Source organism: Pygocentrus nattereri, chromosome 4 (assembly GCF_015220715.1).
Source record: "Pygocentrus nattereri isolate fPygNat1 chromosome 4, fPygNat1.pri, whole genome shotgun sequence".
NCBI classification, from domain to species: Eukaryota; Metazoa; Chordata; class Actinopteri; order Characiformes; family Serrasalmidae; genus Pygocentrus; species Pygocentrus nattereri.
Window position 1 is genome coordinate 42507419 of NC_051214.1, and position 144179 is coordinate 42651597.

The 144179-nt window shown below is 38.0% G+C and overlaps 6 protein-coding genes and 1 long non-coding RNA gene across 10 annotated transcripts in view; 5 read left to right on the plus strand and 2 right to left on the minus strand.

The window, feature by feature from the left end:
* Positions 1 to 36912: 36912 nt before the first annotated feature.
* Positions 36913 to 114098, minus strand: tbc1d32 (TBC1 domain family, member 32). 3 transcript variants are annotated; one of them, XM_017692514.2, is made up of 34 exons: positions 113948 to 114098; positions 113117 to 113315; positions 112198 to 112359; positions 111741 to 111918; positions 110470 to 110541; positions 109985 to 110110; positions 107108 to 107186; positions 106921 to 107024; positions 106758 to 106819; positions 106513 to 106663; positions 105284 to 105343; positions 104868 to 104970; positions 101553 to 101690; positions 101296 to 101385; positions 99659 to 99801; positions 99141 to 99268; positions 98142 to 98343; positions 95138 to 95217; positions 94278 to 94416; positions 92445 to 92532; positions 91407 to 91525; positions 90235 to 90354; positions 88694 to 88782; positions 78159 to 78281; positions 77762 to 77870; positions 76412 to 76505; positions 75449 to 75574; positions 70535 to 70618; positions 68663 to 68732; positions 66602 to 66717; positions 64286 to 64440; positions 59952 to 60092; positions 48657 to 48845; positions 36913 to 37779 (listed from the first exon to the last, which is right to left on the minus strand). In XM_017692514.2, the coding sequence occupies exons 2-34, from the start codon at positions 113269 to 113271 to the stop codon at positions 37660 to 37662; spliced, it is 3915 nt and encodes a 1304-aa protein (XP_017548003.1). In that variant the 5' UTR covers positions 113272 to 113315; positions 113948 to 114098; the 3' UTR covers positions 36913 to 37659. The 3 variants fall into 3 exon arrangements, with proteins under 3 accessions (XP_017548003.1, XP_037394090.1, XP_037394091.1); XM_037538193.1 differs by having other exon boundaries at positions 110470 to 110544; XM_037538194.1 differs by lacking the exon at positions 113948 to 114098 and adding an exon at positions 113437 to 113687 and having other exon boundaries at positions 110470 to 110544.
* A 2932-nt stretch (positions 114099 to 117030) lies between these two features.
* hsdl1 (hydroxysteroid dehydrogenase like 1) lies at positions 117031 to 119655 on the plus strand. The gene is made up of 4 exons (XM_017692465.2): positions 117031 to 117469; positions 117739 to 118184; positions 118550 to 118768; positions 118866 to 119655. Exons 1-4 carry the CDS (start codon positions 117250 to 117252, stop codon positions 118935 to 118937), a joined length of 957 nt encoding a protein of 318 aa, XP_017547954.1. The 5' UTR covers positions 117031 to 117249; the 3' UTR covers positions 118938 to 119655.
* A 4654-nt stretch (positions 119656 to 124309) lies between these two features.
* On the plus strand, positions 124310 to 125206 carry gja11 (gap junction protein, alpha 11). The gene has a single exon (XM_017692464.1). It carries the CDS (start codon positions 124310 to 124312, stop codon positions 125204 to 125206), a length of 897 nt encoding a protein of 298 aa, XP_017547953.1.
* A 1495-nt stretch (positions 125207 to 126701) lies between these two features.
* gja13.2 (gap junction protein alpha 13.2) lies at positions 126702 to 129844 on the plus strand. Of its 2 annotated transcripts, none has more exons than XM_017692512.2 (2): positions 126702 to 126842; positions 127585 to 129844. In XM_017692512.2, exon 2 carries the CDS (start codon positions 127608 to 127610, stop codon positions 128475 to 128477), a length of 870 nt encoding a protein of 289 aa, XP_017548001.1. In that variant the 5' UTR covers positions 126702 to 126842; positions 127585 to 127607; the 3' UTR covers positions 128478 to 129844. The 2 variants fall into 2 exon arrangements, with proteins under 2 accessions (XP_017548001.1, XP_017548002.1); XM_017692513.2 differs by lacking the exon at positions 126702 to 126842 and adding an exon at positions 126854 to 126887.
* Positions 129845 to 131629: 1785 nt separating this feature from the next.
* gja12.1 (gap junction protein, alpha 12.1) lies at positions 131630 to 134738 on the plus strand. The gene is given in 4 exon segments (XM_017692510.2): positions 131630 to 131766; positions 132406 to 132483; positions 133840 to 134504; positions 134507 to 134738. Coding segments are annotated over 2 exon segments (717 nt in total). The 5' UTR covers positions 131630 to 131766; positions 132406 to 132483; positions 133840 to 133861; the 3' UTR covers positions 134581 to 134738.
* Positions 134739 to 137136: 2398 nt separating this feature from the next.
* Positions 137137 to 139836, minus strand: LOC108424466 (gap junction Cx32.2 protein-like). The gene is made up of 2 exons (XM_017692509.2): positions 139641 to 139836; positions 137137 to 139036 (listed from the first exon to the last, which is right to left on the minus strand). The coding sequence occupies exon 2, from the start codon at positions 139021 to 139023 to the stop codon at positions 138283 to 138285; it is 741 nt and encodes a 246-aa protein (XP_017547998.1). The 5' UTR covers positions 139024 to 139036; positions 139641 to 139836; the 3' UTR covers positions 137137 to 138282.
* Positions 139837 to 143492: 3656 nt separating this feature from the next.
* The window catches only part of LOC119263220, a 2658-nt gene continuing 1971 nt past the window's right edge, over positions 143493 to 144179 (plus strand). Inside the window, exon 1 of the long non-coding RNA XR_005130202.1 lies at positions 143493 to 144000. This is a non-coding gene — a long non-coding RNA (uncharacterized LOC119263220). The remainder of the gene's footprint in view (positions 144001 to 144179) is intronic.

Consider the following 144179-nt stretch of genomic DNA (forward strand, 5'->3'; position numbering starts at 1 on the left):
AAAAACACCATGCAGTTTTTCTAGAGATGGATCACTCAGTGTCGGGGCCTTTCAGCGCAATCGGCCAATGGCAGATACCAATCGAGGGTGGGGCTGGATGCCATATTAAAAGATGCAATAAGCAAGTCTGGAGAACAATTGTTGAGAGTTGAACTAAACAGCAAAACTAACACACCACTCCCATCAGTGACCACCAAATTCATGGATGCACGTTGCCAAGGTGAACACTTTTTTAGATCTTCATGGCCATAAAACCCTTCACAAACATTGTACAGACACAAAAAACCCCAGCAAACTATCACTATAATTGCTTCTGTGAAGCTAACCAGGATTAGTTGTCATAAACATTAGACAAAACACCTCTGACTAAGGTGCTGTTATACAGCAAAGATAAGTTAATGCTTGCCACCTGTCATGCAGAAGCAGAGCAAATTCCTCACTGCTTACCATGCCTTTCAACACTCGATTAAGTTGAAGTCAGCTTCCTTTTCGCCAGCTTCTTGTACAACTTTTCCCATTCCACCTTAAATGGTGTAGCAGTTACATTCTGGTGCCTCAGGCTAGTGTAGCCACTGGAATAGAAAAGTGTCACAGCTAACAGGCCAAAATAGTCCTCCTGCTTCACAAATGGATTTCTAAACATGCAATGAAAATGACTGACATATGATCACTTTTGTAGTTCTGTGTCTTAATTTTATTTTCATCCCCTGCCAATTAAAGCTGTGGGCCATGAAGCTACTGCAGTGTAAGATAAGCTAAGACTACAGGCTAACAGAAATGAATGCTCAAAGCTTTGTCAACAAACCGTGTTCTTTACAGTTCTACACTTTCACTTAGCAAAATATATATTGTAAAATATATATGCTGAGGCTGAAGCTGGCTTCCTATTCACCAGCTTCTTGTTCAACCACTCCACCATAAATGACACAGGAGTTCTGGCAGCTAGGGTGAAATATGACTCTTATTTTTTATGTCACTGAATGAAGTTAGAGAAATATCAACCAATTGCTGATTGCATATTTGGCCAGAAAATACTGATATATAGCTATTTGATCCTTTATTCACTAATTGTTCCCAAAGAGGGAAACTACCCATAGCTTATAGTCCCTAATACTAGGCAGAGGTCTATGGTTGTATGTTGCTAAGTGCAAAAAGTGTAGAACATTTCACATTTCTATATCTATATCATCTGGGCATTAACAGTTCACTTGTTGCATTTCAGTGTGAACAAACTATTTATTCTAAAAGTGAATAGTGCACTTGATTAGTAATTCTGTGCATGTGTCCTACCGCTCTTGGGATGCTGTGAAAATAAAAACAACATGCAATGCAAATCATTTAAACCCTATATTTCATTGAAAATACATTTAAAGACAATATATCAAATGCTGAAAGTGAGAAATTGTATTGTATTTTGAAAAATGAATGCCCATTTTAAATCTGATGCCAGCAACATGGTTAAAATTAGTTGTGACATGGGCAACAAAAGGCTGGTAAAGTTGGCAACAGGTGAGCAACATGACTGCGTATTAAAAGAGCATCTCATCTGCATGATCAAATAGTGCAACAACTCAAAAATAACATTTCTCAACATAAAATAGCAAAGAACTTTTGCTTTTCATCATCTACAGAACATAATATCATTAAAAGATTCAGACAATCGTTCAGAATTCTTTGAGGAAATCATGAACATTGTGTCCCCTGTGCTAAAGACCACTCAGCTGGTTATCAGTGCACAATTCAAATGCCAATATGATATAGGGTTGCATTACTGCGCATGGCATGGGTGATGTGCACATCTGTGAAGGCACTATTGATGCTGAATGATATATACGTGTCTTGGCAATATGCATTGCCATTCAGAGGATGTCTTTGTCAGGGAAGGCATTGATTATTTCAGCAAGATAATGTCAAATTACATTCTGCATGTATTACAACAGCATTGCTTCATATTAAATGAGTCTGGGTGCTAAATAGGCCTGCCAGCAGTCCAGACCTGTCATCACTGAAAACATGTGGCACATTATAAAATGAAAAATATGACAAAATGTTGAGCAGCTGAAATTCTATGTTAAGCAACAATAGGACAACATTTCACTTTCTAAACTACAGCAGTCTGTCTCCTCAGTTCCCAAGTGCTTAGAGTGTTAAAAGAAGAGGTGATGGAACACAGTGGTGCACATGCCCCCGTCCCAACATGTTGTTGCCATCAAATTTAAAATGGGCATTTATTTAAAAAAAAAAAAAAATCTAAGTTTCAACAATTTATTTGTTGTCTTTGCACAGCATTCCAAGTTTTTTGGAAATAGGGTTGTATAACTCATCACCTCAGAGTTGGTGGAAATTCTATCTCAACAGACGGCAAATCTCCAGTTCAAAATGCATGAAACTTGCCCATTATTGATCTCTGCGTGTAAGAGTTTGGTATTTTTGGCCTTCCTAAAAAGCTTTTTGCCCTGAGGCCTGCTTCAGATAAGTTCAGGTACCCATAGCCACAAATCTTGAATGTGGATGTCTCCACATGGCGCCATAAAAGTTCTGCTTGATGTTTATGTTAAGTAAAGCGTCTTGAAGGTTTATTTCAACAGAAATTGAACTAATTTTGCTTTTGATACGTTCTACATTTTATTTATTTCTGAACTTCCATTTCATGTTCAGATTTTGGTGTGACTGGGTCTAAAGCTGTCCTGAATTAATATTTCATTTCAGAGCATATGCTTCAAAGATGGAAAACAGGTTTGACTGTTCTTCAGAGAGGGTTATCAAAGCTAGCGGCTCGCACTCAGCGTGTCCGGGGGGACATGCTACAGTTCTACTGAGCCAGTACTAAAAGCTCTGAGTCTAAACTTTCAATCAATACAGCATCTGTGTTTTTGAGTATAAGAGGAAATGTTTTATTATTTTTTGCACTTGTGCAGTGCTCGCTGTCTTGTTTTGTGGAAAGAAAATATTTCCTTTAGACTTTTTCTTGTTTTTGTCCTTTTTTTCACTTTGAAACAAATGGAAAATGTGCAGACTTGAACTTAACAATAAATAATGTAAATCAAATGTAACTCATTATGTAACTACTATAAATAAACAATAAGACTTTGTAATAATGTGACTGCATTTAAATAGGATATGAATTTTATTCATGCACATGTTGCACTGCTTATTTTTATTGGCATTTTTAACTCATAGAGGCTAAAGAATTAAGAATTTCTGCTTTTCATGGTGTTATGCAGTGGCAAAGTGAGAGTACAGTTAAAGCTAGGCCCTCAGTTTGGGCCATAAATGTCAAAACACCTGTACAATATTGGTAATGTCTACTTATAGGTAAGGCTTAATTTCTAATAGTATGGTAGCTGGGCTAATGCTAGTGCACATGAACATTATTCAGCCTATTCTACATTAAACTCGGATATTTTAAGCTAATAAAAACATTCTATATCTTTTCTTTAAAGCTTCTAACAGATATTAGCATATTTCACTTGCATGTTGTAAAGAATAAAGAATTCTGGATCTGCCACTACTGTCTTCTATTTCTAACACCTGACCGAAACCTAGTTAGGCTGCAGCTCCTGCTCACAATCAATGATATATCTAGGAGTTCTAGAAGATCTCAAGTGATGCTTTTTCTCACAAAATTGATCCCACCCATTAAAAATGTAAAATGAATTGGTCAATTTTGCCATTGCTTCCTAATCTTGTTGCACTAACATGCAGGGTCTTTGGTCCAGCTCCTGGACTGAAGTAATAAAGTATCTTGACTTGACTTCTCATGTTCTCAGTTCAGGCACTCCTTCAGCTTGAGCCAGGATCACTGGGCTCAAAGTATGGACCCATCAAACTCGGGTCAGTTGCACAAGTGAAGTAAATGTCTGGAACCGAGCCTTTTATCAGCCACAGTGAGGCTGAATATGAGTGATCTGGATGGATTATACACAGTGAAGTGGATGAAGCTCCTCGGTGGTACAGGCTTTGCGTTAATCCAGCCTCTCTCCAGTCTAAGTCCTCCCTAGAGCAAGAGTTCAGTAATCAGACACATGATAGCAGCTGAGAGTGAAGTTCAGAGCACTTAATGGCAGAATGCAGCCAGCCTTGGAGCGAATAGGAATTTACAGCAGGGTGCTTAGTGTAAGTACTTTTATAATGAATAACAGGAGCATTGAGACAAATCCAGTCTTTGGTTTTAGTTATAGGGTATTTTAGTTAACACAGTAGCATAATATAGTAATTGCAAGGCAGAGCTGTACACTGTTATGCCTTTCAAGTTTATTGAATAGGTCATACCAAATGCTTAGTGAAAAAAATTGTGGGTGGAAGACAGAGGATGCCTTCCCTTAAGTCATTTTGTATATTTGATTTCCTAATTAAAACCATGTTTATTAATAGAGTTGCTGACATTGCATTTTGTCTTTTCAAAAACAAGTCTGACCTTTAATATCATATTGTGATGCTGAAAAACATGTATATACATTTGTTACAAAAACCTTGACTATTGTCATTCAACTCCCCAAGAAAGCAATGCGTCTTCTATCTATTTCCAGTTAACTTTATGTTTAAACGATGACCTAACAGATAAGTGTACCCGATACTATTAAACCCTACTTGTCTGATGGTAGACCTGCTTCTTTTACTGTGTGATAGAGAGCGTCATAGCTGAATTCCCTCAGTATAACAGTCAGACCATGAATCTCAAAAAATCCCTGAATTTCTCTTGTAGATGTGGATCTCGAGTACGCAAACTTTGTTTCACATCATAAAACCATCTCTGCAGGGTCCTGAATATTCATGCTGTCCTGGGAGAGAGAAATTTAAAATGGTGAGGAACCTGAACACATCGGCAGTAAGGCTGAGACACAAGACAGAACTATAAGTGATTAAGGATTGCTTCTGCTGTCAGAAAAATGCACAGCAGGGTGAGGTCATGCACAATCTGAATACATATTACGTTTCCTAGTGCATTACTGAACACCTGCCTGTTTGTCAACTGCGTGAAAAAACTGGAAGAATTCCAAATGAAATAGAAACCAGCAGTGCCAGATAGATTAGGGGTTGTGGGGTATTCTAAGGGTCATGACAGGTAAGATTGGATTTAGAAGTTTAGGCCCATCAAACTTTTATTAGTTGCATTTTTTATCAACCACAGTGGGTTGATCTCTGGTTGGATTACATATATGGATTAACATAAAAAAAGAATGAAGCCCTATTGGAGCTGGATTAGTTTTACTAGAGGAGGTCCGGTAATGCAATTTGCATGTGAAATGACTGGCTAGTTTGTACAGGATAAAGGATCTGTATAATTTCTCCAAATTACCCCAAATAGCCTGGATTGAAACAGAACAGATGTTTACATCAGCATTATGTGACAGGCACACCACCTCTGAACAATGACACATCGTTTAGCTAAATAGCATAGAAACATGTAGTGGATTCTTTCAACTTACCAAATGCTACCCAAGAAGAGAGAAAATGCATTGTCTTGTGAGAAGTACATTTAAGATATTTATTTTCCCTATAACTAAAAAAATATTTCTGAAGGAGCTCTGAGTTTAGCAAATTATAGAAGGTAATGAGCCCCCAAATAAGGATTTAGTAGACTTGAAAAAATTTGGACAATACAGATTAGTCCTTGGTTAAAATCATGGATCTTGTCAATACTGATTCAAGTTATAGCACCTCCACAGGTAAAACCAATACAGCTTGAATAAGATTTAAAAATGTTTTAAATATATTTAAAAATGTCTTGGTGGTTTCATATGAATAAAATTCCACAACAGGTTCATTTGTTTAGGCAATAAAGTGAGAAATCTAGTTGTCATGATTGGCCCCCTCAGTCCTGTCCACGTGTTCCTGTTGTGTTTTGGTTTAGCCCACGTGTTCTTTGTTTTGGTTTTGTAGTCCAGCCCCCTTGTTTAGTGACTGCGCCCTTGATTGTTTCCACCTGTGTCTTGTCATGCCTTGTTGGCCCTGTTGTATTTAAGCCCTGTGTTGCCCTTTGTCTTGACTGGTCTATGTCTGAACTGTCTGAATTGTTGGATGTATTGTATTCTTGTGGTGTTTGATTCATTGATTCAGTGTTCATTTTGTCATGTCTGTCCCTCCCTCCCTCGCACTATGACCCTGGATTTGCCCTTAATAAACGCTGCTTATCTCAGCACATGCGTCCACCTCCTCGCTCCCAACCGTTACACTAGTATTTTGAAGTTTAATATTTCAGTCAGTTTGCATTCTACATTTACTCACACAGTTTGCAAGATTTTTTACATTAAAAATGATCCAAACAGAAATCTACCAAGAAATAATGAGTGACCTGTTGAAATCATGCAATGCTTTGAAGTGTACGTCATTAAAAATGTCACATTTTTAGACCATTTCTAAACTGAACATGATATCTGAAACTTGGGAAAGACATCCCACATTTACTTTAAAGGTCGAAACTGATTTTAAAATGTATTTTACCTTGGCGCAGTGCAGTAAAGAGCCCTGGCACAGAACTGATGCTGTTGTGCATTTCTAATAACTGTGATGAAACATATTGGTCAAGCTACTACTCATATTTTACACTTCCAGAGTGACTTTTTTTTCTCATAAAATTGGTTCCATGAATAGTAAATCAAAACATGACTGGTTTATTCCAGTGTCAGTTTCTAATTATATTACAGGATAATCTGACAGGTTGGTCCAGGGGTCATTAACTGGCAGAACATATTCTGTACAGGGCCCAGCACAGTATTGAGTGGTTCAGAGTGGTCTGAACCAACCATTTGAAAAAATATATCTGTAGCGAAGTTGATTTACATATGCAAAAAAATTAGTCATATTTCAGCAACATGCATGAACCAGCACAGCTGCTGTAGCAGCCCTGCATTGAGATTCATCCAATCACATGCATTTATGTAAATAATTTAATTGAAGGCATCTCATCAGAACACAGACAACAGAGCTAGATATCAGGTCTCCATTATTTCAAATTAGCTCAGCCACAAAATTCAGTTCTAAGGACAAATAAACCTAAAGTTCAATGTAAAAGGTCCACCAAAGTGTACATCCATTCCCTGACAACTCAAGAGTAGGAAATGCTGATTAATAAAAGCTTTTATCAATTTTAAATTGTTTGAATTCTTTCATGTGCCTAAAAAATCAGTTAATCAAGATATATTTGATGGATCTTATTTAATCTGGTTAATAGCCTGGTCCATTCATCAACAGTAAAGGATTGAAAGATAATTGTTGTTGCTTTGTTGCTTTGTTTATCTGAATCTTTTTGAGCAAGAGATTTGATGTCAAAGGACCATTGCAAATTTTAGTTATATACTCTTAGGTTAGGCCAGGGGTTGGCAACCCAAATGTTAAGAAGAGCCATTTTGTCCTTTCAGCCGAAATCAAACTACAATCGGTACTACAATATTTTATGTCTATTTTATCATCTTGGCTGTAAATATGTTGGAATGTGTTTCAGTTTGTTAGTATTGGCAAAAAATATAAACAAAAACTCAGACTTACTTACTAGCTCAGCTACAGCTGTTTTTCTTGCATCTCTGGCAGGAAACTTTTCCAAAAGTGGAATAGTTTACTGTTCTACCTTAAATGGTGTAGCAGGCACCATTTAAGGTGGAATAGGAAAATTTGAAAAAGACGCTTCCGAATGAGAAGCTGACTACAGCTTCATGACTTTTTAAGTGTTTGACAGTTTCTCAGTGCAGATTAAACATATCAGGAAACCAGCTTAAGTGCTTTTAAACGCAAAGTCCTTTCATCTCCAAATTATCTACGTTTGTATTAAAGCTTTTTCTTTGCCTTTTCGTTAGCTACTAGCTAGGCAAGATGTCTGCGTTGCTATGGTGACCAGCAATCTGCGCAACAACCTTCAGGATTAAAAGGTAAATTAGCAGTTATACATTCCAAACTCCACAGCTCATTTATTATTAAAACTTTGTTTGAACGATCAGCAGAGCTTTATTTTACTGCAAAGGAGGATTTTTTATTTTCGCCAACACTAAATCTGCTGTGGAGCCGCAACAGAGCAGTAAATTGGAGCTGCATGTTGTCGACCGCCACGTTAGGCCTTCAGACTAGCTCCCGATGTTCTAACCAATGGGAGAGCTCACTGTATTTCACTGTATCTACCAAGATACCACAGAAAAAAAAACCTAGCAGCCAGTTTTTGGTTGGGTGTTTCAAGAACTTAACCCTTTAGGTTCCAACCTAAATGGTGCAATAAGAGTGTTACTACAATGTTTGCAAAATTTAAATGTAACAAACATGATGATTCTATTAGATGATAGTCATCTAGATATAAAGTTATAGGCAATTTTTTCATAGAATTTATTAGGTCTTCTCTGAAGTCCCTGAAGGGTACTCACTGATGCTTTTCCATGTCTTGTTTTTAGGAGATCTACTATACACAGAATCTCTGGCAAAACACCCAAAAAACTTCGTGCCTTACTGGCCGTTATGAAATGCATAAGAGTTGAGCCAAAGTTCAAAACCATATTAGAAAATAGCACTCACAGATGATAAGCACCATTCTGGATCATTTCAAGGACGATTATAGATAAGTGAGATTGGGTTTAAAAGCTTAATGGTAGGAATTTATTAAGTGACGTTAATCAGACATTTCCACACACTTCAGTTCCATCATGCTAATAAGGAATTCTGGGGCTTCTTCCTCTCGCTTGATCATCTGTGTTCTATTATGCACAGTGAGAAAGAGAGGCGGGAAATTTCATCAACATGGTTACGAGTGGTGAATCCAGAGCAGATCTGCATGGTGTGGACTGGATGGAGGTTTCAGATTTTTGCGTCAGAGCCAAGTCATTCTTCGCTCTTGCTCTCAGGGGGGCTCTCTCAGTCTCAGAGTGCTGCATAACATGTTCAAGCTCAACAACTGTTCTTCTGAAGTCTTACGTGTGGCTTCACTCCATTTAGATCTCTTCCTGACTTTTATTCTTATTTTAATACTCTGGTGAATATCACACAGGAGTAGTGAGTTTATCGTTGTGGCAGGGTGTCACAGTTCCTCCCATTTGACTGAGGGGCCTCAGGATCCTCTGACAGCTCAGATGACATCTGTCTGTCTGAGAGAAACCAGCAGAGTTGAAGTTGCCTCACCCAGCCACAGCCATAGAGGAAGAGTTGAATGATCGATCACACACACACACACACACACACACACACACACACACACACACACACACACACACACACACAAGATTTATTGGCATGGCCGTATTCATTTACAGTATTGCCAAAGCATCACCATCAATTTAGAACATTACAGAGTATAAGAAATCAATTTCATTTGATATAAAAAAATGTATTATTATTATCGACAAGAATCACACAAGATAACAGCAAAAATAGTGCTTTGGAATTGAGTTGTAAAGAAAATTAAGAGGAAAAATAATAAATAATATAAATTTAAATAGATTAATAGTTGTTTACATACAGGGCAGTTTTTGATACCTTTCGTTTGTGTGTGTATCTGTGTGTTTGTGTGTGTGTGTCATCACTCACTGTCCCTTATATCGTGGCAGGCAGATGGCTATTGCGCTGCTAAGGCGCTGCTCTCTCTCCTCTCTCCTAGCAGGATGGGCAGCTTCTCATTATTACTGAGGCAGTTAAATTGGGGGTAAATCTTTTCAAATTTATTAAAGTTAATTCTGTGTTTTCCTCTGGGTGATGTAGTTTTGTTTTTGGAGAGTTATAATTTGGTCTGGTCTGGTTGTGTGTATTACAGGCTGGTCCTGACGGGTAACAGTGTTAGTGTGTGTTAGTGTGTGAGGGAACCCTTCTCTTTGCTCAGCTCTTGGCACTGCAGGGCCTTGTAGTGGTAGGATTGAGGGTCACGGTGTTATACATGTAGCCAATATTTAATGGTTCTTCTTTGGATTTTGAGCAGCAGAAGAAATGGGCCTAATTCAGCTCTGCAGGTGTTGTTTGTTGTTCTCCTGTGAACTTGCAGGATATTTTTACCAAATTCTGTGTGCATGATTTCTTCTGGGTGTTTGTCCCAGGAGTCAAAATTTAGATTTAAGAGTGGCCCCCAGACCTCACTGCTATACAGGAGAATCGATTGGAATTGTTTGAGCTAGATTTGATTTGGTATTTGAAAGTGAATTTGTCGTCTTATTGCATAAAATGCCCTGTGTGCTTTCTCTCTCAGCTCATTGACTGCAGGATTGAAGTTTCCACTTGAACTGATCTTCAATCCTAAATAACTGAACTTTTTACAGGTGTCTAATCAGTGTGTCCCTAAAATGAAGCAGGGTGTGTTTCCCTGAGATCTGGATCTTTTTTGGAAACTGATTGTTTTGGTCTTTTTCAGGTTTTCAGTGTGTCTTTTGGCAGGTTGCTGCCAGGGGCCAGGTTCTGCTCTGTGGGGGACAGCAGAACCAGGTCATCTGCATAGAGCAGGAACTTGATTTCTGAGTCATGCAGAGTGAGACCGGGTGCTGCAGAGTGCTCTAAAGCTGTGGCCAGTTCATTAATGTAAATGAGAGAAGCCCTCTCACGAGAGAAGAAAGCCGTCCTTTTGGTGCCAATCTTTATACCGCATTTGTTATTTGTGTACATGGATTTAATGATGTCACATGTTTTCCCCCCTACACCACTTTTGAGAACCTTATAAAATAGTCAGTTGAGCCAAATAGCATCAAAAGCCTTTTGAAATCAATAAAACATTTTTATTGAAATCAATTTCAAGTTTTTATTTTGATTTACATGTAGAGCAATTAGGGTGTGTAGGGTGTGAATACGATCAGATGTGCGGTGATTTGGTATGAATCCAATCTGACTTTTACTCAAGACACTGTGCTTCATAAGGAAGTTTATAAGTCTGGAATTGATAATGCTGCAGAGCCCCTTCCCCAGATGACTGCTCACACAGATGCCTCGGTAGTTATTAGGGTCGAATTTATCTCCACTTTTGTAGATGGGTGTTATAAGACCTTGACTCCAGATGCCAGGGAAATAACCTACACTTTCATTCAGTATGCCGTCAGGCCCGCTGGATTTTTTAGGTTTTAGTTTTGATATTTTATCTCTCAGTTCCTGCTCAGTAATGGGCAAGTCCAGTGGATTCTGGAACTCGTTTATCACCAATTCTAATGTATTTAGTTTTTCAGTTGTTATTTTGTTCAAGTCTGATGTTGCTGGATACTTTATTATATAGAGATTTTAAATGTGTGATCCATATGTCTCCATTTTGGATGACTAAGTCCTCTGGTTTTGGTTTGTTTAGGGTGTTCCAGTGTTCCCAAAAACTATTCGTATTTATGGACTCCTCTATTAGTGTCAGTTGTGCTTGTATGTGTTTTTAATTCTGAGTGTACGTTTGTAATGTCTCAAATCTGCATTATTTGGGTCTCTGTGTTTTTGATTTAATAATTTCCTTTACATTCAATGTCAAACCACTTATCATCACTTGGTTTTCTGGGTTTGTTTCTTGATTGTTTCAGTTTACTTGTTTGAGCAGTTGTAGTAAAAATGTGATTGATAATTCTGACTGCAAGATCGATGCCTTCATTACTGTTAGTGTATGTGGTGTCCAGGAAGCTGTCTAAAAGTGTATGAATTTTGGGGTCTCTGGTTGCTTTCTGGAACTCCTCTGTGCTGTTTTTGGCCCATCTCTGTGGTTTCCTGATGCACAAACACACACACACACACACACACACACACACACACACACACACACACACACACACACACACAGACACACACACACACACACACACACACACACACACACACACACACACACACACACACACATCATCTAAACATCTTATCCTTCTGGGTCATGGGGGGTGCTGGAGCTTATCCCAGCTGTCTTTGGGCGGCAGCAGGGTACACCCTAGACAGTTCGCCTGTCCATTGCAGGGCAGACAGACATACATCTACACACACACATTCACACCTAGGGGCAATTTAGTGTGTCCCATTAGCCTGACTGCATGTCTTTGGAGTGTGGGAGGAAAGTGGAGTACCTGGAGGACACCCACGCACACACAGGGAGAACATGCAAACTCCCACACACTCACAGCATGGAAGAATAATATAGCAGAACTCAAATGAGGTGGGATTTCCTTTGCCATCATTCCAGCCATGTTGACATCCACCAAGCTTTCTGATGCAGTTCGCATACTTATTAACACCTAGGGGCGATTTGGCATCCACCATTCACCTGACTGCATGTCTTTGGATTGCAAAAGGAAGCTAGAGCACTCAAGCAGACAGGAAAACATGTAAACTCCCACAGAAAGAACCCTGGGTGCCTGGCCGGGGAGTCAAACACAAACAGCTGTTCACAAAAATACTACAGTTAGCAGGGAAAGGATTTCTAGGTACATACAAAGTGCACCACCCTTTTGTTTACTTCATTACCAGTCAAAACATCCGTTCATACTCCTAACATCCAATACTAAGTATAATATCAAATCTATCAGTATCACAGAGTTCTCATTTTCAGAGCTCTCTATTGTTCACCAGCTTTCACACAAACAACTACAGCTTAGCTGCCTTACAAATTTCTGTCTCCCCCCTCTCTCTGTCAGTCTTCCCTCAAACTACCACCATGTTGCAGGCATGGTCTGAACTCATTTAAGCCAAGAACCATTTTAGAACCTGTATTTTTCAGAGTGAATTTCCCTTAGCTTTACTCGTGGCTCTGGCTATGTACTCAGACTGAATGCCAAAGCATCCACTGGATGATTTATGGTTAAAATGATAAAATGAAAAAGTTACTAGAGATTTGAATCTACAATATCACCAGCAGTGGAGGAGCAGAACCCATCAGGCAGCCTGGGTGACAGCACTGTTGGAGAGTGTAGAGTTTCAGATGGCCAACAGAGGTGCAGCTTAGGTGCATTCTGGGGCTCTTTTAATTCTGCATTAGTGTCAGTAAGATAAATGGCAGTCATGGAGAACGCCTTCCTCCCTGCACCAATAAGCATCAAACAAAGGGCCTTTTATCCCAATGATGGACAGACACAATGCACTGCATTTAAGAAATTGATTTATAATAGTTTGTGTTTGTTTTTTTTGTTTGTTTGTTTTTTTTTTTGGGCACACATCATTGAAAATTTAACCTTCATTATTATTATTATTTTTTTTTTTTTTGGAAAAAACATTGTTAAAGTTAAAGCTAAAAAAGAAGTTTACACACAAAAAAACCTGATTTATTCAGTTCATATCGAAACTAAACCTTTCAGGGTGTTGAAAGAGCCAGAACATAATATATAAAGCCTCTAGATTGGATCACCGCTTTCAAAGTAAGTTTTTTAAAGTTCATTTTATTCTAACTTCATTTTCAAAATACACTGAAACACACTGGACACATCTAACATGTCATTAGTTTGACAGCTTAATAGAATTTTCCTGTGAAATCTATGACGTAGTAAAGTAGATGCATCTTAATATAATATTTTTTTTTTCAATCAATTTATTTATTTTTTTAATCAATTTATTTAAATCACACTGTAGTGTGTTAGCAGTGATTAGTGATATAATTCTCTGCAGTTCTGTGATATTAACCTGCAGCACTGTGTAATGATCTAATCCCAGTGTGAACCCAGGCTTTACTGGGCTTTACACTTTTCACTGTAATGCTTTTAATCTCACCTCCAGCAAGACTGAGAGGTCAATCAGACTAGCAAGGACATCCATCAACATCCACGCACACACACACATGGCAAAGTAGATAGTCTTAAAGACCCTATGCAGTTTTCTAACTTGTGATTGAGTGATCATTTAACACCTATAGACCGTGCCAAGCATATAATAGTAAACTACTCTTCTATTTCATAACTAAATAAATTATAATAAATTATATAATTCACAAAGTGTGTGACGAGTCTTACCCAGATTAAAAAATAGTAACACAGAGCGACTTCACAACAACGTAATCAAACACACTTAAAAAGATGGTCCTTCAAGAGTTCTTTTGAAAAGAAAATGGTTCTATATAGCACCAAAAAGGATCTTCTATGGTTGCAAGTTAACATTGTGACAATAGCAGAACTTTTTTTGGTGCTACATAGAACCCTTTTTAAAAAGGTTGTATACAGAACCATCTACAGGACATTCTTCATCAAAGCGAAGAACTATTCTTTTAATGCAAATCAAGCAAAGGGTTCTTTGAGTGTACATTGTTCTATATAGAACCATTTTCTTTACTAAGGTCCCTCAAAAGAACCATCTGTATTCGTGTAGTGTAGTATAATGCATTTATAAAGCAGTCTTTTTATGCAAGATGGCAAAAGATGTTTTATGACATTGTATTGACATAAGGGCCCTTAAACTATGGCGATGGACGTTTGTTCCATTTATAATACTGCTATTAAACATTATTCTGAAATAATAAGACGTAAGGCAGAAAAGGACAGTGTACCGTATCATTTCTATGAAAGAATTTGACACTTTCTGACTTAAAGTAAAAATTTTCTTTGCAATATTCAAAAAGATATGCAATGATGTATAATTTCCAATTAAATATATACGTTATACATCTTTTAACCCATGCCTCTCCCCCATTTTCATTCTTTTTTTATTCTATTTTCCAAAAAAAAAAATTAAATAAATAAATACATAAAACAATGTCCTTATAGACTTCATATAGTTGACCAATTTTAATCATAATTATACAAATTTTGCTGTCTTCAGTCTAATAGAGATTTTTCCATTACATATATTTAATTGACCAGGTTTATCCAGTCATCCACTGTGAGACAGTCAGGGGACAGCCATTTCCAATGTGGCCAGAAGTTTGCGGACACCTAGACAACCTTGCTGGACATCCCGTTCCACAACCATAAGCATGAACTCCTGATTAATGCACGTGGTTTTGAAACGGGAATATCAACAAGCTTATATAAGTCTGATGGTCAGGTGTCCACATACATTTGGTCATTTTGTGTACATTTTGATGAGTTTACAAAACATGCAGTCATCAGGTTGCTGAGGTATTATAGTTAAATTTACAGGTTTGGATGTGTTCAGGTTCAGCAGGAGTGTCCGGTCTTATCCACAAAGGACTGATGTGGCTGCAGGTTTTCACTCAAAACAAGCTGAAGCTCACCTGATTCCACTCGTTTAGTCAGTTGGTTCAGGTGATCTCCTGCTGCTTTTTTGGAATGAAAATCCTTTGTGGATAAGACTGGACACCTCTGAAGTACAGCCAAGACCAAATTAACAATATGGTAACAAACCTGTTGTGAAATCTGCGTACACTTGAATCATTCTGAATAAGGGCCATTGTACCTAATTAGACTCAAAAGTAATCTCACTGCAAATCCATAGACAGTGCAGGCATTCCATCCAACTGTAATTAGGACTTTCATCTGCAGTACGTTCTTGAAATAATTAATGACCATTGAATACCCACCCTAATCCATTGTGACTGATGGCCTTTTACTGGATGATCTCAAAGCAAACTGATTTACTGCACAATTTAAACAACTTGACACTTCCCTCTCGTCCAATCACTCCAGGAAAATTACACATCTGCTATGGAAAGGGTGACCACGTCTGTAGGCTCAGGTCTGCATGCGAGCATGCCCTGCTGTAATTATTGACCTAACTGAATAGAGAAATGCTCGGCATTAAAAAACGTATACATGAGACCAGCGTGGAACCAAGAGCTTCACAGGGAGAGAATGTCATTCAGCAGGAAAGCCTGAAATTATAATCTGCTTGCTTGGTTTCCTCTGTAATTACTTATATTGTGCGCATGCAAATTTGTGCCTTGAATGTGTTATTTAAATCAGCCAGATTGCAATGCTCTTCTCTGTCCTGTGTGCGCAGCTAGACATTCACTCTTTTTAAGACACTTTTTAGAAATTAAAAGAGTGCGGTTACAGCAATCAATACTTGGTTGGGGAGAAAATTGCTTTTCAGTGCAGCACTTGATTGCGATTATCGCCTTCAAGGATCAGTGATATATGATACGATGGCTGTGGTGGATTCTGAGAATGCACTGGTATTCAAGTACTAGATCAAGTCGTTCATTACCTAGACAAAATTAATTTTATGTGGTTATTAATGCTTACAGAATCTTTTTCAAACCAGCAGTTGAACCATTCAGAAACAGCAGCTACCCTTTACACTGAGACTGTGTGGTCAGAGGAAAAGTCTGAGTATATTATTCCACACTTAACCTAACCCTCACCCTGGCCCTAATTCTAGCCCTAACCTTAACCTCAACCCAAAACCAAATTGTAAATCTCATATGTTTTTGGCATTTTACTGATAGTCTCTTGTTTTGTTTGTTTCATCTAAAAGGACCACTCAAAATAAAGTGTCACCAAATTCTGATATTTGATAGCTTGATTTTTTTTTTTTATCCAGATCAAATATGTATTTGTTTAGGCTAGCATATGCATTTTCTCCACACTTTGAGATGCACTGAATTGAAAAAAAAAAGTCATGAAACAAATAAATAAAAACCATAAAATGAAACAAAAATCATAGCCTTCTGCTTTCCTTTTTACTGTGTTATTAATGTTATTATTATATTATATTAGTACATATACCAATGACACACTTTGACACTTTGAGAGATTTAGAGAGTTTTTCTTTAGTATATAGCGCTCCCGTTTCAGAGATGCGTGGTTGTTAAGACTGTGTTGATGTGCTACTCCACATGAATGCTGAAGTGTTGTCTTATTGCTGTCAGATGGAGTTGCAGTGAATTGTTCTACAAATGCTGAAGTTTCTTGTCACGACACGTTTCTCAACCGTAAACCCTACCAGAATTTTAATCCTCTCAGAATTCAGCTCTTGTCTTTCCAGCCCAAAGAGTCTGCAGAGAGCTGTAAGTCTCTAAGTTACTGCCTGCGTAAATTCTGCTTTGTGAATTTATCAAAGAGTTCAATAACAAAGTGAGCTAAAAACTGGGTCTCTAACTGAGGGCTACTCACTCCTTATCCCTTATCTCTGACACCTTATCAGCTGGTAAAAATGAAGTGTGACCCAGAGGCTCTGCTTTATGTGTGTGTGTGTGTGAGATCTGGTAGTAGACTGATATGAGAGCTCGTTGAAGCTCTGATCACTCGGCCTCTGGGGGCACATCAGTAATGAACAATGGAATAATCAGTGTCCAGTGTCGACATTTGGAGACCCTCAATGGTTTGTGCATTAGCCATGAAATTAATGTCAATTCCCTCAAAATGGGTTTTTTCTACTTTAATACAGATTTAACACGATCTGGAAGGATTGTCTCTGATGCAGATTTGATCTCAGCAGATGGGCTGTAGGTGCCCTCCATTTCTTAAAAAAAAGCAGAATTTGATATTTTCAGGTCCTCCAGTTCCTCTAAGACAGACTGTTTGTATATGCTGCACTCAAAACCAAACATTTCTGAGAGCAAAAAGAAAAATGTCAGTACTGCTGAATCAACACCTGCATTTCTATTGTGATCCCTGCTCTATCCTAATGTTTTACATGATATGACAAATGGACAAGGCTGGACAAGATTAGAAATGAGCAGATCAGAGGGACAGTGAAGGTGGAGCAGTTTGGAGATAAAGCCAGAGAGGCCAGGTTGAGATAGTTTGGACATGTGTTGAGGAGGAATAGTGGATATATTGGGCAAAGAATGTTGGAGATGGAGCTGCCGGGTAGAAGGAGAAGAGGTAGACCTCAGAGAAGGTTTATGGATGTAGTGAAGGTGGACATGGAGATGGTTGGTGTAAAAGTAGAGGAGGCAGTGAATAGGGCAAGATGGAGGCAGATGATCCACTGTGGCGACCCCTAAAGGGAGCAGCCGAAAGAAGAAGAAGAAGATGTGCAGCCCTTTAGAACAGTCACCTAGAAACTGCCAAATGAACACATGAGTGAGGAAGCCGGGAGTTTGTGGAAGAGTAACTGCATCATTGACAGAGTTACAGCAAAGCTGTACAAAAACACTTTGAGCCAGACTGAAATACTTTTATTTTATTTATTTATTTATTGTTATAATCCTAATTTGTCAGTTTCACTGTGAAAAAAACAAAGCTGTTTCCAAAGAATTCTGTCCTCCTAGCATGTGCGATGACATTGTACAACACTGGCTTGCGATTCTTTGGCAAAAAAACTTGATTTACATATTTTTTCCAATTTTTCTTTTTACATTTTCCCCCATACACCAAATCTCAATGCGAAAACAGACTGCAGTGTCAGAAATAAGTAAGCAGCGTTGATGGCAGCAAAACAGTTTTGGACAGATGCTGAAACTACATGTTTGACAAAATGAAACATTAAATATTCTTTATCTTCTAGTTGATGTATGTTCATATCACAAAAAATACAGCATGAAGGTTTTATTGAGTGCATGTAAACACACTCAGTGACAGATGGACTATAAGCTTCCACCACTTGTCAGCTACATTAGCCTTGTAGCTCCTGTGCAAAACTAAATATGGTACCTTGTCTTGTTCAGTTGTATTTGAGGTGAGAAAAAAATTACGTGAATGTCATTTGTTACCAAACTACTAGTTGAGATAAAAGACCAGAAAAAGCATCTCTTTTTGGTCTAGTGCCAGCACTACACTGCTCCATGGAATCACCTGATGGCTGACAGCTGCATCTTGGCCTTAATGCAACTCATGTTTAATGCATGGGAGTCTGCTCGCAATATAAGACGTCTCTGAACACATGCAGGCTTCTCTTAGGTAGGACAAAATGGAGTTTAGTGCCACTATTCGAACTCCAGCACACCCACTGCACAAGCATTTATTTACCTGCAGCTCTTTTCTTCAAAGAAATACTATCAACATAAATACATCATGCTATATCCATTATATTGATTATGAACGGCGACAGAAAGTAATAGATGTAGAAGTGCTAGAGCCTGAGAATATATTTATGGAACAGATTGGAAGCTGTCAATGGTAATAAAAGTGCTACATTTAAATGGAAAAGTCGATGAAAGTTGGTGCAGAGCTAGCTTGACATTTTGTATTATAGTCAGAGTTATGCTTAATACAGACATTGAGATTGACACAAATGCAACATTTTCTGCAGAATTTGGCTTTACAGAAAATTACCCATCATTGCACCATCTCGTCAGCAACCGGTTCCTTAAACACTTTATCACGCAAGAATCTGGCTTTCTGAGATACTGCAACAGCGAGCATATTATGATCTCAGTAAGAGCCCAGTCAAAACAGTGTTCCCAGCTTTGACCTTCAGTGCTCTAATATTGATGTTGATGAGCTAGAACACTGTAAAACTACAGGCTTCATTTTCATCAATGTATCTGTCCATACACTCATGCTTTCCTTGCTTTTTTCATCACTCTGTCCCCATAGACTTCCATGCAAGTACCTCCACTTATGCTGCTCAGACTACACTCAAGCTAGCAAAACTAACGTCGATGAAGGCGCTAGCTTCAGGCTGTTCTGAGGTAGCACGTACCTTTTGTTCTTATACTCAACTCCCCCTTTTATTTTTTCATCTCCTATCATCTTTGTAGTCTCTCAGAAAGGCCGTGCACAGGTTTTTCTGGAGAGTGTACATTCACAATGCAAAAAGGGCACGAATAAGAGAGTGCCGGGGCAGGAACACGCATAAAGTGTGGACAGGCATAATGTTTTCTAAGCTGCTTCATTTACTTTGTTGTGGTTTGTTTTCCTTTTTTTTGTCATCTGAGTTCAGTGAAAAGTAACAAGATGCATTTACTTTTTAAAAGTACTCACAGCACTATGCAAAAGTCACAGTCCATCAGTTGAAAATGGGCAAGTTATTCAAGTCCAAGTGATTCATACACATATTGTAGCATTCACTGCTAAGATAAGATAAAATAGACTTTTATTATCCCACTGGGGGAAATTTACATTGTTACAGCAGAATACACAGTAAGCAGATAAAGAGCAGTAAGTAGACAAAGATGTGCATCATACAAAATACAAAATATAAGATATACTATAGAAATAAATAAATTAACAAGGCATCTGTTGGCAGAAAAAATATAAAAAATAACAATAGAATTAAGAAACTATACAAATTTACAGTTTACACATGCAGTTGCATGGATATTGCACATTTCTGAGCAGATAATGACTGGATATCGCACAGAATTGCATATTGCATAGTAATAATTACAGATATTGCACAGAACGTATGTATTGCATTTGTACCATTCTGTCAGCAGCAGATATTGCACATTAATTATAGGTAGGATACGATATAGGATATACGATATACTATGTGGTGTGTTCGTGATAGAGTGCACTATCATAGAGTGAGGTGTGAATCCATAGTGTGTTTATGACAGAGAGAGTCTCTGCTTGGGGAGGTTCTGATTGTAGAGCCAAAGAATGAAAGAAGACCTAATTTACGCCACAAAATACAAGTCACTGTGTTTTATTAAATGCTGTAGTCGGCCACAGCCAAGCAGTACAACAAGCAATGCTTTTGGCCAACTCTATGTTGAGCTCTTGTCTGCACTCTCTCTGCACCTGGCTCTAACTGACCACAGTTCTTTCTGTTGTAACAGATAGATTTCCTCAAAGAAGGCTAGCCCTGCCTTCTAAATAAGAGTCCCAGTCAGAGTAAACCTAAAGAAAAACTGCTGTAGAACAAATAAGCAATAATAAACATTTTACATTTCTTGACCACGCTACAATATATTCAACAGAAAATTACACAGAAGCTTCAACAACAAAAAATAATTTCATATTTTCCAGTAATTAGTGTATTCACCTTTAGGCTTCTTTCATTACAGTGTCCACTCTTTTCATGAGGCTTTCTTTCAGATTTTCAAAAAAATCTGCAGGAATATCCAAAGTTCAGTTTTGGAAGCTGGTGGCACTTATCGCTTCTCACCATTCAAGTAATCCCAAACAGATTCAGTGATTCAGGTCTGAAGAGAAAACCTGTGGATTGTTCAGATCTGAGTAAAGAGTGGAGCTTGATTTTCTCCTCTTGCTCAAAGATGAAAGCTTTAAGTGCTGTTTATCTGAATGGGACAACGTTGGTGGTCAACTAGGTTTTGCTCAGTTGTTAGGAGTCTCATTTTCTCTGTAGCTTTTAATTACTTTGTGATCTCCAGTTTTTAAAACTTGTTTTGACTTTCTTTTTCCTTATGGAAGTGGATTATTTAATATCTGATCTCCTCAGAAATATATCCTGAAAAGTGAATAAGCCCTATCAATGGTCATGGTCTCTGGAAATTAAATGAATAAAGAGTGTTCTCGGAGTTCTGCATAATACTATGAGTAAATATTAGATGGATTTGCACTTTGTGTATACATGGAGAAGTAATCTACTTTTTACTCAATTTGTTCTCTTATGCCTGTGACATGATCTGACTGCTGACTGCTTGTGATTGGTTATGCATCTGCCTAGAAACTTTATCATTTTATTTTAGTTGTCAAAATTGGCCCCTCCCAGTCATCCATGTGCCTTTGTTTTGGTTTTGGTCTGGTCCATGTTCTTTTGTTTTTGTTTTGGTCTGATCCATTTGCTTTTGTTTTAATCCCATCCCGGTCCTGCCCCCTTGTTTCCAGACCCTGCCCTTGATTGTTTTCACCTGTTAGGCTCTTGTTAACCACCTGTGCCTCATTACCTGTCCTTGTATTTAAACCTGTGTTTTCCCTAGTCTCTTGCTGGTCTTTGTCTGTATTGTTTGAAGTGTATTGTTTGAATTGTTTGTTCCTATAGTGTATGTACTGTTTGGTCTATGTTTGATATTTGTTTCTTCCGGCCTCCGTTGTTTGTTTATCCTGTGTTTCTTTTGTCATGTCTGTTCCCCATTCAATCCGTGTTGGCTCTCTGACCATGGACTGTCTTGACCCTGAAAGTGGATTTGCCCCAATAGATCTCGCTTCTCTATGCATATATGTCCAACTCCTCATCACTCCCCAACGTTACATTAGTCTAACAGTGCATGAGAAAAGAACCTTCCCATTTTCAGTTTTTATGCTGAATGCTGGACAGGCTGAGGTCTATCACAGTTAAGCTATTCAGTTTTTGAACTTTTTTACCTAATACATAGTTTTTTTTAAAAGATAGCATTATTTCTATTTGAGTCATAATTTCACAAAATAATGGATTTGGGCTACTTTGGACACATTTCTGGTCCTGTTTTATTTAAACCACCCTTCTTTACTGTCCATTGTCATTTTACAATGCCTGGTTCTCAGTATAAGTACATAGAATGTTTTACTTATTCTCTAATTCAGTGTGTAAATTCAGGCCAACTAAAACTATGTATGTGCACTTACTCCAAGTTTATACTCCTATTAAATATACAGTATTTCACCCTAAAACTCACTAACCCAAACTCTAACTATGCTTGCTCAAAGCAGAGCAAACAAGCATCCATCCTCAGCCTGAAACAATAATCCAGCTGCCCCAGGACCTGTTATAGATTTGCTAACAGAAAGTGTGGTATACATACACATTGTATTTCAGCTTGTGGTTTGCAGTCTTGTACTGTAGACATGCTGTCTGGAAGCCTCTATTGCAGTGATTCCTCAATGTCAGCCTTAAACAGCAAAACAAACCAAAACATTGCATTTATGGATGAGAAACCTGTGCTTTGGGAACAGACCAAAGGTTTATACAAGCCTGTGATTTACCACTAGATGCAGCGGAATGGAATCCAAAGTTGTATGGATGTGGCTAATTAGCATACAGTCAATTCTTTTGAATTAAATCTTGTTTTGAGATGGATTACATGATTATTGTATGTATCATGTTACATCAACCCCGCTATTGTCTTTGAACAGATGATCAAAGTGTTGTAAATTTTAGATTCTTTTAAATGAAACATTTAAATGCAGAAAAAGACCATTCATCCAGTGAAATAACAGCAATGAAATGTAGCTGACAAAAACTACTACAATAACTGATAAATAAAGAATTAGTATTTTTATAAAATTCATATGTTCAGAAGAGGACAGCTGCTGTGTTAATGCTGTTGCTAAATGTGCTGCTGGATTCCCTGCGTTTACCTTGGATAAATGATATAGCAAAACAGACACAGACTACAGCTGATATATTCATATGGCTCTTTACAAATATTGTCGTGTGCTTATATACAGTCATTAACAATAACTGTACCCAGGTATTCCATTATTAAACAGATAATGAGTGATACGTTTAAGTATTAATGGCTTATTTAAAAGTTTACAGAACTATCTGGTAAAATCATTTCACTGAAATATCAACTTCCAGTAATGCCATTCATGTTACCAAGTGGCTTTGATTAACTGGTTAAGTTCACTCCATCACTGTGAGTTTAAATCCCCAAGACAGCATCTGTGGTAAGGAGACCACTAGAGCATGTGTTAGCAGCATTATGGGGGTCCGTATTAGCTGACAGGAATTGGCCATGACTAAAGTGGGCACTAATGGATAAAAATTAAAACTGTGATTTGACTGTAATTATACGGCAACTTTTCTGCCAGACTTTGTACAGTGTATCACAGTGGAGACTTTAGTTCTGGCGTATTGGCTTTGATATTCAGATGCTCATAAAGGCCCTTTATTAACAGGGTTAAGTGTGACAGATTGGGGCAGAGCTAAATTCTCCAGAGCAGTAGACCACCAGGACCACCAGGGCACCTCTATTTTATTGTAAGCTGATTCTTGTTATTAATAGTAGTATCTGAATTCTAAACTATGATCACATTTGCCAGGTTCAATTAAAATGAGCTCTGGTGTGATTGCTCTGTTTAGTGAGGGTCGCTATAGCAAGTCCCCTTGGAATTTTAAGATTCTATCTGGCATTTCTTGCCAAAATTGAGTCACATATTCATATCCTGTGACAACTTCTTAAATTTATGTGTTTTGGACCCTTTGTCTAGAAAACAAAAAAGGTTCTTAAAGGTAATTAAGAAGTACACCTCTGAATTGATTGGGTTTTAATAACAACGTAAACTGATTCATCTTTTATTTTTCTTCTTTCTCCCAATAGAAGTAATTCTGGTGCATAAGACATTTCTGATCTAAAGCACGTAGCACTACCTTTAGACTGCCCTGCTCCACTTGCTGGAAAGTTTATTACAGTAGCTGGTTGCTGTCTAACCTAAAGGAAACTTCTAATTAATGGTTCCTATCTAATATTGACCTCTGCACTGGACAAAATATTTAGCACTGACCTTTATAATTAAACAGCAATACTATTTTGAATAAGAAAAAGATTATTTGCCCTCAAACAAGAAATACGTCATAAAACATTTTTTAATTCATAAGTCATAGAAATATTAAATTTAACTTTCTGATAATGTAGACACTCTGTTGTAAGACTAATTTTATGTTTTAATTCAAATTACGAGTAAACTGCCCTTTTTATGTATGACACAGATTTTTATGTATGACACAGTTTCACATATCAGTTAGCTATTTATATTTAAAATGCAAATTTTTTTTTTCTCAATTTTTCTCCCTAATGTAGTCGTTTCCACCCGTTAGTGAGGACTCCCCCAATCACACGATACTATCAACATTAGGGTGAAGGCTAACCCAGGCTTCCTCTGAAACCTGTGAAACCAGCCACCACATCTTTTTGAACTACCACTCACGCAACGTCATTGGACAGCCAAACGTGCTCAGAGGAAAGCGCAAACTGGCAGATCTGTTACGTCAGCTAACAGACGCCTGTGCTGACTAGCATCACACTTAGGGATTGGGGGGGGGGGGAGCTGAATCACCAAACAAGCAAACCCTCAAATGAGGTCTGTTTCAGCTGCTTCCAAATGAACTGGTGCGCTTTGTTTAAAATATGAATGCAAAATTGATAAAGACGTCCAACTGAACCAAACACAGAAAGCACTGTCATCTCCTGACTGCAGACCTTCTTAGGTACATGCAACAGATTCCTGACACTTCATGAGTTCTGAGTAGGTGGGCCCAGTATAGAGGTCTTCATGTCCCACTGAACCCAATATTTTGTAAATGCTTCTTGTACATGCAGCAAAAACATGATGAAAACTAATTTTGTGTGTATTGTGGCAGTATTTGCCATATGTGCCCATGCAACTTTGTTTATTCTTTCCTGAATGTGTGGCTATTTTGGCAGATCTGCTAAATGTCTTTTTTCCCTGCCACATTGATTTAGTCACATTGAAGGGCTTTCAAGCAGAAACTCTCTGTTAAAAGTCTTGCCACAGCATGTCAAGTCAGCAATCTTTTGAGCTATTCACAGGTGGACTCACTCTTGTGCTTGGGATATTGTTTTGCTGCATAGCTTAATTGCCCTTGAGCTTCAGATCACAAACTGGTGAGACCAAGGCTACCAAGGTCATGTTTTAAAGCTGGTATCTTTTTATTGTGGATGGCTGTGTTAGCATCACAGCAGATGTAACAGAACCTCTGTTTTCAAAAATGGTCCACTGTAAGTCCACAGAACATTATTCCAAAATACATGGGGGTTATCAAGATGTTTTTGGCAAAAAAAAAGTGTTTTGAGATGAGCCATTATGGTCCTCTTGGTTTTCTCTTGGCAACTTTTAAATAAGTAGCATTCTTTTCTCAGTCTCTTATTGGTGGACTTATGAATGCTGACCTTATCTGAGGCAAGCAAGGCCTGCAATTTCTCAAATGGTTTTGTTTGTAACTTTCTAGACGGGTGTTTGCTGTGCTTTTGGAGGAATTTTGGGAGGTTAAGCACTTCTTGGAAGATTCACGAGTGTGCCAGGTTTTCTGGTGTAATTTCACTTGTTCTGTCATAGTGATTGAATCTCTAAAAATGACTTGTATGTTTACCTTTTCTTGTGCTCACACTGTACCTGTACCACACAGTAAGCTCAAATATTACAGCAGGGCTGCTGGGAGACTGTGGGTGATTCCTGAAGGGGAGACATTGATGAATGGATAGCATCAAGTTAGAATTTGCTTGATGCGCTCAGTGGAGGATGCCATAGAGACTGCTGGCACACTAGTTTAAACATGCCATTCATCTCTGGCTGGGCAGCTTCCAGACAAACAAGGTCAATGTTTATTTTTATGTAATCTAGTTGTGGAAGAAAAATGGCATTCTGTAGAAAAGACAGGGGGGTCTTTCTAACTGGATGTTTTCTTACTTTTCTGGATTTGTTCACAAACCACAAAATAATCTGATGACTGCAAAAATTAGATTTTGGCCAAAATGACTCCAATTGGATTTAAAGGGGGAAATCCTTTTTAAAATTTCACATGGTTCAGTCAATGAGATGTAACTCTTTCAGAGTAGTTTGTCTGGTAAAAGTGTACAGAGTCTTGGGTATGTGCATTGTAGATGAACTTACCGACTTGGATTTCTTTACAGTGGTGATGATAGGAACCACGTCTACAACACAAATATATCAAATTTTATTTACTTATTATTTACTACCCAAAACAAGCAGTGAACTTTCATGTCTTCAGTGAATTTACACATGAACATACATGTTTCATATCTTGTTCTTGATGGTAAAATTAGTGGTAAATCCCAAAAGTATTTTTGCCTTACAATACCTTGCATGTGCTTTTCCACCAAGAATGGCTTTAAAATACTTTTGAAACCTTTTCAAAACTTTTTAGTATCAGACAGTGTACTTATAAAAATGTCATATAATATAATATTATCTATATAATATATATAATATAATCTGTGGGGGAGCTTTCAGAGTCTGGTTCCTATCACCACCAATGTGAACTATTCTTAGCTGGTAAGTATCTCTAAAATGAAATATTTCACACCAAACCTCTCTAAATCACTTTGTTCACATCTTAACTATTTAATGCAGAAATTCTAAATGAAAATCCTTTCTAATTTTAAACATATGACATATGCACCTTTACAGCTGCAAGTGCATTCACTAAAGATGATCCATCCATCCATCCATCCATTTTCTAAGCCACTTCTCCGTCAGGGTTGCGGGGGGGAGCTGGAGCCTATCCCAGCAGTCATCGGGCGGAAGGCAGGATACACCCTGGACAGGTCGCCAGTCCATCGCAGGGCAGACAGACAGACACAGTCACTCACTCACACACTCAATTTAGCATGGACTCGACTAATTGGCAAATATTTATTTACAATTTCTTTTCCAAATTTCTCATTGCCGATCCCACTTGCAAGCTGAGTATCTGTGCCACATGGTGCAACTAAGCTGGGAGTGTGAGAGCTGGCATATGCCTCCTCCAAGACCACCATATCTTTTCAAACTGCTTTGTATTGAAAAATAAACCATTTTAAAACTTTTGGAGGACACTGCTAACTGCTAATTCTGTTATGTGACTGTTTACATGACAACTTGAATAATCTGATAACAGACAATGATCTTATCAGAATGCGTGTAAACTGTAATGTTTGAGGTGGCGAGGCTGAAAGCAAGACCATGACAAAGCAAAACAGATAGTAAGCAACAAAACTAAACAAAGAAAGACAAACTAAATGACTCAAAACCTGAGACAACACTGAAAGAAACTAGAAACAGGGGGCAGCAAACTAAGGGGCCACACTGATAATGCAAGACAAAGGGACTGAGCAAACACAGGGGTATAAATACACTGAGGGGAAAGAAGAAACACCTTGGACTTAAGAGAGGGGTGGGTTACGTACTACATACAGGTGGGACAGGCGATCAGGGGCAGGACCAGGGAGGAGACACAGACCAAAACAACAACAAAAGCACATGGCGTACATAAACAAAAGCACTTGGAACAAGACAGACAAGGGAAGATAAACGAAGGCAAGCAGACAGAAACAAGACAAAGCAGGACACGACAGGATGTTGCATAAACACATTTATTATTTATTTATATCCTATATTTGTCTTGTATTTATTTTTTCTTGAGGTTCATTTATAACACTTGTATGGTTTTATGTACCAAAAATGTATTTATTCATGACCATTTTCCAACCTCTCTTTGTCTTTTAGAATTAGACAGGCTGCTTTTGTTACTCTGCCTAAGTCCGATATATATGTAAATGATCTCTGCTCTGATTGGCTGCCCTGTATTGTGCCTTATTTTTAAAGCAATCCAGGCTGAAACACTCCTTATAACGTCTGTGTGAATGGGTGGAGCTAATCTGCTGTAAGCTGAAGAGGCGTATAACATTTTGTTCTTTGTGACATTACACCAGCAATGAATTCAAAAAAGGACTTTTTTCAGCGTAGTCTCCATGTATGGACTGTAAGGGAGTGAACGGCACCTTTTAGACTATTTTATGGTGTCTGAACTGCGCATTTTGATTAATTCTTTTGATAGTTCTGCAGTCAAAACAAAGCAGACGGCAGACAGAGGACCAGTTACGCATAATCATGCACACCAACACCTGGGCTTTTAGAGTTTTAATTTGAACCACTACTGAGTCAAATAAGCACTAAACAGAAATGAAGCTAATTCGGTTCATCAATTAGAGCCAAATCTAGATTTAGTATATGGGTGCCAGAGTGTTTTGAACAATCATAAAACTCAGGGATGGGACACTGCTGAGAGAATTAAAATGGGCAAATAAAACTTTCAGCTGCTCTGACAGTCAGGCTTCCAGGCTTGATCTGCATCAACTCATCTGATGTTATTTGATTCAGTGATTAGAATGAGGCATCTGCTGTTGTTTGAGGATGAGAATGTCCAATTTGGAACTGCAAAGATCTGGCTGTAGGTACTCATTTGTTTATATTCATCTTGGTGGTGTATTTTGCAAGTTTGTTTGTTTTTGAGAAAATTGTGAATATGTAGATTAAATGAGAACAGAAGAACAGAGGTTTGGTTTCCTGACTTCTCATTATTCTCCAGCTTTCGTAAATACCTGATCAAAATAGAGTCAGCAGAATCCATGTGTTTAGCAGAACAGCCCACAGAAAATGAATAAAAATGATTTATTCATTGTTGAAGGCTTGATTTTAACGTCTGCAGTGGACTGGTGACCTGTCTAGGGTCCTGCCTTTCATCCCATGACTACTAGGACAGGCTCCAGTACCCTCTGCGACTCTGAAGGATAAGTGACGTAGATAATGTGTGTGCCAGTTAGCAGGCTAATCCGTTAGCACCACAGTCTGTGACATATCTAGAACTCCCAGAAGACCAATAGTGATGTTTTTTCTAGTCTTTAAAAATTCAGAACGTGATTGATTCCACTGTTATTTCTGAATCATGTTCAAATCTAACACTTCAGGACTTCAGTTCAGTTCTTGAAGTCCTAACCAATAGCAGAGCTGGCTTGACTGTATCTACCTAGATCCCACAGAGAAAAAAAAAACCAGATTGCATAATTTTCTCTTGGCTGTTTTAATCCTTCTGTTTCCAACTAAAACAACAATAAAAGTACTATAATATTTGCTTTATCTTTTATTATAATAGGCCCTGACAGGTCCCCACTGATATGCATACGTGTCCACACACTACACTGGATGCAAACAAGTGTAAAAAGGGTTCTAATAAGCTCATTCTGTGCAATATCACAGGTTTCAAGTCATTAATAGGACACTAGGAAACTAAATAAAAATTAAGACGTGTTAGATGTCCTAGATGACTCTAAAATGACTGTGAAAGCTGTATAACCTTGATTAAGGTTATAAATAAGTTGTGTATGTGTATGCATTATGCAGTGTATAGTTCAACATTAGAGTTGTATTTCATTGCTTTCACCATCATACAGTCAGTGGCAGTGAGCCATTGGTTAAATGGGTGAAATAACATAATGGCCTATATGGCAGAGGGAGTTGTAAGAGCACAGCTGACAGAGAGATTAATGCATTATTGATCTGCTCACCTCTCTGAAACGTGCTGCGAGCGTTTGGGTCAGCCACAGGTCCGCTTACAGCTGTGTTCCAGAAGGCTTCTGCAGGAGTCAGTGAGCAGCGGTCAGTACAGCATGCAGCACTGGGCAAGGAAGGAATCCGCTCCACTTTCACTGCTCTGGCTGTGGCCTTGATTTACACTTCTCCCAGGATTGCTTCACTTTAACACTGACCTCAGGCTTGCAGGTCAAACAGGACTGGGCCTTAAGGGGAATTGGCTGTGTGTGTAGGCCAGTGGTCTGCACAGTATTTTTTAAAGCTGACGCAACCTCCTTGTGCAGGGGCAAATAGACTTTTATCTTTATTGATATTAGGGGTGCGGGAAAAAAAACGATTCTTAGGGCCATCGCGATGCGAACGTGAACGATTCTGAATCGATTCGCAAATGTCAAAGATTTTCTAAACACTTAATTTATAACGTAATGCTGAAGGAACGCAAAAGGCGGAGCCTGGAAGTGCAGCAGTGCAGCGCCAAACACTCTGTGAGGTGCACATACCAACAACACAACTGGATGAGCGAGAAATCCGACCGGCTCTGCACCGAAAGCCAGGTTAGGTCAGGAGTCGCAACCCAAATGTTAAGAAGAGCCAATTTGTCCTTTCAACAAAAACAAACCAATTTGGCAGCCACAACATTTATGTCCAGTATGAGCTGATGTCCTAGCTTAAGTTAGGTTAAAAATATAAACGAAAAACACGGAAATACATTACTCTGCTTCAAGCTTTAGCACAGGTAGGCCTGTTATCAGCCACCTCAATATAAAACATCAGGAATCTAAGCTAACTGTAAATAAATGAAAGCACTTTACTCACCCAAATCAGTGTTTTTTGGGAGATATACATGTGTAGATTAATGTCCAAGAGTCATTTGACATGATGAGAAAGTTTTTTTTAATAATAACGTTTTTTACTTTGATACTAGTATCACTAGAATAATAGGGGTCCCCCATTATCAGCCACCTCACTTCCGGTTTTCCGTAAATCTTTCAGCCTAAAATTCAACGTATAAAATTGTAAACAAACCCAATATATATATATATATATATATATATATATATATATATATATATATATATATATATATATATATTTATTGATTTGCTTGTTTAACTAATGGTAGTGTTATGTATATGGTATAAGGGTGCCCATAGAGGACAAACCTCATTTTAAACCACTGAATCTGGTAGCAAACGCGATTTCTCATTTGACTGGCACAGTCAGGCATGCAGCAAAGAGCTGTGCTCCGTAATTAGTTAATTATATCTTTATATGATATTATTACATTATCATTAACAATATACTACTACTACTACTACTACTACTACTACTACTAATTTATTTATTGATTGATTGGTTTTTATCTGATCAAAGAAACAAATGAAAGAAACAAACAAAGCTTTTCAATTGTGGCAGGTCAACTGACACTTTGTTATTATTTATCACTATCAGCTGTTTTTTAAAGGTTCCATATGATGAACTTGATGAATTTGATGTTTGATGTCGTGTGTAAACATTGTTAAAGCTTCAAAACACAATGTCCTATTCATTGAGTCCATATAGGGAAATAAAGCTGTGAAAGCCCTGTTTTGAGTTGTTTTTGTGTGGCGTTACAAAAACAAGTGCATTTGTACATCTGAGTTTTCAGTCTACAGCAGTTATAGGACGTTTTTGAAGGCTGTACATTAAAAGCCAATTAGAACAGAGATCATTTAAATAAAGTGCGAGAAACGTTTTCAGACACTTTGGTTTTGGTTATTAAATATAGTTCCAAAGAATGTATCCTTTTCAAATTTACACACGTCTTTGGATTTTCTGCAAAAAGCTTGTACTCATAAGCATAAACAAAGATCAGTTTGAAACAAAACTGATAGAGGAAAAAGTCTTCAGGCACCATGAATTATAATAACATTAGTACTTCATTGCAAAGCTATTGTTGGCAACGTTGAGACGTCTACATACATTTTTAATGGGATTCAAGCGAGGAGAGCGACAAGGTCATGCAAGCAACCTCTTTTTTTAGAGCCAGACAAATTATTTTAGCTGTATGTTTGGAGTTGCTGTCTTGTTGAAACATCGATCTTCTCCCCAGATTCAGTTTATTTGCCCATGGGATTACATTCTCTAAAATGTCCCAGAACATCTCTCCATTCATGTTTCCTTTAATGATGTTTAATACCGCAGTACTGTTTGCAGGGAAGCAGGCCCATATTGTGATGCTCCCACCTTCATACTTCACTGTGGGTGTTCTTGTTATCAGATACGCAACTTTTCTTTCTCCAAACATGACAAGATAAATTACTGCCACAGAGGTCTGTAGTTGCTTTGTCTGACCAGAGTTCATTGTTCCATAGCAGTTCTGATTGATCGAAATGTTTGTGCAACTTTTTCCTTTTTTAGTTTTTTTTTGTTTATATTCATAAGTACACTGTCAAAGGACATAATGGCCTTTATTAAAGCTGCATAAAAAGAGCATAGACTTGACCACCTTTAATGAGGTATGAACTACTTCACATATGGTTCAAGAAACTTTAGTACACCATGCAAACAAGTGGAGATTTGAGCGCAAATGATTAATCAGCATAGCTGCAAAATCAAACACCAGCACAGCAGCCCCTCATTTACAAATGATTTACATGAAACGCACCCAATAAAATAACTGATGCTTGTCCATGAAAATGAACCATATACAACTTAAAAACTCAATTTTTACCAAAATTCATGATGAAATTTTAGATAAACATCACTGGTCAGAAAACAAATACGCCATGCACTTCATCAGGCTTAACAGTAATACAAGACAACACTAGCTTATTTACTCACGCCACTGATGTGTTGTTAAGTCAAGCCTAGTGGCGAGCATGCACACATCCCCCGGCAATGCACGTGTCAGAAACTACTTCATGGTATCAGCCATAGATAGCGCCAATACCAATACTGCATTTAAGTGCCAGAGGTATCACTGCAACCCTACTTGTGACTGACCCTGCAGTGTAAGCTTTATTGGTTTATCATCATGATCCTCTAATAACATCCTGACTGGTCTCCTCATAAGCTCGGGTAAATGTTTTTCTCTTTAACCGACTCTGCTGCTTGGATGCTGACACTAATGAGGATTAGAAGATTATCCTGATGGTTTCATCAGGTGAGTCTGAGAGGAGACTGAGGGGAGACAGACTGCTGCTTCAATTAAAGGCACAACAATAGAGGCAATAGTGCCTTAACACGTTGAGGAGAGTCAGATGGCTTTGTACTGTCAATGGATGCAATTTAGGGATTCAGCAAACAAGGCAGCATTGTGCTGGATAAGATACAGCCAGGAAAATCATTCTTTTCACAAAAGAACGGCCATATTTAGGCCACGAAGCTGTGTGACAGTCTTTGAAGCAACAGCCAGTGCAGCGTATAGACAGTGTGGCAGTGAGCTTAATGGGGGGAAAAAAATGTTTAATGTATGAAGACCATCATCAGAAATATCATGGATAATCAGTCAATCTCTGCGGTGAAGACACTTTTTACTGCTGGCTCTCTGCGCTAAACCCCCTGTTGCACGTTCCTTTTTTCCACCTCATGTTTCGACACTGGCTTGGGGGAAAAAGTAAAGCACTGCTTTTATGATCAAAGCCTTCGTTCTCTAATGTTCTTTAGTCTCTCACTGCCCACTCTCAGCCTCCTCTATTCCAGGAGGAGCTGGAATCCCTCCTTTCAGCCTGCGGACCATCAGGCTGTTGTCGATGTGAAGTGGGCTTTCAGATGGAACACAGTGAAGGCTAATAGCCCTGCATTCTAATCAAGCACTAATCAGTTCAGTGTAAGAAAGACAGAGGCAAAGAATGCAAGTTGAACCTACTAGAACTGCAAAGTTCGATCACACGAATGGGGCTGTTGATATCGACTTCAAAGAGGAACGGATCACACGTCTATCAGTCTCCAGTGATTGGAGCCTGAAGATCAATTTGCAGGGCAGCCGCATGAAGGACCTTTAATATATTCAGCAGGCAGTTGCTAAAGGCAGGGACCGATATACTGTAGCAGTTTGTGGCAGTAATATAGCACTTTCACAAGAGAGAACAAGGCTAATGTTGTTCCCAGAGTCAGATACAGGAACAGAGAGCTCTTAATTAGCATGTAATCAGCTTAATTACCACTAATTAGCCATCTCAAATTACCTTCTGCTATTAAGGTCTATTAGTCGGGCAATCAAATGAGACATTATATCAAAAAAAAAAAAAAAAAAGGTTGCAGTTGTCATTTTCTGAGCCAAAGCAAACAAAATTGCAAACAGTATGTTGTTGGACTGTAATCACATCTAAGCATAATTGATGTAAATGCCATTAGCAGGAACAACTGATGGGGTTAACTGGTTTGTTACCGCAGAAAGACTGTTCTTGAAAGCGCAGGGTTAAAGCAGGTCGCATGAATGGTGTTTTCATCACACATATTTTTACTTTAAAAATTCTAAATTAAGAGGTTGTTAAAGAGAAAGAATACTTAGTATAGGCAAGCCAACACTGCTGTGCACTGAAGTCAGTCTTACCAAAATACCCCACACAAACCAGTAAGAAAAAGGTTTCATTAGCTACGGATAGCAACTTGATAGATAGAGCTTGTATGGCTTGTGTTATCATCGCATTCTGGATGTTAAAAATAGCACAAACTAAAAGAATTTCTGCCATAATCCAGCACCAAAAGTCCCCAGACGTGTATTCTCGCTACGAGATCATGTCTGGCCCTGCAACACTCCACTTAATGACACCAGTCACATTTAGATGTGAACAGCACAAATGGTTTAGGCCTATTGGGAAACGCTGTGGTCTTTAGTGTATAATGTTAATGTTTAGCGTAATGTATAATGTTTTTCTCATAGATGTCTCTAAAATCATGCTTGCTATAGGAGCCCCCTTGGTATGTGTGAGACCTACACCACTGCTGTAGTCTAAGCATAGCAAAAACCACCACTGTTTCACAAAACCCAGGACAGGAATCTGAATTCAAGGTCTGGCTTTTGTTCTCCGACCAATGGCAATTCATTTTTCATTCTTTCAGTACCTCAATGACTGAACTTACTGTTTTTGATAACTTTTATTTTTTTTTGTTAGTTTTAGTTTGTAATTCTTATTATCGATTTTAAAGTTCCCTTAAGATCATTTCTTTGTATGGTGCTATATACTATTCATACATATTTCAGTAGTAGTTTTTTTTTGCCTTTACGTAAATCAGAAGTTAAATAAGGCCATTTAAACTTGCATCTAAAAAGGGAAAACTAAGAATATTCAGAAAACGTTCCACCCCATCAAAGTAAAACGGGTCCTTCCTCCTACTGAGTAAACAGTATGTTATATTTAGTGGCTGTGTTGAAGGAGAAAGACACCTCTTTAACGATCCCATTCATTATTCACTGTGGGAGTTACAGATGGTACGTGTGAAGGAGACTGTTTCTGTACACTAATGACGACTTGTCAGTGTGATATGCCCTATACTGTTGCCTGTAAGACTGCAGATGTTCGTACAAAACAAGGCTCAGTCATCAAAACGAGTCAGAGCTGGTGCTAAATGACATGTTTTGAAGCACATTCGATCATATATTACAAGAATAGTGGGGAAAAAAATCATAAGGAACTCTCAGGTTGTGTACTGAAGTAGTGTAAAGTTCAGCAATAGTGAAAAACAACCATTAAACTTGTAAGTAACTGCTACAGTGCTGATCTATTACTGAAGTACCTCTAAAAATATTGGTAATACTTTACTGTAGGGCAGTGTTCTTAAGGCCACATGACACCTACTTAAGCCCTTCATGACAGTGGACACTGACCAACATAATGTCTAACCAATTATTTCAATAGGTGTAATTTGTCATAAAGGTTGTCAGCTTTGATATGGCCAAAAGTATGTGGACACCCGTCCATCAAACCTATATAAATCATGAGCAGTAATATGGAGCTGGCTCCCCTTTGGGACTACTTGCCTCCACTTATTTGGGAAGGCTTTCCATAAGATTTTGTACTGTGTGGGAATTTGTGCTTATTCTGTTAAAATAGCATTTGTGATGTCAGGCACTGATGTTGAATGAGAATGCATGGCTAACAACATTCTAAAATGTTTTTGTAGGCTATAGTACTAATATTACTCCTCACTGGAACTAAGGGGCCCAAACCCTGAAAAAACAGCCCCAGACCATTATCCCTCCTCCACCAAACTTTACTGTTGGACGCATTCCAGTAGACAGCATTCACCTGGCATCTTCCAAACCCAAATTTATCCACGAGACTCTTATATAGTGTGACATCACTCTAGAGAACATTTCCTCTGCTTGCACCACTAGATATTGGCATTGCACATATTGCTTGTGTGCAGGCTTATGTGCAGCTGCTCAGTCATGGAAACCCATTTCATGAAGCTCCAAAAGACAGTGCTGATTTTGCTTCCAGAGACAGTTTAGAATTCTGTAATGAATGAAGCAACATAAGATTTTCATCTGTTATGCACTTCAGGACTCGGTCCTGCTGTCTACCATTTTCTTGGCTGATCAAAGGCAGCATCCAGTGACAGTGCCACATTTAATGTCACTGAACTCTTCAGTAAGACCCATTCTACTTCCAGTGTTTGTCTATGGAGATTGTGTGTGTGCTTGATTAAAACACCTGCTAAAAATGGATGCAGCTGAAACACTTGAATTAAATAATATTGACCAAATAATGTAGCCTGCCAAATCTGTGACACAGATAAACTAAGTTTAATTTTAATATTCAACTTTGTGTTTAAACTATGCCGTTCTGACAGATGACAGTCAACGCAATAAGCTTTTAGAAATGTTAATACAGTTTTAAGCCAATTATCATGGCGAGTGTATTTAGGTGCCATATAATCTGATGAATACTGCCATACAGTAATTTCTTTTTTGCAGTGTTTTGCCCCACAGAGATCTTTAACTACCATACTGGAGTGAGTGCTCCATGTGGATTATTGTTCATTGTTCCCTGTTCTCTTATTTGTTCTTATGTGTTGAGCCCACTAAGGCAACTTCTACCCAACCGTGTTGGTGTGGCTATAAATATTAAATCTTACAGTCCTCTGCAGTTGTAAACCCTGTGGAAGCTGCTATGTTGTAAATACCTGATCGAAAAATACATCAAAAGTATGGAGATGAAGAATCACTGAAGCTTCACCTCAATTTTCAGGCGACTGTATCGCCTGGAGAGAGAGCAACGCTGCAGTGGAATACAAAGAAGGGTGAGAACGCTTTAAAAACAAGTCACTGTTTACTAACTTCACAACTGTGTTCACTGAGCATAACAGAAAAAAATATTTACATGATATTTAAAACAAGACAGGCCTCAGTAAATATACAGGGCATGTTACAAAACAGCATTTACTTTTCCACCCAAATAGCACACACGTAAATATAAATCCTGTGTCATACTGCACGCAGCATGTCTTGCTGCTTGCGTTCCATTTCCGTACAGAAGGCAAGATGTTCCTTTTCTTTCTTTCAAGGAGGGAAAAAAAGATCCACAGACACTGCAGCTGAACAAATCAAGCTGGCACTCAGGATAAAGGAGACTGAACTGTACAAATTAAAGATTGCAGTAAAACAAGACTTAAAACTCTAAAGGGCCAGTTTACTGCACATGGCCCAAGCCTGCTCATTGACTTAATTGCAGTGAAGATGGTGAATCACCATTGGAAATTACTTTTAGACTAGTCCTGAGGCCTTTCGAGTGAACATGACTTGTTTAGGATTTATGTGAACATCAATAAGTTAATTAAAACACATATATAACTAAGGATGTCTTGCAAACACCATTTTTCGGATGGCAAAAATGCAGTAAGAGTTTATCTGTCATTTGTTTGATTAGTACCACCTTTTATAGGTAATACAAACTCATTCGAACTAACTGTTGTCTCTGCTGCAACTAAAACTTATTCAAAAAAAGTCAGTCCACCTTCTGCATAGTCCACCGACTTCCCATATGAACGACATGAAACACTAGGTGCTCTTCAGTAAGATGCTCCTCATGTCGGTGAGCACCATACCTCTATAACTCCGCTCCAGGCCTTCCATATACTCCAGATAATCACTGACCCTGAAGCCGTGGATGGGATCCTCCTGCAGGGGGAAGAAGCAAAAAGTCATGGCCAGTACATGTGGATCAGAGCAGCCTCTAACTTTATGTAAATGCAAAAAAAGAAATCTTAGACCATTTGTGAAAAATGATATGTAAAGCCATTTATCTGGGCCGTAAGCACTTATTTGTTACGAAAACAATAAATAATACAAGTAAACAAATAATCAATCTATTAATGTTTTAGCTTAACAATTTCCAAAGCTCTCCTCAAGGAAGTACAGTACAGATACAAATCAGCCTGTTTTCTATTATAATAATAACATTTACATTTACATTTATGGCATTTGGCCGACGCTCTTATCCAGAGCGACTTACAATTTGATCATTTTACACAGGTAGGCCAAGGTAGCGTTAGGAGTCTTGCCCAAGGACTCTTATTGGTATAGTGTAGGGTGCTTGCCCTGGTGGGGGACTGAACCTCGGTCTACAGCGTAGAAGGCAGAGGTGTTACCCACTACACTAACCAACCAACCTTAATAAATAACAGCAATAACATATAGTAGACTAAGCAATTTTACTCAGAAGAAAAAAGTAGCACATGTAAAAAAAAAAAATGTAAAAAAAAAAATCTGAAAGTTATAATATGGACAAGAAAACTGTTTAATCATTATTTAGTCAAAATCTGCTTAACCAAGGAAGACACTTTGATTAACACGATGCTTAGACTGCTGATGCTACATCTTCCCAAAGTGTTTTCAAATAGTATTTGTTGTTTAAATGTTTATTTGAAGACAAAAAAACCTTAACTAAAAAGCATTAATGAGAAAATTCTCATTTTAATAACCAAGATGGGCAGTGTAAGTCAAGGTGGCTTGTGGTATAATCTTGCAGCTGTTTCAGGACTCATCTGCATGGCTTAGTTACTGATGAAGGTACTTGAATGAGTGGCATATTGTGTTGCTTTACTACTATGACTTTTCCCTGTAGTAAATCAAAAAAAGAAGCTGCTGGTGTTCTCAGAACAATGGAATGACCACCCCAGAGTCCAGATCTCAACATCATTAAATGTTTAAAATGACTTGAATTGTGAGAAGCAGAAAATACAACAAACATCTATGACTAAAATTTGGAAATGTGGAAAAATATCCCAGTAGATTACTTTTAAGGAATGAAAGCGAGTCTCCTGAAAAGAATGGAAGCTGTATTTAAGCTAAATACTGAAACAAACTGACATTTAGATGTTGGGGCTTCTATGTTACTTTCTGTTCAGTGTGCGTTTTTCTTAAATCTGAAAAATGAATCACTTGTACTCAACGGCTGGTTTGAACCTAAACTAAATCTGTGGTGGGTGGATCTCTTGACTTTTGCACAGTACTGTATAATTCCAAGTAAAACACGGAAATTACACAGAAAGTCAAATGATGCTTGGAAAGGGTAAAAATGTTACTACATCAGAAAAGCTCTTTCCTCCAACCCCAGCGATTCCGATCTCTGCTTTTATCCCTACATATATTCTCTGAAAGCATAAATCCAGTTCAAACACAGATGAAATAGGCAAGCTTCCATTAATCCTGAAAAGATTATGTTTGGAAATGTAACTTGTTCCAGAGATGCCTCCGTTACAAATGCTGTAAAAGGCCAGGCGGCCGCAGCGCTTCACGCACCTTCTCAACAGGGCACTGCCTACAAACACAGTGACATTTCACTGTGTACAAGCAAGTTGGTTGAGACAGAGCAACATTAATCTAATTTTATTTTCTTTGAGTCAGCACATGAGTGTAATGCCCTAAAATTACCTCTCAAATATGAAAGGACATTATGGAATATGGAAATGAGAGAAAGGACAAATAAATCTTTGCAGTTTGATATATTAAATAAAATATGACGGCAGAGTAAGCAAATTATGGTCACAACTGCAGAACACAGTACCTACAAGCAATTAGTCTATTTGGCAATGACATGCAAAATCATCCCTCTAATTAGGCCATATGAGTCAGCAAAATCCAAGTGAGTAATTGGTTTCAACTAGTACAAAGCCGGTGATAAAGTACTGATGATGATTAAAATATAATAAACCATTACAACCTTTTCCAAAAACTTCTAGCAATTAATTATTTAACAGACCAATACAAAATCAAATACATTCAAATTCTACATATTAGATTCATACATGTTTTGAAGTATTGAGCATTGGATTGCATTCAGCTAAAAGACTATTAATAATCCCAGCCCAAAAGCATTGAATGGAGTTCAATCACTCCAGAGAATGCAGTCCCGTTGCTACACAGCCCAATGCTGGGGCTTCATACTCCTCTACCTGATACTTGGCATTGTGACCTCATATGCAGCTGCTCCACAGTGTATCGTTCTCTTGGTCAGTGCTTTTCTAAGGAGATTACACAAGCTGTATGTGAGTCAGCAATGGGTGCACTGTACAGCAGCTGAATATCCCATTCTATCAAAACATGAGACTGTTTCGGAGATCTGAATTGCAAGACCTTGCAGCACCATAAGTCAACCACTGACTATTACTGGTGAAAAATGGATTTTGCAGGGATTTACAGTCCATGTCTGGAAGTGTAACAACAGGCCAGGGTGGCTTTATAACTCCCATCACAAATATAAAATTGTTAACATGTGTAGCACTGGGCCCACACCTGTGCTGTCCAAAGGCCTACAGCAGGGCTGATGTTATTGCTGGATAATGACTGCAAAACCTGTTTGCATGTGGTCACTTTTGTACTAGCCAGTGACAGTCATGCCTGTATCCAACCATTAAAAATCCCAGGCTTATTACATAGGAAGGCTTAGTATTCAGTAACTACAGAAACAGGCAGAGTTATTCTAAGGTTACAAAAATGTGTAATTAAACTTTGGACCTGCCTGTGGGCCCTGACCATTTAAGTGGTTAAACAATAACAATGATCAAAGTAAGCCCGGCCATGACTAGTCAACACAACACAATTACAACAGACCTGCCATAAAGGAATACTCATCTGACAGCATTGTTTATAACGAGATGTGACTCACTAAGATGCAGCACAGACACTGTTAAAGAGAATGTACTAATTAACTACAGAAGCTGTAATTGTAGTTTTGAAATATGAAATGTTTGTATGTGTGAAATATGTATGTATGTAAATATTTACAGAGATGTTCTCTTTCTCAGAAACTCTCTGTTCTACAAGCACTTTCATTCACAATAGCCTTTCTATAGCCTCACTTCTGATGTATTTGTATGACGTAATAAAAGCACTATGAACAGGTTAATTGGAAACAGGTGAGTGTCATGACTGGGTATAAAGGGAGCATGGTTATAAAGGACGGGGCGAGGTTCACCACTTTGTGAACAACTGCGTGAGCAAATAGTCCAACAGTTTAAGAACAATGTTTCTCAATGTGCAATTGCAAGGAATTTAGGGATTTCATCATCTACAGTCCATAATATCATCAAAAGATTCAGAGAATCTGGAGAAATCTCTGCAAGTAAGCGGCAAGGCAGAAAACCAACACTGAATGCCTGTGACCTTCGATCCCTCAGGCGGTACTGCATTAAAAACCGACATTATTCTGTAACGGATATTACCACATGTACAAATTCTGCAAAGCAAAAGCCATATATCAAAAACACCCAGAAACGCCGCTGGCTTCTCTGGGCTTTAGCTTATCTGAGATGGACTGACGCAAAGTGGAAAAGTGTCCTGTGGTCTGACGAGTCCACATTTCAAATTGTTTTTGGAAATCATGGACGTCGTTTCCTCCGGGCCAAAGAGGAAACGGACTGTCTGGATTTTTATCAGTGCAAAGTTCAAAAGCCAGCATCTCTGATGGTGTGGGGGTGTGTTAGTGACCATGGCATGGGTAACTTGCACATCTGTGAAGGCCCCATTAATGCTGAAAGGTACAGACAGGTTTTGGAGCAACATATGCTGTCAACGTCTTTTTCAGGGACATCCCTGCTTATTTCAGCAAGACAATGCCAAGCCACATTCTGCACGTGTTACAACAGCATGGCTTCGTAGTAAAAGAGTGCGGGTACTAGACTGGCCTGCCTGCAGTCCAGACCTGTCTCCCATTGAAAATGTGTGGCGCATTATGAAGCGCAAAATACGACAACGGAGACCCCGGACTGTTGAGCAACTGAAGTTGTACATCAAGCAAGAATGGAAAAGAATTCCACCTACAAAGCTTCAACAATCAGTGTCCTCAGTTCCCAAACGCTTATTGAGTGTTGTTAAAAGGAAAGGTGATGTAACACAGTGGTAAACACGCCCCTGTCCCAACTTCTTTGGAACGTGTTGCAGGCATCAAATTCAAAATGAGTGAATATTTGCAAAAAACAAAGTTTATCCGTTTGAACATTAAATATGTTGTCTTTGTAGTGTTTTCAATTGAATATAGGTTGAAAAGGATTTGCAAATCATCATATTCTGTTTTTATTTATGTTTTACACAGTGTCCCAACTTCATTGGCATTGGGGTTGTAATTATAATTATGCTTATTCTAACTGTCTACTTATCTGTCTAGATATTAGTACTGCCACTGTCTAGATATTATAGCCAACAGTCAACATCACTACATAAAATCAAACTTTTCTCCTGTCATTTTTCCTGTTTTAATGTTTGGAGTTTCGCTTGAGGCAAGACAACATATATCAGCTTGAATTGTGCCTCAGAGAATACAAGTAAAAATGCTTCTTCAATTCCCTCCATACTTAAGAAAATACATGAAATCTTTTTTCCACGGGATATGATGAAATATTTATTGGTCTGGCAATTCACATAGGATTTATAAAACCTGTGGTTATTTCTATGGATGGATGTAAGCCATTGTAAACTGTACAGATGCACAAGCACACAATTTATGAAACTGACATGGTGAAATTGGATCAGACTAAAATCACTGAGAAACATTGGTAATAATCACCTCACTTTCCTATGTAAAACTAATGCTCTCTAAAAAGTACTTACAGTGCCTATAAGAAATATTCATGTTTTATTATAGAACATTGAATCAGAGTGGATTTTTTTTTTAACACTGAGATCTGGGGCCGTGTTACAGAAACGGCCTATCTAGTTAAGATCTGACAGCATCTTAAGTTAGGAAATCTTAACTTACTCGACTGAACTTGACAATCAACTGTCATGTATGTTACTGACAGCCAGACAGCTACTGTTACTGACATAAAAAACGTCAACCAAAACTAAATCATTATAAACTTGAAGTTATATACTAGTACATATATTATGATAGTACCTTGTGCTGTTTAGAGTGTCGCAACTCTCCAGTTTCAGTTTTCCAAATGCTTTAGCCGTCTGCACTAATGTTATTCCACAGAACTTGTAGAGAGGAGAAGAACCACTCTGTAGTGTCTTCTAGATTTCTTAAATGCTAGAGGTCACTCCTGGGTGAGCCCTTATTTAAAGGTTTAGATGGAGCATTTCAGCAAAATCATATTGTTTGTAAGTGCTAAAAGATTTTAAATATGAAAGAAAACCTAAATTTCCTCAACACAGAACAGCATAAAACATCTTAACACCACTTTAATATTTTTCAGCTTTTGAACTTTTTAAGTTTAAAACGCTGTTTCATGTATATTTATGATTTGGCCAATGAACTGCTTCGCTCACCAGCCAATCACCACTCTGGATAGGAAAAGTAAACATATTCAAGTGATTAGAAACTACTTTTTTGTTTTTAGCCGTTGAGCTCCATTTACCCCTATTCATTAAAGGACTCGCTCACAGGTGTTCTTTGGTGTTTTGCAGGCTTGTTTTTGATATAACAGTAGAAATAGGAAGAGGCCAGGCTCTTGTTATTCCCCCTAATTGGTACACAGTCTGCTCTGTCTCCTCATTAGGATATTTTAGAATGCTGTTATTAAAAAAAAAAAAAAAAAATCATAAGTCAAGGCACCGCTTTCATTGTAGATAAACGTAACATCTTTATGCCTTTATGGTAGTTATACTGAACTATGATGCTGGTCACTGCATAAAACAACAGAAGCTGACAGTTAAAACATGAGTTAAGATACCTTTGGGGTTGTCTTAAAGTTAGGACAGTATTTAGGAAAAGTTGTCTAGATATGATGCATCTGCAATACTGTTTTTAATTTGGAGTTAATGGATAAAAGTAAGATCTTATGAAATGTTGTTCTGTAATAGTTTCTGTCCTAAAATCAGTGGGTTTCTTTCTGCCATTCTCCCATAAAGCTGAGACTGGTGAAGCACTCTGGCAGGTATTGTTGTAGGCACAGTATCTCCAATCTCAGCCACTAACACTTGTGACTCTTTCAGGGTGGTCACAAGTCTCTTGGTGGCCTCCTTCACCCAGGTGCTTATTTAGTCTGTTATTTCAAGGTTTGACTACTGCAATTCTTTACTCTCTGGTCTTTCTACATGAGCCATTAGATCTGATCTGGAATGCAGCAGCACAGCTTGTGTTCAGTCTTCTTAAATTCGCTAATGTCATTCCATGTCTTCACTGACTTCCTGACTGCATGAGGTTTAAAACACTGATGCTTACCTAAAAAAAAGAAAAAAGAAAAAAAAAAGCCAAAAATGGATTAGCCCAGTGGTCAAAACTCAGTTTGTACATTGAACCCTTCGAGTTTCAAGTACAGCTCAGCTTCACCCTCCTGCCTTTAAGACGCAAGAAATAGAAGCATCAAGACTCTTCTTAGTCTTGGCACCCAGGTGGTGGAACGAACTTTCACTGGCTGTCTGAACAGCTTTCCAAGTCAATGTCTTCAATGTTTAAAATCCAGACTGAAGACCCATCTCTTTGTGAAGCATTTACATGAACATAATGTGGCACTTACGGAATGAATTGTATTACACTTACACATTTTGTGTGTCTTTATCTCTAGGTATTAGTAATAATTCTTGTTTCTGGCAGTGTCTTTGCTCAAGGCCACATTTAACCTATTTGTACTAGCAAGGATACATTCCCCGAGTGGATAACAAAGCACTCTTCTAAGTCACTCTGGATAAGAGTGTCTGCTAAATGCCATAACTGTAAGACCGTGCTAGTTCTTGCTCAGGTTTTGTGGATAGTATGTTTGTGGCAGATTTAAAGCTTTGTGACACTTTCCATTTCTTAACAATTGGTTTATCTCCAATGGATATTCAGTGATTTGGACATGTTCTTGTTTCCATCTCCTGAATTGTATTTTTCAAATCACCTCACTCTCAGGAACAAAGGTATGAAACTAGGAGCAGTACCCCTTCTGTCACTGGGTTGGTACCCTCAAGGTCTCAGTACTCAGTCAGGGAACACAACTGTACCATAATCTACTGAAATTATATTTTCTAAGTTGTACTGAGTCCACACAGCCCACCTCATCTCCAGGCATTTTATTTTATTGTTCTGTTTTAAATGATGATCATGAAAACTTGAAAAACTTTTAATTGTACACAACTAGACCATAAAACCACTGCTGTACTTTTGAGAGTACATTTACATTGTACCTTGATGAACAAAAATGACTTGTACAGTACATTTATTTATAATTGTGTATCATTAATTGCCTAGAGTGTTCCTTGCCCTTCATGGTGTAGGTTTTCCCATGATACTGACTGACTGACCAGAAGTTGCACTTTCTGTATACAATGTATTTATACTATGACTAATTGGAACCCCTTGACTGCACACAGGCCAACCCACTGAACTAATTATGTGACTTTTAACACGAATTGGCTGAATCAGCAATGATTTAGGAGTCATGTTAAAGTCATCATCTTCATCGTCGTTAACTGCTTAATCCAGAAAGGGTCACGGTAGCAGTTGGGAGAGCAGAGAATCCCAGATGACCCTATCCCCCGGATCTTCCTCCAGCTCATTCCCGGGGACCCCAAGCCACTCCCAGGCCAACTTGGAGATGTAATCCCTCCAGACCCTCATCTATGGTCATGAGCTGTGGGTAATGACTGAAAGAATGAGGTCGCGAATACAAGCGGCGGAAATGAGCTTTCTTCTCTGGGTGGCGACAGTGAGGAGTGAGGAGCTCGGCCATCCGGGCCATCCTTATGGCTCAGCTCCCTCTTTAGCACTACAGTCTAGTACAGTGACCGCATTACTGTTGCCGCCTGTCCCAGCCTGCAGCCGATCTCATGATCCCTCTTCTCACTCGTGAACAAGACCCCGAGATACTTAAACTCCTCCACCTGGGGCAAGTCCTTTCCCCTTACCTGGAGTGGGCATGCCTCTTTTCCAGGCTACGACCATGGACTCAGATTTGGAGGTGCTGATCCGCATACCAACCGCTTCACACTCCAGTGAGCGCTGGAGGCATCCATGTGATTCAGCCAAAAGAACAACATCGTCTGTAAATAGCAGATTCACTTGGGCCTACCGGGTCTGACCATCAGTTTTCCTTGCCATCTGATCCAACTCACGACCAGATGGTGATCAGTTGACAGCTCAGCACCTCTCTTTACCCGAGTGTCCAGAACATATGGTCCCAAGTCAGATGAAACGACAACAAAGTCGATCACTGACCTCTGACCCAAGGAGCTCTGGTACCATGTACACTTATGAACATTCGTTGTGTTCGAACTTGGTGTTTGTTATAACAACAATAGTCCAATAACAATTCACCATTCGGGTTTAGACCGGACAGGCCGTTCTTCCGAATCACGCCTCTCCAGGTCTCCCAGTCACTGCCAACATGAGCAGTGAAGTCCCCCAGTAAGACTATGAAGTCTGTAGGTGGGACCCTTTCCAGAACCCCACCCACTCGCACCAAGAAGGCAGAATACTTTGACCTGTTGTTTGGTGCATACGCACAGACAACAGTCAAAGTTTTCCTCTCTGCGATTTTAATTCGCATTGAGGCGACCCTCTCGTCCACCGGGACAAACTCCAACTGCACGGCTGCCAGCCGGGGACTCGTGAGTATCCCCACTCCCGCCCGGCGCCTCTCACCCTGTGCAACCCCTGAGTAGGAGAGGGACCAACCCCTATCAAGAGTTTGGTTCTAGAGCCGACACTGGATGGAGGTGATCCCAACTATATGTAGTTAGTACCTCTCAACCTCCTGCACAAACTCTGGCTCCTTCCCCCCAGTGAGGTTACATTCCACGTACCAAAAGCCAGTTTCTGCCGCAAGGGCCTAGGCCTCCAAGGGCCCCCCTGCAATCTCCCACTTCCTGTGCAGCACTGCACCATTCCCCCATGCTGGACCTTGTGGATGGTGGGCCCACATGGGACCCTATCCCGGGCAGGGTACACGTTATTTTGTGTCCGTTTTTCATGGTGGGTTTTTTTTTTGGGATCATGTTAGTCTGGGTCTTCACTCCAGACCTGTTTGCCCTGAGAGACCCTACCAGGAGCATACTGCTCTCGATGACTTAGCTCTGAAGATCCCTAGACACAAGCCCTTCCGCCACGACAAGGCCCTGATCCAGGAAGGGTAAAGGGTTTCAATACTTGTGTAATCAGGTTCTTAGTGTTTTGTATTTGTAATTAATTTCACTTTGCAGAGATGTTTTCACTTCGACATGAAAGAGCCTGCTTCAAACTTAATCCACTAGATTTAATGTTCTGTTATATAAAAACCAAACAAAGGGGGTAAAACAGTTTTATAGGCACTGTAACCCAGGTTAACCTTTCTTAAATGCTTCCTTACACCAATGTACAGAGCATTAACTACTTTAAAACATTATCTAATTTAAAGCTATTATTTAACGCTAACTCACAATAATATTGACAATTATTACACATTTGAACATTGACTGCAATTCTATCCAAGACCTTCTTTGAGATTTCCTCCTAAAAAGAGACTATTTGAATTCTGTCGCTTATTACTTGAAAATATCAAAGCAATTATCACAACAAACATGGAATCCATAAAGAGGACTGGTTATTACTACAGAAAACTAAATGTACAGATGTTTTCTCTTTAGATAAATAATCTTCTGTGACTCCAGAGAAAATAGTGTGGACATCTAATACAAAGAGTCCTCACTGCACTTAAATTTAATATTTCAGCCTAGTCAGGAGAGAAACATTAAACATTAAATGACATTAAAGACACTGTTAATGATAAAAGAAAAAGAAGTCTTAAAATAGTTCTGTGGGATGCTTTGAACTCCCCGCGTAAACTGCACTGTGGTTTTAAGAGCACTGAAAGTATTGTACTCTGACAGGAATTTTTTTTTCAATTTGTAGAACAAAGGATGGCTTTATTTTAGTTTGATTCGTGTTTCATCTGAGTCATCCTGAATGGATTTGCTTTGAGTCTTCCATTGCATTCAACTTCTGAGTGACAGCAAAAGCAATTTTCGAGAAGTAATTTCCATTTCAGTCTTTAACTTCGATTAAAGATGTAGATAGATTTGGTCTGAATTCTTGGATATGCACAAAATCCTGCAATGCTTCCAGGCACTTTTCAGGCAGTGGAGAGAAAGCTTCTCCCTGTTGTTCTTGGTTTGTCACCTTGAACAATATTAGCTGTTGTGTTCACACTATAGCACAAGTGGAAAACCACATAGCATTGATAGCATCGGGCAGATTGCGTTGAAGTGATAAATCACTCAAAAATGTGCAGCTTTCCCCTTTCACAACATGTAGTCAATCAGCCAAGAAATGTTTGACATACAAATAATTAACAGAAATACGCTGCACAGCTAAAGCAGCAGTGATAATTTTGTCATTAAGTGTTTGACATCACATTAGTAAGTCTATCTGAGGTTAGTTAACACAATTTAGGACAAATGCGTGATGATTTAGGCATGTTTGCACAATGCTAGTTGGTGTACATAAGATCCCATTACTTTATCATTTAGTGCCCGTGCAAAACTATAAAAGCAACAGCTTTGGTTGAAGAGTTGAAAACTGTAAATTTGATCATAGGCCAAAGTATTACTTTTAGCCTGCAATCTATATGGCACATCATACACAGTATGTGGCACGTCACCTTGAGGAAGACCTGCAGGTCCTGGGTCTGTGTATACTGGAGGATGTCTTGCTGCAGGTGCTTCAGCACGGCAATGCACATGTACACCTGGTAGTCTGGTCCCATGATGATGCACGTGGACACATAGTGACAGATCTCAGGCCAGTCCAAGTAGTTCCAGAAACACTGGCCCAGCCACTGTATACACATCTGTGGAGACAAGAGAGGGATACTGATGTCATGTGATATATGTGATAATGTTTTATGGTGTACATACATACAGTCCTTTGCAGAAGTCAGACTGCTAAAGAGAAACCAGTTGAACATTTCATTTTCAGCAGTACTAGCCATTTAATCCATTCCTCTTTATGGTTTCCAAGTTTGTTGGGATAACTGCTTTTGATATTTCATTTTTAGTAAAAACAGCAAGTTATTCATTTTCCAGTATCAGGAAAAAAGCAGAAAATATTAAACAGAAAATTACACAGTAGCCTCAACAACTAACAGATTTTTTAGTATTTATTGTGTCTACCCTTTGCCTTTTTTACAGCTTTTTTTCAAGTTTAGTCTAAGAAATGGGTTGCACTTTCTGCTTCTCACAGTCCAAGTACTCCCAAACATGTTCACTGTTGTTGAGGTCTGGACTCTAGGGTGGTCAGTTCATGGTTCTGAGAACACCTGCAGCTTTGTTTGTTCTGCAAATTTTCTTATTTTTTTGTTGGTCTCATTTTCTCATTAAGGTCTTTACAGCTACACATCCTTTCAGACTCAATGTGTTGAGTTGTCTTCTCACAGTGGAAGGATGGAAAAAAACACCTGGTTTTTTTTTTTCAGATCTGAAGGAGTTTGATTTTCTCCTCTCTCTCAAAGATGAAAGCTTTAAGTGCCATTTGACTGATGGGGACAGTTTTGGTGTCTACCAGGTCTTGCATGGTTGTAAGGAGCCCCATTTTCTCTTTGCCTTTCTTTATGAAAGGGGATTCTCTAATATCTAATCCCATCAGAAATTTAAATAAATAAAAGAGTGTTCTCATTTTTGCACAATACTGTACTTAATATGACATATCTTCTTCTTTCGGCTGCTCCCTTTAGGGGTCGCCACAGCAGATCATCTGCCTCCATCTTGCCCTATCCACTGCCTCCTCTACTTTTACACCAACCATCTCCATGTCCACCTTCACTACATCCATAAACCTTCTCTGAGGTCTACCTCTTCCCCTTCTACCCGGCAGCTCCATCTCCAAAATTCTTTAACCAAAATATCCACTATTCCTCCTCAACACATGTCCAAACCATCTCAACCTGGCCTCTCTGGCTTTATCTCCAAACTGCTCCACCTTCACTGTCCCTCTGATCTGCTCATTTCTAATCTTGTCCAGCCTTGTCACTCCCAACGAAAATCTCAGCATCTTCATCTCCGCCACCTCCAGCTCAGCCGTCTGTCTTTTAGACAGAGCCACAGTCTCCAAACCATACATCATAGCAGGACGCACTACTGTCTTGTAAACCTTCCCTTTCACTCTTGCTGCTATCCTTCTGTCACACATCAGCCCTGACATCTGTCTCCACCCACTCCATCCTGCCCGCACCCTCTTCTTCACCTCTTTTCTACACTGTCCATTGCTCTGGATGGTTGACCCAAGATATTTGAAGTCATCCACCTTTACGACCTCTACTCCTTGCATCTTCACCTTTCCACCTGCCTCCCTCTCATAGTAAAAGTAATACTATGTGTAGTAGGACTGAATGTGTGCAATTCCCTGTGTCTGTGTGTGTGTGTGTGGGTGTGTGTGAGTGAGTGAAAATTATATATAAAACAACCAAAAATGTTTATGATTCTAAAAACTAGGTTTCATGCATACATACATGACCACTGCACCTCTAAACGTTTAGAGTACCAATCTCTTGCAGATGTTCTGAATGCGTGTGGTCAGTGTATTTCTGGTATTTCAAACACTTGAAATGTGTATACGTGTTCAACAAATTGGTAGGTTTGGAAGAAAAACAGCCAAATAAATACCAAAACAGTGCTCAATTTCAGTTGTTTTAAACAGCCTGAATATCTGAAGAAGTCACAGTTAGCTGTGCTTCACTGTAGGACTAGGACTCCATAATAACCAAGTCAAAATTTTGCTATGACTATTTCATCTTAAACATTAATAACAATTTACTAATAAAATTTGTAGAATAACAAAAACAGAGGTATGTCTTTTTTATAAAGGTTGCTCAAAATGATGAATAATTTTTAATATTAGAGTATGCTTTTTGCATATAAAAGATAAATGCAACTACTTTTACATGCATACCAATGATTCAATATTTGTTTAAGACGGTTAATCTAAACTATGATCAGGTTACATGATTGCCACATTCTGATTAAGGTTGAAATAAGATTAAAACATGCGGTCCAGGCAAAAACAGGAGGAAGAGACTTCCTTCATGTGAAAAAAAGTCTCAGAAATAGACAAGAGATATTTAAATAAAAGGAGGAGAAGAAGATTAAACTTCTGGATTAACCAAAGTGTGTCATTACGGGGGCCGTTCACCAGTGCAAAGTCAGATTATGCTGATGTGTATGTAAACGAGACTATAAACAGAGTAGTCTTTTATACAGCTCTTGTAAACGTCTTGGTTCGCTCCAATTTCATGGACAGACCAAGAACGTAGTCTAGTTATCGTGTGCATGTAAATATAGTTACTGAGGAATCACATAAATAAAGAAGAACAGTAGATTAAAAGGCAGAAAAAGCCTTTTTTTGGACCTGCCATTAAAGCGTTAACAGACTGATCATTATGGTTTGGTAACTTGATACGGTCATGCCAATAAAGCTTCTCTGAGTTCAGCAGAGAGAGAGGGAGAGAGGGAGTATATGAGAACATACAGTAAAGCTCACAAAGTTAGCTCTATGAATTTTTAAATGTAATCAATACTACATGACTACTGCATTAGTTCAGAGAGACTTGTGAGATTCTGTAGACTTCACTGGCTGTGTGCAGTCAATACAGCCTAACGCTGCCTAATTGCAGCACCGTAATTACTAGCAAAACAAATCACAATCAAAAACGCACTGCAGGATGAGTTCCATTTAGAATGTATAATGCGTCCCTAATGCAAACACTGTGGCTGCATTATACAACAAAACAATTACATCTAATGATCCCGAACATATAGTATTCACTTTGATCCTCTCCTGGTTCTGAGGCTGAACAGAATGCCAAGTCATATTAATCCATCTCTCTCTCTCTCTCTCTCGCTCTCTCGATTAATTATTATGCCTATCAGCTGCTGCCACGGACGGCCCTTCTGCTTCTGAGCCACTCCAGAAGGCAATCTCTGCAGCTCCTGGACATCACTCCAAGTTTCTTGAGCGGCTTTGTCTGGAATCTCAAGCAGACTCGTGGGAGCTCAGGCACGGCTGCCCTTCTTTGATGGAGGTGACACTCAATTTCAAATCACTTTTCTCTCCTACGTTCAGAGACGTCCATGCTGCTGCAGGTCTCTAGATTTAGTTTTGAATTGGAACTTGCTCACCTCTGTCCAGTGGTTTTCACTTCATATGTCACCACATATTGGGTCATTTACTGCATCACTTAGGGCTGTTATTTGATTAAATTCAGTCATCTTAATAAATCATCATCTTAAACAATCAGCAGGGATTTACAGAAGTCCGGAAAGGCCATTAGGTAGTTATAATTCTCTGGATTGTTATCTTGAGATAACAAGTTAATTACCTTGTTATCTCAAAACAACAAAGTTGTTATCTTGAAGTAACAAGTTAAATGTTGTCTAAATAACAAGATAAGTAACTTATTATCTAGAGATTAAAAAACGTTTCTTATCTCGAGATTAAAAATTAATAATCTTGTTATCCCAAGATAACAAAATTTGTTATCTTAAGATAATGAGTTATTTATCTTGTTATCTAGGGTAACAAAGTTGTTGTCTTGATATAACAAGTTAATTCTCTTGTTATCTTGAGATAACAAAGGTGTTGTCTTGAGATCACAAGACAATTAACACGTTATCTCAATATAACAATCCAGAAAATTATAGCAACTGCTCAAGGCCTCTATAGACTACCATAGGATTAGATAATAATATGTTATAACCTTCTTCTGCTCTCTCTTTCCATAAAAAAGATCATTTTTTTGGATGATTTCAGGGTTGACAAATTCATTTTTATCAATCATATGATATTGTGTAGTTACTCATGATTAATCTCTTGTGTCGTATTTGCTCAAATCCCAAAAAAAGAGATTTTTGACATTTCAAAGCAATGAATTTTGTTCTGGCTATATGAGTGAATAAACTGAATAAAATAAGCTTCATTATTACTTTCAATAATTCTGTAACACTTTCATTACGTTAACCTGTAAACACAATGTCCAATTTTCATCACAGTGAGAGCAACAGTGGCTGCATGTTCAAGTCAACAGGTTTTATATATATATATATATAACAAATCATCCAATGACTGGCATCCAGGAAGAAGCTGCATGTTCAAGTCAATAGGTGTGTGTGTGTGTGTGTGTGTGTGTGTGTGTGTGTGTGTGTGTGTGTGTGTGTGTGTGTATATATATATATATATATATATATATATATATATATATATATATATATATATATATATATATATATATATATATATATATATATGTGTGTGTGTATATATATATATATATATATATATATATATATATATGTGTGTGTGTGTGTGTGTGTGTGTATATATATATATATATATATATATATATATATATATATATATATATATATATATATGTGTGTATATATATATATATATATATGTGTGTGTGTGTGTGTGTGTGTGTGTGTATATATATATATATATATATACACACACACACACACACACACACACACACACACACACACACACACACACACACACACACCTATTGACTTGAACATGCAGCTTCTTCCTGGATGCCAGTCATTGGATGATTTGTTAAATTCCATCATCAGCACAAATGATTCAACTTAAAGTAGGACTAATTAGCCAAACCAGTTAATTGAACAATGGCTACAAATAATACTAAGCTGTCTTGAGGTGAGGTTTGGAAATGGCTAAACAAAAAATGGCATACACAAAATTACTACTTATTGTATTATTATTGGTTTTATTTTAATATTAATGTTTGTACAAGCAAATAAACACTTACTGCCCAGTAAAACAACTTTTTAAATACAACCTTTTCAGATGCCTAAAATGTTTGTACGGTACTGTATATCACATATGCAGTCGATGGTTCCAGCTCCTTCATCTACAGTCATAGATTCAATCAAAGCAACATACAGCATGTGAGCCGCTGGGCTTCAGCCTGCACTACGAAAGATGGTTTAAGAAATGTGTAAATAGTGTTAAAAAGAATTCAAATTCATGATGTTAACAAATTACACGTGCTAGATAGTTTGACTACTAACATAAGTAATAATAACAGCCCTGGTATTTTCTTCAGTTGTTGATGATCTGTAGTATTGGAGTTTTTTTATTTTTTATTTCTTCTAATTTGTTGCAGTAGCAGAGGACCTATATATAAAACTTGTACACAACAGATTGCAAGTGTTTGGGTATCTCAAAAGACATGTTTTATTGTTTATGTAATTGCAAAAATGTTACTACATTGTCTACAGAAAACACACCTAAAATTTTTATATTTTGCCAGTTTTAGTGCACCATTTCTATTTAGGTGCAGAATTCAACACATTTGGGAAAAATAGCAACATACATAAAGCTTAGCACAGGCCACATTTTATGTTTTACTGTTAAATTGAGCAAATAAACAGTAATTGTGATGATGAATGATATGTTAACTTGCTTTCACTGAGAAAACCAGGAAAATGTTATTTGACCAGTGTGCACACACTTTTGCGCAATGCTGTATATGCACTGCCTGAACATACTGTGTTTTGTATTGAAATGCATAACGTGCAGAATCTCTCCTCACTGACAGAAGTCACATCTGAAGTTTGTGAAGTAGAGTTGAGGTGAGAGAAAGATGTGATCAAACAAACAAAAAAAAAAAATTCAATGAAAAACTTTCTCTGTCTGTATTCAAAACTTCAGGTTGGGGAATAACTTGAAGAAAAGTAAAAGCTCTGTAGACCTGAAATTCAACCAACCTTGAACAACAACAGCACAGCCGTGAATTAGCAGGAATTAGCTTTTTCCATTTTATGTGTACATTTATGAATAGTCATAAGAAAAATTCACAGCTTGCAAGATTTTGTTTGGTTTTTATTTGATCTTATTCCACTTGAAAACATAGGCAGTCATTTATTTATGTGCATGTGTGAGACCTGGAACATTCGGGTAGAGGCATATGTAGATCTGAAAGCCATTGGAAGTTTAGGTGGTTGTAGAATGTTAAGTGTTGACCATGTTTTTCGTATTCGTGACATTTGTTTTTGAGAGATGCTGAGATTTTTTCCATTGCTGTGTGTTGTATTAGAAGGTTCTTCCATTGATTGATGGTGATCTTTTTTCTTGTTTTCCAGTTTGTCAGGATAGTCTTTTTAGCAATGGTTAGTGCCACCAAAAGAGTTCTGTTTTCTTCCCTGTTTAGATGCACTGATGATGTGTCACCTAACAGGCAGAGTGATGGGGATGGGGAGATGGGCTGTTTTAACAATGGGGTGAGTTGATTTATAACAAGTTGCCAGAAGTTATTGGCTGGTGTGCAATACCACAAAGCATGTATGTAATTGTCAGGAGTGTTTAGTAAACAGTGTCTACAGATTTCAGAGTCATTATTTTATAGAGCCTTTGCCCAGTATAGTGTACTCTGTGAATTACCTTATAATGTATGAGGTGGAGGTTAGTATTGTTAGTCATGCTAAATGTGTTTTCCAGAATGTTTGTCCAGAGGTCGGTAGAGGGAATAACCAAGTGATCTTCTTCCCACTTTTACTTTGGCACATAAATTGTTTGGTCTAACTCAGATAGGAATTTATACATTTTAGATAATATTTTTTTTAGGAGATGTTTAGGAATTCTGAAATTAGTGGATTTAGTTGTAGCATATCTTTTTGCTGATGCTGAGATTTTCATTGGGAGTGACAAGGCTGGACAAGATTAGAAATGAGCAGATCAGAGGGACAGTGAAGGTGGAGCAGTTTGGAGATAAAGCCAGAGAGGCCAGGTTGAGATGGTTTGGACATGTGTTGAGGAGGAATAGTGGATATATTGGGCAAAGAATGTTGGAGATGGAGCTGCCGGGCAGAAGGAGAAGAGGTAGACCTCAGAGAAGGTTTATGGATGTAGTGAAGGTGGACATGGAGATGGTTGGTGTAAAAGTAGAGGAGGCAGTGGATAGGGCAAGATGGAGGCAGATGATCCGCTGTGGCGACCCCTAAAGGGAGCAGCCGAAAGAAGAAGAAGAAGTTCTAGCATATCTTTTTTGTTTTTAATTTTTGAGCTTAATATGGGTCTAAGCTGATGATATTCCAGAAACTGGTTACTCTCAATGCCGTATACCTGGGTTAGATGCGAAATGGTTACAAAGTTTTTATTCTGTAGAATGTGATGTAAGTGTGTAATACCTTTGATTTTCCATTTGTGTAAAGTTGTTGTGTTTTTGGTGGCAGGAAAGTCGGGGTTGTGCCATATGGGTGAGTGTTTGGAGGGTGAAATTATAGTGTCAGTGATCTTGTGTAGTTTCCACCAAGCTGTCAGTGTTGATGCTATCATTGGATTTTTAAAACAGGAGTGGCGTTTGAGTGTTGTGCTAATGAACGGTAAGTCTGAGAGTTGTATTTCATTACTTGAAGCTTGCTCTGTTGCTCTCTATAATTCATCTGTTTGATTAGGTTTTATCCATTTTATTATGTATTGTAATTGATTTGCTAGGAAATATTGTTGGAAATTGGGGGCTTCAAGGCCTCCTAGAGTTCTGTGCTTCTGTAATGTAACTAATTTGATCCTAGGTGGTTTATTTTTCCAGTAAAATTTGGACATATTGGAGTCTAAGGTTTTGAACCATGTAGAATGAGGCTGAATTGGAATAATTGAGAAAAAATAGTTTACTTTTGGTAATACGTCCATCCAGACAATATTGCCATCCACGTTCATCCAGTGTTTGAGGTCATTGTTTATAGGTGAAAGTAATGGGTTAAAATTGAGTTTAGGCAACTCTGACAGCTGGGAGGAAATTTTGATGCCCAGATATATGATGTATTGGGTGCTCAAGGGGATAGGAAGACACTGTACTGTTGTATCTGTTAAGTTCATGTTGACTGGTAGTACAGTAGATTTAGTCCAGTTAATAGAGTAATTGGAGATTTTGGAGTATTTTTCAATAATTTGTATGGTTTGAGGAATTGATGTGTGGGGATTCTGCAAAAACAGTAGTTTGGGTTTGGATACCTTTTATGTTTGTGTTTTGTTGTATAGCTGCTGCCAACGGTTCTATAAAAATTAAGAATAGGAGGGGTGAGAGGGCATCCTTGCCTAGTACCTCTGTGCAGTGTGAAATTTGGTGATATTAGTCCATTAGTATTGACTGTGGCCTTGGGTGCAGTGTAAAGAATTATTATCCCGTCAATAAATGATATGCAGTCATTTACATTGCATGAATATTTCACAATGAATGAAGCAAGAGACACAAGTGAGAAAAGCAAACATCATGTTTTTAAAGGAGAATTCCAGTAGTTTTTGAAAAATTCTGTTTAAATAAATCATGAAGATGTAATTCAAGGTGGTTTAATATGAAATGCTCTTTTCCAGAGAAACTTAATGTATCAGAATTGTTCACAGTGGTGGTGATGGGAACCAGACATGTGAAGAATTTAATGCCTTTAAAAGCTAAATCAAAAGTATAAAAGTACATGAAATGGTCACAAATACATTGCCTAGAGAATTTAGTTTACGATGGTTTTGATTTTAAAAAATGCATTCATGGTGGAGGCAAAATAGTCCCCACATTTTTTGTTGTTGTTGTTGTTGTTACTTTCTCATTATCTAGATTTAAAAAAAAATCATGTGTAGGTTCACTAGTGGACCCCTGGTTCCAATCACCACTGCTGTAAATAAATAGTTTTTTCTGTTTTTGATTTCAAATCATTGTGAATGACTTTGTTTACATCTCAATGATTTAATAATAGTGAATGTTTGTATAACCAGTGAAATTCCCCTTTAAGTTAAAAACCTTTTCTTTCTCCTGTGGCAATATGTAATAATGATATAAGGTAATGTACTATGGAACATAATGCTGTTGCCATTACCTCATTTTGTATGAGCTACGTCCTAACCATAATATATGTACATCCCCTCGCTATTCTACAAAGCGCTCAATAAAACCTTTTACTGCCCTACAATTCATAGAAAACCTTCCAGAACTATCAACCCCAGTCTCCACTCCATCAGACCAAATGGAGTTAGATTTACTAACCGATTATTTAGAAAATACCTTTCGATCCACTTCAGAAAATGTGGCGCCACTTAAAATAAAAAGGCTAAGGCAGAAAAAGCTCACCCCATGGTACAACGATAAAACCTGTGCTTTAAAACAAACAGCTCGGAAACTAGAGCGGAAATGGCGACCAACCAAGCTGGAAGTGTTCCACTCTGCCTGGAAGGACAGCCTTATAGAGTATAGAAATGCTCTCACTAAAGCTCGCTCAGCATATCTGGCCTCGCTGATCGAGAATAATAAATATAATCCTAGAATACTGTTTAATGTGATTTCCAGAATAACAAAAATCAGGCAGGTACTGAACCAGAAATCCCAGCAAATCTCACCAGCGAAGTTTTCAAGGACTTCTTTAACAATAAAATTGAAAATATTAGACGACAAATTCAACCCACAGTTTTAAATCCAACTTGGTGGTCATCTGATGTGGCTAACATAAAACAAAACACACTTGTAGAAGAAAGGCTGGCAACTTTTTACCCACTCCCACAGCTAGAACTAGAGAAGATTATCTCCTTTGCAAACTGCACAACCTGCACACTCGATGCAATTCCCTCAAAATTACTCAAAGAAATACTGCCAGTCATTATAAACCCTCTTTTAACTATAGTAAACTTGTCCCTTAGTCTGGGCCATGTACCCAAAGCTTTTAAACTAGCAGTTATCAAATCTCTGATCAAGAAACCAAATCTTGATGTTAGCGTATTGTCAAATTACAGGTCTATTTTTAACTTACGATTTATATCTAAGATCTTAGAAAAAGCTGTGGCCCAACAACTTAGTTCATATCTACATAAGAACCATATATATAAAAAATTCCAATCTGGATTCAGGCCACATCACAGCACCGAGACGGCTCTAGTTTATATAACTAATGTTCTTGCTCTTGCCTCTGATCAAGGCAACAGTTTTAATCTTTGAATCTAGGCTGAAAACTCACTTGTTCAGTTTAGCTGAAGGGATGGAGGGAGTGGAGGGATGCCAAACTATTTCAGAGTTCTCTCATGTCTGTGTGTCCTTCTGGTTCTCTCCTTTTAGTTAACTGTCAGATCTGCCGGACTCATTAGCCACACTCTGGAAATGTTCACATTCCCTGTTTTACGTGCAAACAAACAGAATAAAACTAATTCCCTCTCCCTGCCTTTTTTCAGAGTATCTGGCTGGACACTGAAGGACATCTGACTGTCGAGCTCTCACGCCCCAGCTACCGCCACCTGCCTTGGACTAGTTGCCTGGAAAACTACACTGAAGTTTTCATAGACTCCTAGCTATTACTACCAATAAAAGTACTGCTATTAATATTAGTAGTATAATCATTTGTAAGTCGTTTGACCAGAGGAGGATGGGTCCCCCCTTGTGAGACTTGGTTCCTCCCAAGGTTTCTTCCTCATGTTCTGAGGGTGTTTTTCCTTGCCATTGTCACCCCTGGCTTGCTCACCTGGGGGTTTTTACATTCTTCTTAAAACTTTGTCTTTTCTGGAATTCTGTGAAGCTGCTTTGTGACAACATCAGTTAAAAAAAGCGCTATACAAATACATTTTAATAGATTTAATTTGTTACAATACCTTTGAAACAGTAACTTTACGAAGCAGTAAAATCTTTGAACAAGTAACTTGAACTCTGTACTGTTAATACGAGTTCATACACGCACCGTTTTTGTTAATAAACTAAATTCTAATGATCCAATTGTCATGAAATATTCACATGACATCATGAGTAGCTGGTGTAATCAAATGATGTAAAAACTTTTATGAGGTTTTGATATAGGAGCTGTGTTGTAAATGCTATTAACATATTATTAGTGTGTGTTGATGATGTGCATTGAACCTGACACCCGCTAGATGGTGCTGAAGAGGCTGGGTTGAAGGCGTGAGTGTTGAGTACCTGAGAGGGAGTGAAGCCAGACATCCTAAATGCTGAGAAGACCAGCGGTACCTCCGCCTTTAGCAGCATCTCCACGTAGTGAGCAGTGCATGAGTACAGTGGGGGGATTCCAGATTGAGCCATTTCCACTGGTAGATGCATCTAAAGGATTGAAAAAAGAGACAGCATTATTTTTCTACATCATTTAAACACGGCAGCTACTCTTTAAATCGTGTGCAATTTTCATGATGATTGCACCAATAAAAATGCTCCAGTTACTTAGAATAAAAATTCTTTACATTAACCTGCATTAAAAGTTGAGTGTTTTTAGCCTCTGCTGCAGTAATTTTGGAGATGTATGTTTGCCTTTGAAAAGCAATGATATATTAATGGCCTTGGTAAAATTGAAAGCATACATATTCTCATCTAGCCCAGCATAGTGCTGAGATGACACCCTGCTGTATGTGTAATTAGAACTAAATTAACTTCTGGCAGATTACAGATCAAATGTGCATATAAAAATAAATATTTGGCTTAACACGGTATTATAAGCAACATCATTTAAAATGCAGTATGTCTTGAATTGTACCAAAAATAACTTGCATTTGAAATCAGTTTTACTTAAAAGTTGTTCAACATGTTCAGAACAAAAGTCCATCATGGCTGCACGAATAAGGAATACTTCAGTATCAGCTCTGCATATTGGTACACAGTATTCCACGTCTGAGCTTACAGTGATGGTTTGGCAAAACATCTAACATACAAGGTTTCCCTCTTATCCCCTGCAGTCAATCAGCCAAAGCACATTTGTTAAACTAAACTGCCATGTATTACAACAGATCTCAATTAGGGATGCATAATGATGTCACAATCACATTGTTGTCAGTAATCCCCTCGCATCCCCCCTTAAATCAAGCCCCAGGCAACAGTCTACAGTTTCCATACAGGTACATCTTTAATTTCAATAGTAATCAACTGTGCACAGAATTTTAAATAAAAAGCACTGAAATTATTAACAGACCTATGGCTATTCAGACAATAAACAGTCTAGATTTTGGAACAAGCATGCTTATTGGCTCACTGATGCTGTCAGGGTTGACTACTTATGTACTGAAATTTGATTTTGAATGACAGAGTTTTTCAATACTCATTATAATTGGAGTGGTTCATTCTGCACTATACAAGCACTGGATTTTGATACTTAGCCATAGTTATAAGGAGGTTATGAGAGATTAATTATGAGCAGCATCATTAATAAACTGAGTAGTGCTTCACTGACAGTGCAGAGCTTGAGTGAAGTATGAGAGTAAACATCTTCCATGCAGTGTTCTGAGGAGAAACCCACACATCTCATTATCTGTCTCTGTGCTCACATTGTTGACAGTGATGCCAGTGGCGAAACATGCTGAGGATTGTGTTCCTATTTACAGATTCATGTCATGATGTGAACTCTCAGCCTTCACTCAATCGTTCTCTCTCTCAGTCCTTTACGTTCTCTGATTTGCATACATTCCTGCACTGATAGCAAAGCAATATGGAGCTGTAATCAGTTAGACAAAGCCCTCTGTGTGACTATTACCATTTCCCACACGGTCACATTGCCCAAACTCTATTACCGGAGTCCTATTTACTGTCTACTGCAGAGAGAGATTGCTCTTTCCAAACTTTTACAGAATCAGTGATGATCACTTTCACTTCTCTGATGAAATACACACTCTTAAAAAAACATGCATCTTCGAAGGTTCTCAAGTAAAGCAAACGGTTCTATACAGAACCATGAACACTCAAAAGCACTTTGCATGGTAAAACGGTTCCTTAGGCTAATCAAGAATGTGCTGTAGAGGGTTCTACATAGAAACGTTTTGAAAAAAAGTGACATCACAACAATAGGAGAACACCCTTTTCAAAAAGGTTCTACACAGAACCAAGACATAAGACATTCTCCATCAGTTTGAAGAATCATTTCACCATGCAAAGAACCCTTTAAACATGCAAAGGGTTTCTGAGTTATGATATTCACACTTATCAGCACTCAAACCTTTCAAGTGTTTAAACCAGTTTTGGGTCAAAGAGTCTCAATATGTCCTTTTAAAGGACAATTCCATTGGTTTTTCTGAATTTGCTTAATTGAATTTCTGAAAACTGCTTAATTAAATCATTGAGACCTTAATCAATCATTCAGAGAGGTTTGATGTGAAATACTTCATTCTAGAGACACTTACCAGGTCAAAATTTCCTAAAACTGTGGTGACAGGAACCAGATATCTGATGTGTTTAATGCCTCTAAAAGCTTCCTCACAGTAAACTATTACACAAAATGGTTCTGAACATGTAATGGCAGAGAAACTGTTTCACAATAGCGTTAAGATAAACTTTTAACTTCAAATATATTTTGTAAGTATATTCAATGTATTCAAGGTGGAGGGGTACATCCAGAACATTGTAAGACTAAACAGTAGCAAAGAAATCTTCTCAAATTTACCACTATTTTATCATCATTATCATTACACATAAAACGCACATGTAGGTTCACTGTTTGTTGATAGTAAATAAAATTGTTGATAGTAAAAGTAACTGACCTGTTATGATCTACTCAGCACTTTGGATTATAATGGGCCGCTTCAAGTCAGTTTTGGACAGAATGTTGCTATACTCGATAGAGTTGCAGACGCAAAACATGATGTGATTCTGGTTGGGAATTTTTTTTATCCTAAGGTTTAAAATGTGATGATGTGTATTGGATCAGGTCGGTTTTGGTCAGAATTCTGTTATACTTGGATCAGATTCAAACTTAAAACATTGGCTATGTTTACACAGCAGGTAAAAGTGGCCCAAATCTGATCTTTTTCCTCATATGTGACACAGATTTGTCATTTGCGTTGTTGTGTGAACAGCAAAAAACGCATTGAATCTGACATTTTTAATTCCAATTCGAGACGTTTCCATATGTGGTACTGAAAATATGATCCGTATCCAATCAGTGGCAATGCAACTCAGTCTGAACAGCCAGATCGGAATTCATGCGACTTTTACATCAGTACAACTCGACATTCGTCATAATCTTGCGCCGCTGAGGCTCAGACTGATGTTTCTGTACCTAAAAAATAGCGGAGACTCATCGTGTTTGAAGAGGTTTCAAACGAAATGGCCGAGTGCGGCCGGAGGAGCCCGAGGCTGCAGCGTCAGAGAACAGTTTAAAGAATCTGAGGACATGAACCAAGGAAGTGGCTGAGGCTGAATAACGCGCCCTTTTTACGGCGAACTCTAACACACTGTGTTGCTGTCAGTCATTGGAACTTTAATCGCTCCTATGATGCTGACAAAGATGAAACTGAAGCTCCGGGAGCGACTGGCGTTCTCTGGCCGTCATGAGAGTTTACCTCTGGACAAGCATGACACGTGAAGCTCTGTTCCTTTACGCATGAGGGTCGGTTTAGGAGTTGATCTGTTCAGACTGATGTCACATACAGATCACATTTAAAAGACAGTGTGAACAGCCAAACAAAAAAAAAATCGGATTTGGCGAGAAAATCGGATTTGGGCCACTTTTACCTGCTGTGTAAACGTAGCCATAGTGATACGGTCTGGTTTGGGTTAGTTTTGGACAAGTTTGTTATACTTGGGTCTCTTTCAGACTCAAAGCAAGATGATGTGGTGTGGGTCGGCTTGGTTCAATTTCAGACTCAAAACATGAAGTTGCGTGTCTGAGCAGGTCAGGCCTTGACAGAAATTCTTGGACGGTTTTCAGGTATGGACCAAAATTTCAGGCCCAATTAAAGCTCTAACACCACCATTTCTCTGCAATGTATCCTTTCACCACTCTACATAAATCGGTTTACATCTTAACAATTGAATTATGGAAATATTTGAAAAATGGAATTCCCCTTTTAAAAGAGTTTGATGTTTATACCAAGTGATAAGCAAAAAGCGGTTAAAACAAATCTTATGTAACCTGAAAATAAGAGTAAAGATTTTTTGCAATTATTTGCAAATATCTGACAAATAGTCTATATTAAATAGGACATAAAATATAGCAGCATGTTGCACCACAAGGGGGATGTAGTGGTTCATGAAAAATAGAAATGTTAAATGGCAAATGTGACGTGCTTTAGACATCATGTGGTTGCTTAATGGTTTTTTCCTATATTGCTGGAAGGTGGAGGAGAAATTTGAGAAAGAACAAACAGAGGCAGAGAGAAGTGGAGACGGAGTTGAGAAACAATGTATGGCAAAAGCTCAGGAACAGAATAAGAAAAGCATGACCAAAAGCAGAAATGAAAGCAGCCAGTCAGCTCTGGCTAGCATAACTGCAGTGATGATGTAAGTGCAAGTTGGGGGCTTTAGAGTGGACTCACAGAGCTGTAGAGTCGGGCTGGCCAGAGGACAGCTGAGGGCAGCAGGCGAGAGAAGCGCAGCAGCAGACTGAGGGACCGGCCCACGTCCCCACCCATAAGCAGGAAAATGGTGGAGGAGAACCAGTCATGGCCTGGGTAGCCTCCCCTCAAATAACCTCAAACAGCATGGGTCAAGGAACGGTCACCACAACTCCTTATTGTCGCTATGACTTTCATAACGTGCGATACGTGATGAAAACTGTAAAACCTTGTGCTACGTGCATCACAAAACCAGACTAGGGCTGTCACTATCAGGGACAGATATTATATATTCAATACTTTTACGATACTGACTGAATTGCTGATTGAAATATTCCATGTTGTTCAATACCAAATTTCAGGACATACATCTTCTCAGAGCTAGTGAGCCAATATGTTTGCAGTTTAACTAAAAGTATGTGTACATGTTATTAACGTTAGTGGGTTTTCATTAGTCTGTAATAATCTCTTGCTGCCAGTAAATACACCTGCCTCCAGCACTCATTTCTGGTTTAGGCTAATCCAGTTTTCATTTAGTGATTTTAAAAAAGGTATTGACAAAAATGATCATTTCAGAATCAGTATCAAACTCAAAATATCAGTATTAGAAACATTTTAATGATACACTAACTCTAGCCAGTATCACTAATACCTGTTATCAAGTAATCAGAATTATTATTGACTTAACTGAACAATAACAAACTTTGCTTATTCTTTCATATACAACAATTTGGCTCCATTTCATATTGTAAGAGAGACCAAACTGCCATCATGTCACTGCTGAGGTTTCGAATTTGAGGTTAACTGAGTAAAGGTGACTGCCTTAAACATTACACTACTAATAATTTGCATACCACTGCTTGCAAGGTTTAAAAGGTTTTTAATATTGTTTAAATTGGAATGTATTATGTTATACTCATAACTCATCATATAGTAGGCCTTTGCTAATAAGTGAATAATTATTGTGTGAATTTAAATGTATATATATATATATATATATATATATATATATATATATATATATATATATATATATATATATATATATATATATATATATATATAAATAATTTCCCCCCCCTCTCTCCTCATGTTCAGTTACAATTGCACTATATTTTCTTTTACTTTGCTCCTTTTTGTATATTGTAAGTGCTTCTTCTTCAGTGTGACATTAGCTAGGTTTCCATTACTGTGTTATGTACACTTTGGCATAGTGAATGAAAACGAATTAATGCAATTGACAAATACTAAATGAAATCAACAAACTAAGCATAGAAGTTTGCAAGGTCACTTGAGTTTGATATATTGTCGGCTGTTAAAAAAAGAATGTAATAAATTACAATGTAAACATATTTAGCAAATAAACAGTGTATATTGAATAAAGTCATATGACTGATCATGTGTTTCTGCTTTTGTTGCCATACCTTTGAAACATGACAGCAGGCAACAGCTACAGTACTAATGAAGAAATTAAAACCTCTTTATCTTACCAATGAAAAAACACAACAGTGATATTTAAGTCTAAACAATCAGCAGCTGATTAATGGATATTTTCAGTCAGCACATTGCTTCTGTTCTCTTATGTTGTAAATTATAGCCATGAAAGTAAACAAACCAACAAAGAGAAGCAGCTCAGCATTAAATATTACTCTGTAGACTCTCTCCACATTTCTGAAGTGTTTTACGAAACTACCCTTGAGTTTTATTCTCTAGTACAGAGCTATATTTTTTGCAATATTTCATTTATTCACTTGAATATAACATGACAGCTGGAGATCTGTGAATTACAGAAAAAAATATAAATAATAAAAAATAAAAAGTAAACTAAACGTCATTTTTTTCTGTTTGTTTTTTTCCCCGCAAATTAAAAGACCTGGTCTCAAATACAAATCCAAAATGTTAACACCCCAGGACAAATTTACAGGGAAAAGTAAATCAATACATGCTCTACAAGTCACTTTTTCTGCAGATTTTAATGCATAATTTTTATGTATTTGCTGAGTTGAACATATTGTGAAAAAATAACCATTGAACACAAAGTGCACCAAAACATTTGCACAAGCCACATATTTTAATTTTTCTCTAATATGTTAAACCCAAACTGTAATTCTGCATTAAAATGCGCCGAATTGTGCTCTCTATGGATAATGTGTTGACTTATTTTTTACTTTAAAGAATACAAAAAAATCTAGAATTGTGTGTACGACTGTACGACACCACCATGCAAAAGCAAGTGGAGCACTTGGCTGAATTGCAGTCCATGGTGTGCGGCTGTAGTGTTGGAGGTATAAAGGATACAGAGTTCAGACTGGAGTGTGACGCGCTGCTGAGAGAGGAACTCCTGACTGTGTTTGATGAGAAGACAGAGATCCTGCTCTGAATCCTCCCTCAGTAACTTCAGGAATAAACCATACCTGCAAAGACACACACAGAGATCAGTCCACACCCTGCCCAAGGCAACTTGGTCTTTTCAGCAGAGCTACGCAATGCAAGAGAAATATGCTTAAAACGCTCCTCACGTAACTCCAACACTAACAGAAGTGGTAGACTTGAACAGCTTGAACAAGAAAGAGCGAGAAGGTGTTCGGACTTATATTCCCGCAATACTGAGAGAATTAGATGCGCTGGACAAAATCTCACATTTTCATACATACAGATGCTGTGAATCCCTGGTATGAACATTGGAAATAGAGGTTAATGGACAGCTACTGTTTCCCACCCATGCTGTGCACCTAAGTGCATGTGCAGATAGGAGTGGAGACAATTTCTAATTGAGTTCATAGTAAGTTTAACGGTCTTGGATTTCCACAGAAAGGCCCAGATTACTGCAGGAGTGCATCTGAATTCATTCTTGATTATCTCTATTAGCCAGAGTGGAGTTATATAACTTATATTCCTTTTGGGGGTGAATGTGTCCAGCAGAGATGATTGTTGTAATTTGAATATGCAGGTATTTGAATTCAAGTGTTCATTTATTTAATTGGGCATTTAACTATTTGAATAGTACATTGGTAAAATTAACTAACTCAGGTATTATCCTGAATGTTTTAAAAACACTGTCCTAAAACAAAGTGTATTAATAGGGAGTTTGTCCCCCTTTGCTGCAGTAAAAGCCTAGACTCTTCTGGGAAGGCATTACACTATATGGTGGAACATTGCTGTGCGGATCTGACTGCATTCAGCCACTAGAGCATAAGTGAGGTCAGGTACTGATGTTAGATGATTAGTTATGGATCACATTTATGGGATTTGGTTGACGCTCTCATTTTTTTTTTTTAACACAGCTAGGCAAAAGCAGTGTTAGGAGTCTTGCCCAAGGACACTTATTGATATAGTGTAGGGTGCTTACCCAGGCAGAGTTTGAACCCCAGTCTACAGTGTAGAAGGTAGAGGTGTTACCCACTACACTACACCAACCACTAACAAACTCCGCTCAACTCCTCCCATATGTGTTGGATGGCTCCATCAATTTAGAGAATACCTTTCTACTGCTCTACAGCCCAGTGCAGTAGCACTCTAGCCAGCGCCTGGCATTGGGCAAGGTGACCTCATATGCAGCTGCTACAGAGCATCCAATTATACTGGCAATGCTGTACTCTGGAGATTATACAAGCTGTGTGCACACAACTAAACACCTGTGTCAGCAAAAGCACTTTCAAGCAGCTGTATTCACTAATTAAGTTAGATGTCCAAGTTATTAATTTCTCAGCATTATGAAAAAGCAGAAAACATATTTAACAGAAAATTACACAAAAGCTAAGACAACTAAACATAATATATTCTTTTCAGTATTTAGTGTGTTCACTCTTTATCTTTATTACAGCTTCCATTCTTTTCAGTGGACCTGCTTTCAGTTTTTCAAAGAAATCTGCACGTTTGTTTTTCCACACCTCCAAAGTTCAGTCTTAGAATTTGGTTGCATTTTCTGCTTCTCACAATCCAATTAACTCCAAACACATTATGTGATGCTGAGGTCTGGACTGGGACTTTCTTTGCAAAAATGATTTGCAAATTTTTCTCAGTAGGGACTTCTTAACCATTACACATCCTTTCAGACCCATATCTCTGAGTTGTCTTCTCTCAGTGGAAGGATTGGCAGAAACACTTGTGGATTTTTTTTGAGATCTGAAGCAAGAGTGGAGCTTTATTTTCTCCCCTCTCTCAAAGATGAAAGTGCTGTTTATATGATATGGACAATTTTGGTGGTCTTGCATGTGCTGTGCAAGTTATCATTTAGCAGAATATGATATGTATTCTTGTTGGGATATTCAAATACTGTTGAAATTGTGCATAACGGATAAGAAAAAAAGCTTAAAATGCTCATCCATAGCACCCACACTTATGCCCTAAGTGCCTTACCTGAGAGAGATGCTGATGCCCAGCTGTTCCACAGATGTCAGTTTACGAGTCTTTACATAGTGATCCACCACTATAAAAAACATTATAAAATCATATCACTTTACGTTTACATCATGACCGTAAGCCGTCTGTACTAAATGGATTGTAGTAAATATGGCTCATAATGGCAACACACTGAGGTAAAAAAGTATTAGAATATCATATATAACCATCACAAAGCCACACCGCATCACACCACAATCAAGATCAGCTGTACAGCATCCATTCATCATAGTTAAGCGAGGGATTAATTGGCTAAATGCCCTTGGTGAGAGTTAAATGAGGCCGCTGATGTGATTATAGGGCCACTCCTCCATCCTCATTAATATGAGAAGAATGGCAGCAGCGTAATGATGACATAATGCAGATGAATGTGCGTCTCTCAGCGCAGCCAGCCTTAAATGTCTGTAGGCACGACCGACGACAGAAGAACATGGCTTAATGCTCTGCATATGACTCTGCCCATAAACGGCAAGTCACAGTTCTGCCCGGTAATGTTTATCACTAATAGAACAGTAAAAGAAGCAAAGTAAAAACAAATTACTTGGCAAAGTATAAATATGCCAGAGGACAGAAGAGAGTGGCGTGGGGGGAGAAGGATAAAATGTGAGAAATCAAAAAAGAAAGAGAAAGAAAAAAGAGAGGGAAAGTGAGGGAGAAAAAAGGAGGCAAGAAAGAGACAGACAGTGATTGAGAAGGAAAGCAGGGCAAGAGAGCAGGAAACAAGGAAAAAGTGGGCAAAAGAGGGATAGTAGGAAAGAGGAAAAAAGAGAAAGAAGGAAGAAAAAAGACAGTGAGAGATAAAGAAAAGGAAAGAAAAGAGAAAAACAGAAAAGGAGAGAAAGATGTATTTGGCAGGACAGTGTTTTTGTGGTGTTTGTGCTCTGCTGCTGATCAGTACACTGGGGGAATACTTTGAGCTTTAAAGATAACTTTTACCTGCTTTGGCCCACATCAACACTTTGCTCATGTAGAAAAGAACTGACCCTGCATACTGAGGTTTTATCTTCTTCTGCTTCTTCTTTCGGCTGCTCCCTTTAGGGGTCGCCACAGCGGATCATCTGCCTCCATCTTGCCCTATCCACTGCCTCCTCTACTTTTACACCAACCATCTCCATGTCCACCTTCACTACATCCATAAACCTTCTCTGAGGTCTACCTCTTCTCCTTCTGCCCGGCAGCTCCAACTCCAACATTCTTTGACCAATAACTGAGGTTTTATCTAAGATGAGGAAATAAAGATGGACCTAAACTTTTACCTATTTATGTATTTACGTACTTATTTAGATACTTCATGTATATTTTGAGTGATATGTGTGAGGGAAGCTATAGGTCCAAGACAAGTTACTCCTAATTAAACAAACCTTGTTAATAAATAAGCTTACTCAAGCTGGGAGAGATGTGAGGGACTCACAGTCCTAAAATTCATTCTATATAATTAGTCATTTAAAAACAAAACTCTGCAGTGACACTTTTGAAGTGGAAATTCATCAAAATGCCTGATTAGTGCTATTGTTCAGAGGAAAGCGTATTTAATAAATGAAAAACCTACAGAGTCTAATAATTCTGCTGCATGAATGGGGTGTAGACTGAAATGTTAAAGAGGGACATTTAAAGTGAATATAACATGGGACTCTATTTCAGTTCCATTAGGCAATATGGGGGGGAACAAGGGGGGAGTTTTTCAATGAGGATTCAGTGGGGAAAAAATAACTTATGAGTTGTTGCATTTATGACCTGCCCCCAAGAATAACTGAGGGGGAGAAAAAAAAAGAGAAAATGAACCCTCACCAGGCATTTTATTATTTTTTCCCCTTTTTAATTTGCACTGACCTTTGTATTCTGCAGGAGGGAAGAAACAGTTGGCTGAAGAGGAGGACAGGTGCAGCACGGCTTTCTCCAGCAGATCAGCCAGCACTGTAGAAACGGTACAGAACACATTAACTGACCATGCCATTTTCTCTACAGCCCACTGACAGACCGCCAGTCAGGTGAACCATAGCTACAAATTTTAGGAAATAACCAGGGGAAAAGGGGAAAAACTGGCCACATATTAAACATTTTGTATAATAATAATTATAAAAATATGTTTATTTATTTTACTTCATGCACGCACTTCCATTTTAGTAAAAAAGTGCTTTAAACAGAAAAATAAGTAAAACAGTGCTCTCAGCTCGTGCCAGGCTAAACAATTTTCTTCTGGACATCTTTTAACTTGTATTCCTAACTTGTATTCCAAAATGCTATTCCAGAGTTTAGGAGCTATTAAAAATGATCTTCCACCAACCGACATCCTAGGAGTTTGCAGTAAGGCTGCCTTAGCTGAGAAAAGTGGCCTGGATTTCTTAACAGAAAAGTACATGCTGGAGTTTAGCCATTAAGGGCTTTAAGCAACAAACCAAAATGACAAATCAAAACTGAAATTCAGGACACGCTCTGTTGAAAACTGAAGCTGTAAAAAAGAGTTTTTATAGAATTTGACATTTTACTTATGCTAATGATTTAACGTAATGATGCAAGCAATGCTATAATCATCTAAAAGAACTAGGACTAATATAACTATTAAAAGTTATGAACATATAAAATGATATAAAATTCTGAAAATATAATACTTGATGTTTTCTCAAAGGTATCTAAAGCTATCTTCCAGATTGTGAATTCCACTATAATGAAAAACACCTTGTTTCTCAATATATAAAGTGCTTTGACCTGGCTTTGGAGCTTCTGGCTAGCAGGGGACGCAATTAGCCCAAGAGTTGATTTAGCATTCATCATTTAGAGAAAAGCAGACAAACATCAGCAGGATCTAATGAATTCAGCTTTGCTTTCAAAATAAGAGGTGAAAATCTTTATTACCAAAAGATAGTGTTAATCTAATATTAGAATACCTTAAATACACACTATGTGGCCAAAAGTATGTGGAAACCACTCCTACTTATTGAGTTCAGGTATTTCAGCCACACCCATTGCTAACAGGTATACAAAATCATGTACATAGTCATGCAATCTCCATAGACAAACACACATTTGAATAGGTCATACTGAAGAGCTCAGTGACTCAGTGGCAGGCTGTTGGATGAATATTGGTTTTATCAGATGCCAAGAGAACACTTCCTACTAGAATGCCTAGTGCCAACAATAAAGTTTGGCAGAGGGGGGATAATAGTCTGGGGCTGTTTTTCAGGGTTTGGGCATAGTTCCAGTGAAGGATACTGCAATTGTATGTGGCAGGGAAGGCCATTTTTTGGCCCAACATGACTGTACCTCTGTACACAAAGCAAGCTCCAAAGACATGATTTAACAGGTTTGGTGTAGAGCAACTTCAGTGGCCAGCCAAGGGGCCTTCAACCCCACTCAACACCTTTGGTACTATTTGAAAAGTTGACTACGAGCCAGGCTGTCTCATGCAACATCAGTGCCTGACCACAGAAATTCCCAGAAACACACTCCAAAGTTTTATGGAAAGCTGCCCCAGAACAGTGGAGGCTGTTATAGCTGCAGAGGGCAGGCAATTCTACATTAATGCACATGGTTGTGGAATGGGATGTCCAACAAGCTCATATAGGTGTGACAGTCAGGTGTCCACATACTTTTGTCCACATATATAAAAATGTTGTTCCTTTCATATTTTCTATTAAATGACTCTAAATTTTAACACAGTAAATGAATTTCAGTTAGGCCCAGTCCTCTTCAAACTCCACCTGCCCTAAAGAAAGGAGATGCACTAAATTATACTTCCATTTTCTTACTTTTGGTAAAAAATGTGTTGAAGTAATACATTTTACTCAGGTGGAAATGAGGTGTGTTTGAATCAAGTAAGTTCTATTCACTTTTTCGAGTGCATGCTATCTGGGTCATTCAGATTTTTTTTTAAAAAGCGCTGCTGCTCAGAGTATTCACAGACAGTAGACATTTCCTTCTTCTTTTTGTTCTTTTAGAAAGATCTCTAATCAAGCTACCGTCCCCCCGTGACCAGCAGGAGCCTTCTGAGGTTATAAACCATGCAAGCATGAATAGACACCAATGAGATCTGTGCAAATGACCTTTTCCTGAAAAGCACTTTTTAAAGCTGCCCTATTGCTGGGCCCCAGACCATGACACATCTCTGAATGAAGCACTTTACAGGCCTGAAAATGCTCGCTATTAAAAAAAAAAACAGGAACTGCATTCAACTTCAACCACCAGCACATTTTAAATAAATAAATAAACAAACAATTATGTTTACATTTACGTTTACAGCATTTGGCTGACGCTCTTATCCAGAGCGACTTACAATTGGATCATTTTACACAGGGAGGCCAAGGCGGTGTTGGGAGTCTTGCCCAAGGACTCTTATTGGTATAGTGTAGGGTGTTTGCCCAGGTGGGGATTGAACCCCAGTCTACAGGGTAGAAGGCAGAGGTGTTAACCACTACACTATACTAACCACAATCCCACTGAGCTGTCGTATCCTACACAAATGCATCACATTGCTTAGGAGCCCTTTAATTAACCTACAGAGAAATTGATTGTCCACTCAAACTTTAGCAGACATGGCCCACTTTCAGTTACAAAATCATCTGAAACCTAACAGCCGTCAAAATGTCAACATAATATGAGCAGCACTAAGTTATATGAATAACAAGGAAATAGTTAGAAACAACTTAAGCAGTGATCCTTTAGGGTGCAGGAGAAAAGGTCTTTACAGCCACTAGAACTGTTGTACATTATGTCCACACTAATAAATTATATGACCTCATCATCAAAAGTTTGCAGCATGTCCAAAAGTATCCAGACACCGCTTCTGATTAGTGAATTGACTTCCTTTAAGGTGCACCCATTGCTGACATAAGTGTTCAACTGCAGTTTGTATGATCTTTTTAGAAAATAGAATGGGGCACTCTGGAGCAGCCACATATGAGCCTAAGGTCACATTGTCCAAAGACAAGCGTCAATATGAGGGGTATAAAGCCCCCCCAGCACTGGGCTGTACAGCAGCGTTGCTGCATTCTCTGGAATGATGGAGCACTTTGGAATGACTCCGAATGATGTTTGTCATCCAGAACTAATTATCTTGTTTGTTGTATTTTGATTCTCTCTTCATTTTTCTTAGTTTTTTTCTTTTCATTTTTCTATCCTCTAATCTTTCGTTATTTTTTCCTTTCTGTCCTTTTTTTTCCTCAGTGGCATCATAGATGTCAGAAGAACTGTAAATGGTATCACCCAGTCTGTTCCTCATCCTCTGAACTCATCCCAAGTCTGGGTTGATGATATGAAACTCTGGCCCGATGTCACATATGCTGGCATTATCAACTGCCTTGGTTTTTCTGAAGATGTAGACGATAAGAAACTGATAAATTATGAAAGCACAGTAGCTTATAATTACCTACACAGCAATAAAACCGCAAGGGTTCTGTGTCACAATTGCAAACAGTTCACATTTCTCAAAGCTGAGGTACATTTCCAGGCCAGTCCGTCAGGAAACCTAACTACTCAGCATGGGTTAAGGTTCAAAACAATGGTGTCGTATAGACAGCAGGATGGTCTTGCATCGCTGGTCCAGGCAGATCTTTTAGCCAACGTTGCTGCTGTTTTGTGGAAGGTAAGCTAAGGATTTTAAATGAAAATAGAATACATAGCTGGGTAAGCTGGATTTACTCTGAGAAACTGGTTATGCTGCCACAGTAGCCGTAATGGTTTATTAGTTTGGCACTGCAGTAGCAAAGTATTTTGTAGGCCGACTTAATTAGCATCAGTTGTGCATTTTTCATTCGCTTTGTTCATCAGAATCTCTCTCTTATGCATTTATAATGTTTTATCACAAAATGGAAGGAGCAAACATGAATATTTCTCATTTTTTTCCATTCAGCGCTGCTATCCATGCTCTTTTGGCCTCGTCTTCCTCGGACACTTACATTCCGATCTGTGCTTGCCTTTGTGCTCGGAGCATTCATTTTCCAACATCGTTTTAGGTTTTCGAGAGCTGTTGTGACACCCTCTTTCAGCAAATAACTTTCCTGTGCTTTTGAGGCAGTTCAATAGCATAGTCATTACTCTCAGTGAAAAGACTTACACAGAAGTTTAGCCCATTCTAGAGGAACTGTTGTGACGTCATAGCAACTGTTGTTGAAAATAGAAGAAAACCATTGATTTTCATCTTCTTCCCTTCTTGCCTTTCATCTGACCTTCTTTTCCTTCTTCCTTTCTTCCTTTTTTCTGTCCTTCATTTTTGTCTTTCTTTCTTTTCCTTCCTTCCTTTCTTTCCCTTTGTTTCTTCTTTTTCTTTCTTCCTTTCCTTCCCATTTGTTTTACATCTGAATTCTGTGACTCATTCCTCACAAATATTATTTATGTTTTTTTTTCTAGTCTTGCAAGTACTATATTTCTTCAGGAAATGCAAATCTAGCTGGTTTCTATTACTTTTCACCTCTCGCTGGTGCACAGTGATGTTTGTCAAATATAAATCAAAGATGTTTAAAAGGCGGGAAAACTCATTACACTTCATTCAAATACCACAAGAAAAAATATGAATTTGTATTTTGAAAGATGAATCATGTTTAACCAGGGACATGACCTAAGAAGGTACAAAGGTCAAATCTCATTTCAGGTTTACTCTAATACCCTTGATTTCATAAGAAAGTTTGAATGAGCAAGTGTCTACAAACTTTTAGGCACACTGTGTAAGTACACAAGCTCAATACCCTGATTTGCTCTGAACCGAAACACTAAATCGCAGCTTTCCTATAGTTTTAGAATTTCAAGCCTTACCATTTCCAGTGAGAACAGTGGATTTAGAAGTCATGGCTTTGCAGTAGTGTCTCCTGCAGCTCTCCATCCAGTTCTCATCTCTCTCTGCCTCCTTAGATGAGGCCAGAAAGGCACTGATCTCCGAGTCTGCAGAGGAAAAAAAAAAAAAAAGAGTCAAAAGGAGAGAAAACATATAGTTATTGACCTTTTTGCACTTCCCATAAGTTTAACATATTCATGATTTTAACATTAGTGGATGAGTTAAAACCTGCTGCTTACAAACAGGCTACCCACGATCTGCCAACCATGACCTTTGAAATGGCAAGAAATGTCACGCTCTTTACTCACACCAAACAAATGTTTTGCTAGACAGACCTGAATAAATCAGTGTCGTTAAATCTCTGAATAGGCTTACGGTAATGTGCAGAGGCCTGTGTCAAAAATAAGCGTCTTTGCTGGCAGCTGGGAGTCACTATAGTGTTGAGTTATGTAGTCATGGAGACAGCTGTCACTTTGAAATAAAGATGCAGTGTCGTGACAGCAGAGTGGATAGAGGAGTCTCTCGCAGGCACTGAGGCACAATGGCAGCCGTGCAAATCCTTGCTAGTGCCACATTTACATTGACTTTACTGAGGATGCTTCATTAATACTTTATTAAGTGCATTTCAGGTGAGATCTGAGGGAAAAAAAATCTGCATACTTGATTTCTCCATCTGTAGGAGCAAAAAGAGTAATAATAATGTGTACGTATAATTGACTCTGTGTGTCAAAGGGATGGCAGAATTCTATAAACTCAAAACAAATATTCAGAATGAAACAAAGAAGCTGCAAAATAAACAGGTTAGATAGAATAAGAGTAATAATTACATCACTTCAAATAAACTATTCTGTTTTTTAAGATGTATTAAAATCTACACAAATACAGGAAAACACTAGAAAAGGGTGTACAGAAAGTAGCGTTAAACATTTAAACCAGCGTCTTACCTTGTTTAGTCCGCAATGGCTTTGGTACATCAAGGATGTAACAGTTGGGCGGAGGGTAAGATGAGAACATTGGCCATGGGTATGGATCAGACCCCTGAAACAAGGACCACTCATATTTCTTAAAATATAAAATCAAATACATTTTAAGTTGCAAGAAAATAGTAGAACAATTATACAGGAACTATTATAGACAATGAGACAATCATAGACTACACACAATGCAGATCATACTGGATTAAAATACATCCAGAGTTATTACTGTCAGACTGTAAAACTACACGCTGCAGATTCATACTGGATTAAAATCACTCCACAATTATTACCGTCAGACTGTAAAACTACACACGCTGCAGATTCATACTGGATTAAAATCACTCCACAATTATTAGAGTCAGACTGTAAAACTACACACACTGCAGATTCATACTGGATTAAAATCACTCCACAATTATTACCGTCAGACTGTAAAACTACACACACTGCAGATTCATACTGGATTAAAATCACTCCACAATTATTACCGTCAGACTGTAAAACTACACACACTGCAGATTCATACTGGATTAAAATCACTCCACAATTATTACAGTCAGACTGTAAAACTACACACACTGCAGATTCATACTGGATTAAAATCACTCCACAATTATTACCGTCAGACTGTAAAATCTACACACACTGCAGATTCATACTGGATTAAAATCACTCCACAATTATTACCGTCAGACTGTAAAATCTACACACACTGCAGATTCATACTGGATTAAAATCACTCCACAATTATTACCGTCAGACTGTAAAATCTACACACACTGCAGATTCATACTGGATTAAAATCACTCCACAATTATTACCGTCAGACTGTAAAAACTATATACAGTGTAGATTCATACTGGATTAAAATCACTCCACAATTATTACTGTCAGACTGTAAAAACTATATACAGTGTAGATTCATACTGGATTAAAATCACTCCACAATTATTACCGTCAGACTGTAAAACTACACACACTGCAGATTCATACTGGATTAAAATCATGCCACAATTATTACTGTCAGACTGTAAAAACTATATACAGTGTAGATTCATACTGGAGGAAAATCATAAATCTTGTAAATTACAAAGCCTACCCAGGTAAAACTAATCCAGCTCAAATATGGCCCATCACAAGTCACAACTTCAATCCCACAGGGGCACACTGCATGTTTTAGCATCTTCTCCAGTTCATAAATGACTATTTAATGATCTGATGAGTTTAATAAGTTGTGTTTAAATTAGGAAGGGCATTAAATTGTGCAGGCATCCCATGCAGACATCTAGAGACTACAGAAGCAAAAATGAAGCTGACCTTCTGCAGAGCTCTGGGCGGAAGTCTCCTTTCAGAAGGCCCACCAATGGCATTCATCCGAACCAGCAAGTGGTTTCTCTCCACAGACAGACCATCAATGATGAACTCTCTAAGAAATAATATGTTGTCATAAAAACTAGCTCAACCATCTCATAAACATCTTACACAAAATCCAAATGAACTTCTCCCCTAACTGTTTAACTTGTTATCCCCTCTCTCTAATTTAGCAACAAACACTGTCCTTTCTTCAGAGAATGACATTGCTTTATCCCTTTTATTTGAGATTATTAATGTGGGCAGTAGCTGGCACTCCTTTTAAGCTGACACCACATCAGTGTGTTGTGCCAGATCATCTATCCTGCAACAGGACTAAAGTGTGTCAGGAAGAAGCACATACCCTTCACCGGAGGAAGCCTCTATGGCATTGTCCTTCTGACTCTGCAGCAAAATGTCAGAGAGCTTGTACTGAGACTCCAGCAGCAGGAGAGAGTCCAAGTTACAGCACATTACACTTAAGAGTCTGGAGGAGAGAAGAAAATGAGAACTGGGAGGCATCAAAAGAAGACCAGAAGAAAAGAGCTAAATTGCTTCCACATAGCAGATGGAAACTTTATGATGCAGGGAATACCAAAGACTTTGAGAAGATGCATCCAATCTGGGAAAAGGGATTTATGACTCAAAGATCACATATATCTAATAAATCTGTACAACTAAAGGTACATGCTTCTGTGTGCAGAAATGTGATGGTAATTGACTGGAAATGGGGTTAAATGTGAAAAGAAGCCGCACAAAACTTGGTACAATTCTCGCAGTGGAATGTTTCTGTGACAATTTGTTTAGGGGAAAAAATTGTGAGACTGTAATTTGCACGATTCACAGGTTAAAGAGCTGTTGTTATCACATCCTATTCAAATAGATTCACATGGCAAATGTTAAGGTGTGCATCCCAGAATAATACAGATTAAGGTTAATTGGAAGCACAAAGCTCAAATATTACTGATAAAATGGCAGTAACACATCGGGTTTTGAGCGTACAAAACACTATAGATGGCAGAAATGAAGGCACCTTCACAACAATGCATATCACAATGTGTTTCACATAATTATATGCAACGTAATAAGGAATGGGGGGTGTCAAACAATTCTCATTTTAACTGCTATTGGTCTAAATCAATTTTTTTATGAAGCAATACATTGCCAGGCCTAAAACACTCATATTACCTGCGATGCGCTCAGGAAGATGTATCATGATGTCATTTATTGCCATTTCCACAGCAAATGACACATTCTCTGTTTTGAAAAGGTAAATCAATCCACTTTTGTTCATGACTGAAAGACTGAAATCCCTCCTCAACGCAACACAAACCTAAAGAAAGCCTTTAAAGGTGCAGTGGTTCAAACATCTTGAACGTTTCAGGCCTGCTACATTTAAACAGCCAATAAAAGAGTGTGATTTTAGCTCATGTCTGAATGCATCAGATGCCTAATCTTAGCTAAAGCAAATCAACACTCAGCAGCTGAGCATGAAAACTGTGTTCCTGTAAACAGGAAGTCTCCCTCTAAAAGTAAGAGTTTGTAATTAGTTGGTTTTGCATATTTGGCAGGCTCTCTCTAAAGACAGAGAGCGGATGATCTTTCATCTTACACTAACACACTGTCAGAACACCGGTGCTCTATGCATCTCCTCTCCTGTTGCCTTTCCGAACAGGCTCAACAAGTTCTAGAAAAATGCTCAGGCCAGATGCCACCCTGAGAAGAGAAACAGCCCAATCAGTGACATGAATGCGTGTGCCATCCGTATAGATATGAATGGCCCTTTTGATGACCCTCATCATCAATATCTCAAAACGCCTACTGAATTAGTCTAAAACACGTCTCAGTGGGGTTAGAGCAGTAGTTTAGCCAAAACATAAATACCATAATTTCCCCCTTACCCTATGCATTTCATCAGCCAAATCAGAGGTTTTTAATATTTCATGTGCATTTTTGTAACATATTACTGGTGTTGGAACAAAACCTGGTGTGCTTTACTTTCTGTGTAAATTTCATGATAAATGGACCAAAAGAAACAGCCCAAAATGACTTACATTAAAAGTAAAGGATGTATTTTCCTTCTCCTTTAAAAAGGTACCATTTTGGAGATGCGAGATTTTGTTGCAGTAACAGCGATATAATATTTTCCTTTGTTTTTTTATCTAATGTTTGTTAAGCTTTTCAAGCTTTTAGAGAGGGTTCTATAGAATTGAACTTTGGTGTTATTGTTGTTGTAGCTACTCAAGAATCCAAACCCTCGTCAAACCATTTCTTACGCATAGATAAACAGATATTTAGCCAGCGTGTTAAATAATAGGGTAACACTTTATTTGAAGGCTACCTACATAAGGGCTTCATAACACATTCATAAGCACTGAATAATGTGTTTATGAAGCACTTGAACATTTATTAAGTGCTTATGTCGGTTCTCGCAACCTGACATAAGATGTTTCATGAAATAAATGACATTGTACTGACATAATAAGAATAAACGTTGAACATATTTACAGCACTAAACATATTTAAACACTACACATAACTGCATCAATCATCTTATCCACGCCATGGAGCAAAGAGGGGGTGGTTTGCAGGCATATTTAACCTGATATTAATACAATGTCGTCTTAAGAATGCTGACATAAATAGTTATGTATAGTGTTTTAATTGTTTACTGCTGTAAATATGTTCAACATTTATTCTTATTATGTCAGCACAATGTCATTTATTTCATAAAACATCTTATGTCAGGTTGCGAGAACCGACATAAGCACTTAATAAATGTTCAAGTAGTGCCTCATAAACGCATTATTCAGTGCTTATGAATGCGTCATGAAGTCCTTCAAATAAAGTGCCTTCAGATAAAGTGTTACCAATAATAGATGGTCACGTTAATATAGGTTGGACTGATGCCAAGATTACACACAGCCTATACATGACAACTGACACGTGTGACAGACATAAGCATATAGAGACAGACAAAAATAGGCTGAACAGAATGTTCTACATACAGTCGCATTTCTTGCACGGTATAACACACAATACTCAATAATATATTACACTGCAATAAAGCACATTCCTTCACCACTTACATCAAAATGAACTATAACGTTATTGTCCCAGACATATTGAGGCTGCAACAAAACCTTAAATAACAGTATCACCATGTTTTTTAAACAAAATTTCAAAATTAAAGCTTAACTTCCATTTGAAGTTAAAACCATTTTTCCTTCTTCTGTAAAGATTTTGGACATGCACTTTTTGCAATAGTGATGATATACAAGTTGAATAAAACAACATTCCTCCATTGCCTCAGTTCAACATATGGTGGCCCCAAAAATCTGGACACTTCACCCACAGGGTAACTCAAGTTCCTTGGGTTACTTCATAAAATGTTATACAAAACGAAGTCTGTTTCAAAAAAGAACATTAATCAGAAGGCAGACTCTTTGTGTGGAGAAAGTCCAGAGAAAAATTCCAATCAGACAGAGATAGAAACCTCACAGTCTGGAACTGTATTTCTAACAGTGGTGTTGGTGAGCCTGCGTTCATTAACAGGATCATAAACTCAGAAGCGTATAAAGACATATCGCAAACCTGCAGATGAAAGAAACCGCTCAACTAATAACAATCTGAAAATGGTCTGAAGCCGACTTTTAAAATGAATGTTTTGCCTAAAAGAAAATTACAATCTTGGAATGTTTAAAATAAATACCATTTTGGAATTTAACACTTTGTTTCCGATCACAAAGAACCTTTTCCATGTAACCATCTGCTGACGCCAATACACAAACATTTATAAAAATTTTAAAAAGTATGTAGGGTAAGGCTACAAATGCTGTAAAATGAATAAATATGATATGAAATTAAATAAAATACTGATCTGAAAAATCAATACGTGAACATTAGTTGCCTAAACTTTGGCTGCCTAAATGTCAGTTGCTTACACGTTTGTTGCCTACATCTTAGCTGTCTGAACATCAGCTGCCTAAACATGCTTCTTTTGGAGCACAATAAATCCATTGCCAAATATCGGTTTAAAATATTGGTCAAAATCTGATGTCATCTTTTATAGTTTAAGCAAATATCTGTCGACATCAACACAATTCTGATACCAACAACACAAGCGTTCAAATACATTTTTGGGACATTTAAACAAAACAATGTGGCACAATACCAACAATAACTAAATACACAGCAATGCAAAATGACCAACAAAACATACAATATAGTAAATACACAGAACATACCCATATGCTTGTCTTGTATTGCTAAAAAGCATGGGAAACATAGGCATCAGCTCAGCATAGTGCAAACTGTATGCGTAATATTTAAAAAAAAAAAAAGACTTGCCAATATGGTTTTGGACACTGGATGACACTGTTATTTACAATACTGGCCAAAAGAATAAAATTAAGGCTGCTACTACTGTTTTAGCTGCACAAAAACACATATGCAGATTACATATAAAATGTACAAAAGTATAGCACATCTGGAAAAAATGTAGTAGCAGCAATCTTGAAGGCTGAATTGTGTCAGCGCCATATCTATAGATAAGACACGCAGTGTCAAAAACAGGTCTATTTGAGGGTACAGTATAGGACAGTATTGGCATGTGGGAGGTGCACTATATCTGTGAGGGAGATGATGAATGTCTGAGAGAATGATACAGTGCATTCGGTGTGATGGCACATTCAGTCACTCAGACAGATACACAGATACACGATCCAACACTGCAATCCCCTTATCAGGCTGGAGCTTCCATATGAATAAGGTGACATTTCATATTCTGATGATCTGAATGAACTGAAGCTCTGTACTGCACATAAAACCATTGTCAACACAGAAAATCGGGTGAAAAAAAATCTGGCATTGCTGTGTCTAAACTCCTCGATTGCTAAAGACAATCTAGATGAGACAGAAAAAAATAACCTCACAATACACAATATGTACAGTATCATGATATTGTTTAAGGTTTGTGGATGAGTTTTAATTTTGCAACCAGCACAACAGCAGTGCTGCATAAAAAAAATAAAAATGAAAAAAGTGTAGTATTATTTTTTAATTTGAACAATTAAGCCAGAATAGGAGAAAAAAATAATAAATTCAACTGGATAATTAAGTCTTTGAGGTGTAAACAAAGTCATTTAGAATGATTTGTTGTGAAATAGTTCACTGTAGAGAAACCTATAGACTCTTTCCTCACAGTGGTGGTGATAGGAACCAGGCGTCACGATGTCTACAACACAAATATAGCCATTTTATTTACCATCCAAAACAACTAATGACCCTATATGTTTCTTCTGAGTTAATGTCATGTTGTGATAAAACAGAAGTATGAGTCCCACATTACTCTGCATCTGAGAACTACACTTCCCCTTGGAGATCACCGCTAACTAGCCAACAACAACCAATGAATACTAATTTATTACACATGGTATTGTTTGTCCCATGAGTCTAGTCTGTTGGTATATCATCCTGGGTTTTTAGCTTAGCAAACTGCGAGTTACTGGTTTCATTTGTTGAGCTACCAAGCGTTGTGTTTGTTTTGCCCTTTGTATATCTGGGCTGTGTTTTTGGACTTTCCATTTTCGATTATTTTTGCCTTTGTCCTTTTGATCTTAGTTGCCTGACTATTTTTCCTTGTGTCTTGTTAGATTGTTTTGGATCTGACCTGTGCATGTTTTTTTGACTATGAGCCTGAATCACGTTTCCAATAGTAAAGCTTCTTTACTTAATAACATCCAGTGTCTGTGCAGTTGTGTTTTGTTACGGTGTGTCTGAAACATCTGTCTTTGGGGACTATTTTGCTTCACAATGTCCTGTATCTTTCCACCATGAATGGTTTTTGGTTTGTCTTTTTTTTTTAAAGAAATTCAATTATTGGCCATCACTTTCTCTCGAAACTATAGCAAAACAATGCATCAGGCAGCATATTTATACTAATTTCATTAAATACAGCTTTCTGTCAGGTAGAGGCATTACACACTAAACATCTGACTTCAATCAATTACAATAACAATTCTAACTTGGTATGTTTCTCTAGAACAGAGGATTTCACAACAAAACACTGATCGCTTTTGTTTAAATCTTTGTCATTTAATTAAGTAGAATTTTAGATTTCCCTTTAATAAAAAAAGAAGTTGATGTCACAATGGGCTGATGTTGAACCTGCTACTTGCCCCTGTGCGGCTGTTTGTTTATGCAGTTACTATACACTGGTTGTTGTTGTTGTTTACAGTTTCTTTATTTCTGGTCAAAATCTATTCATGCAGTTGTTCAGTGTTTCAGTAGTACTGACCACACCTAACACACACAAAAAGTGAGAGATTTATCACTTCATATTCTTTCTAATCCATCCTTACTCTGTATATCACCATGACAACCACTGTTCACTATAGAGAGATAATAACACAAAACAGGATGCAATGACAACGATATGAGCTCATGTGATCATGAGGCAAAAGAAACTGGCTACAGGGCAGATGTGTGCTGCAGCTCCAATCTGAGCTGTGGTATATGCAGTCTGTGGCTTGGAATCCATACAGACTTTAACTGGCCATGATCTGAAAGAAAAGAGGGTCATCTAAAGGCAGTGGTTACTCTGTCTGTCTGCAGACCACTGATCAGACGTATAAATATGAATACCAGCACACTCTTAGAAATAAAGGTACAAAACTGTCACTGGGTCAGTACCTCTTATCACTGGGGTGGTACCCTCAAGGGTACATCTCAGTAGATTTAGTCAGGGAACATAATTGTACCACAATCCACTGAAATTATATTCTCTAAGCTGTACTGACTCCACTCACCCCGACTCATCTCCAGGCTTTTTATTTTATTGTTCCATTTTAAAACGTGAGGTTATGACAAGGTATAAATGTATTTTTTTACCCAAGAAAAACTTGGTAACACTTTATTTGAAGGCTACCTACATAAGGGCTTCATAACACATTCATAAGCACTGAATAATGTGTTTATGAAGCACTACTTGAACATGTATTAAGTGCTTATGTCAGTTCTCGCAACCTGACATAAGATGTTTTATGAAATAAATGACATTGTACTGACATAATAAGAATAAACGTTGAACATATTTACAGCACTAAACATATTTAAAACACTATACATAATTGCATCAATCATCTTATCTATACCATGGAGGGAAGAGGGGGTGGTTTCCAGGCATATTTCACATGATATTAATACAATGTCATCTTAAGAATGCTGACATAAATAGTTATGTATAGTGTTTTAAATGTTTAGTGCTGTAAATATGTTCAAGGTCTATTCATATTATGTCAGTACAATGTCATTTATTTCATAAAACATCTTATGTCAGGTTGCGAGAACTGACATAAGCACTTAATAAATGTTCAAGTAGTGCTTCATAAACGCATTATTCAGCACTTATGAATGCGTCATGAAGCCCTTATGTAGGTAGCCTTCAAATAAAGTGTTACCAAAAACTTTTTATAAGGTTTACAATTAGACCTTTGAGGAAACATTTACACGGACTGTACCTTAATAAAAAAAAGGACCTGCAAAGAACCTTTATTTCTAACAGTGTATGACACAGTCCAGCTTAAATCATTTGTACAAAATGGTGCCTTAAGAGTGTTATATGTAAATAAAATATAATTGGCCGTCATATATTGTGCACTATACAAAAAGCAGTCCAGGTTGAAATAGTCCTAATAGTCCTAACTTCAGTGTGAATGGACAGGGCTAAACCTCATGTAGACTGAATAGATGGATTGTATATGCATTATATATAAAGGCATTATGTATTGAATATTAAGGCATTCATTTTCATGAAATTAACAAAACAATAAACACAAAAAGGCACAAAATTTGGTAACGCTTTACTTGAACCTTGATACAAAACACTGACATAACCATACCATAAACAGGTCACGGGGAGATGTCATATGCTGTCATGACAGATTTTGTTCAGTGATGTAACAGTGTAATGTTACCATTAACATTAATTGTCGGGACAGATGCCATCAAGTTTGGTGCCATAACAGGCAATGTCACATGCTAATTTTTGTTAAATGTACTCTAGTTAGCCACCATGACATCAAACATTATGGCATATGATGACAATTAACAGTTATGTTAACATGATACTTATGTTTGTGGACATAATCGGTCATGACAACACGTGTGCATATGACATCTGCAATGACATATTTATGCCACGGTTATGTCAACGTTATGTAGCAGGATCAATAAAGTGTTATTGATGATACTTAAATAGTAGAGTGCTTTTGGGAAAGCTATTTTGTAGTTTCCACATACACTGCATTTGAGAGGTTTGAAATTGCTGTTCAAAGGTTTTTAATCATATGAAACTGATTTGGTTGCAGATAAGTGTAGAAATTGATTTTAATAAGTTAGTCCTGTTAAACTTGGATCAACTAGGATCAAACACTCGGAAGCTGTAAACAAAAGTTTTATTATTTTTCCCCAAGAAGACGAAGAGAACTGTAAAGATTTCTAAGTTTTTAGACAGAGTTTTTCTATTACTAAGAAAGCTGCATAGCGTCAGGAATTAAGTTGTTATAAAAACGTCTAGAATTTCAAAAACGGACATTAAATCTCTAAATTTCGTGTAAATACATAACTACAGAATTTATCATTCTGTTCAATTTTTGTTTACAGTATTCTTGAAATACTGAAACAAACATAATTTTTACCTTTTGGTGAACAGTTAATTAATGAATAAATAGTAATATTTAAATTCACTTTGTGTTCTTATTTTCACATTAATGTAACTAAAATTATTAAGAAGACAAGTGATTCCAAGCTCTTGTCTAAATAAAATACTGACATTTAACAGTGTATGGACTGACAAATTAATGGTACATTCTTAAACTTTAACAATGCCTACATAATACACTATTATGTACATACAACTATTTTATTTATAGTTATTTATAGTTATAGTTTATTAAAAAAAAAAGAACTATTTAGTTTTCCATGATATGAGCCCCTTTAGTATCTAGTTAAATGTAATTTAATGAGAACTGCAAAGCAGCAATCTGCAAAAAGCATGTACACCTAAAGAAGCTGGTACCCAAAAAGTGTTTTGCAAAAATAATACCAATAATGCAAGCAACATGAGCACATCACATACCGTTTAAAATTCAGACATCACATGCACAACATTCATTAAGCAGCTCACCCAACAGAGGAACTTCGATCTCAGAACATAACACCCTCGCTGTCAAATTAACACTCTGCAGAAATGCCATGTGCCTGCATTGTGGGAGGCACTTAGCAAAATGAGCACGTGTGAAAAGGGCTGTGAGGATTCTATTCACTGAGCTGGAAAAGATCCACACTTGTATACTTCACCATGAGCTAGTGGAGAGGGGGGTGTACAGTACTGTGCAAAATTCAGAGACCACCCTATGTGTATTTAATTTCCAGTGCAAACAGCCATTAAGTGCAAGTCATTTATTTTTCAGCGTTGATGGGGAAAAAGAAAAAAAAACATCAATTTAACACAAAATACCGAAGAGACTCAACACCTAACTCGTGTTATTTAGAGCTTCCTTTCTGCTTTTATTAGAGCTTCCTTATCTTTCAGGAGACTTTTCTGCATCTTCTGAAACAAGTAATCTCAAACACATTCAGTGATGTTGAGGTCTGTTCTCTTATTCCTGTTCCCATCTCCTAGCACAAACATTCTGCTTTCCTTTTCTCAGTTAGGCCTTCTTGACAGCGTCACATCCTTTCAGTCACACGCTCGTAAAAAGGGATGCGTCAAGGGTTCTTTTGCAAAGAAAATAGTAAAACCATGAACATTCAAAAACTCTTGAACAAAGGGTTCCTGATTAAAGGGTTCTGTGCATCATGAATGGGCTCTTCAGACTGATGGAGAATGTGCTTGCAAAGTGCAATGAACCCTTTGATCATACAAAGGGTTTCTGAGTGTTCATGGTACTAAGTAGAACCATTTTCTTTACTAAAGAACCCTAGAAGCACCTTTTTTATGAGAGTAGTTTTGAGTTGTTTTTATTCTGATCTGAAGCCAGAGTGGAGCTTGATTTTCTCCTCTCTCTCAAAGATGAAAGCTTTAAGTGCTGTTCAAGTGATGGGAACACTTTTGATGGTCTACCAGGTCTTGCAGAGTTGTTAGGAGCCCCATTTCTCAACTTTTTAAATATTTTTTTTGAGGCAGCTATATCTAATCCCCTCAGAAATATCTCCTGAAAAATGAATAAGTGAATGAATTTTGAAATAAATGAAATAAAAGAAACGTTTCCAAAGTACAATCTACCACCTTTTGAAATCTCTAGAAGCTGTTAACATGATGTGCCTCCATGCCTATAACTTTTCCCGGCTGCATAAAATATAATTTGATCTCCTGTGTCTGCAGCTGTAGAAATAAATTCTTGAGCTCTGCGATTCACTATTTTGTTCGCCTTAGACACCCACGGCATTGGCATGGTTTATGAAGCAATAAAGTGAGGGACTATGGTATACCACACTCATAATAAAAACATTGATATACCCCTTATTAATATAAATAAGCTCTGCAGTGGATCTAATTGCAGCAGAAGAAAAATATAAGCTTTGCCTGCAGCAGATACTCCAGTGAATGGATTTTTCCCCATCCTCATTTTAATGGTTGGATGAACTCTGGTCAGTTTTACATCTTCTCTGAGGCTGATCCTCTTCCTAATTTGAAATTCCTTCATCTGGCAGTAATTCAGTATAATCATAGCACAGAAAACACAGAGAGCTGAATCAATCCCTCATCGATCAGAGGGGCAGGAGAATGAATGAAGAAAAAAAGGCTAATCAGATAATAAAGCACTAAATGGTGCTGCCATTCTTCCAGCCCAGTGACTAAAAGAGAAGAGGGTAAGAAAGAACTATTGATCTCACCTCAAGCCAAAAGTGTGCGACTGCTCATAGTTGAACAGGGAGTGTATCTTTGCATCAGAGTTGATAACAACAAGGCGGTCCATCACATCCTGAGGGAAAAAAGTAGATAAAATAAAAAAAGCATACTTAAAGATAAAATAAAAGTAGCTAAGGACGATAAAAAACAAATGCTGGAACTCATTCGGATATTAACTACTTATCTTTGGTCAAAGTCTGCCCTCCTATGGCTAGAAGTCAAGCTGCAGCTTCAGGTAACAGCATCTACATTGATTTTTACTTTTGAAGCAAATCTAGTTGAGTAGGACACAGTTGGTGTCTACAGTTTATTTCTTTAGTTATATACTGTAGCATGGTCTTTTCCCACTCTCACAGCTATTAACCCACATAAAACTGCCAAAAGGACAGGTTGAACCCCTTTTTTTAGCGTCTTGCAACCTCCACTATTTTAGAACATATTAAGTCCATCTTACATTATTCTCTCTCATCATACAGAACTCACAGCATCTGGAAAACAGTGTGTGTTACTCTGGACTTTACCTAAAGCAGGTGAGGAATCAGAATGTTTAGTGGTTATCACCTCTGCCTTCTACACTGTAGACTGGGGTTCAATCCCCACCTGGGCAAACACCCTACACTATACCAATAAGAGTCCTTGGGCAAGACTCCTAACACCGCCTTGGCCTACCTGTGTAAAATGATCAAATTGTAAGTCGCTCTGGATAAGAGCGTCAGCCAAATGCCATAAATGTAAATGTAAAACTCAAGTTGTATCTTTATGTTGAATTCTTCCTGTGAAGCTACCAATCTGGCTACAGAGAAAAGTAAAGCGCCATTTCCGCAACCATGCTAGTTTTAAACGATCGTTTTTTTTACTGCTATTGACAGAAAGAAGCACTGTGCTGCCTTTTTTGTTGACAAAAGCCTTTGGTTGATCGTGTCCTACTTTAGCAAGCTTACAAAACATTGGTTTTGTTGAAAATGCTACTAAATCTATCCAATCTTACCTTTCTGATAGGCAACAATGTATCAGAAACAGAATTACTGCCTGTTACACAGGGGATCCAATAAAGTTCAATCCTAGGCCAAAATATATAATAATGAAATTGCTGCCTCCACTTCAGACTGTAAAGTACACTTTTATGCATTCACCTTTGTGTGTTATTGAACAATGGTCTACTAGGTCTCGTATGGTTGTTGAAAATATCATTTTCTGTGTAGTTTTTGATCATTTTTAACTCCAGTGTTTACAAATATTTTGACTTATTTTCCTTTGACTTTCTCCTTCTTATGCAAGCCATCTAGCGATGTCTAATCTCCTCAGAAATACCTCCTGAAAAATGTGTAACTTCTAGGCTGTTTTAACACAGTACTGTAACTATGAGGACTGATAAGAAGGAGGTAACTGAAAGCACCATTTCAGAACGCTTAGTGTAGAATGGGTAAGTGCAGTTTAATTACAACTAATTGCTAAATCACGGCAGGAGGCTGATCTACGTTGCATACTCAGTTCTGCAGAGTGGGCGGGCTGCTGAGAGGCTTACAATAATAGAGGTGGGCATTTCTCTCAGGTTGTACTCAGTCTTGTTGGGAAGTGTTTGGTGGCCCAGCAGCTCCCACACAGCATGTGGAGAGGACATCAAGTTCACTAGTGTTAGGAAAGACTGCAAACACACATAAAAACACACAAAAAGCAGTTCAACTACAGGTCACTCGCAAAGCAGTCTAGTTTCATACTCCAACAGCTAATGTTCTGGTGCACTGCTGGGATGAGTCATTCATATTTTGCAACAAATACTTAACATCAATAAATAACATCAAAGGAACCCTAAGCACCTCTGAACTAAAACTTCTGCTTCTGTAAAATATTAATGCAAGCACTTCCAAAGCTTGTGTATTCCAATGTATTTAAACAGTGGAATTCACAGAGACCTATTTAATTTAACACTTTATCAGTACATGCCACGCCACAATATTGACAGCTTTAGCAGTATTGATACTGATGTATCATTTGCTGATTGCGTTCAAATAGCAATCTCATAAAATACATAAAAAAACGTCTCAGAGTTCTTTACTTGCAAAACTTTTGGTTAGAATTTACAAATGTTTTTCCCCCTGGGGCCCATTTATAAAATTTGTGTTTTATGCACCAAAAAAAAGTATTTTTTAATGAATATTTTCCAGCCTCTATAAACAAGCCATCTTTGTTACTGTGGCTTTGAGACTTGTAAATGTGAATAATCTCTGTTCTGATAAGATGACCTGCACTGTGCTTAATCCGAAAAACAGCCTGGATTGAAACATTCTTTACCATTTCAACACAAAGGGACAGAGAAATACTTTTAAGCTTCCACAGCAGTTGACTTACTTTCATTGTATGTCATTTCAGTGTGGGTTCTTGTTACAGCACATATGTAGAATTAATCACATTATGACTGCTAAACAGCCCCATAATTCAAGGGGTAAAAAGAAATGCAGAACTAATAGTTTCAATCACTTTTCAATCATTTTTCACTGGAAAAAAAGCAAGTGGAAGATGGCCAAAAAATCTGCTATCAGCCAATTGGGCTGTAAAGAACTGGTCATTAAAAAATGAATAGAATTAAGTAAATCTGAACATAAGTGAAAAACAAAACGAAAAACATCTGCAAACTCTCAGATAATGTAGAGCAACATCATTGCCAGGCACAGTGAGAGAAAGATGAAAAGGTCACACCTTCAGGCAGCTCCTGTCTATTGGATCCATTGGAGTGGACTTGGGATGGACAACTCTCACATCCTCTCTGCCACATTCCAAAGCTGACCACAGCTCAACAACAATAGCCTGGATGAAACCTGTAAGGACATTCACAGGTTAGAAATACCCAGGCATGACCTAAAACACTTCTCAGGCATTCTGATCCAGGCTTCTAACAGTGACTCTAACTGACAAACACTTCTGTCTACTGTCTCCAGAGCATGAGATTAGATGCACCGTACCAAATAATCTCACACAAATGCATTCATGAAAACAGATCATTATTAAAAGAGATGATGGGGTGTGAATCCTGAGTGGAAATAAGAGACGGCACAATAGCAATTTTTCTTTGCTGATACGAATACCATATTAAAACCTTGTTTATCATCTGACACCAATGCTAATCTGATATTTATTCTTTAAAAAGTACTAAGCTTAGTCTCTTGTTGATTGAAGCACTTTCTGACAATCATCTAAAAGCCTCACACACAAACTGCTAAAGCAATGAATTTCAGACATATGCAAAAGCTTGTGTCCATCAATAAATGTTTTGTTGTGTTTTAACTGTGTATAAAATGTGTCCTGTGCAGAAGTCAAAACAGAAATATGTTTTTATAAGTTAAACAGAGGAAATGAAAACATACTGTGCACAAACATTTGAAGAAAATGCCATATTTTAGTTGTTCTCATTATGTTCTCATTTTCATTAAGAAAATCAAGAAAACATCAAATCTGACTGAAGTTGTTCAAACTTTTGCATATGACTGCCTAGAAAACTAGCTTTTTCATTAAAACTGAAAAGAGTCCAAACATGTGAAAAATTGGACTACTTAAAGAAATTTGCATATAAAAGCTACTCATTGCAGTCATGTTAACATTAGGCTTCATGTGTTATCACATTGTTAGCACTGTTATCAGATCCGTTGCATCTTTTTAATCCATTGCATTATTATTTTTTGTGGGGTGAATATCATCAAAAAACAGTTCTGCTCCTTCAAAAAGCTACAGATGTCTTACCTGAGCTGTGCAACGCGACAATGCCAGGGGCCGTAGCCGCAACTTGAGTCACCATTACACCATAACCAAATTTCTCACACCTGCTCACCTGAGGAAAAAAGAATAGAGAAGAGTACAGTAATATGAAAAAGGGAAAGGCAGCCAGAGACTTGTATTGGCTTCAAGGTATTTGCTTAATGTGAAGATCGTGACTGTTACAGCACTTTGTCTCTTGGCAACTGAGAGACAATGATGACTCTAAAGCGCTACACTAGTTAAACAGAGAAATACAGTTATAACAGTAATCATTATTATCACCAACAAGCATTAATTATTAATTATTGATAATACTTATTCAAATGAATGATAGTGAATCGCTTTTAATGCTATTATTTTGTGAAGTTCATCTAATATTAATAATTCACATTTGTCTTATTTACCCAAATTTGACTCTAATGAGAGATTTAAAAGCAATGCATTCTGTTTCGCTTGTTATAGCTATTTATACAACAGTTAGTTCCGGCCACGCGAGCTGATTGGTTGAGAAGTGTTCTAACCGTGCTGTTATTTTGCCATAACATAGTTTTTTTTTTTTCCCACAAACACTATCACTCTGCTAAGCAAGGACTTTGACAGCTGTAGGAGACGCTCATGCCATTTGAACATTTTTACATCTTTGCCACACACAGAAAATGGACACTTTTATGATTAAATTTGGCCTATGTGGTCAGAATCTGAACAATGAGCAGCTTTTCAGTCGGCAGCTGTAACAGAAGAGCACCTAAACAACCTGGAATTAGCCAGAAATGAACCCAATACCATTCGCCAAACAAAATGGGCTGTAAAATGCTTTACAGACTGGCTGGAACAAAACAACGTTAATACTGATCTAGTAAAAAAAAAAAGACAACACTGAGCTAAACTTGATATTGCGGCAGTTTTATGGTTCAGTCCGTACTTCAAAAGGCAAGGCTTACAGTCTACTGTGCAGCAAGTGAGCGGAGCTTGTTACTCTGACATAGCAATAAGCTGCTTGTTAAGGAACCATAATTTGGCTGAAGGAACTGCTAAGATTAAAACATTATTAAAACACAGCCCAGTTTATTTGCTTTATTTACAGTATTTAACTGTGGTATAAAAGCAATAGAACACTCAAGGTCGTGTGTTATCACAAATAACATCACGGCTCGGATGTTATTTCATGATAACTCACTCCCTCTCATTTTCTATTGCTTAAATAAGTTGACCAAATAAGCTTCATTAGAATGTATTTATTACTTTTAATAATGGCATTTTCATCAGCTGAACACAGGGTTTTCTACACAGGGATTTCCACAGAGTGAACACAATCACTGATGTCCAGTGAAAGCAACAGTGACTGCATGTTCCAACTAATGGATGCATTTATCATGCATATCACAAACAGTCAATGACTCCCCCTTCTCCTCATTCATACAGCTCATAGATTATTGTTACAGCGGAGTTTCTCGAGGGTTTCTCGAGACCTGGAGCTTTCCACTTTGTTGTTGCTTCTGTTATCTTGCTGCTCATTGATCTATCCATGTTGTTAGGTCCAGATTTATCCGTATTACATCCAGATTTATCCAAGCGGGCTACAGTCATGGATCCCATCATAGCAAAATACAGTGCATGAGCAGCCTGAACCCCTACAAATGGCTTGATGTATCACACGAGGAAAACTAGTGGTACTATTAGTTATCAATTTATTGTGTTATTGTGCTGTTGACACATTAACCTTGACCGCCCTAAAAATAGTAAAAACAATCATTAATAATGTTCATGTAGTGCTGCTTGAGGTCACAACCAACGGCTCAGGGAAGTCCTGACTGGTACCTGAAGCTTCTTGGTGAACCTGGAGAACATGTAGGTGACACACTCATGGATGGCCCCTGTTTGCTGAAGCAGCAGCAGCCCTTTAGGTGTGGCTGCAAAGTTCAGCAGATTGTCCAACAGCACCTCCTCCCAGGCAACTCTGTAGTTCAAGAGCAAAGGGAAAGCTCATTATTTATCAAAGTAAATTCTCTCCCTCTAAACAAGACAAGCAGATCGTGACGGTGATTATTAACATAAACATAAGCGGAGGAAGCCTGGAGGGAACAGACAGAAGCGAGTGAGGGAGGGAGGGACAGAGAGAGAGAAAGAAAGAGAGAAAGAGAGAAAGAGAAAGAGAAAGAGAAAGAAAGAGAGAGAGAGAGAGAGAGAGAAAGAGAAAGAAAGAGAGAGAGAGAGAGAGAGAGAGAGAGAGAGAGAGAGAGAGAGAGAGAGAGAGAGAGAGAGAGAGCGCGCAATTCAAATGAGTGGGAGAGGAAAGACTGAATGTTGTTGTTACATTGTTGTCATAGTTTGGTTTTATTGTTCGTTTTATTAGTATGCTTCATCACTATTGTACTTGATACATTGATGACAAGGAGTCAAGCATAAACTAAACTGAAGGAGCACAAGAGGATGTAAGAGAGAGAGAGTGAGTACAAGAGAGACAGAATGAGTAATAGAGAGGCCGAGAGAGAAGTGGGAAATCATTAGGAAAGAGGAAAAAGTGAGTAAGAGAAGTGAGTAAGAGACAGACAGAAGTGAGTGAGAGGGGAAGGAGTGAATTATTGTTATCGATATTGTTGTCATAAACTGTGTGCCAATAAGTGTGTGAGCGAGACTGAGAGAGAGAGAAAGAGATTGAGAGAGAAGGTGAGTCTCACGCGTTCTGGAGCTCCTGGGAGGATGATGATGGGATGGCTCCAGGGACAGGGGTGGGAACTCTCTCTGATAGCGAGCTTGTCTGTGGGGAAGATGTCTCAGAGTGAGCTGGAGCCTCCTTAGCTAATTAACACGGCGACACGCTGAAAATAACGCTGATTCCTCACACTCACAGCCTCCTCCATCAAAGCACAGCGGCCTCACTAGATCTCATTACTGACAGTAGAGGAAGTCACTCAGCTTTGGCCATCTGTCACTGCAGCCCCTCACACAAGCTCTGGGAACGCACACCCAGAGCCCGTTTAAACATTTACACTGTTTTGAAGGAAGTGTTCCACCCCAGACACAATGGGGTCTAATGTTAAAAGCACCACACTGAGTTTAAACTCACAGTCTGACAGGCAGATGGTTAGGAAATGCCTACTAACCTGTGGTGATTTATGCACTGTTATCAAATATGTATCAAAATTCATTTCATTACAGGTCTGGACCAGACCTTGTATTAATAAAACATCTCAGAATAAGGAGTACTAATCTAGGATCTGCTCCTGTCAGTAGGGTCTTTGTTAAGGTTGCACTGATCATTAATTCTTATGGCTGATTCCAATTTCTGTACAGCTAAATGGGCCGATGGCCAATTTTTCGGCTGATTTATTATTATTATTTTTTTTTGGTAAAAAAAAGCTCACACTGTGTGGGCTAAGCGAAAACATGAAACACATTAGCACATTACTTTGTATTTGCCAGTTAATTACACATTATTTGCTATTTAATTGGCCAAACTGTGATTTTAAATTTGTGAATGAAACATCAGCTGCTTATTTAAATAACACGAAGTCAAATATAGTGCTACATTAAAGGCAACTGGCTATTTAGCACATCATGTCATGAATAATTACACTGATATTTTGGTACAGATGCAGCACCAGCACTGCCTGTAAAAATGAATACAAGTAAAACAAAATCACAGTCAGAACAAAACCTTGTATCTTCAAAATGGTAGCCCTACAGGAGAATGTTCACATAATGCAAAGGGTACCTGGACTTTACAAATATTGAAGGAAAAAAAAATGGGCAAACAAGACAATGATGATAAGTAAGAGTAATTAAGAGAGGAATCTGATCTCCGATTACACAGATCACTCTGAGAAGCTTTATGAATACAAGCCTACCTAAATTTTACTACCTAAAATTTTACCTGCATAACAAAATGTGGCCCATGAGGACGTCTGATTTGGCCCATTAGAAAGTTACCCTAACTCTCTGATTTGGCCCATTAGAAAGTTACCCTAACTCTCTGATTTGGCCCATTAGAAAGTTACCCTAACTCTACCCCCTCACTCAAGAGAACAAAGAAAAAACATATTTTATAATATAATGTTACAAAACAAACTAATAAATATGAGAACATTACAAGATTATTTACCTTATTTATAAACTGTTTAAGTGATTAAGAGACCCTTATTAGTCCCACAACGGGGAAACTTCACCTCCGCATTTAACCCATCCGTGAAGTGAAACACCACATACACTCTAGTGAGCACACACACACTTGGGGGCAGTGAGCACACTTGCCCGGAGCGGTGGGCAGCCCAATCCGCAGGGCCCGGGGAGCAGTTGGGGGTTAGGTGTCTTGCTCAAGGACACCTCAGTCATGTGCTGTCAGCATTGGGGATCAAACTGGCGACCTTCCGGTCATGAGGCTGGTTCCTTAATGACTCACGACTCATTTTATGAAGCAAAAGTGTCACACTGCTGGCAGATATACAGATAATTTCACTAGATAAAATGATGTAAAACAAGTAGAAAAAAACTCCAGAAATATGTTGAATAATCTTATACTATTTTTACAACATTCTCATAACCAGAAATATTTATTTTATTGACTATATTTAAGATGTGTGCACTTGTTAAGGTATCATTTTGGCAGTGTATGGGTTTAGATACACAGCTGGGATAATTTGGTCACTAAATAAATGTTGATTAGATCTGATGTTTTGTTAATCTTTGAAGCAAAACCTGTACTGCCCATCAAAGGATTGGTGATGCCAAGCTTTTCAAAATGTTTTTCTGCTGGTTCTTATTTTTCTTTATTAACACATTACAGACTAATTGCGAGGAAAACAACCTCAGATATTCGTGACGATGCTAACAAGGGGTGAATAATATGATATTTACCATTATCATGATGCATTACATCACAGTGGGTCACAATATGCTTTTCTGAGTATATCGTGGGTAATTAACTGCATGTTTTATTACAAAGTGAGCATAATAAGTTTGGTTTATTTAGACTTGGTGCAGGTGTGAAAAGCTGAACAAAATCAGAAAAAAATAAAGTTAAAGAACACACATAGTTTAGACAGTATTTTTAAAGGGTTGCGCTACTAGTGCTTTTCATCTGATCCAACTCATCAAACCTCTGAAAAAACTACCCTGACATATGTTGAGTATCGTGAAAATGTCTTAAAAGTTTGTTTATCTTATACTTTGTCACAATGCCACTAGTGCTACCTTTTGAACATCACATGCTTTATCCCCTTTTTGTGATGTCAGCACTCATGAGGTCATAAATCTCATTCTTAGGCCAAGAAGTTCACGTGCTTTAAACAGTACTTTGCAAAAGAAAACTGTCAAATAAATATTCATTCAAAACCTGCACTTCATAATAAGATAATTAGATGAACATGGCATTGAGTGTTCCAAAATACACTCAACGTAGCAACAAACTGCTGTTGTTTAAAGTGCAAGCAAAAAAAGTTTAAAGTGCAACCAAAAAAGCTGAAAAGTGACAGTAAAAAACATTTACAAAAAATTCCAAAGAAGATAAGTTGTCCCACTTTTGATGGGCAGTGTATTATCAACATATATAACAGCTATTCTGAATATTAACTGACAGAGCACATTGCTTAACATAACAAACACAACTCGATCAAGTAAATATGACTAAAAGAGACGATTTAAGACTCAGCAAAGTGTTAGGAGCATTAACAGTAACGAAATTACCTTCCTCCAGGCTTTAGCTATACACTCGTGCAGGCTGTAAGGTCTGAGCACCTGCAGACCTTCGCAAGTGTTGTACATCTGGCGGCACACAAAGATGAAGGCACCCTTTACAGCGGGGGAATTTTCCAGCTCCGTGGATGCGGGCAGCTCTTTAGCCAGCAGCTTCTGAGTAAACTGCACTATGACATGGCCCGCTGTAATACTGAGAAAATAAAACAAAACAGCAACATTAAACCTGGCATAACATTTTAACATAAAACTCTTGTTTTGTTAGAGGTACATTTGAGGTAAGCCAGGCCAGTCCTTCAAATGCAAACCGCTCAGATGTGTGTTTAATGTGAAGACTTCTAAGGAAAGCTGTGTCGAGTGCTGGAGGAATATGATGTGTCTTTATAAGCGTTTGGGAACACAAACGTTTGGCAGAATTCCACACAGTCTTTTTTAATCCATTTGAAAACACAGGCTGCCCTTCACATTGGACGGATATTTAATGACAAATGGACATTTTAAAAAGCACAGCTTTTATGTTTTGAACTTAAATGAACAGATATTACAGGGGAAATCCACTGAAGCCTCACATTTACTGTATAATTAAATTGTTCAGATGTAAACAAAGTAATTCAGAGTGGTGTAATGTGAAATGGGCTTACAGAGTCAGAACTGTTCACAGTGGTGCTGATGGGAACCAGATGTCTAGGGTATATAAATTGGCTATCTTTTTGTTGTGGACCTAATGATCACTGGTTCCCATCACCATTACTCTGTAAAGAAAGGTAAAGAGATCGAAAGTTGTTATTTCACATCAAACCAATGCTAAATTACTTTGCTTACATCTTATTTACACTGAACTATGGGGGAATTTTGAAAAATCCATTTGAATTCTCCATTAAGAGTTGATAAGCAGCCCACTCTCTCCATGGAGTGATGATTACCTGCATGGACACATGGGCAGATAAAAGCAATAAATTGTAACCTGAGAGCTAAATTAGATTTACTTACCCATCACCTTCAGCAGAGACGAGCTTCCTCTCATAAAGAAACAATGCTAAACCACGCTGGGTGGTAGCGATTCTTGCCAGTGTGTCCGCAATGTGAGTGAGGCTGCTTTCTGGGGAATTTAATTTGGCCTTTGACACAAAAACAAATTGAAAAGGCTTTAAGCAAATTGTGCAATGCATACAGAATAACATCCAACTGCTACAAAATATGATATCTGATCAGAATAAAAAGTCTTTTTGTACTGTGTTTTGTCTTAGTATTAATATTTATGGGGAACCTGGGGTGGTATTGAAGACAAACTCCAGCAGGTATATTTCCAAGTTAATATTAAAGCATGGCTTTGCATAGAGCATAAAAATTTACAATGCTTGGCTGATATCCAGCAGTATTCTATGATGGGCAGTAAAAGAGTGAGATGTTAGCCTATGTTTGAAATAAAAAGGTCAACGATAAAGGACAAATTTTATATAAGGCACAATTGTTTAGACATCAAACCAGAATGGTAACTTCCTCCTGACCGGCTTTCCTTTAAGCAGAGCGAAGATGGGGGCCAGCAGGGTCTCTATGACAGGGGTCTGATAGATGCACTCCACTGCACATTCAGTACGTTCACACAAGGTCTTCAGGACCTCCGTCACCATAGAAGTGGGAGACAGTGAGTCTATACAACAACAGACAACAAAATTAATCAAACATGCACTCTCTGGCCACTTTATTAGGTATGCATACCCTGTATCCTCACATATACTCGTTGCCTTAATTCATCACAATTGCGTAAAAAACACTGATGTGTCCGACGCAAGTAGAGTGAGATTGCTCAACCTACTGATCATAGTGTTAGGATTTAGATGACTGGAAAGAATAAAAGGTAAATAAACCAAACGTCTATTTTTGACATTGCAGAATGATGTGATTAGATCGTGTGATTGTTTTCATTAGAGTATAATCACCAATAACTACAAATCATTTTTTGTTAGCTTATATCCACATGGGGAGGAGTTGTCTTCCAACAGAGGCTGCCATGTCGTGCTGCCATGTTTCTACGTTACACCAGAATGGACAAACCACACACCAGCTGTAGTATTTTTATGTTCAAGTGGCAGCAATAATTTGTGGTGCCATAGTACCAGCTGGAAGATGCAGAAATAAGAAGAATCCATGGTTGCTGGCTAATGTTTTTTCAACAAATGGAGGCTATACCAATTGCTTAGTAGTAGAAGGCAGGCAGACCTGCTCACCACTACTGCAGTCACCACATAGGCAATTGTAGTGGTTACAGTTAATGAACTGCTTAGTTTATCCCATTAGTTCTGTGCCTGACCAATCAGGTCTGTTAAAAGGAAAAAAACACAAAGAAATCTCGGAAAAAAGGGATATTTTGGTAGAATTTTCTCAACTCAGCACTGACAATGAAGTGGGTAAAAACACTAGCAATGCTGCTGTGCCTGGTATGTTTGTATGGGCACAATGTTTACTACCATGTTGGTGCCACTGCTGTGATGAGAATGGTCCACCACATAAATATTATATAGTCAGTAGTGGCCTTATGGTTGTCCTGTATCATTAGAGGGGATAAAGGGAAGCTAATCAATTGTGCAAATGGGCTGCAGTCAGTAACTGTAAGCATACAAAGTGCATCTATAAAAAGAGTGTAAATGATAAAATGGTAGCTCAGTCTAGACAGCCTTGACAGACCCAAATATGGAGAAGCCCAAGCACACTCAATCAATACATTTATAGCAACCCAAGCTGACCCAGGTGTTATCACTTCAGCTTACTAAATATTAGCAAAAGGGGTTAATGAATCATGGCCAGTGTGGGAGAGAAAGCTGAGAATGCGCTGGGAGACAAGGAGCAGCACTAATTGATTCAGAAGAAGACAGCAAGCAGTTCCAGTGAACCTGAACAGCTCATAAAACAATCTACTGATGAATGTGAAGAATGTGTCAGGCAAAGGGAGGTGACCAACTACGTCACAATGTACAATGATACAGTGCTCCAGAAAACGGCTTCTCCTCAGAGTTAGATAAAGGAAAATCATAAAACCCATCTAGTCCAACCCTCCCCCATGCAATTAACTCCTACTGGGCAGGACGGAAGGTGTGCGTAAAGGTGTTTAAGGAAAAACTACAGGACATGAATCAGTAGGACGCACCTGTGTGGGCAGAATCGGAATATGACGTGTTTGGGTGCTGGTACATGATATTAATCAGGACTACCACCAAGTCGGTCAAAGTTACCGGATCTGGAACAGACAGTGTGACTTGTTAAAGTTCAGTAAAGACTGACTAATAAAAACAGTCTGGTTGCATGTATTTGTGCTGTTATCAGCAAGTCTTAAGCAAAATATGATGAAATTCTGGTGTTTTCAGAAGTTCTGTGGAGGTGTCTCTTTCTGCGCACTGTACTCACCTCTCCTTTTCCTCACTTTGATGGGAAAAAGTTTTCTCCCGTTAGTGTACATCAGAAGCCTCCCAAGCACACAGAGTGAGTGAATGAAGTAAGTGTACTCCAGCTCCTTAGCACTGTAAAAGCTTCTCTGAGCAGGGCCTAGAGGGACAGAAATCAAAACAAAAAACAGAACAGAAATCTCCCTAAACTTTTTTTTTTTAGTCCATCTCTTTCAAACAAGTTTCAAATCAAATGAATGCATTTATTCTAGACCTGTGCCAGTAACAGAAGCCTTGAATTTGGATATCCGTATGGAAAATATCAGTGGTAAAGGGAAAAAACCAGGGGTGGTATTTTTTTGCTTTGCCCTTCATCTGAAAGCAATGAAGCTCCAACTTTTTTACTACCTTTGCTCCCATGTCCATTTCTATTCGGCTGAGGTTTGAACTCTGTGCAGGCCAGTCAAGTTCAGTCAAACTCACTCATCCATGTCTTTATGGACCTTGCTTTGTGCACTGGTGCACAGTCATGTTAGAACAGGAAGGGGCCATCCCTAAACTTTTCCCACAAAGTTGGGAGCATGAAATTGTCCAAAATCTCTTGGTCTGCTGAAGCAATAAAAGTTCCTTTCACTGGAACTAAGGGGCCGAGCCCAACTCCTGAAAACCTACCCCGCACCATAATCCCCCCTCCAACAAACTTTACACTTGGCACAATGTAGTCAAACAAGTACCGTTCTCCTGGCAATCACCAAACCCGGAGTCACCCATTGGATTGCCAGATGGAAAAGCCTGATTTGTCACTCCAGAGAACACGTCTCCACTGCTCTAGAGTCCAGTGGCGGCGCTTTACACCACTGCTTTCGATGCTTTGCATTGCGCTTGGTGACGTAAGGCTTGGATGCAGCTGCTCAACCATGGAAACCCATTCCATGAAGCTCTCTACACACTGTTCTTGAGATAATCTGAAGACCACAAGAAGTTTGGAGGTCTGTAGCAATTGACTCTGCAGAAAGTTGGCGACCTCTGCGCACTATGTGCCTCAGCATCCACTGACCCTTCACTGTCATTTTATGTGGCCTACCACTTCGTGGCTGAGTTGCTGTCGTTCCCAATCGCTTCCACTTTGTTATTATACCACTGACAGTTGGCAGTGGAATATTTAGTAGTGAGGAAATTTCACATATGTATGTATGTATAAACACATGATTGCACACATCACATTACATCAAGTAAAGAGCTACAAGGGGGTCTTGGGGAGACATAAATAATACTATGGACCTGGTTTACAGCAAAGGGATTCTGTTAAGCATAGTCATCTCTGCTGTTATCTTTAAAGCTGTGAATATTCCTCATGTCTGCTAGGTGCTACATGAGTGCACACCAGCTGGGAGGAAAATATAAACACCAGGCTACTGGAATGGTCAAAGCAAACTAGGGCCAAACTGCTGTATCTGGTTTGGAAGCAGGTGCAAACCCAGAAATATTTTTTTTAGCAAAACATAGCTCATGCTACGTGTGTGTAAACTCCCATGACCTCCAAGTTATCTGTAGTTATCTCTCCACAGGCAGACGATAGACTGGGCACTGGACTTCAGAAGAACACTGAGTAATAACACGCACACCAGTTTGGCTGATAGCCATGTCTTCACAGCCTTGCCGCTTAGTCAGCATGCAAGAGGACGAGAGAGACGTGCAAGAAGAAACAAAAGGAAAGAATCTCTCACTCAAAGAAACAAACAATGCCGGCCAGAATTTCATCCAATTACACCCTGATTAATGTCAGATGGGCCTCGCTTGGACACCTCACTACACTAGTAGTAGTTTTATTGACTCTCTCGATTAAATGATGAGGCCAAATCTAATCTTAACACATTTAACGGCCCAGATCTTTTTAGGGTCAGTTGATCTAATTTTTTCTACATTTATCCATGAATTTATATTAGGTGGTAAAAAATGTGAAATATATATGATTTTGGGGTTTATGGAGAGAATAATACATTTGTTTTTTAAGAGAAAAACTATTTTTTATTTTGATGCAATATGGTAAAGCTAGACCTTTCGAGGAAGAGGCCCCATTTATAACTCTGACCCAAAATTACTATTTATTTATATTTTCATCTTTATGTCATCAACAGTCAGTTGCCAGATTGTGTTAGTAGGTTATATCTTCCCACTTAAAGCTTGTTGATAATGTAGGCTACAATAAGTATGGTAGCACTTGCGATTTAAAAAGTCATTCAAATTGCAATGTTTAAATAAAAACAATTAATGGATCAGCCTACATAGCACAACATCCAACCAAGTTATGCTCTCTTGGACGTCTGGCATCATCAGGATTCAAACTTACCTTTTCCCAACACTTGCCACTTGGAAGTCCTGTCTTTTTAATGAAACATTATGATGTTTAGGCCCAATCCCATTTCACCCCTTGCCCCTAGCACTTAGCCTTTAGCCCTTCGTTTTGCATGCTCACATCTAGGGGTCAGATGTCCTCATTTTTGTTGAGATAGAGGGGTAGGGTGAAGTGTTATGGCTACATGGCCCCCCAAATGAAGGTTTTTCTGAGGCAGACTCCAAACAGTGTTATGAGAAAAAAAGAAAGATGGCTGTGCTAGCAACCAAACAAACCCATTTTTGAGTATTTTATCCATATAAATATGATAACCATTGTATTATCCATGCCCAACTTCATTTTGTGGTCCTTTTTTCACACCAATTATAAAAAATTGCTAGTAGCATGCTGATGTCGCTGTAGCTAGCTAGCTAAATTTCCTGTTCCACCGTAAATGGCATCACAACTGCTGCATCATTTAAGGTGGAACAAGAAAAATCGAACAAAAAGCTGGTGAACAGCTGATTTCAGCTTCATATAACTGAAGAATTAGGGGTGGTCAATAGTAAATAATCGTCATCCCCCCTCTTTGAAGGCATATGTTTCCCTAAATTTAACTAAAGACCAGCAGCAAGATCACTTAACTTTACCCTCCTCTGCTATCACTGCAGACTGGCAGGGTCGCCTACAGAGCAACGTTAGCAATTTGTTAATGAATTAACGTTCTTCTTTATTTGAGGGTTGGCCCATTTCATAGAGGAAGATTTCAACCTCTACCCTTTGTAACTCAGTTTGGAGGGGCAAGATCGAAAACAGGGGGTACTGTAAAAAATAAGAAATGGAATTGGGCTTTAATGCTCTTAGTACAGGCAATACTGTTGACAAGCTTTTCTGAGCTGGAAGTTTTGCGAGCATTCCTCAAGTAGCATCATGATAGTAATATCATATAGTAATATTGCCTTACTGCATCGTTAGGTTTCTGTAAATAAAATATAACCATACCAATCTGCTGATGCTCCATAGCATGAGCGATCTCCAATGTTTCCTCTCTTACAGGGTCATATGATTCAAAGTAATAGATGCACTGCTGAACTGCTGTAACAATCTAGAAACAAGAACAGAAATGTGTGTAAACTTCAGACTCTCCACTGAATAAGCCTACCATGAATCTACAGAGCTCATTAGCCTGCAAGCTAGACTGAATAGGTCTGTTCACACTGCTAAGTCACTCCTGGGTGTGAACTCCAGAAAAAAGAGAAACACATACTATGACTAATGACACTGACTGGAAAAATGTATGTCTCATCACTAACACTTTCTCACACAAAGACATAAAACACTTGAAAAGACTGCAATGGCACTACTATCCAAGCAGTATAAGAGATAAGTAGCAAATGTAAATGACATCTGTAACTCACCACTGACTTGTATTTCCTTTCAAGAAGCCTCAAGACAACAGTCCTGCTGTAGTAGCCATGCTTGGGGTAAACAGTTACATTGTTATTACTCACATGCCAGTTATTTACCATGTTTTGGACAGAATAATTTATCCCTAAGGAAGTTGCTAACCCATTCAAGTTGCAGTTATGGCCAGCAATAAAAAAAACATGGTATAATGTTATATTAATTATTTTTTGCACATAGCTTATTGAAACAGACAAATTTTTGTCTAAAGAGCTGATCTGAACTTTTAATCTATGCCACATTTGTGTTTATAAGTAGGAGATATTTCATTCTGAAAAATATCTTTTCTAAATTTATCTAGATTCCCATTTCTTGACATTGAAGTGCAGACTCAAACATTTAAGTATGCAATACTTTGCAAAAGTCAGACACCACCTAAACAAAAAAACAAAAAATTGCACAGAAGCTCCAACATATGATTAATTTTGTCAGCATCTGTGTCCACAGTTGCACTGACTGAAGTCTCCATTCTTTACTGATCTCAAAGAAATCTGCAGAGAGTGTTTTCCACACTTCCAAAGTTCAGCCTCAGACGTTGGTTGCATTTTCTGCTTCTCATGGTCCAAGTAATCCTTAACCATAAACCCTTACTCCACATTTCAGATGACCACTTTCGGTGTTCTAGTGCAAATGTTCTTCTTGTTTTGCAACTGTTTCCCTTTCTCACTAAAAGCACACTGATACACTGATGCTACACATCCTTTCAGACTCAAAGCACTAAGTTGTCCTCTTGTAGTGGAAGGATGGACAGAGACCCCTGTGGATTTTTTCAGATGTAAAACAAGAGTGGAGCTTGACTTTCTCCTCTCTCTCTCTCAAAGATTTGGTGGTTGACCAGGTCTTGCATGTTTGATTTTAAGATCAGAAGAGATGGAATGACAGTACAGTGTGTAGAAGTAAAGAGTGGGCAAGTTAAAAACTGATAGATTTGATCAAATTAGAGTTGAAGGCTCCTGTGTAATTTTCTGACACTGAAAAATAAATAACATTGTACTTAACAGCCATTTCGACTAGAAATTGAACAAACGAAAGGGTGGTCCCTTACTTTTGGACAGTATTGTAGAAAAGCTGTTCATACAAAACAATGTAATTAATTGTGTTATTATGTAACTACACTTAAACAGGATAGCAGAACATTAATTAGAACTCTTTATTTCTAAGGGACTGACGCAGTGTGGCTCACCATCCACTTCTTGAACCAGGTGGCCTTGATGTCCAAAAGAGAAAGAAAATGCACTGGCTCTAGAGCTTTCTCTGAGCCGTGAGGGCCTATGCCGTGTTCATGATGCAGAGAAAGAAGTGCAAGGGTGCTCTCTATGATCTCCTCCATGTACCTACAGCATAGAACATAGAGAAACTGCATATGAAGAACTCCTGGGGAGAAAGCAGTTATTTAGCAGAGCTTATGCGTTACAGGCCACAGCTCACTTTTCAGGATGGCGTATCCAAAACGTTGTTACTTCTTGCTGGAAGTCATTCATTAATCGCATCTAGGAAGACAGAACATGAAATGTCTAGTTAATCTCTAGCCAAATATGAGCCAAATTCCAGTAACCACAGAATAGCTGAGGAGACTGTAGACACCACACACTTGTTTAAGCAGGCGAGCAATATCCGGCCTATTCACATCCATGCCCGCTGACTCAGTAGGAAAACTCAGCTTGTGGTACAGAAAGTCACTCTCCAGGCTTTTCACTAAAGAAGGACACAGAATATATGAGAATGTGAACTTTATATGTTCACTGAATTTCAATAAGAAAAATAAAAATATCTATTACCTAAGCTGGTGTATATTTCCCTGGTCACATTCAGAGGGGAGGAAGAAAACGTTTTCGCAAAAAAGCGCAAAACCTTGTCCTGCAAAACAGAATAAAGAACAAAATTATGCAATTTTTCCCAATCCCGTGGGAGCCAGCACTGTAAGAGGTGAGAATTGTGGCAGACTCACACCTCCAGAATGTGGCAAAACTCATTCAAATAACAGCTTAACAGATATTTTACACATATTATAAAGAGCAAAAGGATTCACAGAGACTAGGATAACTTTTTACATGTGACATTTTTACACTGACATTCTCATTTTTTGACATCTGAGTGGTGTAACTACCAGTAACTAATGGCAGTCGCAATGGGGCTTAAGGTTGGAGGGGGTCATTTTTTTATTTGGCCACTCCAGACTCAAACTGGGGATAAGTACTGGGGGATTTACTGGCTGGAGGTCTGACCTGTCAGTTGTACTGTCCAGGCCAGCTGCACTAAAGATGGACTAAACTAGCACACAGTGCAGCTACATCCATTAATATTTAAACAATAGGTAGGCTGCTTGGAGTTACATGAAACATTCCATAGAGTTTAACAGTTTGGAATTACTTCTTATTGTAAATAAACAATGGTATAATCAGAGTTTTTGGTGCTGGGTCAGCAGTGATGCGGCCTCTTTACCGGTCTGTTGTGGTAAAGAAAGAGCTGAGCCATAAGGCAAGGCTCTCGATTTACCGGTCAATCTATGTTCCCACCCTCACCTATGGTCATGAGCTTTTGTAATGACCGAAAGAATAAGATCGCGAATACAAGCGGCCGAAATGAGTTTCCTCCGCAGGGTGTCTGGACTCTCCCTTAGAGATAGGGTGAGAAGTTCAGTCATCCGGGAGGGACTGTAGTAGAAGTAGAAGTAGAGCCGCTGCTTCTTCACGTCGAGAGGAGCCAGCTGAGGTGGTTCGGGCATCTGGTTAGGATGCCTCCTGGACGCCTCCCTCGAGAGGTGTCACAGGCAAGTCCACCTGGGAGGAGACCCCGGGGAAGACCCAGGACACGCTGGCGTGACTATATTGCCCAGCTGGCTTGGGAGTGATATAGTCGGGAGTGGCTGGGGAAAGGGAAGTCTGGGCTGGTCTTAGGATGCTGCCCCCGTGACCCGAACCCCGGAGAAGCGGAAGATAATGGATGGATGGATGGATGGATGGATGGATGGATGGATGGATGGATGGATGGATGGATGGATGGACGGACGGATGGACGGATGGATGGATAATCCGAGTTTGGTAGTAATGGAATACACATCAAGGTATCACAAAATTAGCCTTTCAAAAAAGGACCTGTGTTCTGTAAAGAAACGCTGTAATCAGATTACAGGACATGGTGATTACCATTAGGATTACATTCAAATGCAAACTTGTCATCTTTCACCAAAATTCACTGTTTAAATAATAACTGTCACATAAGTCATAAAGATTTATAAAGTTTTCAATTTGGGGGGAAGGGGCAAGGCAGTCCTGCTGTCATTAGAGAGTTCTGAAGAATCACCAACCCAGCAAGTTTACCTTTTTATATAGCCAATCTACAGAAATTTATATTTTATATTTTTATCTTTTTATTTGCAGAACTGAGATCTGTAGCATTTTCCATTCTTAATGTATCTAAATCAGTCATTTATCCTCCACAGCACCAGATTCTACATCAGACAGTAAACTCTTTATTCTCATTTGTTGCTCCATAAAATTCTACAGTTCTATTCTACAGCTATGAATCACACTTTCCATGATTTCTTTCTGATGTGTAAATGATCACAATTTGTAACTACGATGATCAATTCAATCCCAGTGTCAGCGGTCTCCAGACATCAAGTAATGTATCTGGGGAGAAAGTGTTTCTATTTTATGAAGACATTAACATTAGAATAAACACAAATGAACAATTCGATGTGATTTCATGTTAGTTTAAACATTTCCAAAGCTCTAGGAATTCCAGCATTTACAGTTAGATTCCAAAACCTTTTTTTCCTAATCAATCCTTAATGAATACAATTGTGCTGCTGATGAAACAAATAAGTACATGAGACGGTCAGAGTGCAGTGAGAAGTCATTAAACCCAAACGGTGTCCTTTGAACTGTATTTATCTAATCGATATAATAAATAACTTTACTGACAAATGATATATAGTAATCTAAATAGGTAGTCTAACAAACAGATAACATTAAATGCTAGCCGGTTGAATGTCATGCCTTGAGAGCATCAACCCAAGAAATAACAGTATTGCATTGTGAAGAAGACCCTATATGACCCCATGGTGCAATTCCAAGGTTCTTAGTCCTTTCACAAACACTAAAAAAGTTGTCACTTTTGAGTGATTGTCAGGCTAGTTCAATTTACAGACCTCAGGTGGAAAAAAAAGTGTTATAATTGTAATAATGCTTATTTATATGAAAAAATATGTATCACCTTAAGTCCAAGGACATTATACAGGTGTACAAGTACATAGGCTAGTGTATAGTGGTAAAGTTTAAAGTATGATTGCTCTATATAATATTTTTGGGTGGTAAAATGTATAATCTTGTTTAAAAATGTCTAAAAAGTTATACAATAGCCATGAAAAAATAATAATGAATAACATATTTTTAGATACAAAGGCACATCACATGTCCTTATTTTTGATGTATTATAATGATCACTTTGAAAACCTCACTTGTCATTGTACTTGTTACCCATACACATATTATATAGGGGTGAGGAAGTTCACATGGTGAATGAACTACTATGTATAATCTGTCGAGGTATAAATATAAAAAGACCGGATTTCTCAACAACATACCGGTTTTGTTAGTTTGGATGCTCACATTTTATGTCTGAATTGACTAAAAGTGGATGCTAGTTCTTACACTGAGGTCAGGATCAGGGTCAGCGAGGGCAGCTGAGAGGTTTCTGCGCAAACCAGTCCAGCTCTCACAGCTCAGGACATCAGAGGGAGGAGCACAGCATAGGGACTGTAAGGCTTCCCAACGTACCTGCAATAAGAGCTTACTGTCATTTTCCAAACGATCAAAAGTTTACACTTACATTTAAAATAACTGCCAGATGCTCTTGTTCAGAGCGACTTACACAAGTGCCTTGTTGCCTACTTGGAAAACTAATTATTAATCTAAAAAAAGAGATAAGCCAGGGTCTAAAAGATATCACCAAGCTAAAGTACTGGCAGAAACTAATCACTCATAACTAGTCAGCACCGCATAGAACACACAGAAATGACCAGATAAGTTTTACCAGGTAAGTGCATACGTGCTGTTATTCCACAGCTCAAAACATTTCAAAAGAGGAAAAGGCACAAGAAAAACTGAAAGAACAAATAATGAAAAAAAATGAGTACCTCTCTTGGCCTACTTGGGTCAAGCTTCTCAGAAATGACCTGCAGCTGCTCCTGCTTGATGAAGGCATAGCTCTGCTTTTACAAATAGAACAAGTTCGTTACAGATGACATTCATAAACAATTTAAACTAAGAACTGCAGATCTGTGAAGTAGCTTCATGATACATGCACCTGATGATCATAATTCAACTACATGTTAATGTATTTACATCACACTACTGTGTAGTTCCTGCAGTCATTATTGTGTGGAAACCTATTCCCACCAGCAGAGGAGAAAAAAAAAAATCAGTGTTTTTACTTTATTCATATAAATACATTTTGCCAAAATATTGACTTGGCACCACAAAATAACGATTTGCATTCTCTAAATATTGACTTATTTTCTTGGGATTTGCACATATTATGTCAAGATAAAGAGTGATAAATTACATTATTTTGGGATAATAAATCATTGTTACAATGTCTAATACGAATACTAAGTCATTCTTTTTGAAATAGAAAGTCATAATGATAACATAACACCTATTTCAACATAGTATGTCAACATTTTTGAAGGAATAAGTAAATATTTTGACATGTTTTGTCAATTTGTCAATGTTTTGGGTAGATAAGACATTATATCTACATAGTCATTATTATGAGATAAGAAGTCATTATTCACACATAGTAAGTCAATATTTTGAAAAAATAATATAAAATAATCATCACTTTGAGAAAAGAAGTAATTAGTTAAAGATACTGAATCCAAATTCTAGAAAACTGGTACCAGAAACAGAGTAGAGAAATTGGAGGCATTTTTTCTCCTATTCCTGATGGGAATAGGCTTCTTTACATTTATGCATTTGGTGTGTCTTGTAAAATTATTCTATATTGTTTCTTAAACAATCTTAACCAAACAGAATTGACCTAATTTTAACACCTTTGGTCAAATGACACGTTTTATTGAAGTTTTGTTGAGGTGAAAATAAGTTAACACAGCCTCTACAGGGAACTTTATCTTAAAAATAGTACTTTTCTGCAAATTTTGTGCACAACTTCTATTAATTTGTTAAGCTTAACATAAGAGGAAAAAAAACATAAAATATTACGTAACTTTTGCTCAGGCCACATTTTATGTTTTTTGTATCAGATTTCAGAAATTTACCCCTCATTCATATTCCAATTTACTGAGCTACATTTTGCAGCTACAGCAGCCCTGGAACAATAACATACATTACACTTCGGATATGATATGGAATGCTTCTTAAAGGAAAAGTGCATGAAACATTTCACCTGATTAAAGGAAGAGTCGCTGTCTGAGCAGTTGTCCGTATAGTGGCTGCTTGACTGTTCATGCTGGCTGTTTCTATTCATCTCCTCCTTCTTCAGCTGATCCTCTTCAAATTTATTGATCAATGATTCCACAATCACCATCATGGTCTGCTTTAAGGTCTGCATCATCTGTTTATATCTATTAAACAAAAACAAGTGTCTGGCTGCTAGATATATATGTTATCGGCATCTTGAAGCAATACTGCAGCGTCAGCCTAATCTCTGTCTGAAGTAACTGCCCATTGGCTTCTTTTATAAATGGGTTTTGAGTGAACATGTTTTCTGTTTAGGGGAAAAAACATTGCGGTAATGGGTCATATGGAGATTAGGTTGAAAGACGCTATACCACTAGCTTTAAGTTAAAAGACTTAGCAAAAGGAAGGAACAGGCTAATACAGTGAAAGAACTGGGTACATACTGTGAAGATTCTCTGGCCCTTCGTGTGACAGCATGGACCAGGGTGTCCTGACCTGACCCAATGGTATGACCATCACCCTTAGCACAGCTCTCAGTCTCCTCCTCAATAACTGCCCCCAGCGTACTCTCGACATACTGCCGCAGATACTTGACAAACTCATAACTAATGAACAAAGGCAAGAGAGGGAAACATAAGTCAGTATTGCAGATAAACATTAAGGGTCACAATACTGATGAGTACTGGCACCTGGCAGAAAATGCCAGACACCAGATGGGGAAAAAAATGCATCTCATCCCATCTGAAAAACTCTAGCCTGAAGTACAGCTAATTAAATGGCTGTTAGCTGTGCATACGTCTTGCAAGCTAGCAGAGTGTTTGAGTAGTTTGAACATGTAGATGTTGGTGATGCTTATGAGTTTTCAAATTTTTGCATCATTTAATTGATGAGATGTAAACAAAGTTGTTCATAGTGGTTTGATGTGAAATGCTTCATCATAGAAAAATGTACCGACTCAGACTTCTTTACAGTGGTAGTGATAGGAACCAGAGGTCATGATGTCTACAACACAGCCAATTTATGTACCAGTGAACCTATATGTGCCATCCGAGTGTTTATATGTAATACTGATTAAGATAATGGTAAGATAATGGTAAAAATGGTAAAGCCAAAAAATGTTTTCTTTGGGGACTATTTTACCTTGACACCCAGCGTGTTATGACTCTGAAAGAATTATCTGACATTACGGAGCAGATGTTTAGAAAAACGGACAGAATCCCCATCTCAGTGAAGCACATTAATTAAAAACCAGGAAAAATATTGGATCGGTATGATTCTCAGACCATCTTCCATTCAAAGGATTCAGTATCGGTACTGGAAAAGAAAAGGTGGCGTTATGCCATCTCTAGCTACGAATCTCACTTGTGGAAGTTCTTGTCAGTCTCCTCCAGGTGCAGCAAGATTTCCTCGGCACATTCCACTGAAGGCGCCCCTGAGATTCTCTCCTTGACACTTTTCAGGAGCTGTCTCAGCAGGGACTGGAGCTCGGCCTCATCCTCCGCAGAAAACTGAGACATCACTCTGCAGGGGGTGTGATGCACTCCTCTTAGCCAAGGACTTCCTACAGACACAGGCACAGTGTCGTGGAGGTGTAATCAGAACAGTTTTCAGTGTACTTATTCCTCACCTATTCACACTTTTGCCCAATTTTCATTTGCATTCATCCCAAGATCTTCACTCACCAGCACTTTGGGTTAATATAACTAGGTGAATTACTCGTCTATGTTGGTTGCACTTATGGCTAGACTCGCATTTAATAAAGTAAAACAGCTATTATAAACCATCCCATAAGCCACGTTGGACAAGCTATTCGGTTATATAGCTGAGATAGCTAAGCTAGCTAACTAACCAGCTAACCTAACTGGGTCAGTATCTTAGGATTTGGTCCACGCCGCTTTTCAGCTTTTCAGACTGCAGAGTCCGGAGGACCCAAAGGTGGCTAGCTAAGCTAAGCTAAACGAGACTGCGGTTGGCTTCCTATTCGCCAGCTTCTTGTTCTAATATTCCCGTTCCACCTTAAATGATGCAGCAGTTACTTGCAGGTCTCGGGCGCCAGAATGTAACTGCTGCACCATTTAAGGTGGAACGTGGAAATTCGAATAAGAAGCTGACTTCAGCTTAGTCTAAGCTAGCCGGCAAGCTATGGCTAGGCTAATAAACACACATAGCTTGGAAAGACATTAACCTCGATACCTGGCAAAACGTCATTGCATCCGGAAAGCTGTGAAAAATCACACGAAACGATTCAAAGTGAGCTCAAATGGGGAGAGTTTGAACAAGCCGATCGGTTCAACCGGTGACTCTGAGCCTGTTCCCACACATCCGGCGTCACTATGGAAACAGTAAGCCAGCCAATCAGAGCCACTGCTGGGTCAGGCCGTCTGCAATGTGGCCGCTTTTTAAATGGATGCATGAACACATATTATACAAACAAGTAAGGATCAGCGATTATTTAAAGGAAATAACACACATACCATGGGCCTAAATAACGTACAAAAATATTACAAGCAATCTCATTGTACGCATTCAGAAATTTCAGTGCTAATTTGCAGTGGTGGACGAAGTACACAAATCATGTACTTGAGTTAAAGTAGAGATACCCAAGGTAAAATACTACTCCAGTAAAAGTAGAAGTCCTTACTCTAGACCTCAACTTGAGTAAAAGTACAAAAGTATTTGCCTTCAAATGTACTTAAGTATCAAAAATAAAAATACTAAAAGAGTAATTATGACTCTAATGTCCTTTTATTATTTTTGTAATAAGACTCGCTTCATGAACTCATTTCAGGTGAAAGTCCTCCAGCGTCTCTCTTGGTAAACCCGTCTTTTAATAGAACGTCATTAATTAGTGACGCTGACGTCTATTAAAATGATCATAAGCACAAAACACTGAAGGTAAACAGTTTCCATCAGGGAGAACCGAGTGGCTCTGAAATCACTTTTACAAACAAGCAAAGTTTCAGTTTAAGATTACTTTGTAACTTAGTGACAAGTTGAATAAAAACTTGCTTTAAACTCAGGATCACAAATACGTTTTCCTTTACTGTGTTGATCTGTAGGTCTCTGTTCATAAACATAAACTAACTGAAACTATCCATCCATCCATCCATCCATCCATCCATTTTCTAAGCCACTTCTCCGTCAGGGTCGCGGGGGGATGCTGGAGCCTATCCCAGCAGTCTTCGAGCGGAAGGCAGGATCTAACTGAAACTAATTTACTATAAAATGAAAGTGTTTGTATGAATTCAGAAAAAAAGAAACGCACCAGTCACGACTGCATATGTGGACATATTTCTATATTGTGGTCTATTTACACAAAGTTAGGTTAGTTCATCATTTAGGTGATGTATGTGCTCCCAAATATTTACGCTGCTGCACTGATGTTGAACCGTGTGCTGCACTGGGTCGGTATGACCAACAGGTCAAAACCAGCTCAGAACAAAGTGACCACTGTGCCCTGATTGGTGTTCTTGCTTTGCACTTCTTTTGTTTTGACATGTTGCGTTTTTATACACAGAGAAACCAAAAGGATCGACAGATTTCTCAAAATGTAGTGGAGTAAAAAGTAACATAAAAGTCACCCAAAATGGAAAAACTTCAGTAAAGTACAGATACATGAAAAAACTACTTAAGTACAGTAACGAATTACATTTACTTAGTTACTGCCCACCACTGCTAATTTGTTGCAAGAAAATTACAAAGCAACCATATAGTGACGAGACAGCATAGAAGGAGATTAAGATGGGCCATTTCACCCTATTTACATACTTGCTGATAAAAACATAAGCATTATAGTGTTAATAAAGATATTAATAGTAAGGTCACTTGAATGAAAATGAAATAATGTCTTTTTAAATTTGAAATGTAAGTTAGGTAGTCTGGAATAAAAGGTGGAAAGCCATTTTCTCAGTCATGTAGCAAAGTCTATGGGAAAGTTTATGGGAGAGTGTCCACTTTAGGTCAGTTATTTCCACTCACACAAGACCTGAGGCTGCATTCATGAAAGAGTCTTGCCCTCCCGACAATGCTGCTGTTGTTACTGCATAAACTAATGCTAATCTAATTAACCATTGCTCCTCCTGTTGTCTCCATATTGTACTATAATATTTTATACTAATCTGGTGTCGACCAGAGGAGGATGGGTTCCCCTTCTGAGTCTTGGTTCCTCTAAAGAGTTCTTCCTCTTTTTATTTTACTTTTTTAATCCCACATAAGGGGGAAATTCCACCTCCACATTTAACTCATCCGTGAAGTGAAACACCACATACACACTAGTGAATACACACACACACACACACACACACACACACACTAGGAGCGGTGGGCAGCCCTATCCACGGCGCCTGGGGAGCAATTGGGGGTTAGGTGTCTTGCTCAAGGACACCTCAGTCATGTGCTGTTGGCACTGGGGATTAAACCAGCGACCTTCCAGTCACAGGGCAGTTGCCTAACCTCCAGCCCACGACTGCCCCCTCTTGCTCTTAGGGAGTTTTTCCTCGCCACTGTCGCCGCTGCCTTGCTCATGAGGGCCTGGACCCAGATTTCTCTGTAAAGCTGCTTTGTGACCCCACCTGTTGTAAAAAGCGCTATATAAACTTTGCTTGCTCTTAAGGAAGAAAACCTTCTTAACTACGCCTTTCTGTTTTAGCTACATACGTAAGAAGGGAACGCTTATTTTTCAAAAAATCTGAAAAGAACTTTCTTCATTTGTTTTTCAACTCTTCTTTTAAGTATTGCACGAACATGTGGTTCTCTTGAAAAAAAGTTATGAAATATTTTCTTACTCTTATGACAGTCTCACACTTGTCTTAGACTGTTTGACTTGACAAGGTAAACCACTTGAACTTCTAATGTTATCCAATATCATTGTTAAAATAAATAAAAACTGCAGTAATCTGTAAAATGTATCATATTGATAGTCTACATGACAACCTAATTTTTTTTTTTTTATAAAAAAACGATTTTTCATCTTGTTCTGGTTACTGCGCTTGCGCAGATATTCCACGCGTGTGGCTTAAACCGCAAGCTGATAGGCTCATTTCATTGAAGGGCGGGACTTAGACGCCGTGTTGCGTGCCAGAGCTTTCCCATTCACACTTAAACCAGTGAGAGACATGTCTCCTCCATTATGATGTCTCTGACTGTAATTAATAGCAAATATAAAATTAATGCACATTTCTACAAAACAATACAATATGAATGTAATAATGCTGACTAAATTTGTTTTGAAAAAAGGCAGCGGTCCCTTTAAACGCGTCGCTGAGCGGAGTCACGTGACTCGTGTTTGTGTTGAGGCTGTCAAAGCTGAAAGAAGAGAAGGAAGAGTCTGGATCATTCAGCAAAGTAAACCGATTTCACCACATACCTGCAAATCTGTCGCTGAAAGAAAGTGACCTATTACATACGGACCGTTTCACCTGCTGGCCCGTGTGCTCGACTTTAGCGACGTTTCTTTAGTTAGCTTTAAAATAGGCTGCACATCTGATCTCCCCTCCATGGCTGCTGTTGATAGCTTCCACCTCCTGTACAGAGAAATCGCCAGATCCTGCAACTGTTATGTAGAAACTCTAGCATTGGTGGGAGCTTGTTACACAGCGAGTAAAGCTGTTGTTCTCATGCGGGACTGTTACAGCCTGATAAGGCTCCACTTCATCCCCCGGCTCGTGTACCCCAGAGATCTAGTCCACCAGTATGGAAAATGGGCTGTCATTAGTGGTAGGTTTATACTGAGTGACTTGATCTGCACTTTTATAAGATATGTTTTTTCGAGGGCACTTTAGTAATAGAGCAATGGCTTTATTTAGAACCATGAGTTTTTATATAGAACCATATACAAATAGAACCATTGTCTTTACTAAATAACCCTTGAAGAACCATCTTTTTTAAGCTTGTGCTGCTGGGCAACATTGCTTCACTCTGAAAGTCATGCAGTAAGGATATAATCTGAGTTTTAAATGTATACACACTATTTCCCTTCCATGCAGGTGCATCAGAGGCCATAGCTAAAGCATATGCTGAGGAGCTGGCCAGACATGGTGTGAGCATCATCCTAATCAGCTCTGATGTCAGGAGTATAAGTGATACTGCCAGGTCTGTTTCAGAGACCCACGGAGTGGAGACTATTTTAATCGAGGCAGATTTCGGTTGGGGTCCCATGGCCTGTAAACCCATTAAAGATGCTGTTGGAGACAAGGACATAGGCTTTGTCATAAACTGTCTGGATTCGTCCCTGGAAGTCTCTCCAGATTTTGCTGACTTGTCCGAGAGCAAAATGTGGAACATCATAAACAACAGCATTGCTGCAGCCACTCTGGTGACCCGTCTGGCTCTGCCCGGCATGGCGGAGAGACAAAGAGGGGCTGTGGTTAATATTTCTTCTGGAGGATGTTCCAGACCCACTCCAAGGAAGGCCGCCCTCTCCGCATGCACGGTCAAAGATCATATCATTTGTATATTAGTGTATATTAGTGTAAATTAGTGTCCAGCCTAATTGCGCTGTTGACTTCTTGAACCCTAGGCTTATAAATTTTATGAAGCTCAAGACTTTATTCAGTAATTAATATGAATTACAGTGCTATGCAGCGTCAGAGATCACTGTTAATTATGTATATATATGGATAAAAAAACAGAAATGCTTTATTTGACAGAAAATTACACAGCTCAATATGTAAAAATAATAACTACTATGGTAATGTGTAAGTTATTTGTAACAGTGTGGACCAAATTTGAGTTCCTCAAGGTTTAAGAGGTTACTTGATATTCACTTGTGTTCTATATTACCCTCTGTTTCCTTAGGCTTTCCTTGACCACTTCAGCCGTGCCCTGCACTACGAGTATGGTCCTCAGGGGGTCTTTGTGCAGAGTTTGGTTCCCTACAGAGTTGCTTCTCAAGAAGATGAGGACAGTGCTGGTGTGAGCTGGTTGGTTCCTCAGCCACAGGTGTATGCCAGGCACGCTCTGTCCACTCTGGGTATCTCCCATAGAACTACAGGATACTGGCCTCATACAATGCAGGTGAGCTACAGGGGAACCAAGTCTTCCTGATTTTAAATTATAGACTGAAAATCTTTTGAGCTTGTTGCTATGCTTGTTTGTGTCATGTTCCCCCTAGTTTCGACTCATGCAGTGCATGCCGGAGTGGATATGGGTGCTGGGGTCTCGAGTGTTGTGCAGGGTGGCCTAAACGAATCGAGAAGCATTTACAGACTGGATTCAGTGACATGCAAGATGGTTGTAAGCCTTGGCAAATGCCCACTGATGTGAGGTGAACTACATTCAAAATAAATATCATGACGCAGTACTTTATGGAGTGCAGATAGAGTCATAGGCAAAAGTTTGAACACCCTAGTCAAATTACATGGTTTGTTAATTCTCTAAATGAGAACAAATGAACATGTGTAACTTTGCACAGGCCAAATTTTATGTTCAAATAATCAAATCAGCCAATAAACAGTAATTCTGCAGTACAATGGGTAGAAATGTGTTCTATATAGAGAATGTGTTAACTTATTTTTACTTAGAAAATCAGAAAAATGTGTAATTTGACCAGGATGCCCAAACTTTTGCTTATAGTAAGTGATCACTTCATCTTGTCTTTGTAAAATGAGGCTGCACTACTTCAGTTTCTTCAGAATTCTCACAGTAGTGTTCATGAACACATACAGTTAACTGATCAATTATTGTTGGACCATTATGGTGTTTTATGGCACTTTCTTGACTTATTGAACAGAGAAATACAGTTGTGTTGTAAACAACTGACTAATACATCAGTACTCATGGTGTAGTGAATGTACTGTTTGTACTGTGGTGCTTTTTTCCTGCTCTGGTGATGTGTGTATAGTGGTTGATTATTCCAACATTATTTTGCCATTCTAAACAATAAATTCTCCTTGTATTACCTATTTCTGCATATGTGTCATTTTGCAAATCATATTTGCATATAAAATAAAACATACAAATAAAATTTTATACAGTTAGCTTCATGATTATGGCAAGTGTATTTAGTCTAGGAAAACTAAACCCCAGTGAATTTAAGAGTGAGTTGAAACTAACTAACCACAGAGACAAGAGCAGCTCTAATCATGGAGCTGACTGTATTTAATATTGTGCAAGAGTAATTCATTTATTTGATGTCCAGTCAAAAAGTCCATTAAGTACAAGTCACCACTGGCTTGCTCATGGGGGCTTGGACCTGGATTTTCTTTTCTTTTCTTTTTCTTTCTGTAATACTGATTGTTCAACACCTGTTGTAAAAAGCACTATATAAATAAACTTTGCTTGCTTGCTTATTAATTGTTCTGTTTCAAGATGAAAGCAGCCAACAGCTAAACATAATATCATTTTTTTCAGTATTTAGTGTGTCCACTCTTTACCTTCATTACAGCTTGTATTCTTGTCTGCACACTCATTTTGAGTTTTTTAAAGAAACCTGTAGGGATATTTTTGCACACCAGTTCAGTCTTAGAAGTCGGTTACATTTTCTCTTCAAATCAAATCAAATCAAACTTATTTGCATAGCGTTTTTACAACTGATGTTGTTACAAAGCACCTTCACAGAATTCCAGTAAAGGCAAAGTTTTAGCATGAAATGTAAAACCCCCAGGTGGGCAAGCCAGGGGCGACAGTGGCAAGGAAAAACTCCCTCAGAGCTGAGGAAGAAACCCTGGGAGGAACCAAGTCTCACATTGGGGGACCCATCCTCCTCTGGTCAAACTATCTATAAAGTTATAATACTACTAATATTAATAGTAGTAGTAGTGGTAATAGCTAGGATTCCATGAAAACTTCAATGTAGGTTGGGCAGCTAGTCCAAGGCAAGTGGCAGTAGCTGGGGCGTGGGCAGTTGGTCTGAAGTAGGGAGATGGAATTAGTTTTATTCTGTCTGTATGTATGTAAAACAGGGAATGTGAACATTTCCAGAGTGTGGCTAATGACTCCGGCAGATTATGATGACTATGACAGGTTAACTAAAAGGAGAGAACCAGAAGGAGACACAAACACGAGAGCACCCTGAAACAATTGGCATCCCTCTGCTCTGCTGTCCACAAACCTGAGTGACCGCATGCGAGAGGTGGGAAGACAGCACCAGTTCACCATAATTCCCTGTGTCCATGGACCCCTGGATCTGCTGCCGTTATCTAAGGGGGAACATTAACTACCAAAAGCTAAATTGAACAAGTGAGTTTTCAGCCTAGATTTGAAGATTGCGACTGAGTCTGAATCCCGAACATTTTCTGGAAGATCATTCCAGAGATGTTGGGCTTTATAAGAAAAGGCTTCCCCCAGCTGAAGCTTTCTGAATTCTAGGAACTATAAAAAAGCCAGCACTCTGTGATCTGAGTAATCGTGGTGGCTGGTAATAGGAAATAAGGTATTGCAGGTACGCAAGAGTGAGCCCGTGTAGGGCTTTATATGTCAATAGTTCTCATGATTCAGGTCTGAATAAGTCGCTCTGGATAAGAGCGTCTGCCAAATGCTGTAATAGTAAAGGTAATCTAAAAACACATACATGAATCTTGAGGTCTGGACTCTGGGGTTCTGAAAAACACCAGCAGCTTCTTTGTTTCTTCTTTGTTTTGATTGCATTTTTCCAGAAAGGGACTCTTGACAGCTGCACATATCATTAGCAGTCACTTTTTCTGTATGTTTTAGTCTTTTTCACTTACTTTCCCGTGACTTTCCTCTTTCTTATGCAAGTTGATTGTCTTATATCTGTTCTTCTTAGAAATATCTACTGGAGTTAATAAATTGTACTTAATGGCTGTTGTGAAGGGTGATGAATGAAGGGTGGTCTCTGACTTCTGCATCATACTGTATGTACAGTATGTACAATGGATCGTGACGAGAAATGGAAGGCCTGCCTTTTCTGTGTTTTTGCAGACTCTAAAAGACTGAATAAATGGTCAACATATCAAGCCCTGTGTCACATTTCTAAATTATATAACTGTAAATCTCCATAACTTCAGAAACTTTTTGCAAGGCCTCCAGTAAGCATGATAACATGACTCCAAACCGAATAGGGACATTATCTCTGTGATAATGGGCATGTGGCAGTGTTTTGGTTTAGAGAGAGCCTCCGCAGTAAGAAGGGAAAGGGTCAGACAAGATTTGCTTGGGCTTTAAATCTATCCTGTCTTCACAGAGCGCCTGGATCTGTCTCTGTCTTCTCTCGTATTCGGTAAGTGGAAGTATGGAATGTACGTGAAGTATTTTGTTGGGTTGAAGTTATATGCCTGTTTCTGCTGTCGTGTGTGTACAGAACTGAAAAAGGATTCAAAGTTATTATTAAATATTAGTTGCATATAGCATTTCTTAGCTAGAATGTCTGTTAAAAGATTTTTGACTATCTGTTTGCAGTGATGTTGGAGGTATTTGCAGAGTTTGATGATTATGTTCAGTGGAAGTAGATGATCTTCCTGAACTTTACTTTGTCATTTCATTTTTAATCATTTCAAAACAATATGAATTTGGCTGGCTTATGAAATGATTTATAATATCTTATTATCTTATATTAAGTTAACTTACAGTAAGTTAAGTAAATTAATAACATTTTATGGACAAAATCAAAAGTTTTTTGCTGCATAGTTATCAAAATGATCAGAGGGAAGAGGTCAGTGAGCTAGTAGCTCATGGTGAGCCAATGTCATACCCTTGGTTAACTGGTTAAGTTTCTTTTTTAAACTTCTTTTTAAGGGTGAACCCATGGTATATTAAGAACTTTAATAACATGGTTCTAAATAGCACCAAAAGGGCTCTTGTTTTCATATATTTATATATATTTATATTTGATATATTTTTCAGAACCATATCGAACCCTTAGCATTTTTGCTAAGAGTGTAGTTCTCAAAATACTCAAGTTGGTTCCAGAAGAGTTTTAGAGCTCTGTTAATGCCAGGTAGAAGCTACTTTCTACATTTTGCCCATTTTTAATGTAAATTCACATCTTTTTAACTACTTTCCTATTTAGAGTAGCTCAGCATATCATAGGTGCTTTAGTGGAGGCTTGTGGGGGATGCACTAATTCCTCATCTTCCTTCAGGAACTGCATTAGTGTTGCTTTTAAACAAGGTCATAGCCTTGATTCCCACCAGACTAGAGAAGCTATCACTGAAAACCTTGCTCAGTCCTTATCAATAAGCACAGCTTATTCTCTCTGATAGGCCAGTTCGCTTGCAGCATAATTATACATATAACCTTCAACTGGTAGTGTTGATAATACCTATATTCGACTTCTAATTCTTTTACTATAATGTGACTTGTTCACCGTCATATTTAAATGAAAAAGTACATTTCATGTACTTTCAAGAGTTTTAGAGACCTGCTTTTCCAACATATACTTCTACAATGATATTAATAGAGAATTTATTCCCACTTTGCTCTAGTATTCTGGGAGGGCTTTACACTATATTACACTACATAAAAGCCTGGTTGCATTCAGCTTAGGCTGATGCATATATTATTAAAAGCCAAAATAGAGCAATGCATACCGGAAGAAATGCTCAAGTAAAAATCTGACACAGCATGAATGCTGTACATTGAGCAGGCATGGGCACAACTTAGCTTGAACTGACTTAGTTATTATGGTAATTTAGCCCAATAGATAGTTAAATCTGCCTTTGTGGATTCATTACTGACAGTGGTATAGGTAGCATGTCAGAATTAGTCAATTAAAAGGATTATCAAACAAATGCACTTAAAATGCAGAATTAACTGCTTAACTTCTTTGCCAAAACTTTACTCACATTTAGTAGGTACTACTACCACTTCTAATGCTATTATTACTAATAGTAGTGATAGTATAAATCAGTATAAATAAAACAGTATAAATAATGTTAAAGATCAAGAAAAATGTGATGGATCAATCTTTTCTATCTGACAGTGTCATGGACAGTCTAGGTTTGATGAATGCAAGGAGAACATTACCTGCCTGACTGCATTGTACAAAATCTAAAGTTTGGTGGAGGAGGGATAATGCTGTGGGGCTGTATTTCAGGGGGTTGGCCTAGACCTCTTATTTCCAGAGAAGGGAAATCTTAATGCTTCAGTGTACCAAAGAATTTCCACAGACACACAACAAGATCTTGCAGAAAGCTTCCCAGAAGAATGGAAACTGTTACGACTGTAAAGGGGGAACAACTCATCATTAATGCAGATGGATTCAGAATATTATGCCATAAAAGCTCCTGTAGGTGTATTGTGTAGGTGTCCCAATACTTTTGTCCATGTATTGTATCTACTGTGTCTGATTATGAAGTTGCTATTAGAATAAAAATTTAAAGACCATCCTGATATTTTTTGCTAAGTAATTTTATTTAGTGAGGATGGGTTGTTGGCAGATAATGTTACTTTTATTGAGGAATAATGCTTGAAACAAACAAATCTGTCAATGGAATAAGACACTTTTTAGTAAAACAAGTGAAAACATTCTTAAAGCAATCTTATATTGATAAATATTAGCTATATTTACTAGATTAGAAATGGTAGCCCTGATATTTCCTTATATTACAATTTCTGTATTGTACTAATGTTTCATGTTTTTCCTTCTCATAGCTGAAGATGGGTGAGTGGGACATCCTTGGGCGGCTATTGGACAAGGTGCAGAAGCACTCCACGGTGGTTGGAAAAATCTGGCTGACTGTGCTCTTTGTCTTTAGGATTCTTGTCCTCGGAGCCGGTGCTGAGAAAGTGTGGGGCGATGAACAATCCGATTTCATCTGCAACACTCAGCAGCCGGGCTGTGAGAACGTTTGCTACGACCATGCGTTTCCAATTTCACATTTGCGCTTCTGGGTGCTACAGATCATCTCAGTGTCCACTCCAACTTTGATCTACCTGGGCCATGTCCTGCATGTCATCCATGAGGAGAAGGACATGAGAGAGGCCATGAAGAAGGCCCAGAATGATCAGGCCAGTGTATTTCTCAAGAAAGGCTGCAAACTGCCCAAGTACAGCAATGACAAGGGCAAGGTCAACATCCAAGGCCGGCTCCTAAGAAGTTATATCTTGAATTTGCTGTGCAAGATACTGCTTGAGGTTGGTTTTATTCTAGGCCAGTACTACTTGTTTGGTTTCACCCTTCAGGCCCAATATGTGTGCAGTCGTTTCCCCTGTCCGCACAAGGTGGACTGTTTTCTATCAAGGCCGACTGAGAAAAATGTATTCATTTGGTTCATGCTGGTCGTAGCCTGTTTGTCATTGCTATTGAACCTCATCGAGGTGTTCTATCTGTGTGTCAAGAAGGTCAATGAGTGTCTGAACCGGCAAAAGGACTACACTGTGACCCCTGTGATCTCTGTTATGACCAAGAAAAATGTTGATGAAAAAGATCAAGTGGTCCAGAACTGGATGAAACATGGGGTAGGCCTTCAGAAAAACGAGCTTGGCAATGAGATAGCTAAAAACATGGTTTTGGAAGACCACAACACCAATGATATGGAAGAGGTTCATATCTGAGCACCAAGTCTCTGTAAACACAATCTTTCACAAGGCCAATTTGTGCAAATAGCCTTGGAATTGAGAGGTACGCCTGGCCTAAACCATGTTTGAGCAGCCATGAAACATGTTTCAAGTCTTGTCTTCCATTTGAAGTGATATTTCCATAAATATGGAATTTTTGTCTGGTGCTGATTTTGTACATTGTTGAATTCTGAAATGTTTTCCACTAATGAATGCCTGAATAAACATCTGATTGTTGAATACAGTTTGTTGTGTGTTCGTTCATTCATTCATTCATTCATTCATTCATTCATTCATTCATTCATTCATGCATTCATTCATTCATTCATTCACTGCCAATGTAATTATAGTGTGCCCCAAAACATTCTCTCTCCTGTGCAGATAAGAATAATAATAAACAGAAGCTAAAAAGACTGCACTCACAGACTGCTGTTCATTTATTTAATTTCCAGGAAAAACAGCCATTAAGTACAAGTTATTCATTTCTTCAGCAGGCAGAAAACATACATTTAACAGAAATTTACACAGAAAAAACAACTGCATATATTACATTTCTCAGTTTTTCAAATTCAAATTTGCAGGAATATTTTACACACCTCCAATGTTCAGTCATAGACGTTGGTTGTTAGAAGTTTGGTCTATTTCCTTTTCTCAGTAAGGGCTTCTTGACAGCTACACATCATTTCAGACTCATACAGTGCTAAAAATGGTATCTTGTCAGGTAAAATGATCCTAAATATAAATCAATAAATCTAATATTTGTCCTGCTGAGATTGTTGTAAACTTTGTTTAAGATTTATTAACCTTATTTCTAGACATATTTTACTTGTTTTAAGTCATTTTATTCAATAAAACTCTCATTATATTGACAGTTAGGTTTGCTTGTTTTAAGAAATGTGCTTGAAACCATAAAATTGCCTGCCAATATAGTGAGATAACTTTACTTGATAATAAAAAATTAGATTTAAGATCATTTCACTGAGCTGTCTTCTCACAGTGGAAGGATGGACAGAAACAGCTGTGGATGTTTTCAGGCCTGAAGCAAGAGTGGAGCTTGATTTTCTCCTCTCTGTCAAAGATGAAAACTTTAAGTGCTGTTGGGGACAGTTTTTGTGGTATCAGGTCCCATTTTATCTATAGCTTCAAATATTGTTCTCCTGTGCAAGTGATCATCTTCTATCTAATCTTCTCAGAAAGATCTCCTGAAAAATCAATAATTTGTGTTCAGTATCTGTTTTGCCTGGAAACTAAGTGGTCTCTGATTTTTGCACAGTACTGTTTTTTTTTTTTTTCAATTGGTTTATAGGTTTATCTATCTTTGGATCAAATGTTCTCTTTTTTTCATGGCCTGCAAAATATGTGGGGTTGTGAAGGAGCGGAGAATGGATCATTGTAAAGAGCATGGTTCATGTTCTGATCTGTCAATCATTAATAAAGCTCACCACTCCAAGAGTATGTGTGCTAAACTGGACCCGGTGCCATTTGCTGATCTTCCGACAACGTGACACTTTGCCACTTTGAAAAATTTATTACACAACCTCTGAAGGCCAAAAACTCAAGGTTCAACCACAGTTAGCTATCACTTGGTTTCTGGAGCAGTTTTCATAAGGAAGGACAGATCTTTGTGGCGGCGGTGAGTAAGAAAACATATTGTGATTTTACTGCTGATTTAACAAGTGTAATAATTTTTCTTTGTATGTAAATCTGTTTAGAGAATTTGAATAGAAATATTGCAGTAACAGACTGTAATGTATGCTTATTAATATGTGTATCATAACAGATGATTATCATTGAGTTATATTGTTGTATAGTAGGAATTCTATAGTTTTCAAGAGTTTCCAGCTGCCAACCACATGTTTATGTTCATTTACTCTGAAATGCTAAACCTTTTGTCAGATTCACGCAATCATTTATAGCAATAAACATTAGAAGCTGTATGTATCTGAAAGGATGTTCACTTAGTATTTTGATGTGATGAATGATTAATATTCATGAATTTATGACTTGAAATCATTAAGAGAATCTGATGATTTTTTACTTCATATGAAGCTGTTATGAATTTTTGATTTCTAAGTTCAAGATCAAAGTAAGTTGTACTTTCTTAGGGATGACTTATGAAAGTTGGGGTTAATTTCAGTGTGTTTGCCTTCATTGAAATTCAGTGAAGACATATGAAATACAAACCATACACGTGTGCACATTTGGGCAGATATATTAGCTGACTATTTAGCAAATTATTCATGGAATAAAAGAAGGCAGTGTTTCTATTCTGAGATTTACCTTTCATGTTAATTATCCTTAATTGTTTTAATGGGTGAAACCAGACCCTTCTACCAGGTAATTCAGCGGAATAAATCTTTCTGTCTCTCTTCTAGATCAACCCTGAGCACCAACGAGAATGGGAGACTGGGGCTTTCTCTCCAGTTTACTGGACAAGGTGCAGTCCCACTCTACTGTCGTTGGCAAGATATGGATGAGCGTCCTCTTCATCTTCAGGATACTCGTATTGGGAGCAGGAGCAGAGAGCGTATGGGGCGATGAGCAATCGAATTTGGTCTGCAATACGTTGCAACCTGGTTGCGAGAATGTGTGTTATGACTGGAAGTTTCCCATCAGCCACATTCGCTTCTGGGTCATGCAGATCATCTTTGTCTCCACACCAACCCTGGTGTACCTGGGCCATGCGTTCCTCGTCATCCACAAAGAGAACAAGCTGAGAGAGAAGATAAAAAGACAGCGCGACAACAAAATGCTCAAGACGCCCAAATACACAGATGACAAGGGCCACGTCAGGATCAGGGGGAACCTTCTTGGAAGCTATCTAACCCAGCTTTTCTTTAAGATCATCTTAGAGCTGGCTTTCATTGTGGGACAGTATTATTTGTATGGGTTTGTCATGATCCCTGAGTTTGCTTGCTCTAAAAAACCATGCCCCTACACTGTAGAGTGCTTCATGTCTCGTCCCACAGAAAAGACCATCTTCATCATCTTCATGCTGGTGGTGGCCTGCTTGTCTCTACTGCTGAATGTGATAGAGGTGTTCTACTTGGTTTGCACCAGGGTTAGATGTCGTTCCGGAAAGCAACGCGTGCCCAACACCACATCAGCTGAAAACCCAGCTACCCTGTCCTCTCCGTGGCAGACCAGACTGGGGGCTGAGGACCCGCTGAAGCAAAATAAACTGAACATGCAGTATGAGAGTGGACAGAGTATCTCTGTGAGCCTGGACGGCGCAAAGGAGGACAAACAGCTGTTACAGGACCATTAGATTTAGTGACAAATTTGCTCCTGGTCAAACTTCATGTTTTGTTGTAATGAAAATAAGTAGACATCCCCTACAGAGTACATGCTAATTAACCATCCACTGTAGATGCTTTGAAGATGCTCAGTTTATCTTTAACTAACATTCAACTAAATACCTATTAAATGAATAAACTGAACTTTATTGTGTGTGTAAGATTCTATTAAATCTAACACAAACACTAACCTCAAGACAAAACCTACTCCTAGACCTAACCCTAACCTTAATGCTGTTGATAATCAACTATCACCAGAGAGTTAATAAGTCTAATAGTAAATAAGTAAATAAATCTGCAGATCATCTATAGGGGACCATCCAAACAAAGTGTGACCACAGTTATCGCCTATTTGCTGAATGCAATGCTATAAAAAATAAAACATGTCAAAGGTTTCTTTTTTTTTGGTAATATATAAACTATATTTGTAGAAAAATGCCACAGAAGTGTGTTCTCTGTTGAGAATGTGTTAAACTCTTACATTTAGAAAATCCACAAAATGTAATTTTACTGGGGATTCTTAGACATTTGCACATGACTATGACTAAAAACATTGTTTCTGCATGTGTGGTTCATATACAACAGGGTCTAGGAGAAGTTAGTTAGGAGAACTAAATTAAATTGAGTTAACTCAAGCCGTGAAACTGCCTTAGTATTAAGTTGACCTGACTTTACATTTTTACAGCACATATTTCAGAAGTCTCTTGAGACAAATCACCAGATTTTGACTCCATCTGAGAACCTTTAAGAAGGGAAAAGGCCAAATGGGCTGCTGTGAATGAGAAATGGACTAACAAGGATTCTTCAGCTCTGTAGAAACGTGAATAATTGGTGGCAGGCAGAGTTCAAGCTGGGTTCAAGGCAAACTGGACACTTTGACTTTGTCAATTATAGTGAAGAATGGTTCTGTTGGAGAGATGTAACTCAGATTATATGTTTTCAGAACTGATAAAATATTGCTTGGTGTTAAACTCACTGTTTATGATATTTAACAGAACAATACACAATCATACATTAATCTGCTAGCTCTGTATGATATAGGCATGTGTCTAGAAAAGCACCTGATTTGAAGTAGCATTTTATTGTTTGTTCATGAATCATGTTTCTTGCATTGTGGTAATTTATGCATTATTATAGTGGTACATGTATTGTTGAGTCATTGTTACCTTTATTTGTCTTTTTTTAGCTACTGTATGTGTTTGCTGGGACATAACTTATAGAGAAGGATTTGTTGGCTCATATTATGAATATTTCAGTATTCTTTGGTATGAACTATGCTTACATAGAAGATTGTAATGTATGATCTCTTCATCTGAATAAAGCCTTTTAAAACATTGTAGTCAGCTGTGAAATTTCTGCTTTATAAAGTTCGAATGCATTTTAAGTGAATAAATTCTTCATCAATATGTAGACTGTTCTCTTTTAGCACTGACAGTATGAATTACTCATACTATTATATGAATAACTTTTACAGGATATGATTAAATCATGCGTCAGTGGATAAATTATTTGCTCAAATTCTTGTAAGTATTACCAATAGATTGCTTTTGTGGGCAGTCTCAGGTTGACCATAAAGTAACAGAATTCAACTGACCATTCAGAACATTCTTCTGATTGCAACTTTATATCCATCGGAACATTGTACATGTTTTTCATCAAACTCTATAGATGGTCCATAAACTATATCCAAATTTCTATTAGGATTAATGTGACAGGTATGTTACAGGTAACATCCAGTATCTAGTTTCTCTTATCACGCTTCATTAAATCAAATCAGGTGCTGATTTATTCAATCTATGTAGTGACTGTAGTGCAGTGTGAAGTCTGTATGTTTTTAAACACACTAAAACCTTTGCTGTAAACAGAGCATTTTTTATGGCCTATTGTATTTGGATGTGGTTGTATTTATTCTAAAGTTATCTCATATTTTCAAAGGCAAAAATACACCAATTAAATAGTTTTAAGCAATTTTTAATTGCTGCATTAGCCTCTTCATGCAGTACTGTATGTATTATAAATGTCCACAGCCAATCCACATTCAAGCATCTCAGAGTAGCACTTTGGTCCTCCCACCATTACAGATTCATAAATACACAAACACAAGAAGCTGGGTCAGGTGCTCATTCAATAACTCATTTGAAGATCAATGGTTTATTTTTAGTTCTGTAGTGTTTATAAACACCAGCGCAAATTTGCCTCTTAATGTAGAAAATAATATTCAGGCTATAAAACTTTTTGGGCCATAAATAACAAAAGAACATACTTGTAAACAAAGACAGCAAGTAGGTTTCAACTCAGTGTTTTTCATAACAGTACACTATACTTTGTTAATGAAATATTTCAAATAAATATAAATTTAAAAGGAAAATAGAGAACAGACAAGTTTGTGTCAAGTTTAGGTCAAATGATAAGTTTCTGTAGATTTTCTAAGTGAAGGTAAGTAACACCTCCTCCATAGAAAACACACTTCTAAAGATTTAATGCACAATTGCTGTTTATTTGCTGACTTTAACATATCAGGAAATAAAAATAAAACAAAAAAACAAACAAAAAAAAAACATAAAATGTGACCTTTATATTTTGTTTCTTTTCACCCCGATATGTTACTTTTTATGTTAAACTATGGTAAAGTTATGTTTAACTAGAAATTGTGCAGATTTATTAAATTAAAAGTTTGTTCTCTGTGGAGAATGTGTGAAAATGTCATGTACAAAGTTTTGCATTCGGCTGTAATAAGCCACATTTAAAATAAAGATATGTTCCTTCATTGGGTGAGGGGTGGGCTTAGAATACCTTTTCAGCAGGCCAAATTAGATGTCCTCAATGACCAACTTTGGGCAACCATGAAGACATTTAGGGTCATCCTATGTAAATATACCCTAAACTTTTACTGGTGATTTTAAATGTCAGGGACTGATCAGAAAATGCAGTAATGCTCCAGGTGAAGTGCTGTACTAGTACATTTTACTGGGTAGAAAGTGTGAGATTCAGCAGGGGTTCTAATTACTCTAACTTAAAAAGACATTCTGTCTTGTTTGACATGTGGCAGACCACGTCTTATGATTAATGATTGATTTTTCACCATTCTATCTGACTTTCCCCCCTTCAACCATGCAGGTGACTTATCGTTTTTGGTGGCGAGCAACGTGACAGGCTTATTGCGAAACTCCACGGAAACTAAAGTTCAGTGTAGTGCCCAGTACATGGCACTTCATCATTAGTTTCCATTCGTTTATCATTCCAGCCTTAGCGCCTTCCAAGGTAAGTAAATAACTATATCTTTTTTCATTACTTTCATTTTTACTTTTTAACTAGTGTTTAAGCCATACTGGTTTCTTTTTAATATCTCTTTAAGGTATGAGAGTAACATTGCTCAGTAATGGAGCTAAATGTGACAGAAGAGCTTTGCTGTTTATTCTTATTATTTTTCATTATTTTTACAATTGAGTGCTGGTTCATATTCTTCCATTTGTATACTGGGATCTCTGGCATATGGTAACAGGTGAATTACTACTTAATTTCTTTTCTCATGTTAGTTGACACAGCGTTGAGCTGAAGATATTAAATCTGATGAATTCTTTATCAATATGTAGAAAAGGCAGCAAGAATAACTCATGGTATTTTATGAATAACTTTACAAGATGTGACTAATTCGTGCACCAGCAGATGGAACATTTACTCAAATTCTTGTAAGGATTATGTACCACCAATAGATTACTTTTGCGTACGGTCTGAGGTTGACCATATACTAACAAAATTCAGTTAACCATTCAGAGCATGAAGGTACAGAAGTAAAGATTCAATATTGAGTAAGTAAATAAGTAAAGATGCAATATTTGAACTAACAATCATTTAAAGTTCGTGTTACTGGCAGCAGTTGACTGTGTTTTCTCTCCGCAGGTTGTACATTGAAACTGGACTTTGGACTCTTCTTCTTTTTAAAGCAGATTTCAGACATAATCAGCAGAGGCCTCTTAGGTATGTATTTGAATAGATTTTTATCAATTTTATCACTATACTCTGAAAAAATTTCCTTAAAAGAATCATGTTTGGTTCCTTAGAGAACTATTTTGTAAATGAGATGTGTGAGTGTGAAGAATGCTTTTCAAGTTTAAAGAGCCGCCACACAATGTAAAGGTTCTAGGAAATACCTGGGAAAAAACCTTTAAAAAGGATCTTAACATTCCCAAACACTTTGTCAACATGGTTCTCTGTGGAGCCAAAAGACAAAAGTGGGTTTCTGTGGCAAAGGCTCTCAAAATGGATCTCAGGGCCACTCAGACAGTCTATATTTTTCCTACATACTTACACTCACCGGCCATTTTATCAGGTTGCTAGTAAAAGACTGGACCCCTTTTTGCCTTCAGAACTGCTTTAATTCTTCATGGCACACTTTCAACAAGGTGTTGGAAACGTTCCTCAGAGATTTTGGTTGGTTATTTGAGTTCCTGTTGCCTTTCTATCATCTGGAACCAGTCTGCCCATTCTCCTCTGACCTCTCACATCAACAAGGCGTTTTTGTCCACACAACTGACCGCTCACTGGATATTTCCTCTTTTTCGGACCGTTCTCTGTAAACCCTAGAGATGGTTGTGTGTGAAAATCCCAGTAGATCAGCAGTTTCTGAAATACTCAGATCAGCCCGTCTGGCGCCAACAACCACGCCACATTCAAAGCCACTTAAATCCCCTTTCTTCCCCGTTCTGATGCTCGATCTGCACTTCAGCAAGTTGCCTTGACCACCTCTGCATGCCTAAATGAATTGATTTGCAGCCATGTGATTGGCTGATTAGCTATTTGTGTTAACAAGCAATTGAACAACCTAATAAAGTGGTTATATATTGCAAGTTAAAACAGATACTTTGGGGTGCTCTAGTGACTGGGTTGGAAATCATTTCCTTGGAAGAATCACATTTGGCTCCATATTTAACCTTTCAGTGGGTGGTTCCTTAAAGAACCATTGTTGTATAAAAATTGTGTAAGTGTGAGGAATGATTTTAAAGTTTATAGAACCTCTACACACTGTAAAGGTTCTGGGAAAAAAAAGGTTCTTCACATTCACAAACCTCTTTTTCAATATGGTTCTTTGGGGAACCAAGAAAACAAAAGTGGTTTTCTGTGGCAGAGACTCTGATAACGGACCTTGGGGACACTCAGATAGTCCATAATTTTGCTCTATCTGTATGTGTTCCAAGTTTTTTTGGAGTAAAAATCTGTCTGGTGTTCACCACTGTTCTATGGCATAGCTCAAACAACCTTTTTGGGCCTTTTTTAAATGTTTTTTTTAAGAAATCGGTATCGCAGATGAATCTTATTTCCACTTTTTTCCCTCAGATAAGACTCTACAGACATAAAAATGGGGGAATGGGGCTTTCTCTCAAAGCTCCTGGACAAAGTGCAGTCCCACTCCACGGTCATTGGGAAGGTGTGGATGACCGTTCTTTTCGTCTTCAGAATCATGGTTCTCGGAGCCGGTGCTGAAAAAGTGTGGGGAGACGAACAGTCCAAAATGGTTTGCAACACCAAACAGCCAGGTTGTACAAACGTCTGCTATGACCATGCTTTCCCAATATCCCACATTCGCTTCTGGACCCTCCAGATCATCTTCGTGGCAACGCCGACTCTCATGTATCTCGGGCACGTTCTGCACGTCATCCAAAAGGAGAGGAAGCTGAGGGAGCATCTGAAAAGCCAAGCGGAACGTGTCAAACTACCCAAATACACTGATGACAAGGGTAAAGTTGATATTAAAGGTGAGCTGTTGGCTAGCTACATGACCAGTGTGGTGGTCAAGATCTTGCTCGAGTCAGCTTTCATAGCTGGTCAGTACTACTTGTACGGCTTTGTGATGGTGCCCAAAATCGAATGCACCCGATACCCATGTCCATACACTGTAGAGTGCTTTATGTCTCGGCCTACGGAGAAGACGGTCTTCATCATCTTCATGCTGATTGTGTCATGCGTGTCGCTGCTGCTGAACGTAATCGAGATTTTCTACCTGATTGGCTACAGGTCAAAGAAGCATCATGCAAAGATGACCTTAAAGCAAAGACACTTGTACCTTCCTGGAACTGAAGAAAGCAGCAAAGCCTAAAAGAACAAAAAGAGTGTCAACCCTGGACTCAGTCAATTAACCATATCAGCATGTATTTAAAGGAATAAATAAGCATTTTTGAGCTGATCTCTATTTGCAGCATCTGTAGTAATAAATACGCTTTGCCTTGAACAAAGTATTTTTGGGTCACCAAGCTTCCTGCTCCTTTCTAAGTACAGAAAAACGCAAATTATTATTGTGGTAATTAACTGCATTGTACAAATGCAGCAGATGAAGATTATGTTGAACAACATCTATTGAAGTATTGAATTAATATGAAATTAAGATGATAGCGTTTTAAGTAGACTGGAGTTTAGACTTTCTTTGCTGAAATCTCTGCTGTACTTCAGGAGCAGACATGTTTACATTCAAGGAAATGATACACAGTTGTAGGTGTCAGACCTTTGTAATTGTTTCAGAAACATGCACAGCATGCAAGTAGAAACAAGGAGAATTTTTGTCATCTCTTATCCTGTTTTTTTTTGGGAGGGGATTTTAAGTGATTAAAACTTGACTTTAAGTTATGAAATTTATAAAAAAATATATTGAGAATAATTTAAACTATTTTGCAATATATCGTTGCTGCCCAAAGAAAATATATATATATATTATCATTGTTGTTGACCACTTAATCCAGATAGGGTCGCGGTGGTAGTTGGGAGAGCATTATATAGGCCGTGGATAGGCCGTGGATGGAGGCATCCAGGGGGCATCCCAATCAGATGCCCGGACCACCTCAGCTGGCTCCTCTCAATGCGTATATATATATATATATATATATATATATATATATAAATCTTTTCAGATTTCAAAATGAATGGACCAAAATCATCTTCACATTAACATGCATTAAAAGTTAAGAATTTAACTTTTTAAGTTTTTAATCTTCTCAAAGTTATTATTTTGGAGATTTCATTTTTTTTCTTTGGACAGTGATAATATATATTTACAGGTTGAAAAATATATTGACATGTAGTGGTTTATGTTACTGTTTAGAAGTTTGGAATCAATGTTATCCATTTTTTCAATTGTTCAAAACTACTATAGTGGCAAAGAAATCATGTGTGTCCAGAGTGATGAACAGAGCAGTAGTTAATTCTTAAATGACTGTGTGAAGTTAAAAGTTGATATCTACAATACCTTGTATTTCACATGCCACAATCACATCTTGGAGCTGATAACAAATAATCACAGAAACAGAGAATTAGGGAATATTGTTTAACCTCGAATATTTCTTGTTGTTGCCAAAATACAGTATGTACTGATTCAAGTGTTCATGTACTGAACACTTGAAAGCATATTGTGTTGTTTAGTTTGAAGTATTTAAATCCGTAATGTATGAGTTGTTAGTACACCATTACCATAAAAAGTGCTTCCAAACTTTTGAATGGTTGCTCATTTCATTTTTATAGAAGATTTTGTCTTTTGTAATTACACTGTCTGATAAAGCATGTTATGAACTCTTCATAACCTCATGTGTTATTGTTCACACAGAAATGGCAAACTTTACTCTTAGTGAAAAACTGTATTATGTGTACTACTGAGATGACTTGGATGGGTCTTCATATGGACTTCAGTTTCTAAAGTTAAGAGACAACTGGTTTGACTCACATTATAAGTTAAACTGACCTGCTTGGTGTATAAATGGGTGCCTAGGTATATTTCCCCATAGCAAAATCTCAACCAAAGTGCTTCACCAGTAACTAAAAGCCTGTACATTTGGTCTGTAAACTTCACATAAAAGGTGTGTTGGAAATATAAGGTACATGAACAATAAGTGTTAACGTGCGTCTGCTGTTTTTGAGATATAGCTTAGTGGGACGAGTTGTGTGGGCGAAAATGCCTTGTTTATGGGAGAGGTCAGAGGAGAATGGGCAGACTGGTTCCAGATGATAGAAAGGCAACAGGAACTCAAATAACCAACCAAAATCTCTGAGGAACGTTTCCAACACCTTGTTGAAAGTCTGTCACGAAGAATTAAGGTAGTTCTGAAGGCAAAAGGGGTCCAACCTCTTACTAGCAAGGTGTACCTAATAAAGTGGCTGGTGAGTGTATAAAACATAAGAACTCAGCTCAGACCATATTCTACAAGTAAATTTCAAGTGGACTGCAGACTAGATAAAAATAAAAATGAACATATTGTAGACAGTGTTTATAAAGCCCAGAAAAGCCTCTGTTCCTGCAGCACCATGCATATTACTATGCTTCTAACAAGTCAGTGCCAAGAAAAGATAAAAAAAACTGGTCCTAGGTGGTCCTATGATGATTTCTTTACATAGACAGTGTGTGTGCGGGTGTGTGTAGCGAGGAGGTGATACATTGTGATGCCACAGATGCGCTATAGTCTACTGTTGGCCAAACTGGCCAAAATGGCCAATAAGTGTAGTACAAGGCAAGTGGGCCTAAGAATTGGAACATATCCCATTCCTTGTCTAACTAGCTTTCCAGGAGGTACATGTGGTACAATAGACACATTATCTGTGGCTGTATTTATAAAGACTCATGAAGGACTAAAAATAAATGGAATATCCACAAAGTATTAGTGCATTTGATGTTTATTTCAATGCTTCTGCTTAGCCTACTGCATATCATCTCAAATGTGTTATTTAATCACAGAGAAAATAGCAACAAGATATTGATTGAGGTTCAAAAATATGCTTTAGAGGTGTCAGCTCTTCTAAAAGAGTCACTGCATCAATGTCACTGCATCAATAGATTGAGCCACAAGCTTGTACATTGTTGGCTCTTGATCACATGGCACCTCCTAGTGGTGGAGAAGATGACTATTGCCCACAATGGACTGAAAGTCCAGCCTGTGCTTATTTTTTCAAGGCTTTTCTGCTCACAGTGCAGTGCACAGTGCTCACATTAGCAACATTGGCTATAGCAGCAAATATAGTCACTATATATTTTTTTCGTTATGTGGTTTTGTCATCTCACAGTGCATTTGGCCAGTATGGTCCACTATATAGACTGCTTATGATGAAGTGAAATAGAATGCAGGTTGTTAGTGATAGGAGGCAGTACAGATAAAGAATTATTATGTATTTCTTTTTATGACACATCCTGTCATATGATGCCATGACATGATGATAAGCTTGTGCTTTAATTGGTTGTGATGACATGACTTTGGTAAAAGTGTCTTAAAAGCAGAAATTAGGTAGAACAAATGACACAAAATTGTTGAGCAATTATACATTTAAAATATCTTAAGCAGCAATTATACATTTAAAATATCTTAAGACACAACATACAAGTGTGTTTAGATCTTATTCAGTGGATGAATACTTGTCTAAGAACAATGGAAAATTAAAAGAAGCCACAGAAAGCAGACATGAATGTCCATTCTTTTCATTAAGAACAGCAGTAGTGCATGACATTATGGTAAAGAGTTCATAAACTATTTCAATGTGGAGGTGGTTCAATATCTCCTCCATCTTTTTCAGATACAACTATTTACAATAGACTAGACTGTAGAAAATAATGGTTTTAAAAATGGCTTTTTGGAGAAAGGCTACCTTTGGTGCATGGTTCTTTGATTAATTTATAAATACATCATGTTACACGTACATAATGTAAATCTTCTACACCTGTGATTCTTCCTAGTACCATCTATCCAATTAAACAATCTTTTAGGAACCTTGTTTTTAATAGTGTGAGACCAGAACAGTTCCGCACTCATCTCAGCAAAATGTCTCAGCGGTGAATGGTTTATGTTCATCAGCTGGAATGATGGGTGGATGCTTTCTGTACACGGCAGCTCGACCAATCAGATAAAATATCTCCGCTATGTTCAAAGCTAGAGACACACAGCCCACCACCAGCATGAAGAGGATGAAGATGGTCTTCTCGGTGGGACGGGACATGAAGCACTCTACTGTATGTCTAGGACATGGATCGCCGCTGCACTCGAGCCGAGGTTTCATCATGAAACCGTACAAATAGTACTGGCCCACGATGAAAGCTGTTTCAAACAAAATGGTCACTAATATGCAAGTTACATAAACGCACAAGAGGTTTCCTTTATAGCGAAGTTTTCCGTTGTCGTCCGTGTATTTGGGCAGCTTCAGGCCTCGCTTCTCAGCCTGGTTTTGGAGCTTCTGCCTCATTTTGTTTTCTTTGTGGATGACGTTCAGGACGTAGCCCAGGTAGATCAAAGTGGGTAAGGACACGAAAAGGATCTGGAGAACCCAGAAGCGGGTGTGGGAAATTGGGAAGGCTTTGTTGTAACATACGTTCTTGCATCCAGGCGTCTTGATGTTGCACACCATGCCAGACTGCTCATCACCCCACACTTTATCTACTCCAGCTCCAAGAACCATGATCCTGAAGATTAGAAGCACGGTCAGCCACACCTTCCCAATGCTGGTGGAGTGGGACTGCACCTTGTCGAGTAATTTGGAGAGAAAGCCCCAGTCTCCCATGGCTTTTACTCCGCTGAAGACAAAGCAAGAGAGAAAAAAGGAACTAAAAATGTGCAAAACGTGCTCAGTACCCCTCCCTTTATGCCGACAGTCATAGTTTTCACCGGTAAATATAGAAGGATGTTATAATTTTATATCCATTGTTTCTCACTCAAAGCTCATTGACACAAGCTGAGAAATTCTCTTGAAAATGCAGATTCTAAACTTTCAATCAATACCAAAGTTGTGTTTGTCAGAAGAAAAGAACATAATTTATGATGACTTGAATTTATGGAAAGTCATTAATATGTCTACAGTCTTGAGTTGGGGAAAGAGGAAACTTCCATTACATTATTTGCCATGTGTCTATCACTTTTTGATTTCGAACCAATCAGAAGTGCAGATTCAAACCCGTTGATACTCTAAATTTGACATAAATTTGATCTGGTAACAAGTTATGTAGTTGTTATATATATAGGTAAATTACATAGCAACATAAGAGTAACTAAACTTATTATGGTTAAATACTGTAGCTTCTGTGGTGACTGATAGTGATTGATGATACCCAGATAATGTCCACCTAAATAACCAAAACCTTCATACTCTAAGACTTCTGCTTAATAGTAGAGTTTTCTTACCTTGCACTTGCAGTATTTAATTGTTTTAACGGAAGCAAAGTAAATCCAAAATGGAGTATCAAGACTTGAGATAACGTCTAGAATAAAGCTTCATTCCATCAGTCTTGGGCCGGCAGTTTTATAAATTCACCCTATAGGTGCATCGTCACAGAGTGTCCACCCACAAACCTCTCAGCCCGGAGAATCTTTGTTTCGCAACACAATCTGAGAGCACGTACACATCCCCCTACACACACTGTCAGACCTACAGTGTCACCACACTTTCCTCACTGGGAAGTCAGATTTGGTAAATCTGTATTCACCCCAGAACACTGCGGACAGTTTCCATCAACTTCCACTATAACGATTACACTCACACGCTCTAACACGCTCTGTTCAGAATGAAATTACAATTACATAAGACACACTTCTTCCATTAAGAAATGCAGATTTAATAAAAAAGAAAGGAATTCAATACCACCAAGACTCTTGTATACTGTTGCAATATTTATTTAAAAGAATTTCCAAAAGGAAGCTTAAACTTTACACAGTAAAATGCAACTGGAGGAGGTTCTTCAGTTGAATTATGCATTTTTTTTGCCTTTAGCAATGTCGATAGAATATAGTATATCATGATGGCATGACTTACAAATTAAGGGAAAAAAGTTGGATTTTCATCTTTGTTGGTGAGCAAACAAGACAGTTTTTAATTGTGTTTAAATGCTATTTTTTGTTGTGGTGGTTACAGACAGTTTCTCAGCATGGACGCTGCAGTGCTGTCCATTTTATATCGACATCAATGTAACAAGCAATGTAACTGGTTTTGTTCAATGCTTAAGATGTAAACATAACCATTCATTCTGTATGGTTTGAGGTAAAACCTGCCAGGCCACAATTGTTCGCAAAGTTGGTGATCGGGACCAGATTGAAGCATTGAATGCTTCTAAAAGCTACATCACCTGAAGTTATTACTTGACATGACCACAAATATGTTGCCTGATGCCTGGAACATTTATTTATGGTAGTTCATAGATAAAGTATTGGCTTGAAAAATGGTCATTCAAGGTACAGAAGTGCATGCAGAAGTTCATAAGGATTAATTGTACCCATAAAAATATACTTTCTTTCTGATTTACTCCAATTTTTCCATTATCAACATTACATATAAAAACTTATAACTGATGGTTCACTTTGGCATTGGATAGCAAATAAAATGGCTATTTGTAGCTGTAGACATGGCAACCACTGGTTCCTATAACCACTACTGTAAAGCAACCTGACTCACATGGCTTTGTACACATTGCAATGACTGAGTTATGCAGAAACTGATGGATTTCCCTCAAAGCTTCTGCCTGCTTATTGTCCAGATTTTTTCTATCTGAACTATTTTCTGTAGTTTGCTGTCAAGTTATTTTTACTGCTGTTTGTTTTGAGTTGGGTGGGACTAAATTTGGAACAGGTGACGTCAGATCTGCCAAACTACCCATCAGAGTTAGCAATACATACACATCAGCTATGTGTTCCTTCCCCTCACATGAAGTGACTTCTCTCCACTGAGTCCCAGACAAATTCACACCAAGCAGGTTATTTTCTAAAGCATGATCTAGCAGTTAGCTAGCTAGCTGTAGATCATGGCTACAACACATTTCTATAAATAGCAGGCAGTGGCAAAATTACTGAGAGGACAGAGGGGGGCAGTCACACTGGGCCCATGGTGCAGGGTCCCAAATATTTTATCATGCCCCTCAAGATTCAGTCTACAAGGCAGCAGTACAAGGGGATCTTCTGGCTGGTAGCCTGACCTGTCACTAGGATTGTCCAGACCAGTTGCACTAAAGATGAACTAATGAGCACCACCCAGCCACATCCATTAAGATGTTAACAAAAATAAATATATACATATATACACACATATGTACACAGATAGATAGATAGATAGATAGATAGATAGATAGATAGATAGATAGATAGATAGATAGATAGATAGATAGATAAAAATGTAATAAAAAAATTAAATCACTGTATATATATATATATAAATATATATATATATATATATATATATATATATATATATATATATATATATATATATATATATATATATATATGCATATTTATTTATGCATGTTTTTACTAATGAGTTTGGCCTATTCATAATACAGATTTAAACTTTATTTATAATATATGGTATCGTATTAAAAACCAACTACTTTGGCAATGTTTTTCAACTGTTTTTCAGCCATCAGTACTGTATCATGTGATACCTAAGCTACCCCAAATATAAAGTATGACAGTAATGTAATGAGCTCAGTCACTTGCACATTGCTTCCATATGATACATTTCCCAATAAATCCAATGTATTTTTTTATTCATTCAAATAAATATTAGCATGAGGAGGCTCATTAAATGCTTTTGCACTGGGACCCATAAGATCCCAGTTACACCACTAAATACAACTTCTACCCGTGTCCATTTTCACAGTGCACTTGATAAGTTTCTCTCTCTGTCTCTGTCACTTATTTATGCTTCTTTCTCTCATATCACCACTTCCCCATCACATTACATCACCAGCAGTGCTGGGAGGATGAAAGTATCACATGCCTTCTCCACAGTGTATGTTTTTTTTTAATTGTGACATAAAGCCCTGGTGACAGCAGCAGTTTAACTCAAACAACACAATACACACAATACAACTCCTCCATGTGCCTGATGTAGCACGAAAGTGGGTCTTCATATGTCCTGCATTTCCCAGGGCATTGAACTTATTCTTAAAAACTGTATATCTATTCTATATTTCATCACCGGAACGCTGCAAACGCAGCGTTTCTGAAATCACCAGAAATGAGTTAATATGACTAATACAATTAATAAAACTAATCAGAGATAATGAATTAGCCAAAATCATGTGTGCATGTAAGCATTATAAAGAGTGGCTCCAAATATATTTGGACATTTGTGCAAAAAAGATTTGAAATTGACCATTCTCCAAGACTGTCATTCTCTCTTTGGAAAAGTATTCTATAAAAAAGGCGACTAGTCTGTTCCCGACCAGTATCATTTGGGCAGTTTCTTTGCAGACTTCTGAAGATTTGCATCAAAAATGTCATTGTACACATCTGACTTTGTGATTGAAAAATTAATGCTGACACCATTGTTAGAAAAACAGCTCCAGACTTTGTCTTTGTTTCCTTAGTGTTGTCTGACTGGAATTGTTCTCCAGAATTTTTCCACACAAAGAGTCAATAAATAAAGTCAAGAACTGGAGCTAAAAACAATTCGCTGTACAGTAGCCCCAATTTTTAGAAATGGGGCTGTATTTATTGACTTTGACTTTATATATATATATATATATATATATATATATATATATATAAAATTGTGGTGTACTCTAAAGTACACTTACATAAACTAAAAAGTGTACTAGAAGATTATAGCTTGTACCTATAAGTTCATTTATAGTGTAGTCGTGTACTCAGAGTTTATAACTCTTACATCTAAAGTATACTTAAAACTGTATGTTTGTAAAATAAGTTGGCCTATTTGTCCCAACAAGTATTTAAATAGTGCACTTAGTACACTAATAGTACAGTAGTATTACTATACTTACACTATAAAGTATACTTGGAAAATATACTTGAACTTAAATTTACTTAATTCAATGGACTTTAAGTATTTTTGTTTACACATAACACATTACACATTACACATGTTTACACATGAGTTTACACATAATGATTTGCTGTGTAGTGGAATTTTAGTCTGAGTGTCTGTTTCGACTCTGTTTGTGCTTCTGCTACAAAAAGCAAGAATGTGACCTGCTTGGTTGGCTGTATCTCTAGCCTGTGTTCCAGTGGACAATAATAATTAATACCTAGAGTCGACTCCTGTATACAAGAGAACTTCAGCATTGCAGTCGTTTTACTGAAAGCTGATTGTGCAATCCTGAAGTTTTTTTGAGATGGCTACAAACACGACCTCTGTCTCTCTGTTTGTACCCACAAATCAATATCTGATAGTGAATGATCACCATCACTGTAACAAACCTAAACTTATATCAAGTATCAACCATCTGATTTGCACTGCGGTTGTTTACTAAATTAATTTCCTTTTCTTGTAATGGAAACTCTGAGAGGATATATCAGAAACATCTGTGGAGGGGTAAGAATGCCAGGAAACAGAGATCAATGCCAAGAAAAGTGCTCTCCCTCTGAACACACTCATAAAAAAGTGTGATTGGTTGGCTGGAAAGCAAGAATGCAGACGCCAAAGCTACAGGGTTTAAAGCCCGACCCCAAACAAGCTTCATACATTTCTGCTATAATCTCTAAGTGTAACACAAAGACAGCAGTGGAAAAACAAGTTTTTGCAAAACTGCAGGTGAGCTTCTTTTGTTTGGTCAAACTGCTTTGTTGGGATGATAAACCACTAAACAAGCTATAATGTCTATTAGTGTCTTAACTAGTTATGCTTAACTAGTTATATATATATCTGCCTGATAATATATATTTTGTTATTTCATTTATAAACAGCTTGCCCTGTATGTTAAAAATGCCATA

Coding starts and splice junctions, on each gene's coding strand:
- gja13.2 (XM_017692512.2), top strand. CDS start 127,608: ATGGGAGACTGGGGCTTTCTCTCCAGTTTACTGGACAAGGTGCAGTCC.
- hsdl1 (XM_017692465.2), top strand. CDS start 117,250: ATGGCTGCTGTTGATAGCTTCCACCTCCTGTACAGAGAAATCGCCAGA. Junction 117,470..117,738: donor AAAATGGGCTGTCATTAGTG/GTAGGTTTATAC, acceptor CCTTCCATGCAG/GTGCATCAGAGGCCATAGCT. Junction 118,769..118,865: donor ACTGGCCTCATACAATGCAG/GTGAGCTACAGG, acceptor TGTTCCCCCTAG/TTTCGACTCATGCAGTGCAT.
- gja11 (XM_017692464.1), top strand. CDS start 124,310: ATGGGTGAGTGGGACATCCTTGGGCGGCTATTGGACAAGGTGCAGAAG.
- tbc1d32 (XM_037538193.1), bottom strand. CDS start 113,271: ATGTCTCAGTTTTCTGCGGAGGATGAGGCCGAGCTCCAGTCCCTGCTG. Junction 107,187..109,984: donor ACCCTGATCCTGACCTCAGT/GTAAGAACTAGC, acceptor TCTGTTTTGCAG/GACAAGGTTTTGCGCTTTTT. Junction 92,533..94,277: donor GGTTCACCAAGAAGCTTCAG/GTACCAGTCAGG, acceptor TTTTTTCCTCAG/GTGAGCAGGTGTGAGAAATT.
- LOC108424466 (XM_017692509.2), bottom strand. CDS start 139,023: ATGGGAGACTGGGGCTTTCTCTCCAAATTACTCGACAAGGTGCAGTCC.